Source organism: Telopea speciosissima, chromosome 4, assembly GCF_018873765.1.
Source record: "Telopea speciosissima isolate NSW1024214 ecotype Mountain lineage chromosome 4, Tspe_v1, whole genome shotgun sequence".
Classification (NCBI taxonomy): domain Eukaryota; kingdom Viridiplantae; phylum Streptophyta; class Magnoliopsida; order Proteales; family Proteaceae; genus Telopea; species Telopea speciosissima.
Window position 1 is genome coordinate 6,066,624 of NC_057919.1, and position 138,521 is coordinate 6,205,144.

The window sequence follows — 138,521 nt, forward strand, 5'->3', positions numbered from 1 at the left end:
TTTTTTTTTTGATAGTTGGGTCCCAAGGAGCGTTGAACTCATGACCTCTTTTTTACGAGGTGTTGGTCTTTGCCAACTGAGCAACCCGCTTGAGGTATAATGTAAGTAGGAAAAATTGAACTTAAGACCTAATAACCTGTTGAACTAAAGGTTCAACCAGTAGACTAGATTATTAGATAATAAAATCTCCCTTTAACCATATTTACTTTTAGTACTTACTTGGAAAGGGAGGGAGGTCCAAAAGCATATGGGGGGAGACGATGACCTGTGTTGCAACTCAATATTTGTCCATATAGGCCTAAGTGGGGCCTAAGGCATTTCACCGAAAGATGGATTTTATGGCAAGGATGAGTCGTCCACAACTTGTAAGAGTTGCATAACCATGTCCTCTGAAATCAACATGGAGGTTTGAGGAAGAAATTTTATGGATTTTTTTTCCTAATTTTTCTTTCAATATCATTTGGTGACTTTTCTGGGGGAAGAGGAGGGAGGGAAGTGGATGGTCAAGTTGGTAACTGAGTATTCGCCAGTTTCCTTGCCAATGTGAAATGGGGAGGAAAAAGATCATTTTTTGAAATATTCTAATCTTTATCTTCTACCCTTTTATAGTTTATTTCTTTTGTAACTTTTTTTTTTATTTCTTTTTAACTCAAATAAAATTATGCCCTTTTTTCTTGAAGAAATTCAAATCTCCCCAAATATCTGTAACATGGTAGCTCAAATGGGATCCACATTTTTGGTGGACAGGTAGAATCCAAATCCCTTCCGACCTTGTCAAATTTCAGCCTCGACCCTTACAAAATGTATGGACTACCAAGAAGTTGCATACCAATACATGGGAGGGTATATGATTTATACTCTAAAATCTGCCATATGGCTAATTTAATGTTATCTATAACCAACAATCGAAATTGCCACATCATCCTTCCATGTAAAGTGGCGAGGTGTTCCTGGTTGGGGCTTGTAAAGGTCGATTTTCCATATATACATACATTGGATAAGAATAAGGAAAAAAGAATTTAGTGATCTTCAAAAAATCAGAACAAAACACATACCTCTCCAAAATAGAGCCTATACAATTTCAAAATCCCTAAAAGGGAAACAGGTGACCGTCAAATAAGTTCATATATCAGTAGTCTCTGATCTTTGAAGACCTTTAAACTCTTTCCTCATTAGACCCCAATCAAAGAGCAAAACAAATGAAAATAGCGGAGCTAGCACAACCATTAAGAAGGTATCTCAGCTAGTAAGGTGCAAAATATAATCACACATGATAGAGAGTTTCAGCTCCATATCCCATATATATCCTCCTACTTAGTGAAGTTAGTTCATCTGTGGAAATCACAACGAATATAAATAAGACTAGTTAGGAAACTGTGGAAACACGATCGTACATAAAGCCCAATGGTTGATTATGGAGTTAATACCTAAAAAAAAATTGCTATGAATCATTAACGGGATCTTCCTCTTCCTCAGGTTTGACAAAGAACTCGATATAAGCAATTCGACTAGGTTGCTGATAACCAGCAGAATCAATGTGTGGGATGGATGATCTTGCAACGGAAACCAGGTGCTGTACTTTCAATATTCCACCCCTTCCAATAGACAGTTTGCTCCCTCTATTATCCTTTATAACACTGCTAGGAATGTTTGAAGTTGTTGCATGGAGGAACTTGTACTTATACCTAACCAATTGAGGCAATAAGTAACATACTTAGATAACTGGACAAATGTATCAGGTAGAAATGTATTAAAAGATACCTGTAAGACACCCGGCGATCGCATTGAAATGCAATCAGAAGATCGGTATTTGCATAATACATGAAGTCAATCTGTCAAGAATGACAAATTGAACCAACGGTGAGGATTAAATGCTAACGGCTCGTTTGGTTGCTGGATAAAAGTGGGATAGGCAAAAAGGGGTGGGAAAAATGTACTATTTCCCCACAAAATACCAAGGATGTGTGTGTTTGGATACATGGGGTGGGAAACTGCCAGATTAGCTCATTAAATGCATTTATTCTTGTCTGGTGAGGTGGCATCCCTCTTTTTCCCACCCCATTCACTTTCAAAGTCCTACCAAAATTGGTAGGACTTTGACACTATTCATGGAAAAGTTACTTTTGAGTCTATCTCTCTCCTCTTCCTATTTCCTTTCTTTCCCATGGAATCCCACCCCATGTCCATTTCCTCTCTCTCCCATTAAATCCCACCCCACTACAAAATGCATATTCCATTATTTCCTTTCCTTTCCTTTCCTTGTCAATCCAACCCACAACATGTGGGACGTGGCCCTCACAAATTTCCCACCGCTTTTTATCCGGCAAACAAACGTGGCCTAAGTAAAACATCCTAGCTCATAGAATAAGGTGTCAAGGATACCTGTAAATCACCATGGCCTTCACCTCTAAAGGTAACAGATGGAGGATCTGGCTGTAGAACTATCTGGATGCCTGAACCTGGCCAATCAAGATCATCAATGGCCTCCTTCAGAGCTGCAGACTGGAAATTTGCCATTATGAGTAGAAAATAATATAGGTAACGTCAAGTTAATATTCTTAAAGTAAAAATGAATACCTTCACAGTAAAAGTGAGTGGGGTGCTTCCTGCAGGTTCAAAATTATAGTCCCATGACATGGTATCAGGAATTCTTGTTCTTATCTCAGCATAAATGCAAGCATCTGGTGTATCAACTGACCTAGATTCACACAGATAAGCAACATTCAAGCACTGCTGAGGCAGTGTCATAAAAAGGGGGAGGGGGGAGAGAGAATAATAAAGAAGGCACTGTTGAAGCAGAGTTAATGGCTTTAGAAAGCAACGACTCAGGAGTGAGGAGCGGTAGCAATACCAAACCAAATATGACGAGTAGTGGGGTCCTGAGGATCCCATCCCTGCGAAGAAAACTACTGCGGTCAGGTTGGGCAGTAAGGGTTGGAGAAAAGCAATCACTCATTCTTAAAACCAGCATGGAATACCTCCGGAAGGCTCGGATTCAATGCACTCCCATTGGACCACTTGTATCTATATGCATCAGGATCCCAAAATGATCTGGCCCAATTGGGAAGTTTATATCTAAACCTAATGGGATGTTGTCTTACTTCTACAACTCCTTTCTAGGTAGATTTTCAGTGCCGGCAAAATTATTTCAAGTTTCCACCCTCATTCAACATTTCCTTCTGTAAAATAAAATGTTCTAGTGTTCTACTAGTGAAGACAACAAGCACACGAATCTGGCTATGATATTTGTGCAGAATCCATTGAGTTCCTTTACAATTTTTCTCTACAATCAATAAATATCCTTTTCCTTTTGCAGCAAGCTGGCCATCTTGACACCCCCTTATTTCTAACTAATCTATGCTGGCGTTCGAGACGACCATAAGAAGTCTCACTGGAAAACTAATGCAACCTCAAGTTCCAAAACCCTAATTCTGGGTCACAATTGTCCCACTATATCAATAAAAATCCAATTATATAGTAGTGACAATTCTATAAATATTCTGAAGTATAGTACCCCTGAATGAAAGGAAACAGATTCAGGGTCTCAACTGGAAATAAACAAGTGGAGGGTATTTCTGGAAATTAGAAAAAGGATGGGAATAAAATAGAATAGATTTTCAAGAAGGTAGGCTGTTTATGTAATTCTCCAAATTTGGGACCTTATGTGCAAAATACAAAAAGTGAGCTTCTTCTTCAATCTCATGATAGAAATGAAACCAGCAGTGAACTGGTTCGATCTCAGGAGTGGTATCTCAACCATATAGGCTCGGAATGACCTGAAATTTTGGATGAAGGTTACTAACCTGAAAACCTATTGAATACAATTGATCATTGCCGAGAATTAATAGTGTTAAAAATAATATTCAATGGCTGCAACTGGCAGAATTTACGGTAGCGGAAGAGTAATCAGGTTTGTAATGCACAATAGAGCTGGTCTTTCACCACCAGAATCGTGGGTTAAAGCCGACTCTGGTTAAGGAACTTACACACAATCTCAGAAAGGTAGGAACAAAATTGAAGGTGTTCGATCTAAATCAGGTGGACGACAAGTACCACCCAGACTAGGAAGGGGAAGAAAGAAAGAGAAGAAGAATAGAAGAGAATATAAGAAGAATAGAAGAAAGGAGAGATCAGGGAAGAAGAAGGAGAACCCAGAAGCACTCGATCAGCTTTGGAAATCAGGTAAAACAGGCCACTGCTCAAACAAAACCAACTTCAATATTCCATTCAATAATCTGATCGATGGTTACAATTACATGAATATATAGACTCTTCTAAAACTGAAATCGACTCCAACAAGAAACAATGAAACTAGAAAACAGACTCTCCTACATACTAAACTCCCATAAAATAAAACAAAATAAAAATAAAAATTACTAGAATAACCTACACAAATAAAGAAATCCTACTGGACTGAAACCAGATTGGGCCCGGTTTGTCTAGGTCTGGGTTTCCAAACGGGTTTGTGCTGATTGAAGAAAGCTTTTCTGCTTCAAAAACTCTATATCACATTCTCCTTCACTCTTCATGGAGTAGCAGGAATAGGAAAAGTATTCAACGAGGAGAATGCCTATCCAGAACAATATCTGTTGGACAGCCTTGCAGAGAGAGCAGCAGATTATATAAAACTAGAAGTCCTCTCCCCTCTCTCACAAAAAGATAGGAACCACCCAATAATGTGAGAGAGGGGAGAGGACTTCTGATATTAGACATTCAGTGGGAGAATTACTGACATCAGAATCCTCAAGACATGGAGAAGGAGACGTCATCATTGTAGAACTTAAGAGCTGTAAGGTCCAGATGCAATCTGGCTGCAAATATTGGAGCCAAAAAACTGGAAAATTGAAATCCAATACAACTCCAAAGAATCCATCTGAATTTAACAAGGTTTGAGCGAAAGCCTGTGAGTTACACAGCTATTCTAAATTTTTTGATGATGTAGTTTTCTAGTTAATCAGCAGAAGCTAGAATATAACAGCAGAATAGTCAAAATACCTTTCATAGTACTACCCATGGTTCCTGGACTAAAGCTCCTCCAGAGTTATCGGCACCCTTATTGCTGATGTTTCTGTCCAGGGTCAACAGTGTTCCAATCCATCTTATGGTTCTTAAAAAAAGGTTGTTACCCAGAGGGACAAGCTCCCAGATAATTAAATCGTACTCAGACACAAAAGCAATCACAGAATTTTCTTCTTGACCTACAATGCAAACTGCCAAGACATCTTCCAGTAATGGCCGAATGGCTAGTAGGCTTTATCAAGTACCTTAGTCTTTATGCTCAATCCACGATATAATACAAAAGGTTTAAGAATTATAAGGATGATAAAATGCAGTAAATAAGAACCGGAGGCAGCGGGTACCATAAAGCACGGATTAGCAAACCAATCCTCCTTAATCTAACTATAGTTACAATAACATGTTCTCCACTTCATCACAATAAGAGATACTAATATTTAGGATTGGGGACAAAAAAAAACAATATTCTTAGACAATTTTCTAGCGCATTGATGTAACCAGAAGACCTAAAAGTTAATGTTGTTATGAATCCATGTAGCAATTTCCTAACAGTCGAGATAGGGTTAAGATGATGGCGATACTTGTTATATTCACCTGTAAGGCACCTAAATCAAAGCCAAGACTATACATAAATAAGGATAAAATGGAGGAGGAGGAGAATTACTGGAGAAGGAGCTGCATATCAGGTCCTGGATATCGAATTTCAATTGTGCTTGGATGTCCAGGAGTAGAAAATGTGTTCAGGGAATCAACAAAGAGGCTCAAGCTCACTCCGAATCTTGGGCGTCGGTCAGTGCCATATTCGTAAGTGAGGAAAAGCTAAAAGCAGAAAATCAAGTAAGAAAAAATAAATGTAAATTCAGATAAAAGATTGAAGCATATAAAGAGATAGAATTGAAACAAAAAAATAATACCTCACGCTTCAGATAGACTTTGGCCTGAAGGCAACCGGTTTCTTCAACAATCAAAACAATGCCATGCTCCGACAGTTCAACAAGTGCATCCTAATTCATGTACGAGAGGATAAACCAAAAGAACGGAGGAAACCCTATAAATTATAAAATCAATGTCGTCGCAACCTTGAGAAGATTATGATCAGAGGAATTGCAGAAACCCAATGACGAGGAAATGAAGTGGGACCAACCTGGTGGCGTTTCCATCGAACAGAGCTGAGGGCATCGACCATACCCTGGACGTTGTCTAGCTGACATATCAGGTCAGGTGTATCTGCTTCTAAGGCTGAAGCTGAGCTCATTCTCTGTCAAGCTAAAACCCAAATTGTTTCTCAAAAAGTCTATTTTAGGTAAACTGATATGAAGAATCATACTATCTCCATTATACTGACAACCATTTACAAAAGCCTTCCAGTGTGGGTTGTGCAGAACCTTCTTCTTTATAGCAGATAGAAGAGCCCAAACAGAGAAAAATATGGAAGTGAAGCGATTGAAAGAGTTCTCTGTGGGAAGCGTGGCCCTACGCGCGCACGGCGGCATCAGCAGGTAGTCATTAGTCATTACCGCCTTTCATAGTTTCATGGGCAGGAGATTCTACTCACACTGGCGGTGTGGGGAAGTCTCTCCCTAAACAATCTTCAAACCGTAGTGGGGAGGTCAAATGATGATTTGCCAATATATCAACGTATTTAAAACCGACACGTGGCATCGTGCCGGAGTGGTTCCCGGCTTTGTACGAGCCGGAATCAGCAACCAGCTCAAAAAAATCCGCTGAATAAATGGGGAAGAGTTCTCTGTGACGAGAAAAGTCTCCGGGTGACTCATGCCGCTATAGCAATGAGTTCCTGACTCCTGAGTCCCGATTTGTTGAAGTGAAAATGGCTTCCTGTGCCGGAGAAACCGGACTCCTTGGATTCTATCATCAAGCGACTCTTTCAATCTCCTTACAAACTTTTCTCCGTCACCGTACATGCGCTCACTGCTTCTTGGTGAATTGTAGCAAACGATGGTTCAGTGGCACAGCTACCTCTCAGACTGAATTCGACGGAAAGAACGCATACGACATCTTAGGGTTGTCGGAAACTAGTAGCTTTGCCGAAATCAAAGCTTCCTTCCATAAATTGGCCAAAGAAACGCATCCAGACATTATTAGCTCCGACCGCGACCCAACCGCCTCCCGACGATTTGTTCAAATTCTTGCAGCTTATGAGGTATGGTGCTTATAATCTTCGGGCACCCTCCTAATCAGTAATCTAGTTCCCTTGAATTGCTGGTTCGTTTTAATCGCTACTTTTAACAATGAAATGCATTCCTCTGCATTTGGTGTCATATAATTGTTTCTAAATGTTTGAACGGACATATGAAGTGGGAACAGTGTAGACTTATGAACTATATAGTGTTATGTGTTTAATGGGCTCAATCTAGTGTATGGGCGCTATATTGGACCAGCCTAGTATGACGTATCGACCGTATCAGGGTCAGGCACCACGTCATAGGTTCGATACCTATGCGTCGTGGTTTGTTATGTGCCTAATAGGGTTTGATCTAGTGTATGAGCCCTAGATTGGGCTAGCGTACTATGGGATAGGTTAAAAAGGTGAATTCTTTGGAAGCATCTGACTTATACTGGAATATGTGTCTAGTCACGGTTAGAACCATAATTCATTCTGCTTCCTTCGTCAACATTGTTTGGCTTCTGTATCATAGTGGGGAGTTAAGGTTGTATTAGACTGTTTCTTGGGTGGTGAAGTAGAATCTCATATTGGATAGGCAATGAATTGGATAGCTGAAATTGTGCTCATTGAATGCATTGTATGATGTTCTGAGGTAACTTGAGCTTGTGCTGGCCATTCATCTGTGGCTCTAGACCCTTAAGTGGGGTTCAAGTTTCAGCCGACTCTTTTTGAGCTTCATGAGCTCCTTGTTATAATTATGGTTGACATGCTTGATGCGCTCCAGAGATTCATAGGTACAGATGAATGCTGAAATACTTAAACTTTTGTGAAATTTGTTTAAGAAACAAAAGAATTTTTAAACAGTTGGTGTGAGGTTATTTTTAAAGGGTTCTTAAAAAATGCCTTCTTGTACTGAATTGGGCTTTCAAGAAGGACATTGATTCTTTGTCGTTGAATCGTACCGGAGTTACTTTGAAATGGTTTTCTGGCCAGCTGTATGTACTTTTGTCGAGACAAAAAAAAAAAATCAAGATCTTGCAGGATGGTTGAGCTCTTTCCAGGATGTCTTCAAAAGGATCTTGGTCATTAGCTCTTTGGCTTAGAACCATGGAACTCTTCTCAGACATTTCCACAAAATCAAACACTAGACTCTGGAGACTGGTTCTGTATATAGCTCATTCTTCCCCCACTCGTAGGTTGTAGCTCTGTCTTCCTGTTGTACTACGAGTGCACACTTTCAAGCTTAACTTTGATATATGCCTATTGGGAATCTTTGGCCCTTCCAAGTTGGGTATTGTCTTCATATCCAAATTGGATGCTACCATTTCCTATTAGGGGAGGACACTAGTAAATGCTGAGCTATTGGCTCTCCTATTCAGCCTCAGTGAGTGAGGGTGGCTAAAGCCTGCAAGTGGTGGCTGTTTAAGGATTTTAGTGTTCACTGGAGGAACTTCCTACATGCATGGGCAATGTGGGAAGCTTCCTAATCTGACCCAACAACCTACTTCAATAAGGAAACTGAAACAAAATATACCCTTAAACAGGAGTGGACTTATCCTAGTCTGTTTACACAACTAAATAATAATAAAAATTATAAGATAATATCCTAATTAGATTCCCACGATCTTGTTTTTAAGGGAACCAGAAATCTCCACACACAAGGAATGTTTTGGGTCAAAGATTGGTTCAATGATGAACCAGACCAAATCGCAAGTGACTCCTTTCTCTTCTTCTTGCTGGCTGTGATCGGCATCACCTTAAATAATCAATAGGGAAGATTCATGATATATATCAGCTCGTTAGTGGAGTTTATGTCAGCGTCTATTATTTAGGAAGTCCAATTTTACCATCTATTCTGTATTCATTTATGGATTAAAAGATTGTAGCAGTTTGTAATGTTTGGCTTTTGTCTTATCACAAATTCTGGCATACTACCCTTGAATATGATCTTGGTTTTGCTTCCATGAGAATATGTGGTTGCAAAAGCCCATTTCCAAAATAATTCTATTTTTTCCATAATGGATTTATTATGTCCATGTACATGCATGGTGTGTGGATTGGCAAGAATGCTAACATGATTCATGGTATGGTATTCATGAAGTGAAATTTGTGACTTCAAGAAATTTCACCAAATGTTGCTGTACAGATTCTTTCAGATTCAGAGAAAAGGGCGCACTATGACAGGTATTTGTTTTCTCAGAAGAAGGTTCTGCAGAAAAATTTGAAAAAACGTTCATCTATGTACAGATATGAATCTTGTATGACTGTGGCAAAGCAGATGGAAGTTGTTGAATGGCTGAAATGGTACAGATTTGCTGTAAGTGAAATATTATCACAGGAAAAGGTGGTGGCTGGGTCAGGCTATTTTGACATACTCGAGGGGGAATTCTATTCAGCCATCCATTCAGCTTATTATGGCCCTGTCATTGAGTCAATGGACCTTCTTCCTGACTGTTTCGAAGCCGAGGAAAGGTCTGCAGATGGAACTCCTGAGGTGCTGCACTTGGTTTCAGGGCGTGACCTTTTTGGAGTTGTATACCTAATCGATGAAGTTTCTGAATTATCATATGCCCACTCTGAAAAGCTGAGTTCTTTTATGTCCATGCTTTCTAGGACGGCCCAAACTGCACAGCAGGCAACGACCACTGTAAGATCTGGGATTTTGGATAACTCAGAGGTCCCACAGATGCACCGAAAAGCTTACAAAGATTCTGTATCAGATGTTTATAAAGATCTAGAATTGCACATTTCTGGAAGAGTGGTTGCTGTGGCTACTAGGACGCCTCCTAAAAGCTGTTCTAATGAGACTGAAGATCGAGATTCTCAAGACCAGATCCATGTTTATCTTAATTTACATGGAGATTCAATTAGTGAAGGAAAAGAGTTTTCTATGGACTCCTTCTCTGGTGGATTGGTTGGATCAACAGTTCTATTAGGAACAATAAATGGCCTGGGGACCAGCACGGAAGAAGGGTCCTGCTCTGTCTACAACAGCAACACCATAAAGACTCATGTGATTATGAAACATAGAACACTACTGGTTTGTATTAGTGTTCTTCTTTGATGTACTTTCTCCGCATTCCAATATGCCTATGGCTTTCCAATTATATTTGTTTTGTTGCAGTTGTCATACTCTCGTACCCCATCCCCTCTGTGTGTGACCATTAGCTATAGACTATAGTTTCCTGATATTGTGTATGGCATATTGTCAAGAGATAATGGGAAATATTTCTGGGTGTTATAAGTTGGGAATAGCTACTTTTTAGAACTTCACGCTCTTACATCTTGATGCCTTCTAATAGGAAGGTAGCAGTAGAGAGATGATTAGGATTTTGATTGATATGCATGTGATGTGGTGTTATTTCAGTACGCAATGATTGTAACTTGGCTTTTAACGTGAAAGTTGGCCTCTTCCTCCCACCTTTGATGCTAGGAAAACCTGCATCCAAATCCATGTTGCTAATGGAGGTATTGCAGGCTACTCTTCAGGCCTAAAATTGGTAGTGCATTAAGTGAAGATATTTATCTACCACAGCTAGGTGTTTATAGTTTTAAACACCCACAGTGTCAATTATTACTACAGGATATTTTTCTCTGATTTTGTGTTTCTCATTTATGATGTATGTGAGTTGAATCATAATTATGTGGCAAATACTCCCTTGCTAGAGGCAAAGATATTCTGTTATTCAACTAAACTTGCGATACCCTATGCCAACTACGTTACTACTCAAAAGATATTCTGTTCTTTGAATAAAATAGTTTTGTATTGACATATTGATGCTATCTTTTTCTTTTCTTTTTTCAGGTGAAGCATATGCACTGGTATCAGGTTGAAGATGAAGTTTCTGTTTGTGAATGTAGATGTAGCAGAGCCCGGTTACCCCCTAGCAAGTGAGCTGACTCATTTCCTCAAAACCATTTTGATGGCTGTTCACTTTTTGTAGCTGATGCAGCCTGATGATTAAACCAAGTTTACTCTGTTCTGATCTGTAGTCTTTTTTCCCCCTAGAGTGAAATTATTACTAACACGGACTAGGTTGAGTTTAAAGCTGCCTAGTATAATCCTGAAACTAGTGTGTGAACCTCATGCTGAAGCTGAATAGCAAATTTGAGAGATGCGTAAGAGTCGAGATCTCCTGCATAAAAGCATTACTTAGTCAGCTTAGCACCTCATTATCTTTTCATTTACAATGATATATTATATCCTCAACTGGCATAATTTTATTCAACAGATTTTGGCTTTTTGAGCCTCGTTGCAGCATGCATGACATTGGTGGCTGGTATGTTGAAACATTTGGTCGAGATAAGAGAGGAAGAACAGTGCCATCCCAAAGGTATTGGGATAGATACGATGCAGCTGAACAGCCTGAAAAGTGAGTAATCTTTCTGGTTCATTCGTGGTAGCCTTGTTTCTCTCTCTCTCATTCACACACACACCCTACTCCTTTTTCCAAATGATGTAGCTCTCTTGGTTCTTCTATGCTGCCTTTACCTTGTTAATACTATTAAAAGTCCACAAATAGTTGTATGCCATCTCTTAATTCTTACTAATACATGTAGCTGTGAGCTTTTTTACCCTAATGGACATATCATCCTGGACCGTCTGCAGATATATTACTTTTTACTATTTTCTGTTTCATCTGATTAGAAACTTTGGGATGTCGAATTTTCTTGGAATCAAATTGGTTTAGTAATGTCTAAAAATCTCTTTTAAAAAAAAAATGTCTAATAATCTCCACTTCGACCACATGAACTGAATAGGCTTCATGTCTCTTTTGTTATGCGTAGGAGACTCCATCCTGCCATGTATTTGGTAGCTCTTGCATATAGAACTCTTGACCTAGAGGATGCAAGAAGAAGAAAACGAACAGTTAGGGATATTATTGAACCAAAATTGATTAGTATTCTCCGTTGGTGCAAGAAACTTATCTAATGGATACCACATGAAGCTCATGCTCTCTGGAAATGTTTGTCAGCTGAGGGAAAATGTTATATCAGTAAGTTTTAATATTAAAAATCCTTAATGGTGAAGGCCCAAACAACAAGACAGGCCCCATCAGAGACTCCTGAAGATTCTATAATACGAACACCTTCCAGGATAATGATGATAAGCCACACCTTGATAGATGGGGAAGTTTGATTTATCCAGTGGTCTTGCCTGTTGGCTTCTATGTCATAACTTCCAAGTTGCTGCTTGCATCAGCTCCAATTTGTTCCCCAAGTCATTTACCAAATGCTTTTGAGGTACGCAAAGGAGGTGACTAATGCAGAATCAAAGAGGAAAATGATATCTTCCACTTCTATTGTGGATTTTCAAACTTCTGTTTCTATTTTAAAAATTTTTGCTGTATGTATTCTTACAGTATGACCTGACTATTGCATTATTGTGTCAAACAGTTAAATGTATAGAACCATTATGAAATTCCCAAGTTTAATTCATCAGTGATTATATCGTTTTTATTTTCTCCTTGGGCTTTGCTTGTTTCAACAGAAAATATTTATCAGAATTGTCTTTGAAGTAAAAGAAAATTGCATAGGAGTTGTAGAACAGGAGTTCTTTTTTTTTTTTAAATTATTAAAATGCAATAGAAAATTTGGAAAATGATTGCCAATTTAATTTTCTAGGTGTTTTCCAAAAAAAATGATGGCATAACCTATTCAAGTCGGGGGTGGGGAAGTGGCGTGCATGATGGTATCTTGGTCACTCATACAATTGAAACCCATTGTCAGCCCTGCCCAAATATTCTTCCTGTCATGTACGACGGAAAAATAAGGGAATTGCAAATTGAGCCTTAGTTGACATATCATTTATTATCTGTGTGAAAATTGTGCTCATGATTCTTAATCCATGCTTGTTTACTGCAAAATAATGATACGAATACTTAAAAGCTTCAGTTGTACTGAATATAATGAAATGATTTCTCTTCTGGAGTGTAATTCAAGCACTGTTAGCTCTCTGACAATGAGGACCAGCAATGCTTATTTTGGGAAGTAATTTAGTGGCTCCTCCCATTTGCAACACTGCCCTCCCGGTAATGCATGATGAAACCTATCCCTGCAGTAAGCTGGCCTCCCATCAGCAGCCTCTGCAGCTGCTGCTGCCTCATCATCATCATCATCATCCTTCACTGGCAGTCTTAATGACTCCTTTTTGCAGTATTCAAAATTTAGAAAAAATAAATAACCAAGTGATGAATTGGTTGATTTGAGTTGTGATGCATTTCAAAACTGGAAAAAAGAAAAAATGGGTGTACCTTGTATTGGACTTGGTACTGGTTCTTGAAGTTTGAATAGCAGTCTGGTTCTCTTTTGCTGCAAAAGAGCTACGGAAGAAATCTACAACAGGTTTAGCAAAGATGAATTGGCAATGCAACTGTAACAAGCAATGCTTCTGTGCCAACCAATGTTTGTTTCATCAGCTTGATGACTGACTTGACTTGGATGCATAATTTGCTTCCATGGCCTTTTTGCTCTTCGAAGCAAGATTACTGATTGTAGCTCTGTATTCTGTTTTAATGCCATGTATGGGATTACAAGGTAAAGAAATATATCTGAAGGGGAAAAAAAGGATTCCAGAGAGTTTAATGTGTTTTTTTTATAGATAGCCCCCAAGGAGAGTTGAACTCATGACCTCTTAATTGTGAGGTGTTGGTCCTTGCCAACTGAGCTACCCCCTTGGGGTAGCGAGTGTAAGGTTACATTACTTGTAACCAGATAGTGTTCCTTTATGTTCTGCTTAAAAAGGAGGGGCGGGGGGGGCGAATTCCAATCCAGGATCACATTGGTGATGCCAATTATCAGTTTTAGAAGATTTATAGTTCAAACTGTTATATAGATTGATGGTAGTTATTTTGGTAGTAGGCGGATGCCGGTGGTGCATACGTAAATCAAAAGTATGGCGAGGGTAATGGGAAAATTAGTTCAAGAAAGCTAAGTGACAGAGTTTGGGTTGAACTAAAGCTTTGACTAGAAATAAGAACATTCTGTATTACTACTTCTTTTACTATGCATGCACTTTGTCCCCATAATTCCAACACCTACCAAGTTACATATTTTCCTTGAAAAATTAAGATATAAATATACCAACACCTAGCAAAATAAAATATTTTCCTTTATGAGTTAAGATATAATTACGTAATACCCACTTGAAATAGTAAGTGCGCACTAAATTTCAAATATATATGCTTTTATTATTCATATATTTTAGTTGGATGAACTTCACTTTACCTTATAGGAGCCCAGCTGCCTATCACGAGCCAAGACCTATGTTAAAGTGGAATGCCATATTGCCATGTGTTATTTTCAGAAAGCACTCAAAGGTGACAAGCATTTTTATGGAAAACTATGTCAACAAGCATGCATCTCTCAAACTATGTCAAGAGTATGGCTATCTTTGCATATGCATGTGTATACATGTTTCATTGATGATGCTGATTGTTGTCAATCTAGGATTTTGTTTTTCAAAGGATAAGCTAGAACCTTATCACCCATCTCGACTGTAGTTGGTAAATTTAAAAGCTAGTTGTGAATTATTTGCACATCTATTGATTTTTTTTGAAAATAGAATCCAAATGGCATATCTGTCGAAGTTACAAAAACATTTGCACATTTTGTACCTTGGCTGTATTATTTGCAAACGTTTGCAGTATGGTTACATACTTTTTCTGTATTCATCATTTTTAGATACCGAGTTGTACCATAATGTATACAGTGCCTCCCCCCCCCCCCCCTCCTCCCTGGGAAAAGGCCCATTGGCTACAATTCAAACTTGTACCAGTTTACCACAGCAGGTCGTGCACCTTTTCCTGCTGAATTACTTTGTCTGTGTTTCATCGCCTGGTTAATTGATACATTCAAGAGGTACAGCAACGAGGATGACATTAACTATGTTGTATGAAGGTAGCAATATCAATTATGGTGCTCTCAGTACATCATATGTATAGAAACTCCATCATTTAAATGCCCTTATATTTCTGTATGTTAACCCATTATTTTCTAGTCAAATTCAGATAATGGTTTCTGACATCTGTCTAATGCTTCCATTGAACTTCCAGCTGTGTTAGCTATACTGGTAGTTTTATGGATTATTTGTGGACCTTATCTACAACTATCCGGCTTTCCATTGGTAATGATATCTCAAGAGCTGCATCTCTGGGCTTGTTTAGGAATCAAGATGGCAATGCACAGGTAAGAACCTGCCTGATGGAAAGCAGGCAGTTGGCAGTTCAGTTGTACAAAGCTAGAGTATCCTAGCCTTCTCAGTGTAAATGTTGTATGTTAGGTTTAAATAAGAATTTTTTCTTAAACATGTCTAGTATCCAAGATATTTTTTTATTTTAATAATTTTATGGGTAAATAGTCTCCAATGGATATTGAGAAGCTAGAAGAAAACTTCAATTCTCCCGACTTCCTAACTCCAATATCCTCATCATCCCTCTCCCACAATTCTAGGAGTCAGGAAACAGTTCTTCTCCATCTAAAGGCCTGGATAAAGAGTCCACGAATCATATTTATGTCATAGTTCCACAATGTTGGATGGGTCTTCTACATCTTTTTACTATCTGGTGGCTTGACCCACACTTGTCCATCATAAATCTACTTTTTTCATAAGGTATCACTGCTGATAAAAGCCTATCACCAACATAACTTGAACCCTGCAATTTTAAAAGAGATCTATACATGTGAAAAATTCATATTTTTTTTTTGGTACGAATATGAAAAATTCATTTGACATAGTTAAAGAATGAACAATAGGATTACTGTGAGGAAAGCTTACATTCTATTCACAAGAAAATAAATTGCTCTATTGATAACCATGTGCTATTGTAAATGGGTCAACTATGTGAAGGGGAGGCCTTGGAACATGTATATTTGAATTTATTAGGAAGCCTAGAACTTGTATTATTGGATTTATTGTTGGAATGATATAGGATATGGCCTTGAAGTGAGTTTGTTGATAAGGTTTAATATGGTTCTACCAATGCTTTGTAAACTTTATGTACGGTTTTTTTTATTGGATATATGCCCAATAAAGTTTAGTTACTCATCCAGAAAAGAAAAAAGTTATATGTCGTCTTAGACATGCTCTTGAGAGGGTTACAGTGCAAATAATGTGATTCAATCTTGCTAGCACTGAGACATGTGAAACTGAATAGAAATTTATAGAGACCATCACTACAATAATAAAATTTGGATTTTCGAAGGCAATCAACCATGATGAATTGGTGACATCTGCCTCTAGTGAAGCATATTTTGAAATTAGCGCTTATTTTTCATTGTGTGCCATCTCAAGAAAAGTTATGTCAAGGTGAGTCATGGAGCCAATTAGTCTCTGAATTGTCTATAAATCTTGTTTGTATTATTGTGGAAAGATCTGTAGGTTTTTTCTTATCAGTAAAAGATCATTTTAAGGCTCAAATAATTGTGGCTAAAGATCAGGAGGGTTGATTTTCGGATTAGTGGTTTAGGGGGGGGGGGGGGGGTTTGCAGTTTGCCATGTCAACAGCATGAGTTTTGGACTTCAGGCATTGTTTTCCTCTAGAAAGTTTAAACCAGTGGTTAATTTCACCCTACTCCTGAATTCCTAATCTGATTCTTTCTAGATCCAACCAGGGAAACTGAAAATGATAAGGGAAAAGTTAAAGAGGAAGAAAGAAAGCAATGATGATAAGAAGGAAAACTAAACTGTAGACCTCACTATTCAATTATAATCCATTCCCAATCTAGAACTCAATGTGTTATACCCTCTCTCTGTTGTTAGAGCTTGGTGCTGTTAACTTGCTGGATATTGGAACCGTGGCCAATGCTTTTTCAGCTCAATTTATGTTTGAATCTTCTATCTTGGTGATTTAAAATTTAAATCAGATTGAATTGTTTGTCAATGAAGAATGTTTAACCATGTAATGTTTAAGTCCTTTGAATGGATTAACAAATTGACAACATGAAGAAACTTTATTTTTTGTAGGATCTGAAGACCCAGATTGAGATCCTTCAATCTGAAGCCTTTTTTTCTTTCTTTCTTTTGGACGCGTTTTTAAGTATGTCTCTGTCATTTTTCATTATTGTGGACACAGGCATTACTCATGTGCCTTCTGCTAGTATTCATTTGTAGCACCTTGTACCATCAGTCTAACAGTAGAACATCTTCATACCTTACCTTAGAAGGATTAAAACTCCCAGCAGCAATGGGTGCTCCCAGAACTGTGAAAGCTGCTTACCATAGGCCTCCAACATGTAGAAAAAAGGGCTCTGGACACAGTTCACACTTCACCCGATGATTATTAGAGCTGATCCTTCAGAGACCAATGCTCATTTACCTGTTACAAAATTGAATACTGGAAGTATGAACTTGTACTCATATTTTAACATCTAGAAATAGACTACATTCTTTTGCAGGGGACAATAGGATTGCGACTTCTTCCTACCTCAGTGGTGCTATATGCCAAGCTGTCAGCAAGGTTTTAAAATCCAGAATCTGACATGGGATTGGCCTCCATCAATTCCAATTCAAATCGAATAGGAATCAGTCAGAGTCGGCCCAGAATTGACCGGAACCTTAGAAATTGGAATTGAGAAGAAGCAAATATTTCCACAAATCTGTGATTTTTTGGAGTTTTTTTATTCAAAAGACTTATACTTCTTGCTACAAGAGGTAACTTTCATTGATTTGTGTTAATTTACTGACTATAAGAAGGAAAAAAAATGGCCAAAAATGAAGATCAACGAGCATTCATGGCTGATTCCAAAATAGGTTGCAGGATTTGGCATCAATCGGAATCGGGGTTGGCTGATTCCAATTCGAAGGATGATTCTACCGACTCTGATCCAATTTCTGAAACCATGGCTGTCAGGGCACGTAGGAACTTTTTTTTTAATGGGGCTTATCTTTTGCCACAACAATGGATATTGCCTTGGTAAATAATTGATTTGAGATTTTTTTATGAATACAAATTATATTATGAAGAAAGGGAGAATATACAAGCCTGAGGGCAAAGCAAAGAACAAAAAAAACCAACTGCTAGCCTAAGCATTAGGGGGGGAGTGGACTGTTAAAGGGAAATGGGAAGATCCCAGGACACAACCATGTGTTTGTTTCTTGGGAAATCCCTTACAGGAACATGGGGGAGCAAGGCTAGCTTGTATGTAACCTCAAATATGGCATTCCAAATCTTGTCTAGATTTGAGAATTTTAACTTGTGTGGTGTTGGGTATGTTCCTAAAAGTGAGAGCCAGGCAGGCCATATCCTGGCAAGCTGGAGTATAGAAAACAATGTTAGTTATGTTTCTGTCATTAACACCTTTTGGATAGAGTTGCATTTAGATCACAATCCTTCTCTTTGGAAAGAGAGTATTGTGATGGTGTACCAGTATGTAATGTTCTATAACATCAATAAAGTTCAGAAGACAGGAGCTTTGCTCGAGGTTATTTATTGTTTAGTAGTAGTAGGGGAGTGTATTATATAGCAAGAAGGGAGTAGTACACCCTACAACATCTGCAGCCATAGCTGTGGCTACTTCCTCACTTACTGCTCCCGTTGTTTTCCTTCATTTTTGTTGTTCTGCTGGACTGACTTAAGCATTGGAGAGTCCTATCTTGGAATCTGCTCAAGATCTCTCTTGTGTTGTTCATATATTATTGCTCGCTCTGTTCGCCTTCATTCTTGTCTGTTCTACTAGATTGACTTAAGCATCGGAAAGTCCTCTCTTGGAATCTGCTCCGGACCTCTCTTATGTTCCTCACCTATTACAGGTCTACACGTCATCAACCCTAGGGTTCACAGCCGAAGCAGTGACCTTGACTAAATACCACAACTTTAGAAGTGGGAAGTGACAAAATATACTAAAATTTGCATTCGATGTGATATTTTTCCCATATGAAGGTCTCTGGGTCAAAATATTCTTTCATTGCATAGCACCTTTTTACTTTTTGGTTGGAATTTTGCATAGCCTGTTTGACAAACCCCCCTTGGTTCTAGCGTTGGGCTACTTAGTAGCGCGACAGTGTGTAGCGCACCATCCCACGGTTTGCAGTACATGGCGTGCCAGCCCAACACGTAGATGGGTTGTTGGATTGCGTGCTCGTGCGCTGTAGACTGGCGGATGTGTACTACACGTTGAGTCACGCTACAGAAGACCCAAATCCTTGGTTCTATCTATGACGGTGCCTCACCTTTAAATTCCACCGACGCGGCGACGCTAGTCACTGGATGTTGATGTGTTAACAGTACAACCGTTCAGGGTTATTTCAATTACATATTGTATATCATCCGATCTGCTTAAGTCGGATCTATTATAAAAATATAATTAAATAATATTTTTTTGTTAAAAAAAAAAAACAAAATATTAAACAAAGAAAAACTATGTACATCTATTGTTAGTTCAGTTGATAACTTCTTAGTTGTTGCTCTAGCAGCTACTGAAGTGATGTCATGAGACTTTAAACAAATATTTACATCCATCTAAAAAAAAAGTAAGAGTAAATTATAATTTAGTCCTTAAATAAGTCCCATGGCCGACCATTTTGAATAAATAATAATTTATAATATTAAAATATTTTTATTAATTCTTTTTTTTTTTGTAGGATTTATTAATTCACGGTATGTTACAAGTAATTAAATGAACAAAAAAAATCATAAGAACATCTATGTAATTTTATATATGACACTTTATTATCAATCCGAGTGATGTAATGGAATCTACCTTTCACCTTTTCATCTTCTCCAATTCTCTCTAAACTCACAACTCTATTCAGTCTCCATTATTGATGTAAATGGATAGTTAAAAATCCATATTCATCCCATGTTTGTATACCTTTAGGGGAATCTGTATTTGAAAAATCAATTTTCACAAAAATTTTTAATCTTTTTGAACGCTAATTAGATACAAATATGGATATAGATACGGATACGATTAATGGTATATTCAATTTGAATTCGATCAATTTTCATCTCTACTTGCAATCAGATAAAGGTATGCATAAGGAGGACAGAGATCATATCACTTGTTGAAACCTAAACCTGAAACCATGAAGCCTCATGTAACCTAAAATCACTAAACCTCATTGACTCCGTTAATTGCTGGTAAAGGGAAGTGTAATTCAATAATTCATTTTCAAAAAGAAAAACAAGTTTTTATAACCATATGATTATATAATCTACCTAAAACTCTTATCGTTTTTGGTAATTTAGTATGTGTTGAAGTTACTTACATCAAAGTAATGATTACAAAGAGTTTCAGTTTCGAATTAATTTAATTCCACTTCCCTTCCTTTTTAGTTTTTGTTTTTTGCAACTAAGTGCTGGCATAGTGAACTTGGTTGTTAGAGGTGAACTCTTGTATAAAAGTGAACAAAGTAGATGAGAAGATTGTCGGTAAAATGCAGGCTTTTGAGAGGTCACGAGTTTCAACTCTCTTGTCTTTACCTTCGCTTTTGAGTAGTCACGAGTTTCAATTCTCTTGTCTTTACCTTATGCCCTTATGCCTTAAGGCACCTCCTTTTCCTCTTCTCACCCATTAGACACTTATAAATAAAGCAGAAAAAAAACACTAATGCGATGAATACACAATTAATATTCATTTGTCTACATGTTTTTTTGGGTGATAGTTTTCCTCCACCGTGAATAAAGAAAAGTACATCCATCTAAGGTCATAAATGTTTTGTACCTTATTATATGAAGTCGATAACATCCTTATTGTTCTGTAATGCCCTTTGCACACCATCTTAACCCCTCTCCCCTTGATTGTGGGTGAAAGTAAACCTCTTTTTTTTTTTAGATAAAAATTCTTAAAACAGTGTGGATGAATCACAAAGGGCCTTTTTTCTTTTTGATTTAGGGAGAAAGTTTCCCACATAACCAATGTATCATACGTAGGGGTGCAAGTTTGGTCCCGAGGGTAGGTCAGGGTTGGAAATTTTTTGCCCTGAGTTAGGGTTGGGTCGGATTAGGGTTAAGGCCTCGATTTAAGCTTGGCCCGGCCCGGCCCGGCCCGACCCTAATTTAAGTTATACTATAAAATATATATTGATATAATTTATACATTATAAACTTTAAATTTCACCCACATTTTTTTATATAATATATTATATATGATGATAATAAGTGTTATAATATATTTTATTATATTATTATTTTATGTAAAATTGATAATGTTCTTCCCGGTCCATTCTAGCCCATGCATTTCTTTTTCCCTCCCCATGATCAGGGTCAATCAGGGTCGACCCGGCCCGACCCTAAGGGCGGGCCAGGATTGGATTTTTTTGACCCTGAGTTAGGGTCGGGTCGGGCCTTGGCCCAGCTAAGGGGACTTAGGGTTGGGCTAGGGTTCTATAAAGCTCAGCCCAACCCAACCTTGTTACAGCCCATCTTACATAATATTTTTTAATAATCTTCTTTATCTTTTCTTGACCATGTGAGTTTTACGTGGATGATACCATTTCTTACATAACATCACCATTGATGTGGATTTCCCCATTCGGGCAACCCTATCCTGGTGTTTGTTGGGTTATTACTTTTGGCTATGTTTGGATACCACGAAAAGAAAAAAAGAGAAAAAAATAAAAATTAAAGAATTAAATTTAATGATAGAAATAAACCCATAAATCAATCATTGCATCATCAGGATTTTTGTTCCATTATATCTTTGTTATTCTTGGCAGCCAAACATAACCTTCAAGAATCGGATATGCAGGGATACTTCTACATGCCGCAGCTGATTTACTGATTCAGGGAACGATCCCATCATGCACATTAATTACTACCACGCCTTCGTAGTGGAAGAGCCTAAAAGTTAACGACACCTGCGGCTTCTGCTCAAAAGTTGACCTTTGGTCGTGTTGACGGAAAAAAAATAGCTACAAAATTTTATCTTATGACCAAAACACCCATATGATTAATTTAAATCTAAAACTTCCCTTGCCAGAAAGGCAGAAACATCTAAAGTCCAAAGTTATTTTACATGCCTTGGCACAACCGCGTAAGGGACATGAGTGGTACTTGTGTCATTTCACACGTCAAGAGAAATCTCCCGCCGTTTTAGTCTTCTTTGCCAAAATCTACCGTTAGTTTTCTGACTGATATCCCTGAGAAACCGGCGACAAAGATTTAAGACTAAAGAGAAGACCAGAAGACAAACAGAAGAGCTTTTTGTCGAGACAAGAACAAAGGCGTAGAAAGAAATCGCAGCATTTTATCTGTGAATCCAGAAATGAAAGCCAAGGGAAAAGGAGTCTGGCGCACCGGAACGAAGCTAGGGCTGCCGGCTGTCTTCCTCTCATGTATTGTTTTCTTCCTTGCTGGTCTCTTCGGTTCCATGCTACTCTCTCAGGTGATATATCTGCTTTTTTCGGTTCTTCATCGAATTTCTGGTTTTTTATTTTTCGATCTGGCTTACGCTGCTTTCTGATCGCTCATTTACAGAATATTTCTGGCGTACGGACGAGGCCGAGGTTACTACAATCAGTCGACAAGGAGACAGAGTACAATTCGATGCCGCATGGAGAGTCTGGAGAAACTTCGGTTGCTTCCATACCTTTTCAGGTGCTCGATCTCTTTCCTTGACGTTTGAGCTTCTTTTGCTGTTGCTTGTGCTTCAGCTTAATTACAACAGAACTCAATACAAACGATGCTTGCGTAGCATTGGTGAATCAGAAGTGACTTTCGCTTCGTGTGCTCCTTCCTTTTGGATTTGAGGTCGGATTGCGAAATCATAGGGTCTATTTTGTTGAACTTCTTTTCTTACAGGGTGGTGGGTGGGGGGTGGGGGGGGGGATGAACCAGTAGTGAATTCCATTGATGTTAGTGAATGCATTCTTGTGGTAGTTCAAATAAACCTGGAGTTAGCCATAGAAAAAGAAAATCATTCCATTTGATAGACTCTTTTATTTATAATAAGAGTTTGAAGCAGATTAACAGTGGTGTGAATTTGATATTTACTCTTAGTATGGAGTGGACATTGCTCCTATTGTTTGTGTTGTAAAGGACCCAATGAATTCTGAACTTCTCTCAAATTAAGCTTTTATTGTTTTATCCAATGGACAGTGAAGGTGACTATTGGATTTGACGTATTTTGTATTTGGATCTTTGGTTGAGGAGCGATGTGCTCATGAAACCAAGGAACTTTTGACGAGAAGCACTTGCAGTCTGGCAGCCTGCAACTGTGCTGTTGTTTGTTGGCTTCTCCTGATTCGATCTTTTTCTTGTTGATGTTTGGAATAAATTAGTCTTTTGGATAACCTTTTTTTCTTGTTGATGTTGAAATAAATTAGTCTTTTGGATAACCTTGGTCCTTCCCTTATCCTGTAGTGAGGAATGGCTATGTTGTGTGTTTCTATAATCTTCTACAGACCTTTCTGTGACCTGAAGAACTTAATGCCCTAATTCCCTATGCCCTATGATAGAGGTCTCTTGGTTGTCAAACACATATGAAGAAAACTTATTGAAGTATCTTTTCTGCATTACCTGTTTGACACAATGTGGTTATTCAATTATTGTGCTTTTTATGCTTCATAGCAATCTTATATCCAGTAATAATTAAGATAATGAAGACAGAGATTTTCTGTCGCCCTAATTTGTTAAAGAACTGAGGCTGGAGGAAAAAAAAATGGAGATGAAAATATTTGAAAACAGGTGTGGAGTGTAGGATTCGATAGGTAATAAATAGGAGCAAGGAGAGAAAAGGTAATGGTGATAACTTCTGGGGAAAGTATTTCCTATCATCTCATTCCATTTTTTCCTTTTTCTGTGGGTTGTCAGGTAGGGGTGTGGGAGGCCAGGGGAGATCAAATGGGTGGGCCAAGAGAGGAATTCAAACACCAATAGAAGAGAAAATTCAAAACCTTCTCTTCCCTTAGTGTTGCAGTTTTGTTTAGTGCTGATGATTTTCACCCACATCTTTCGTTTCCTTCCCTTCATTTCTTTCCTTTTCTAAACAATTTTCTTTCTTTTTAATAACTATTTGTGCCATCTGAAATTTTAAGTCCAGGTTTTAAGCTGGAAGCCTCGAGCATTATATTTTCCGAAATTTGCTACTGCAGAACAATGCCAAAGCATAATAAAAATGGCAAAGTCTAACCTTGAACCATCAACCTTGGCTTTGCGGGAAGGAGAAACTGTGGAGAATACTCAAGGGGTTAGGACAAGGTAACTTTATTGTCCATATTGGCATGCACATTTCCGGTAGTGTGGAATCTTTTCCTAAATAAATGGATGGGGTTACCCATTATCATTGCTTCAATAAAAGGCTATAACATGTGGGGGGTGGGGTGGGGGTGGTGAAGCAATATATAGTAGTTAATTTTAAGAATCTTTTGAATCATATAGTGGTAAAGGAATTCTATGGTATTCTTGATCGTGTAGGTTTGGCTCAATATCTAGGTAGTCAGCCTATTGTATTTCTTTCCCCTTGTGCACCCACCCCCTTTTTTCTCTCTTGTTGCTGCTGTTGTGACTCCCTTCATCTAGAACAATAATATTTAATGGTTATGTTTCAGTTTGCATGGAGTATCCTCATACTAAGATTCTTTTTCTTCCTTTGATTGTGTTCTCATGATAATGGTCAGTACTTGGCAAGAGTCATCTCTTTCTGTTTCCATGTAATTGCTTTGTCTTTCAGGCTCCATCCCTGCCTTTTCCCTTTTCTTTTGGTTGTTCTACATTTATTTTCTTAGAGTCACCTAGGTCCATTCTATGGAAGTCGTAAAGTTGAGTCTTAGTCACTGTTTCAAGTCATTTATCTGTGTGTGCAAGAAGTGAGAATGGCATTGATTCCTCACATTTGCATTTAATGTCTACAACCTCATCTAATTCATGTGGGATTCTGGATCTAAAATGTATAGAATGAAATAGCATTTCTTATTAATGAATGTTGCAAGCTCATGTTTTCAGATATTTAGACCTTTGTGTTTATCTCGTAAGTTGTTGCATATATTTCTTTCTTCCCCCTTATGTAAGGCAAGCAAATGATAGGAACACTGTTCCTTTTTTACCTCAGTCTTCCATAGGTTTGCAGGTTAATTGCTGTCATTTCAAAAACAATTATAGATGTTAACAGAAATGCTATTTATACTTGAAATTCATTTTCTAATGAGTTTTTGTTATTATTGGATTTTGTTATTTAAAAACTGGCAAGAAAGCTCAAATGCCATATCACTTTATTGCCTCTACTGTCAATAAATATGCTCTTTTACCCCGTATGCATTACATGTATTGTTGCTATTGTCCCTTTTTGATCAAGATTGTGTATCATATGCATTTAAATGAGGTCTAATAGCCCTTTCAACCTCTTGTTTCTGACAAAGGTGCCCACAGAATAGGGTGCATAGGACTGGAGATACATGATATGATGCATTATGTAGTAGAAACATAGGGGTTTCATTGCCAATTGTTTACCGGCAGAACTACAATGTAAGTGCCAGATGATATTCAGGTCACCAAAGATGATGTTCAGTTAATGGAATAGGTAGGGTTATAGCAAGAGGAGTATCTGATGGTATTATTGGTATGGGGGTTAGGGCAAGGTTATATTGGCCACTGGGTACACATTGAGCCATGGTATGCAAAGGAGAATCAGACAAGATTTGCTAATAGATAACTGAAAGTAGTGTAGTGTGGCAGTAGGCCTGCCGCCTGGTTGGTGGCAAAGTCGATCTCTGTGTGTGTGTGTCTGAGAGAGAGATCCCCCATCCATAAAAAAATAAAAAATACAGCCAAAAAAGGAAAGAAAGAAAAGCTACTCCTGAATATTTTGATTCATCCCCCCCCCCCCCCCCTAATAAAAATTAATCCTTTGGTTTCATCCTATGGAACAAAGCGGTGAACCCTCTATCCATCTCTCAAATCCCTAGATCTTAACCCAAATATTCAGAAAAGAGTATAAACCCTCCTGAATGATGAATCACTTCAGTTTCAACTTAAAAACAATAATCTAAAACTAACAACAACTCGGCCTTATCCAAACTAAATGGGGTCGGCTAACTTAAAAACAATAAAGAAAAGTAAAAATCTCATCTCTCAAATCCCTTCAATTTAACCTAGACAAGGGAAGGTCTCAGCCTTATGGTATTAAGTTTCTTTTCTTTATTTCAATATATTTTCTTTTGAGTGTGACAAAATCTAGAGTTTTGAGTTTGGGAGAGCAGAAATTACTTAATTAAGCAAACTTCCCTTCACAATCAATGTTGAGGTCACAGTTTCCTATGTTTTGACATTTGAAGTCTTCAGGTTCCGAAGCATGCATGCTATTGTAATTATTGATAAGATGGTGGCATTTATAACTTAATCCTTGTGTATATCATATGTTTGTCATAACGTGGTTGTGATGCAATATTGAAGAATTATCATTGCAGGAGGACCAAGAAGGCTGCTGCTTAGCGTGGCCCAGCCCAAGTTAAGGCTTGGTTGCACTTTATTTCTGGTTTTATGTTTTTTTTTAAATTATTTATTTATTATGTTTTAAGTTGTTTTAAGTTAGATCCGGTTGAACCGGTGGTTTTTTTGGTCCAATTTAAGTTAGATATTTATTTCATTGTCTTTAAGTGTTTTAAGTTGGGTCCACATCCTTTTTAAAGTCTATTTAGTTGGACTTTAAAAGGGATTAGTGAGTCGTAATAATAATCGGCTAGGGGTTTCCTAGCCAGGTTCAAACATTGCTTTAGTCGCTTTTATAAATTAGAAGCATGGGGGTCATTAGCCCATGATTTTGTTGCTGAAAAAAACTGAGTTTCTGCTCCTCTTGCATGAGAGTTTTTCCCTTGTGGAATCAAATTGTGATCCAGATACCACCTTGCGGCAGGAAGCCCAGGTGTCATTGTCATTGGTGTTATTATTTCCTTCGAGTAGGGTACTGTTCTCTTGTTTACTGATCTGCAATTCTGCCCACTGTTCCTGCAATATCTCAATCCTATTATCACTAGGGTTGTGGTTTTGGCTGAGTTCTTTAATGATGATTTCAATTCTGTTTACAGAATTCTTCAATTTTTTTTTTTTTTTGGTATACAGAATTCTTCAATTGAATTTATGTTCTATCATACTCTGTTTCCAATTTTTGGTTTCATTGAGTTCTTGACACAGTCCTACCTCAAGTAGGATTACCATTAAAGGCCTGAATCTGGAAAGCGATTTAACCTATTTGATGGTCTGTTTGATCTGAGATTCACAAAGCATACTGATGTTCTGATGTGTATATGAATCTGCCATCTTTTCTTTGATCTGAGTTCTCTATTGACAGATTTGACCTTGTCCTAGTAGTATTAGGAATCCTCAATAAAACCAGATCAAGCTGAACTTTTCAGCGACATTAGTACCCTTTAAAGAGGAATTCGATCAGACTTGTATCCTGATCCGACCATCTGATTCTATTGTATGTGTTTTCTCCCTAATCTGGTCGTTTGTCTCTCTGTTTTTTTTATTCTGTCTTGGTGCTGTTTTGACTCTTTAATTCAGTATTACATAAGGTTGTCTCTGCAAATATCAGTCGTCATGAAAAGTGATAATGCTTAAATTCATGAATATATTTGATATGTTATTGATGTTCTGGATTTTATGAATTTAGTCACGTTTGCTTATAGTGTTTTCTTTTTTTTGGGCCAACAGTTCAGGCACATTTATCAGTGCATCAGAAGACAAAACTGGAATCTTGGACATCATTGAACAGAAGATTGCTATGGTTACAATGATTCCAAGGAGCCATGGAGAGGTATGCTGTTAAAAGATAAAAGAAAAAAATATATATATATATTCTTATTAGTTTGTTGTTGGTTCCCCACCTCCTGGGGCCGGGGATAGGGGGGCAGAGCTGAAGTGCCTTGTGAGATGCAGACTGAGAAGACTAAAAAGACAACATTATATGTGTAGACAACCCCACCACAAACCTCTTGATGTCTTTGTGTTTCTTTCTACTTTCTGTGATGAGTAACAGGAAAATTTTATTTAAAAAACAAAGAGGCAGTGTTGTAAAATCTGGAGTTTTAAGCTCATATGAGGCAGATAGTTTTAATTTTTTGGGTTACACTTATATTATTCAATCTTAGATATATTAAAACTGCTGTAATCACATGAAGGGAGCTACATTTCTCAAAGCAAAGGTCATTTTTATTTATTCTTTTTTAAAATTTCTTGTTTTGTTTTAGTTTAGTTATCGTTTTCCCAGTTTGAAACTCACAGGGGTTAGATTCACAAGGATTACAACTACTAGAAATCCTAGGTAGTTTCAAAGGTTTCCTTGAAGCTTCTTCCTGTTTTCTAAGCCATACTGTCATACTCAATGCCAGTGATGATCTTATAATCTTATCTTTGAGATGATGCTACTTTGCCCCTATTGGCTTTCTGAAACTTAAGTTTTGAAAGAGACTTTAGAGAGGAAAACTTTTTTCCATGCCCATTTACTTGAGGAATTGAAAAGGATTTTCTTTTTCCCCTTGCACTTCAAAGTTTCTTCCAAGGACCCAATGGTGTATTCTGTTGAAGATCCATTTTTGAAGCTTTAACTTTTTTTTTTTTCCATCTCAAGTTGATGCCCATTTTTAGTCGAGCTATTTTCTAATCCCACTATGCCTTTCAGGATTAAGGGGCTGTGGGTTGTGAAAAAAAATACATATCAAATGCTTCAGCCAAAAGAACAAGCTCATTTCATGGATCAAATTTTCAGGTGTCTCAATATTTTCTAATTTCAAGAATGTGCCTCTTTAGGAAAACAGGTACAGTGCTATGTATGTCACCCTCTCACTATTTTGTGGAGTATGATGGAAGACAAGATTTGTTGTTGTTGTTGCTGCTGCTGTTAGGAAAATAGTTTTCTTGGTAGGTGGGTTATTTAGCTTTTACACAAGGGTCACCTACTTAATTTCATGAGGGTTGATGAGGGCATTCAAACCATTAGACAGATGGCCACCCTCGGGATTGTGGCATGTTAAATTTGGTACCTCACCTCAACCATCCCCTTGTATTAGCAGGTTGGAAACAAATTTTAAGTGATTGACTTTTCAACCATCTTCATAAGCATTACTGCAATGTCAAAGATTCCCATGGGCCTAGGGAAGATCTCTGTTGTTATTGATAACCTTTTTAGCAATAAATGTAATGCGGGACAGAAATCGAGAAGGGGATTGAAGGAGGGGGAGGGGAGAAATCACACAGAAGAAAGGGGAAGAAGGACCCGTGAGAAGAAGAAGAAAAGGGGGGGGGGTGTGCATACGCACAAACTCACTTTTTCTCAATTCATTCTTGCTTATCCTTATGATGGGGGGGGGGATTACATCTATTTATAAAACCCAAAAATAAAGACTGCTAATTACTTACTAAAACCAGACTAACTAAAATAGAAACCCATAAAACTCAAATTAGAAATTTCCCTATATGTCTAATGACTACCTCAAAATAAAAGATTACATAATAATTTCCCAAATAAAATAAACTTCCTAAAATCCTACTAGATCCAAACACTCAAATTGGATCCGGTTCAACTGGGTTTGGATTGGTCCAATGTAGTACACCAGTTGGGTCGGCCCGGTCCAAGATTGTCCTGTATAAACTCTCCTGATGTTGAAAAAAACTTGACCCCGAGTTTTAAAAAAGGAAAGAAACCAAATAATGCGGGACAGAAATCGTGAAGGGGATTGAAGGAGGTAGAAGAAGAAACCAGAGGGGGAGGGGAGAAATCACACAGAAGAAAGGGGTAGAAGGAGCCGTGAGAAGAAGAAGAAAAGGGGGGGGGGGGGTGTGTGCACACGCACAAACTCACTTTTTCTCAATTCATTCTTGCATATCCTTATGATGGGGGGGGGATTACATCTACTTATAAAACCCAAAAATAAAGACTACTAAAACCAGACTAACTAAAATAGAAACCCATAAAACTCAAATTGGAAATTTCCCTATATGTCTAATGACTACCTTAAAATAAAAGATTACATAATAATTTCCCAAATAAAATAAACTTCCTAAAATCCTACTAGATCCAAACACTCAAACTGGATCCGGTTCAACTGGGTTTGGGTTGGTCCAATGTAGTACACCAGTTGGGTTGGCCCGGTCCAAGATTGTCCTGCATCAAAATGCTTAAGTAACCTTTAACTTTTAACCTTATATAGTTACATGACTAAATCAAGATAGAGTTCTGTGCAAGTTGCTTCTTTTTAAAAACAGCAGTTACTGTTCCGGAATTGAAATAAATTTTTGGAATCCGTTACCGACCCTTACCTCTATATAAGGCGACTCTTTTCTTCAGAGAAAGCAGACCTTGCTCCGCCAGCTCTCGAGCTCCGCCTCTCTCGCCCCTCTCTGATCTTCTCTTTCTCTTCTATCTCCATTTCGATACCTTCTCTAAGGATCGACCCCCCTGCATGTTAAGGTCTTTTATGTAATTTCGTCCATAATTCAAAATTCCGAGGAATTGTTGGAGATGTTGTTTGTCTCGTAAGACAGAGGGAAAATCCTTGATTTTAATCAGGATGTGATCTTGGAGTTGGAGTCCATGATCAGTTAAGATGAGACCTAAAAATTCGATTTGAGTTTTCTCAAGTTCAATTTTCTTAGGGGAAAGGATTATTCCATGCTTGAGGAATAAATCGCCGATGATACGAAGGTGTTTCGTATGTTCATCCGGAGAAGAAGAGAAAACAAGAATGTCGTCTATATACGCCACACAAAAAGGGAGGTCACCAAAGATGGAATCAATCCATCGTTGAAAGATTTGAGGGGCAGTACATAATCCGAAGGGCATAACCGTCCATTGGTAATGGCGATTAAAAGGAGTGGAGAAAGTTGTGAGAGGTTTGGAGTCCTCAGTTAGCTTGATCTGCCAGAAGCCAGATTTTAAGTCAAATTTACTGTAAATCTTAGCCTGTTTGGCACGGTGGATAAGAACGTCTTTTCGAGGAATGAAATATCCGTCGAAGACAATGTACTGGTTTAAACGTTTGTAGTTTATAACCATACGAGCTTTGCCACATTTTATTTCCGCATGATTGCGAACCATAAAAGCTTCGCAAGAGTGGGGACTTGTTGAAGGTTCAATAAGTCAGAGTGCCAATAATTCGGAAATTTGTTTATCAAATTCTTCTATATCGGCTTTGATGTAGAGGATGGGTTTAACTCGAATGATCTTGTTTGGAGCATTGAGTTGGATAGAGCACCAACGAGGGCTCTTTTCCCACCAAAGAAGGGGTTCTTCACTGAAATTGGGGGTTAATAGGTCAAGAAGCCAATGTTGAAGAATGGCTGTTTTGACAGAAGTTGGCCAAATAACGGATTGAGTAATTTGCTGAATTACAGAGGAATTGATCCGTTTGGGAGTGAAGGCTGAATCATCACAGATAGATTTGTGTAAAGTCAGAAGAGGAAGAGAAAGTGCACCAGTGGGATGATGGATTTGCACAGAGGAGTGCAAGATGAAAGGTAAATACTTATGAAGAAAGTTATTACCGAGGATGAAATCACCATGCATATTTGGGAAACAAGTAATTTTGGGAATAAAAAATTCCTTGTTCTGGAAGAAAATAGGGACGTTATGAGCTCGGTATTCCAAGGTTGTTGTGGGACCAGAAACACCACTAATATAAGTAGGTTGTTCCATTTTTTCCCAGAGATAACCAGGGATAGCAGTGGTCTTACAGATGCATCCGGTAGCACCAGTATCCATAAGGATATTGAGGTCATATGGCTTGAATCCAGGGAAATCAAAGTGTCCTTTCACATATGTGTAATGTTTGGGATTTTGATTGGATTGAAAGAAAATATCGTCGTCTTGGGTGACATAACGATGAAAGATATTGATGACAGCAGTAGACTCTGTGTCATGGAAATCTTGAGCTAGAGGAGCTTTGAATGCTCTAGCAGAGGGAGGTATCCAATTTGGAGGAGGATTTGTTCCAGGGATATTGCGAGGAACATAAGAAGAAGAAGAAAATCGAGAAGAAGATCCAGATCCAGCGATAGAAGAGTTTGTTGAGGCGGTTCTAATTGAGGGAGAAGGACTTGAACCAGTAGAACGTCTTCTGAAGTAAAGGTTATTACCAGAAGCTTGAAGTTCAAAGGTAGGAGGAGGAGGAGCAGTGATATTCTGAGGGGTATCAAGAATATCGGATAGCATCCATTCCTTAGGAAGTTGGATATCTTGCCAATCGAGTAGACGAGGTTGGATCTCGTGTTCAAATGGTTTAGGTTCGAAAAGTTCAACGAACCGTTTATCCGGAAGGGGCAATAGTTTGGTTGAGGTAACGTTAGTTAACTCGTGCAAGCATTTCCAGCTTACAGCAAGGTTATGGCTGTCGGCCTTCATGCCAGTCCATTGGGTCTTAATTTTAAGAACCACTGAATCACAAAGGTTTGGATCCTGGACAGAGAGAAAGAAGTTGGGTCGCAGTTTGAACCAAACTGAACCGTGAATGAGGTTTGACTCGATTCCACCGATTAATGCATTAATTAGGTCAGCAAGGAATCTTTTGTCAAAGACGGCAATGACAACAGGAGTGCTGATGCCTTGGCGAAAGAGTGCCGTGAGTTCAATCTGAATGAGACCAATGTGAATATATCTCAAACGAGGGTGTTTGGCTACCAATCGTTGGATTTAAGCCTGATTAAACAAAGAGAGTTCAAGGGTTGCGTCATCAGTAGACTGAGCAGTGGTATTGCCACATGCTTGGTCAAAGAAACGCCTAGTCCAGAGGTTAAGCTTGGAAAGCTTGTACACCTCATCGTGCTTAATTGTTTTAAGCTTAGTGAAGAGATTAGGGTCAAAAGTGACATCTTCACGAAGGAGATTGTTGAGAGAAACCGAGGTACTTTCAAGTGAAGGTATCGGTTGGATTTCAATCGGAGTTGAGTCGGTTGTAGACTCGTTTTCCATAACACCACTGACTTCTTTCATCATGATGGTATACCTACCAACTGGTACCATCGGATAAACACTTTGTGGAAGACGCAGGTTGCCGGCCAGAAAAAGCCGTTTCGTACTGCTCTTACCGCCTTCTCCAAAGCTCTTGGCATCTTCTACGCCAAACAGCTTAGCCTTCAGTCTATTGTACTAGACTCGATTCGACAAACGGATTGGGACGATGTTACTTCCCCCGAGAAAGTACACAGCTTTCTTCGGATTGCAGATTGTATCGAAGACCATTTAAAAGATGCGCTCTTCCATAAAACATATAAAATCTGCCTTTATTTAAAAGCTAAAGAAATTCTACCCCGGGAAATATTTCCAATGATACAACGTCATTGCGAAGAAGAACAATACCAGCGCTATAAAAATTTCTTGTTGGAATTTCCCAAAAACATTTTAAGAACTGCTACCCACAACAGGTACAGACTAATTTTCTACCCTGGCTCCGAACCATGGAGTATTTCTGCTGTTGAATGGGGCCTAGTCGGACATCTTGTCTTCTCTAGTGACAATACCTCTGTCCTCGACCAACTTCCCATGATGATCCGAACGATGGTCTCTCACTCCGTCGCTCATTGGAGATTCTCTGGTGGCCTCCTCTTCACCATCTACAGCACCCTTGGTTGGCGTGAACGTGAACGCTTCTACCAGCCATATCAAATCTAGATCCTTGAGCCTGCTGTCTGCTACACAACTCAGGAACCAGCCCTCATTACAGATGAAGATGAAGCCCTTCGAGTGGCCAATCTTGCCGGTCTCCACGCCGAAGATCTGTACAAGCAGTCCCTCATGGCTTTGCGCAACGAAGCCTTACTGCTCACCTACCCTAACGGTTGCCCCCGCTACCGTTACATTGTCTCTGACGGAAGACGAATCTTCGTCACTCAATTCACTATGGATAATGAGATCCCTATTGAAGTTGCTACCGATACCTTCCAGCTTATCGACCAGCTCCAGACGTTCTCTCCTCTCTTGGACATCCCTGGCACTCTCCTTGCCGATGCCGCTGAAGCAGCCGAAACTTTGCATTTGTGTTAAATTATGTACATGTACACCAGAATACCATGGGGGTATTCTGGTCTTTTGGGTGTTTTATTTATTTTTTATTTATGTATTTATGAGCAAGGGTAGAAATGTAATTAGGGCTGTGACACTGTTCAAGGGAACAGTATCGTGAATAGTGTTTCCCCTTGTAATCTCTTTTATTATTATTATAAATAGAGAGCTTGACTGATCTCATTGATTATTCAAGCATTATTCCACAAACCTGTTTTGTTAACAATTTGTTTTGTGGATTTATCTGTGCTGTCCATCTGTTTGTTGACAAAAAATTTGAACTATGATTTGTCTGATTGGTGTGCAACCAAACCCTCCAATATGATTGGAAAGTTGATTAGTCTGTTTGGAGATTGGTGGGTTCCTGATTCTGGACCAGATAGTTTTGATCTGTTAGTTATATCTCCATGTTTATGCAAATCTGCCCTTCTGTTTAGACTTATTGGTACTAAGAAAACCAGAGACTTTTTTTTGGGTGAATAAAACTACATTACCAAAAGGGGAAAAGAGGAACAAGAGGCCCCTATAAAAGGGGAAGAAGAAAAAACAATACAAGGCAACCAAGCTAACAAAGCAAAACCCAATCCTTAGGGAGAGGAGGGCTGCAGAATGGAGAGAGGCAACCCCAGGACACAACAATATGTCTATTCCTTGGGGAATCAATACAATGAGAGGTGACCGAAGATAACTTGCTTCTGACATCAAAAGAGATGGAGTCCCTAATCTGCTGGAAGGATCTAGACCTGGAGGACCATTTCCTGAGGTTACACTTCACCCAAATATTGTTGAGGCAGCTCTGAAGGCAAACTTGTCCATCTAAACCAGAGACTTTACTTGCTCTCTGGATGATATTCATTTAGCTGACTTTTTGTATCTGGTTGACATTGGAGTGCTGGTTTTTATGAGGATTCTTTTGACGATGGAACAAAATTTTGTAGTTGTATAGCTTATATAGCCAGGTCCCAAATGATTAATATGTAAACTAAAGCCATACATAGCGTATCTCTGAATGTTCACAGATAGCTAATGGTTTCACAGGTTGCTAGTGGTAGGACAAAACTCTTCCATTTTCTCTTTGTTCTTCATTCGTTTTATGGAGTTATTTGTTTTTTACTTCGTTTTGAATTTGTTAATCTATTTCAGGGCAATTCTAAATTTGCCTGAGTAATGCGGGGATGTCACCATATTGCAGGCATTTAATATCCTACGGTACGAGATTGGGCAGAGGTATAATTCTCACTATGACGCATTCAACCCAGCTGAATATGGCCCACAAAAGAGCCAAAGGGTAATACTAAGCGAAAGAAAAGTCTAGATCTCCCTTTGGTTATTATTTTTTTGATTGCAAAGGAGATTTATTGTTCTCTACTACCACTTTATTTCTGCATAAAATACATGTGCCTTATTTGTTTCAACTTTCTCAAGGAATTGCATCAGTTAGTGATGATAACTAAGGCAGCTGGCATCTATATCTTGACAAACATCCTTGATTCTTCCACCAATTTCACAAATTGTTTTCTAATAGTTGTAGTAGATGCCATATTATAAAAACCAGAATTAGGTTATGCATACCATTTACCACTTGCCTGCCCTTGCTCTGCCCTCTCTCCTTTCCCCCCCTCTCCCCCCCACTCCCCCCCACCCCCCCAAAAAAAAAAAAAAAAAAAAAAAAAAAAGGGAAGCTAAGTAATCTATCAAAGATAAAAAGAAAGCAAAAAAGCTATGTAGGTTATCCGTATTCAAACTACAATTTATTTTGATAAATTATGAAGGAGATCCTAAAATTGGAAGATGGGATGTGAAATTTAAACTCACATATACTGACTCAGCTGAATTTTCCCATTTGGTCTTTGAAGGAGAACCAAGTCTACCTTTGTTGGACTGCACAATGTTTCTGTTCTTAGTTGTAATCTCTGCTCACCAGATTGGAAATGAAAGGAAGGACTCCATAAATATCTAATTAGTCATTTTATGCTTTTCATAACATCACCAAATATTCTTCTGCATTTCAATATGTTCTCTTAGAGCAGAAAACAGGGCCTGATTCTGCTGGCCAATCGGAGATTCAAGTCGGGATGTCATATCTTAGGATTTCAATTTTAAGTTATATGCAATGGATAAGGAAGGTTTGATTTGTATCAGTTGTTAGGAAATGGACATTCTAAAATGATCATAATGATTTTCGCTTTATCTTATAGAAGATTAGATAATTTTCTGTTATGGACATAGTGTCATGCTATTTTAGATTTATTAGATTATAGTTCTAATTTTTATTTTTCTCTAAATAAGAGTTTTACAAAAAGGGTGGGGTGGTCTAAAGTAACAGCTTCACTATGTTCGACAAGGCTAAAACACTCTTTTAATGTGTACATACTATCTTAAGTTCATTAGAGATGATAGTTCTAAATTTTATCTTTCTCTAACTAAGAGTTTTACAAAAAGGGTGGGATGGTCTACAGTAACAGCTTCACTATGTTTGACAAGTCTAAAACATGCTTTTTAGTTTTATAAGCTAAAAATATTTTTCTAAATAAATATGGGTTTTATAAATACAAATGGGAATGTGATACCCCTCAAAAACAGCTTCGGTGTACTTGCCAAGGCCAAAAAAGAACCCAAAAGCAGCGATAGAAACAGAAACTCAAACCAGACGGAACACTTTAGTCTCAATAGCATGGTTCAAAATCTCGCGGTATATCGCTGATATTTCGGTATATTTCAGATATCTCGACACTGCCAAGACGAGATGACCATAACTAATGAAAAAAGTCTAAATTTCGGTATATTTCATGAAATTTCGGTATATTACTTAAACAATGTGTATTTAATTATTTATACATCAGGGTCCGACCGTATACTATCAATCAATGGTGCAAACCCAAAACACTACTTTGAGTTTATTTTTTTACAATATGAACGTTTAAATGTGTTTATTTAGCTTAAATAAGGGTGTACATGAAGTATCAAGCCTTAATATGGCCAAAAACCCACCGAGAGGGACTGCCGAAATATGGCAGAAAAAATACCATCTTTCGGCGAAATTTCGGTAAATTTCGGATATTTCAGAAATCTCGACCTGCCCGAAATGGTGAGATGAGACAAGATCTTGAACTATGCTCAATAGCTTATAGCTATATTCCAATAAACTTAATGTTAGAAACCATGCAGCCTTTGAAGTCCTTTGCCACTTATAGGCCGAGAAAATTATAAGATCTTTCACCTTAGGCTCTGATACTTCAGCAGAATAATCAATGTTAGCTGCTGCATTCTCAATTAGCACAGCAGACTGCAAGTGAAACTTATCTTTTAAGTCAACTGGATATGACCCTCCTTTTCAGTGGGGCGAGAACCTCTTGTTGTACATTTGCTTCACCCCGATGATTTAAATTTGCTTCAACAAGAAGTTTGAGGTTTATGTTTATGTGGTATTGTTTTACATTATACTGAAATGGAAATTCTAAAGTAGATTTCAGTTTGTTTAGTAGTTGTCAGTGACACTATCTTATCTAGGATCAATTGGGTCATTGATGAAGGAAATAAACAGAAAAATAATGTTCAATGTTTTGGAAGTGGAAATGACCTGATCCTTCATCTTTGAAAAGCAACTATTTTTTTGCAAAATTTACTAATTGCCAAGAATATAATCCTCTGTGTGACTGAAGTATTCTCCCTCTGGATCCTTCAAAGACAAAAGTCTGATGCCTTTCCTCGGGAAAGAACTAAATTCAATTTATTCAAGCGGAAGAACATAAGTAGATACGCCAAGGGAGTATCACTGTAATTAGCAAGCTTTATAAGCTATATCATTTTCCTCCCTATGAATCACTGTTAATGTACACAACAATGGTTCTGGACAGAGGTTCAGACTGTTACTTTTGCAGGTTATTACTGGAGCAGTGATTTTCTAAAATGGTTGAGTTAGAGCTCGTGATACTTGAAAATCGAAACACCTTAAAAGGGTTTTACTTTGAATTGTTCTTTGAGCTAAATTTTGCTGGACTCTTATTTATTCATTTATTTTAAAATAAATAAAGTATGTTCCAAGCTTGTTTCTTGACCATATGGATTTCTCCTTATGCATTTCATGTTTCTGCTGTAAGAGTGTCTGTCATGTTGTGTCTAGTACCAAGATCAGATAAGTGTACAGAATGCTGCCTATCCATCCAAAAAGGGGTTTGCTAAGTTTACTGTTCTGTTTCAGTTATGTTTCTTTTCTTTTGCTTCCCCTTGCCTCTTTCTTTCTGTGAAATCTTTCTCATTATCCTTTGCCTTATCTCAATCAAATCCTCTCGTTATCAATCAGTATCAAGTTTTGACCTTTTTTTTTTTTTTACTGACATGTATCCAGCAAGAGCCTGTAATCATAATTCCTAACTCCAGTAATTTGTGCAGATGGCTTCCTTCTTGTTGTATCTCTCTGATGTTAAAGAAGGTGGGGAAACCATGTTTCCTTTTGAGGTAAGATAATGTTATTTTATGTTTTTTTTTTTTTATTCGTTTATCATTGTATGGTGATGGTGTGAAGTGGTTTTTCATCCTTTGGCCTTTTTCCATTATTAGTGTTAATATAGTCATCTTCTACTTGAACCTGCAGAATGGTTTAATGGACATCAATTATGACTACAAAAAGTGCATTGGATTGAAAGTGAAGCCATGCCAAGGGGATGGACTTCTATTTTATTCATTGTTTTCTAATGGTACCATTGATCCGGTAATTGTTCCTCTTATTTTACAGTCTTTCTTTCAGTGAAGGATCAATCTTAGCTCTACTTGGATAGGAGATACTCACTGGTACTTTGAGAGGTCTGCTTAATTATCTAATAAAAGGATTAGCTTCCAACTAAATAGGTGGTTAATAAGTTGGATTGGAGTAGAAAATCTGACAAATTTTTGGTGGAGGTTTGAATTTGATTGGTCATGAGAGTTGGATATTGCAGTTAGCAGTTTCAATCTCCAAGCAGGCTTTTAGTTTCTATATGTTATCTTGAATTTTTTAATCTTTTCCACCCATTAGGAAGCAGGGTGAAGAGCAAAAAAGCTGATTGATGGGGAGAAAGGACCTGCTTCCAAGCAGTAGTTGGTTCCTACATTTCATTAGAGTTGAAAACTTGAAACTCCCACAAATCTAGGTGAAGATTTGGACTTGATTGGTTGCAAGTCAGTTTGGTCTTCCAATATCCAAGTAAAGCCTCTAAGGTTTTGTGAGATCTCAAATTCTTTGGTATTCTCTCTCAGAGCACCTACTAGGAATTAGAGGGAGGAAACAAAATGGATGATTATAGGGATTAGCTTCCAACTGCCATAGGGGATCCCTTTGTTTCCTTAGAGCTGAAACTCCTACAAATTTAGGTGGAGGTTTGAACTCCAATCATGGAAGTTAGATATTTAAAGCTTGGACTTGCAATATCCAAGTAGAGCGTTACAGTTTTTACTAGGTGAGATCATGACTTGTTTGATATTTTCGCACCTATTGGGAAGTAGGGAGAATTGATAAACTAACAAACACAGTAAATGATAACCAAATGGTAAACCCTTGGCGGTTAAATCAGGTCTGGCATGTTTATGATGACAATATTTTGCTGCACTCATTATCTGGTGACTACAATAGGTAATTTGCACACTTCATTGGAGTTGAAATTTCACAAAGGTGGTGGCATGAACTATTGGTCATGGATGTTGCATATGGGAGTAGCTCTGATACATGATAAGCTATGACAAAGTCGTTTGAGGTGGCATGGTCATGTCCTAGTACAGAGGAATGATTTTATTCATATTGAAGGAACTAAAAGAGTTAGGGGCAGACTTAAAATGACCTTAGGATAAGTGGTGAGGAAAGACACACATAGCTTAGGCCTTATATTAAGTATGACCTCGAATAGAGCTGATTAGAGGGCAAGGATCCATGTAGTTGCCCCCCATTTAATTTTGACAAGGCCGAGTTGTTGTTGTACAAATTATTTGACACCTTAAGGGGTGTGAATGAGAAAATACCTCCAAGTAATTAGACAATTATTTCACAGGTTATCTGGGCAGCTATAACTTTATGGGAGAAGATTCTATAGTCTGCGGAGGAAAGAGATGAAAGGTCGAGATTCTTGGGAGGGGTGTTAGGCAGGGAGATTTTGGCAATTGATTGCTCCCTACCACTTATGGTCGGTAGAGCATAAAACTTTCTTCTTTTATGGATCTAAATTTCTGATATTTTTGATATTAGAGAATTCAGAGCTTTGGCCAAATACAGAAAAATCTTATGCATCTCCTGGTGATAGAAAGGGCTAACTCTATTCAATAATTTTGCTTTTTTTTTTCTTTTATATTTGGGGGGTCGGGTTGGGGTGTTGCTTATAGGCCTGTAGGGTATTGGAGTTTGAAATCCCTGGGGATAAAATGGAAGAACATGGGAACTTTTTCAATTTATTCAGCGAGTGAGCCTTGACTGAAGCTGCATTATTTAGTTGAGGACCTTGAGGTAATAGGCTGAAGGCCAATATTTAAAAGGAAAATACACAACATACATGGGAGATATTCCAACACCAACACCTTGTTATGCCACATGAACAGATGATTTGGTCATTCTAACAATTGGATAGATTGAGGAATTCCTGGGATATATTACATGTCATTTGGTGTTAAATCTCAATTGTATGGAAAGTGCCTCTTGTCGTGGTGGTGGCTGCTAGTGCAATAGAGCCCTGATCTAAGTCCAGGGAGAGATTGCATGTTCAACTCCCCCTTCCCCCCGCCAAACACTGCCACATGGTAAACAAAGTCAGTGTGGGAATGATTTCCCACACTCCTAGTGTAGGAAAATTTGCTCCTATTTTATATGACCTTAGTACGTGTTTATTTTGTAGTGGATTGTTCCCAATCTTGATAAGTCGCAATACCTTGTTGGATCTGATTACAAGACCATTAAGCGCTTAATGCCAGAGCATATTGATCAAGGGGAGAGGACAGGCCTTGGTGCAACAATAAGGTTGCCCCATTCTGACCAAGTGGTCACGGGTTCAAGTCTGGAAAAACCCTCTATGTGAATGGTAAGGCTGTGTACATTATGACCCTCCCTCGACCCCACAGTGGTGGGAGCCTTGTGCACTTGGTACACCCTTTTTATATTAATCAAGGGGAAGCAATCCATTGTGTGGTTGGTTTGGTCTGATGAGTGGAATACCATGGTTTATCTCATATTCTCAGAGAAGGAAATGAACTTCAGACCCCAGATGCAATAGTCCTGAACGGCACGCTTATGCTAGGTAGTTTCATAGGGTCTTAGCTGATTGTGCACTGTTGATTCTACCTTGTATTTTGTATGTTTTGTCTCTTACGGACCATTGATGTTTGTCTCTGCTTTCACTGTCTGCCATAGTAATGATTCTTTTTTGTTGGAGACTGATGTGGGGGTACCTGCAGGCATGTAGTTGGGTAATGGAAGTTAAAGCCATAGAGCGACTAGGAAAATCAATGCCATGACACCCCCCCCCTCCCCTCAAATTCTTCATCTCCTTGCTTGACTTTGTACAGACGTCAGGAAAAAAAATCTTGATTGTGTCCAAGCAATCACACTATAAAATTGTATATTTGTTTTTAATTTCCTAACCTTCAATATTGGGTGCACAATTCATGCAGACATCACTTCATGGGAGCTGTCCTGTAATTGAAGGAGAAAAATGGGTAGCAACAAAGTGGATCAGAGATCAACAGGAAGAATAGTTGAATATGGATTTGGTAGTCAGTTCTCTCTCTCTCTTCCCATTATGTATTTCGCTTCAACTTCTCCGATTATATATGAGATGTGCTGGTTAAAGGATTATTCTTCTAGTATCAAGTTCTAAAATCATCACCACCTTGTTACTCTTGGAGGGATCTATTGATTCTTCTCAGATGACAAGAATACGTGTGCAAACGAGATTTAAGAATGGAAAACTGGTATGCAAATGGACGCCAATAAGTGTTCTACCTGTTGCCCATCATACAAGTCTGCCTGCTTGATAATTCCAGAGCTGTCGCTTCTTTTGAAACTTGTCTTCAAACCATTTTGCAATGATGTGAAGAGAGTTAATTTGGATTCGATTGGAGTTAACTCATGGACTTGGTGCACGGTATCGGTCCATGTATCGTAATCTCAAAAACTGATGCGATACCCTAATTGGGTCATCTGTATTGGACAGAAATGGCCCTAGGTTTCCTTAAAAAACAGGTTTCTTGACAATTTTGCCCCCTGGTCCATATTGTTCCACTGATACAGTATCAGCCAGGGATCAGGATCGGTGGCTAACAATACCGAAATTGGCGATCTTATACTCCTACCTACCATGGTTGGACCGGAAAAAATGGATTGTTTTGACTTTACATGAAGTTGGAGAAAAACGTTTGAGTTCAGACTAGTTTCAAGCTGAATTGTTGAGGCCTTGGAACAGTCCAGCCAAAGTTACATGACAATTCCCCTTTTAAACTGCAGAAATGGATACCAATCATTCCTAACTAAAGGTTTCACTGTTGCTTGCAATTTTAGTATTCAATATTACCACCTCAACTCAAAATATTAAATTTCCCTCGAGTATTTAGTAGCTCCATTCAAAGAAAAAGGGGGGAAAAAAAAAAAAAAAAAAACTATACTTACCAGCAGCAACAACTGCAAAACGAGGCTTCGATATTATGCATTCAGTTTCAAGTGATCGGAGGCTACACGAGTTATATTTGCGTGACTGTTCCACTTCTACCTGTACTCTTGTGCGAACATTGACCGTTCAACTGACAAACATCTTGGCAATCCAACCCTTTGCTCATTAGTCCTCTTTCCCTCGCACAGTGGGGTTTCTGCTATGTTGATGGTCTGAGTGTGGAGCACGTGGGACTACAAGATGCATTTGTAGCTCACTAAATAAGGTAGTCATCTTGCATCACCCAATATATTCCCCTCATACCTTTGGGCCCCAGCGGTGAAAGAAAATTCTGCATTTCACCTTTTACCTTTCCCCATTTTTCATCAGTTCGACGGATGATAAAAGAAAAACATGAACCCAGAATCTCAGGCCATTCTGGCATTCCAATTCAGCCTGGAATTGGGTTTAGGGTTTAGTTACAACTTGTGCCAATTCTGGTGCGGTTGCTTCCCCCACTTCTTCAATACATGCATGCAACCAGCAGCTGAGAACAGCCCAAAAGCAGCAAATGCCATTATTGTTGCATTCCCAAAGTTTCGGTGGTATCCCCCCTGCAACAAAGCCAAACTCTGAGCAATCAAGCAGGCCCATAACGTTGAACGAAAACAATATATTAGTTATGCGGAAGAGTTTAATGTCCTCGAGCGTGAGCGCGCACGAAAGCATAAAAAAGGTGAGATTTTCACCTTTCATGGGGGCAAGGCAGTCATTTTTGCCCTATCCTGTGTCTTGGTGCAGGAGGCATGCTCCCAGACAGAATCTTTTTACCCATTAGTTATATTTATGACTAACAAGTGACTGCTAGAGCCTGGACCCAAGTTCATGAAGCCATGCCCCATTCCACCTGATTAAGGTTCATATTGTACACCATCAAGGACAGGTCTAGGGCGTACCCAGTACACAAGGCTCCCGCCACTGCAGGGTCTGGGGAGGATCATAATGTACGCAGCCTTAACCCTGCTTTCACAGAGGGGCTGTTTCCAGAAGGACAACTCTCCAAAGGCAAAAAAAATAGTCTGATAACATGATCCTGATGTGAAAGGAATTTATATGACTATTGTACTATTTCATTGAATTTTTTGGACTCAGAGATCATCTACAAGGTGCACACAGCAGAGATAGGGGATGTGGCTTCTTTTCTTCTCCAACCTATTCTTGAGAATTCCTCCAAACAAGAAAGGTAAACACACCTGGATCAGAACAAACACCATTGCTGCATTTGCAGGAGCGGTGGACAGGTTTATCATCCCCCCACGCAATTCATTCGGCACATACCTGTGCGAACAGTATTAGCAAAAGAAATATCAAATCCTCCCAATAAGTACCCTAATCAGTGAAAATCTAAGAAGCCTATAACAAAGAAACAATAGATGTGATTCTTACATGGTCCTCAGTCGTGCAAGAGAAGGTAGTATCAAGCCAACACAAGCATGGAAGACACAGAACAGTGTCACCAAAACCCCGATTTCCTGCAAAGTGCAACTACAAAGGCTAAACTTTCAAGCATCTAGTTGCAGCATCTGACAATTCGAGGATTGTTCTTACCTATCTATAATTTGAAAGACATACCTGATAATCATAAGCTACTATAGACAAGACAATTGCATTGACAATGAATGCAAATAGCAAATAATCCTCACTGCGAACTGGCGATGGTCCGCCTGTGAACCATGGAACTGCAGTGCTACCTAGCATTCTTGCACCCATGAAACATGGATATATCATCCCTAGTTTCACTTCTCGTCCGTCAGCCTGAAACACGGCTAAAATATGGTAAAGAATACACAAGGCCATAGATCATGAACTCATTTTGGGGCAAAATAGGGAAAACAAAAAAGCATGCACTCTGTGATCCTTCTAATAAAATAGCATACGATTTCTGCACCAAAATAAAAGCACATAGGCTTTGTTCCCATATTTTTAAGTCCGGTCACATGAAACGAAACAGAAATGTAACATAATATTTATTTTGTGCATATTGAAGAATGTGCATAAACGGATAAAGAAATTCAAAAGAAAGGCTACAATAAACAAGACATTTATTTTCACTGAGGCAAAATATTAACAACTAATTATAACACCACCGAAGGTAGTTCCATGCATTTCAAAGCTCCTTAGATTAATCTACATTTTAGCGACACACAGGCGCCTTAATGATTTACTGTTTAGAGGTCCTACACCTTGAATTGCTGCTTAATGTACTGGAAAGTGCATTCTGAGATCTATAAGACAAATTTTCCTTGGATTCCATCCATTAAACTTTTTTTTTTTTTTTTTTTGGAGAGATCATAGTATAATTATCCAGCATCTTGAATTTCTAACTGCACCATCACATGACTGCTGGTGTTTTCCATTCTGACTCCAAGACTCAGTTATGTTTGCCAATGCACAAACATGGCTATACTTTCAAAAAGTTCTAACAGAGGGATTAGAACATTCAAACCCATTTTCATGCTTGTTCAGCATAAGTTGTGCATCTCAATGTACATTAACATGCACTTCCAAAATTTCATTTTCATACTTATGATTCAGCCTTTGGCTACAAGTTACTGTGAATACTACATGTATATACCCTGCAATAGTATAGACCTCCAACAAACTAATTTCAGTGCCTAATATTTATTTATTTATTTTTAAACGAAGCTTAAGATGAAAAGAATAATCAAGAAATCCTGAATATGCAAGCAGTCCCCCCCCCCCCCCCTTTATACTAATATGCAAACATTTTCTGTTGAATCCCAATTGCATGTAGTACATACCACAACTGTTGGTGCCCACAGAATCCAGATGACCATAATGGAAAACTGAAGACATGCTTGCGCCCATGCCAATAACCATACCCGTTTATCTATGAAAACAAAATAAACTTCAGAAAAAGAGAAAAATAAAAAGAAAACAATGACAATAAGTTGTGCAATATTGAGCATTTTCAAATACCTAGAAAGGGGATATTTATGGACTTGGGTTTCTAAAGTGTAATCCCACTGCACCATTCATGCATATCCAAACAATTACTGCTTTATTGTCAGTTTACCATCCATGTAGTCCACCTGGCAAAACCTATTTATCATTTATTACAAGATATTTCTTCATGGTCTAGAAATGTGCAGAATGTACGTCAGTTGGATCAAATGATTGTGATCAATCATCCAAGTAACTGGAACAAAATGCACTTTGCATGGCATTAGGGACCCAAACTGACCCAACCTATTTTGTCAGGTTGGGTTCAGTTAAGGTTGAGACATTGGATTAAAGCTGCCACTAACAAATATGTGTATGTCAGAGCGTGTGGCCGTGTGTAACATATACTAAACAATAAACTAGTTTATATGTTCTAACTTCTAAATATGTTATCAATCACTGCATGCATTTCCTCCTTGTCGGTTTGCACTTTTATAGAATTATATATTATATATATGAAGACATACTACATGAATTTCACTTTGGGGTAAATATGGCTGTAGCATATCTAATACCACAATTTGATAAGTTTGTGGAGGCTTCATTTTCAAATAGTTTTGTTCGACTTTCCAGGATAATTTAGTCATTTCTCCTATGCTAATTTTATCTTTTTCAAGTGTGGAGGGAAATATGTGCCATTAACTAAAAGGTGCCAGCAGCACAGCTTGTAAGGGCCTTGGCTGGTTGTAGCCAGGTCTTGGAATCGAATCCCAAACATCAAAGAAATCCTCCCCCGGGAAATATTTCCAATGATACAACGTCATTGTGAAGAAGAACAATACCAGCGCTATAAAAATTTCTTGCTGGAATTTCCCAAAAACATCTTGAGAACTGTTACTCACAACCAGTACAGACTCATCTTCAACATCTTTTTTCAATTTTAATAAAAGACTTTGTTCTTTAGAAGAGAGGTCCTTTATGTAATTGCGTCCATAATTTAAAATTCCGAGGAATTGTTGGAGATGTTGTTTGTCTCGTAAGACAGAGGGAAAATCCTTGATTTTAATCAGGATATGATCTTGGAGTTGGAGTCCATGAGAAATACTGGGTGCAAATCCTTCTTCTCCTCTCAAAAAAGGATATGAACATTGCATTTGCATCACACAAGCTCAACAGAATTTTTAAGAGATTTGATCTGTAGAAAGAAATGCATAACGCATACGCAAACATGAACAATAAGACATTTGTGTGGTCTGTCTTGGGAGGTAAAGTAAAGTACTTTAGAGATTAGTTTATGCTCCATCTAACGAGAAAGGGAGGATTCTGTGGACCCCAGTAGCTTTTTCCGTTCATTGGGGTATGCAGAAAGGGTTTCATAATCACAAGAAACGGAGGGCAATCAAAAGCTGTTGGTGATCAAGAAGAGGTAACATCAAAACAAGTTGAAGGAAAAATATACGAAACTTGGAATAAATTATCAACACAAGCTCATCGTCAAACTCATGGAGGGAAGGAGCAAGAGAATATCTAGACAGGGAGTAATGAAATGATTGCAGTTTCCAAATAAAGGGCAAGCAATCATTTGCCGCAGATATGCTCTAAAGATTGCAAAACACCTGCATTATGTTAGGTTGTCTGTATTTCAATGCCATGATGTTAAGCCCCGGGGAAATATATAAAAATATTGTTACTTTAGTGTTTATTTACATAGAAAGGTTGTGCCAATATGCCAAGTTTCATATAATATATAAAAATATTATCCGACCAAATAATGCTAATGTCATAGAAGTCATATATAATATCATCGCATCAGTGCGCATTTACCTTTATTTATTCCCTTTCATCTATTTGCAGCGAATCTAAATTGTTCCTCTAATCTTTTATTTGTCCTAACATTGCTCCATTTGGACATGTGAGCTTGGGGGTTGGGGGGAGGAGGGGGGGGGGGGGAGATCACAAAAAGGCTTATGGAGGATATGTAACCTTACCTCCAAGAATGATGGTGGAAAATGACATCTTATAGCTCCTAATGGATGATACATTTGGACTTTCTTTCCATTCTCTTGTGACATAGATTAGACATATTGTAGCCAAGAAAATCACGGCAGTAGAAGGAAAATCGAATCTTTGCTCATTACTACTATCAGCCAGCCAATTAGCAAGAACTTGGCTTCCAATATGAGAGGCAGACTCAGAAAAAGCCATCAGCCAAAAAGTGTCACTCAAAAAATCCTGCCTATGACCCAGCTGCAAACAAAGAATAATACATTTGCATATTAGCATTCACAGCTAATCCTATGTATGCCAGTTACTTCATGCATGCCTCAGTGTCCAACCGCAAAAAATATGCAAAAAAAGGAACACAACATTCGTCATTTTTCGTGCGTCCAACCACAAACCTTTTCATGTTCAGCAACCATCCACGTCTCAAAACCAAAGGAGAAGATAGAAGAAGCAACAGCCAAACAGATGCTTGCAACCCAAACACATGGATGCATGGTCAGCCTCTTCCAGATGCCAACGAATAGATGGAGGACACAGAACAGTAAGCAAACTTTCTTTTGACCTCTGCATATGAGCATACAAGGATAAAATGGTTACAGTTATTTTCATACACTGATTTCGAATCAATTAACTTTCACTACAATAGTCTGTCAGAGACAACTAAGTAAGTAGCATCTTCATCAAAGTTGACTCTAATACTGGTTGCCAAAGGAACAATCATAGCGGGTTACGGGCCACAGGCACTCATTAATAGCTATCCCATTTTTCTCTATATTTCTAACCTATGAATGCACCAAACAGCAGAAATCCTTTACTTCCAGGATCTCCAGTAGCAAAGTTTAATGTCTAGTCCATGAAACAGACATGCATGGTAAATCAAATGAATAAGCAATCAAAAGCCAGAAACTGTAACAGAAAATTTCAAATAATTCTAAGTCATCCATAAATACACTATTTCCATTTTCCCCCCTTTTTTCACTTAATTTGAAAGATCTATTTACTTCTATTTCCGTCAATTGAAAAAGAAAGGTAAAAATAATAAAAAGGAAATGAAAATTTCCAACTCTCAATGCCAATCAAATGTGATAGGGATTTATGTGTTAGCAGTTAATATTACAATCCGAGACATTCGGATCAGAGCTAAAATCCCAAAAATGTGGGGAAAAAGATGACTCACATTAGATCACCGAGTATGCCTAATAAGGAACCGATGAGCAGAGAAGCGGCAGATCCTACGCAGAGAGACAACACTATCTGTTCCCTGCTAATACCATGGGAAGCATATTCAAACTCCCCAAACACTGATCCGAGACCTTCCATTACTGACGTAGGCAAAGAAAAACACAAGTAACTAACCAAATAAACAAGAAATGATGCACTGAAAGATGAATCAACATATATATCCAGTGATGCAGTGATCCAGTGATCCATTGATCATATTGAGAATAAAGAAGGACGAACTGAAATTAGTGAATTAAAATGGCAAAAATAAATATGCAGAAGGAAGACCTGAAACGAGTGAATAGATGAGAAGGAAACTTCTCTGAAAACGAAGGAATGAAGCCGGAACGCCTGAAGGATCGAAGAGACCTGTTGTTCTGTTGGAGTTCTTCGTGAAATAAGGGAGAAGAATGAGTGAGAAAAGAGAGGAGCATAAGAGGAAGATATAGAGGGAGGGCTTCGGTTCCCACACTTCGCTCTCGATCACGATCCCCATTGTAAGGAGATTAAGATCTCAAAACCCTAGAACACGAAATGTTGTGGAAGAAAACCATGCGAATTTTGCCAAGGACGAACGGCGAGAGGAGAGTTGTAGTAGTGTCAACCTCGACGAGCAAATAACTTTCGCATTTGGCGGGTGTTTTTGTTGAGATTATTACTCGTTTCATTCCCCTTATTAATGAAACCATGAGATCGGACTCTTCTACTTAGGCACTCCGAGCCAATAGGGGTATTATGGAAGAGGCGGCAAGAGTATCAATCGGTTTGGTTCTAGTTATTTGATTCGGTTTTGATTTGGTTCAGGATATAATATGTATTTATCAAAAAAATAAAAAAAAATATAATATGTATAAATCGAAATAAAATCAAATAATTGTCATAATCTCAAGTCAAAATCAAGGTTTTTTTTTTTTTTTGGTATTTGGTTTCATTTGGTTCGTAACCAGTATAATTCAATTTAATTTATTCGATTCATATAAGACTTGGAAATCTCTCGTACTAATCTTGACGAAGAATGAACATAAATGCATAACTACATAAGAGAAATGAGGAAAGAGACTCAATGGTCGAAGATGGAGGCGAAAAAAAACAACGTGAAAGTTGAAATCTAAGAACTCTTATTTTAGCCTTCAATGTTTAGTATGATTGAGGTCAAGTGGGATTCGATTTATACAACTTACACTTCACTTGATTAGATTCAAAGTGATAATTTTTAACCAAAAACTAATACCAAATCGAACCAAATGAATTTCGATTTCATTCCCGATTCTGATTCTAAATTAACACCTTTACTTCACAGGCACAACTCAATCTACCTTTAGGGTTTTACCTCACATGCTCGATCTACGTAATCAAGGTGGAGAGAGACTGTTAGAGAGTGCGTCAAAGGGTCATACACACTAGTGGTGTACAGATTTTTTTTCCTTCTTATATATAAAGACCATTATATTTAATGGATTCCTTGGATTAAAGTTACAAGCCCATCTTCATATTTGGATAAAGGAGGGATAGGTATGCTAGAACCTTATATGTCTATCTCTCTCTTTCCCTTTTTGAAACAATTCTTTTATCACATGAAAGGAAGAAGAGAGAGATAGACATATATATAAGGTGCTAGCATACCCAATCTTTTCCCTTTGGATAATTATAAAATGTTGTGAAACAAAACCATATCACACCCATTCTCCCAAAATGCCGAACCTCAACACACCCAATGAGGCTGGGAATGGGTTTATGATTACTGATTTGTTTTCCTTATTAGTTCAAGAATTTAATTCATTATATTGGTAATGGTATCTGTGGTGACTGATACCTATACCGAGTACTGATAGGATGCAAATCCTCCCCAATTCTTAGATCTAGTAGTATGTTGCAGTGCTACCTTTTGAAAGTGACACACTGACATGTGGACAAAAGTGATCGTGCGGCTCTTATTTGTTTGCCCCAGATCAATGAAACAAACCCGTTTGAAATCCGGATCGAGCAATAACCCGCCCGGATGAAATGAAAAAAAGAGAAATAAGGGAATCAAGTATCATGGGAGTCGTTTTTCGATTGATTGATCAAAGTGAAGGATGGGGCCGTTGCATTTGGGACACTCTTGGACCTGTTTGGGAAGCATAAAGTACATGAAACATCTCTTGCAGCCGGTAACAATGAGAACATGATCACCTTCGTAGCGGTAATCGTCCATTGAAGAAGAAGGTGTGGAGGTAGAAGAGGAACCCTCGCTGTCATGCTCATACCCATTAGAATAGGAGCTCTCCTCTTCAGAATAGAAATTTAAACCTCCACAAGGCCTTTCTGTCTACCTTGGATCTTCTTTCGCTTTCGTTCCATTTTCCCAGTCCATGTAATAAATCTCCCTCGTCTGTAAAAGTAAACACGCATCCAAAAATTAAAATAAAAAAATAAAAAACAAACAAACAAACGCAACAAAATTTGGATTCTTGATTCTTGAGTCAAGAACCAAGATATATAGACGAGTTTCGACGCAGCAAAATCTTATAAATCCAAAGCAACAAAAGAATGCCGATTACTGTGGTGTTATCTCTCTCATCATCCAAAACCCAAAATATAAACAAGTATACTTGATTCCCTTATTTCTATCTCTCTTTTTTTCTTCTTCTTTCATTTCATCCTCCTATTTTCAACTTTGTAGCTAACTGATCCTGGGGTAAACAAATAAGAGCCGCACAATCTCCTTTATTCACCGCCACTTTTGGGTGTTGTTGAGGAGACTGGAACCACCGATCAAGCGCCTGACGTAGTTCTCCCAAGGGAATAGCGAACCACCAGAGCAAGCCCTGGATCGACATACATATCGATTTGCATTTCATATCAAAACAACATTTTTCATACACCACATTCGTATCATATTGGCCAATCCATATTGATCAAGAATTTGGCTCTCCTCCCGCTGTGGTGGGAGCTAGAGGATCCATCCCAGCAAAAATTGGGGTGTTTGGGTCATTTCACATGTGCCCCCTCCCTCCTCCCTCCCCAATGAAATTATCCAAACCCCTCTGTTTTTGCTAGGCTGGATCCTCTAGCTCCCGCCATGGCAGAAGGAAAACCAGGTCCATGGATCAATTACCAATATCAATACAAAGATGGAAGTAAAAGTAAACAAAATTATTCACCCAAAAAAAAATATGGCCGATCCGATACCGATTTCTAAAACCAGAAAGTCAAAATGTCATGCACCACTTACCTACTAAGCCTTTATTAAACAGCCCTCCTACTATGTCCCATATGAATAAGTGTATGCATCACTTACTATGTCCCACATGAATAATGCAATTTCTCGAGCACCATAAATAAGGTAAATAAGCGTATGCTATGCCTTCTCGCATGTATTGTTTTATTATTTAAAAAACAAAAAAAGTATGACAGGGTGTAGAGTACCCTGCTAGCACAGAGAACCCTCTCTTTTTTTTTTCTTTTTATAGTTCATGTGTCAAAGATCATCCATTTATCTCGATTGATGAACATTGGGTGCCATGAGAGAGTTTGTGGAACCTTAAAACCTTATTTACCATGAAACTCATTGAATCTATTGTGAGGAGCAAATATGGTACTGTGAAGATCGGTTATCTCACCAACCATTCTTGCACTGATATTTTGCCAATACATCGATGCTCAGAGATCAGACAATCTCTATTCCCCAGTATCAAATCAAAGGGATCGTCAATCCAATATCATCGTACCTAGGGCTGGACCGCTGAGCCTATTCAAAATTTAACAGCATCAGTTCATTCCCTCTTTTAAGGCTGTGTTAGGTATGCAATCTTGCAAGAGATTTTGGGTCTAGAACCCAGTCTGAAGCTAGAAAATAGAGAACCATGTTTCACAATGCATTCTAGACCCATAATCTATTCCAAGAATGCATTCCAAACACAGCCTTAAATTGACAAAAAGTACTCTCTATTCAGAAATCTCACTTTAAAGTACTACTCCTTCACTGAAAAGTTGTAAACTCAAAGACAATTACAACTCTACAATGACTTGATCAAGAAATGGCTGAGGGTAAAACAACAAAGAGAGAGCACGAAACAAATGCTTTAGCGGTTACAGACACGTAAATATTTATTTATTTTTTCAACATAACAAGGACTAAAGTCTGCAAAACATACACCATATACATATATACATAATATGCATTATATTGACCCTTAAAACATGGGAACATTATTTTAAGGCAACTGAAAGCTGGTAAAAGCAGCATAACAGCCTCCAATACTGCAAGCAAACCTGAGGCTTCCATACTTCTGTAATTGGGAGATTTGTCCCCTTTTTCAATCAGGAAAACCCAAGAGAATGTCTCCTGGGGTTGTAGGCAGGCCACTGCATTGGAGTATCTATCATAGTTTGTCCTGAAATTTTCACAACATAACAGGTCACATAGAATGCTAAATTTATGTTCTTTTGATGATCTGAATCCATTAGACATGAACTACCAACATCATACCAAATAATACACTTAGATAGCCAAAAAGCTAAGTGTTAAATCACTACAAGACAGCTCCATAATAAACCATTAGGATAAACCTTAATACATATGATCACAGGTGTTCAGATCATGCTCAGTGAATATAGTCACATCTGTAAAGTTGGTATTGATTTTCTTTCTTCATGTTTCATGTCTCAAATTGTGATTACCATAGGAGTAGAAGACTGGAAAATGGAAGAGGCCTACAAAAATGGACACACTTACTTTCTTGCTAAGGTTCTATTTAATCTCTCAAGAAGATGACTAAACGTAATAGCTGACTTAAATTACATCTGAGTAGCAAAAGTTTATTGCATCTAACTCAAAATTCATTCAAGAATGGCATGAAAAGAGATCTATAGAATTTTCCATGTTCAACAGCCGATAGATCTTTGTAAACAGCATACATGTGCAAGTTGCAAGCAAAACATATGGAACCTATAAATTTGCACATTGACTGATCATTTGCCCTGAAATTGTTCATTCTACATGCTTGCGAGAGAATCAATTCAAATAGTATCTAGGGCAACCAAATAAGCGGGACAATACTCGGCATGCTAACTGGTTACAATCGTAGAAAGAGTGATACATCTTCCTAGATTCCCAATTTTAAGAATTAAGAGAAATAAGCATAGGACAAAAAAACTAACAAACATAATTTTCTGGCCATACAAATTCCAGTCAAGATAGACGAGTATCCTATCGACATGAAATGGCAGTATGAAGTGTGATATGGTAAACTGTCCTCACTCGGAGTCTGGACTTTAATATTAATCTCAACAGTCACAGCTTTGATATGTATAATGGCCTCAATGTTTGTGAAGGAAAAATTTCCGGTTGTGTGTGTTGGTATACTTAAACTAAGATAAAACAACCTGGTAGAGTAGAAACCTGTAGATCATGAAAATAATCAAGAACTTCAAGATCTTCCATCTCAAACTGTCTTCAGAAAATAATGCTCCGTCAACTCAAATCCTTAGGAGCCAGGGCAATAATAAAAGATAATCACACCATCCACATCTATCTACCAATAAAATCTTGAAAAAACAGAGACTATTGCAGAGATAAACATGGAAAAATCGTCACCTCTACATATAAATTAAGTAATAGAAGGAAAAAATTATTAATACGGCTAAAAATATATGAGAAAAAACTCAAATCAACAAAGCAAGTATTACAAAGATGTAAGAAGTGCAATGATGGGAGGGCGGGCCTTGGTGCAAAGGTAAAGGTTACTCCATTGTGACCAAGAGGTCATGGGTTCGAGTCTGGAAACAGTCTCTCTGCAAAAGTAGGGGTAAGGCTGCATAATTATGACCCTCCCCAGACCCCGCAATGGCGGGAGCCTTGTGCACTCGGTACGCCCTTTTTTTTTTAAGAAGTTCAAAGATGCTAATGACCTACAAGCTGTCCATTTTATAAATAGACTAAACTAACAATTCTATAGTTGCATATGTTTTTATGGATAAGCCAAATAATACAGCAACTTTTTCAGGTTCCTGACCCTCCCCAGACCCCGCAGTGGCGGGAGCCTTGTGCACTCGGTACGCCCTTTTTTTTTAAAGAAGTTCAAAGATGCTAATGACCTACAAGCTGTCCATTTTATAAATAGCCTAAACTAACAATTCTATAGTTGCATATGTTTTTATGGATAAGCCAAATAATACAGCAACTTTTTCAGGTTCCTTAATCATCTCTTTAATGATTTGAAAAACAAAGTAAACATTGTCAACTAGCTTTACTGTATTACATTCTAGATGTGTCTCCTAAGATATATTGTGATACCTGATGCAACAAATCCCAACTAATCAATTGAACAGGCTAAAAAAACGCATACATGCACATTGATTACATCACGTACTTTTTTCCTGCTCTAAACTAGCTACCTTAAACTACTAGTAGGTTGTTTATGTTTGACCTGACCCTGGCCAGAAAATTTAAGTGGCATCTTTACACTCCAGGTTCCAGTTGAAGGAGAATATAGGAACTGTGAAAAAATTCAGTAAAATTATGTAGCATCTATTGCATCTAATCCACACATTAAGAAACACATAGATGCACAGGTGCAGCTCCCACAAACATGTCAAGGGGGAGGGGGGGAGTCCATGCCCATCTGCTTTTTCTGCGAATTCTTTCCAATTGTATTTTCTTGCAAGTTTTTTCCATATTAATTTTTTGGCAGAGTATCATTAAGGATTTCAGAAAAAAATATATATATATATATATAAGACAACTGTGTCCGGGAGCGTGGCCTAAGGCAGTGCTCCCATGTGTCTATCTCTCTCCTCCACCTGTGAAAAGACAACTCTACCCTTTGTTTGGGGGAGGAGAGAGATAGACAGCGCCACGCTCCCAGACAGAGAGACAGAGAACCCCTTCCTTATATATATATAAATAACAAGATTGTAACCTTAATTTTTGCCCTTTTTAGTATAACACTTTTTTTCAATGAGGATAAATCCTGGCATAAAATATGCATTAAACATTGCATTAAATAACTTTTGGGAATAAGACAAGGGGCAATTAAAAGAAGGTTGCAACATCTTATTTCACCACTTTGGTGACAACAAGTTGTTCCATTCTTTTAGGGATTTACAGTACAAATATACAGATACTAACAGATTATGTTTATATGTTGGTTATTATATCTGTAAACCATCCCCTTCTTTGACCTCAAGTAAACAAAAGAAAACCTAAGAAAAGCAATGCCAGATGAGATCACAAGTACATACCCTGTCCAAATAATGTGGGTCCTTGATGGCATCACCTCCTCCAACAGAAGAGTCATTCCCTTCTTGTTTCCTGAATGAATGAAATGGATAAGAAATAAATAAACAAATAAAAGATGATGGTGTAGAACTGTGGCAACAAAGATTTCACATCAATTCACATACTACCTTTCCGTTTCCAAACTAGGCTGATGGTGAAGAACTGTGGTTAAATCAGGAGCTTGAGCTCCAGGTATTCCAATTTCCAGAGAATCCTTCTTACTGTTAACCTGTAAGAGACATACAAAAAAAACATGGGGATCCAGCATTCTCCAAGCAGAAATTACTGAAAAGCCAATAGAATTATATGTCTCAGAAGTGAAGGACTTACTCCAGGAGTTCCTCCCATCCATCCTGGAACACTATCTGAAAGAAGAGAGATATATTGCTCCATAGCCACCTCTGGATTCATGTTCCCCAAACGCTGCCAAGCATTCCTTGCACAACGCAACCAGTCCCCTCCATCACTCATATATAGCAGCTCTCAACCCTGTTAGTATAACTAGCAATCAAACTATACCCCGAAATTTGGTTACGGATCGGTCCTGAGGTGTTTTGTATACTGCCCATCTCCAAAGTTCCACAATCTTTCGGCTGAAAGTAATCTCAGTGGAGAATTTTGGTTTGAAATACAACTATCACTTGTTAATAAGATGATTTTTTTCCTTTTTATGGTCTAGAATTTCCGTATTAGTTTGCGTAGCCTCTATGGGATAGGATATTAAGATCAATTAAAACAGAGCTACTGACACTAGAAAGGAATCTATTTTAGGGGGGTGTTTCAAATAACAGGGAATTGAGAAATGGTAAATACATGGCCACATTACTGAACAGGAAACCTACTGGAAGGAGCTTCATCTCCAACTTCAAATCAATCAACTTCCCACAAAACTGTTTTGTCATCACTCCGTTTACACCCCCACCCCCACTTTTCTAACTTGTCTGTTTTCCACTTGTTTCATCATTTTAAAGCAGGATGTGTGGTTTTCTTTAACTGTTAATTTTGGATCTATTTTGTCATTATTTTGTTACATGGTCACTTCCTCCCCCGCCCCCCCGCCCCCCCTCCCCCCCCGGCGTGCATTTAAGCTAAGCTTTTTCCAAGCATGATGTTTAGATAGACAATTCAGCAAGTAATAAGAGATCAATAAACGAAGCAGTACAAAACAGGTGGACAGTCAGTAAAAAGAAAGAGCAGAGGAAAAGTTTAGTACCACTTTGCACGGGAAGAGACCTTAAGTGTCATTGGTTGAGGCTCGTGGCAAGACCCTTCTGTGGCAATCTTGTGAAGCGCATATAACTGCATCTGCACATCACTGCCAACGTTCGATAGGCGATCACTGTTATCAGTAGAACCAACAAAAGATGCAGCGGCAGCAAAAAGCTTCTCCGCATCACTTCTTTCGATCCCCTCCCAGTCGTCATCATCATCTCCAGACATTCCTGCTTTTTCATCATTCGGTCTACTTTTCTCCCTTCCCTCAATTCCTTTTTCCTGATAGTTCACACACCCGATAACCGGAAACTCCTCATCCCTGGCAGGCATCTGTTCGTCCTTTGTCAATTCTCTATTAATTTCCGAAACCTCTCCAGTCTCGTGCCTTTCTTCAACCAAATTGGCTTCCACCCGATCATCATTGGACATAACTTGTTTCTCGACCTCACCCAAATCAGCATCACCAGCTTTTACATCCTCCTTTCCAGACCTCTCCTCGACGAGCTTATCTTCCAAGAACTTGTGAGCCTTGACTCCTTCTAAACCTTCTTCCTTCGTCGCCATCTGGTCATCTTCACGAAACTCAACCGGTTCGCAACCTTCTTGCACCCTTTCCAACTTTTCTTGAGCCAAATCAGCTTGAAATTCATCAACCTTCACAGCTTCACCAACAAATTCAACTCGTTCTTCAGGCTTCAATCTTAGATTCTTAACTTCTCCTTTAAACACTCTCTCCTCCGCAACAACGCCATCATCAAATTTCTTTCCTAGTCTTGACACAGAATCCTGCTCACCAGCATCTCCAGCCGACGCCATTGAAAGAAGCTTGGCGACGAGGAATGCGAAGATGAACGAAAGAATAACAGTTAAGCAGATTTCGTGGAAGAACTCCATAGCTTCTGCTTCCCTCACTTAGTTTGCAGGTGAAAGGACAAAGAAAAAGTAGAATCGCTTGTGAATTGATTGACAATGATAACGAAGATGAAACAAAAAAAAAAATTATAAGAGAGAGAGGAGAGGGGAGAGGTATTCTGCAGAACAGAGCAAAGCATATTCTACTCTTTTTGTTTTTTTATCTTTCCCTCTTCTATTTATATGGGAGTCGGCCCCACCAAACTTGCTAGCATGTGGCAACCTTGGTAGAGGGATGTGTCCGAAAGGACTTCTCATTCTCAATATGTCAATATCTCCTTCAGAAGTCCGAACCAGAAGAGAGTGTTAAGCGACGGTTCGTATTACCAGACAGAAGCGAGGCAGGCGAACTGTGTCGGTCTATTTTAACTGTATTGGAATCTCTGACGCTCCCAGTCCGTTTAGTCCTTGCACCATCGAACGTTTGGCAGACGACGTATGTTTGTGGGTCACCAATCGCCATCTGGGATATATCAACGTCGCATATGCATGCATGTATATGATAATTACCAATCACATGACACGTGTTAATCAAAAGAATGTTCGGACCCACGTATTACACTCCACGTATTTAAACGCCGGCAGTTGATCAAGCGACCGTTAACGATAAGCTGTTAGCACTACTGCTGATCGTAGGATTATTATCCTCTCCAATTCGGTAGTGCGGTAGTGCTAGGTGGAGATGTTGATATGTAGTAGTTCGAACATTTAACTGTCTGAGCGAACTCGGACTATTGGATGTCGAGCTGCCACGTATTGACATCTCCACCTAGCAGTCTAGCACTACCACACTACCAAGCTTTAGAGAATTGGAGAAGATAATTTTCCTTGATCATAAGCATTCATGATTGTTATGCATCAAACAATCATAACTATCAAGGCAATGACCGCATGTGCGATTCTTCCAATACTACAAGGCCATATGTAAAAAGTTCATATTATATTCTCGCATTTTTTTGGGCTTTATTTGGTATGCATTTTTAGAATAGATTATCGGTTTAGAATGCATTCTAAATTCTGATTCTTAGATACAAGGTTTTGCCATGTGATCATTTAGGAAAATGTTTTCTTAACATGCACATTTAATTTTGCCACCTATTAAATTTCAGATTTAAATTCAATCATTTATCCTCCCACCTAGGCTATGTTTGGTATGTATTTTGGAATAAATTCTAGGTCTAAAACGTATTCTGAAACCACGATTCTTTTTATTTTGTCAATTCAAAATGCATTATAGTCCCAAAATTTATACTAGTATGCACACCAAACACAACCCTATTGTCTCTTGTATATATCCATGTAGTGTATTGCTACTCCAACCACTTTTTTTTCCAGCTTCTTGGAAACTCAATTTACATTGAAACTTGATAAGTGAGTAGGGGATCTTGAGATCTATCTATCACAATTTTTAAACCTAATTTGACCTACCATGTGATTGATCTACGTGTCCACTAAAGATATTCCTTCCTTAACATCCATGTAAGAAAAAAATGTCTAAATATAAGAGCCTTGCTTCTTATTTGAAACACGTATTTTTTGTGCAATAAACATGTGTTATGAAAACTAAATAAACAATGATTTTTTTACTCAAAATGTATTATATATTACACTGGATAAACCATAAGATAAATAAAAGATAATAGAGGATACTATTAAATTAACATAAAATGACATGCATTTGGGAATTCTAGCTATGTCATTTTCTAGGGCGAGAAAATAAAAATCATAGCTATCAACTACTAGTTGTAGATAAGGGATTGGTTGTAAAAACTACTATAAAAGGGATTACCACTTGATGATTAGACTTTGTATATTGGAATATCCAAACTATCATGTGTAGACATCTCGTTTTGTCACTCAAAGTAGGCTAGGCAATGATGAATCAAGATGATCTAATAAAAATGTTGTAGGACCCTTATTTGTATTCCTGAAGGTTCTCCTTGCCTCTCTACAGCGTTCCAAATCCTCATGATAGTTTAGGATTTAAAAATTGATTAAAAATGTATTTGTCATGCATAGGAAATTTTTATCCCAAACCCCAAGAACCAAGACTATCTCCGATTCAGGATCAAAATTGAACTGGATCCAGCCCCTATGTTAGCCCAAGTCAATAGGTAAAGTGACTTAGGGCTGACACCGGATGGGCCTTGGTCGACTTCAAACCCCATTGAGTGTCGAATTATTCCATTCTGGAGCCGGATTCTGGGAATTTCCAAAGTTAAGAGATCTTTAAGTTTGAGTTTGCAATGACTTTACCACTTCTTAATTTGTCGATCTTAGCACTCATCCAAACCCTTCTAAAGACCCTAGAAGACATGGTGGAGGTTTCCATGAATGTTGGAATCCACCATATCATTGCCTCAAGCTGCTTGATGGAGTGTATCTCCATTCCTAGCCAACAATCACTCAATCCTCTTAGAGTTAAGGAGATCTCTAAGAGTTTAGATGAGAAATATCTGTCTTAGACGTGGATGACACTTTATGCTATAAATAAGGGTTCCCTCTTCAATTGTTTTTTTTTTTTTTTTCGTAAGTCTCTCACAAAAGTCCCAACTTGAGATCTTCCAAACCTACGCTTAGGCTGCTCTAACCTCTTGACACCCTTCACAAAACTTTAAGCTAGGTGAGTCTTGTCTTTTGGGTTTTGTTTCATTTGATATCATTAATTATGTTGTAAGATATATTTTGTTTAGTAAGGGTACTTCATTGCTGCCCTCAATAGAGAAGGGATGATGTGCCATGATTCAAGGCATGTCTCCTTAGTTTTATTTAGGGATTTTTGTACCATATTTTTTTTATCTATATTTTATCTTTCAATTGTTTTTTTCAGCTGATGGTTTTCACTTTTCACATCGTATGTTCTTCGTTTTCATCGTTCGATTTGGTATTTTCGGTCTTTGATGATATTTTTACTGGTGTTTTACAACATGTTTTCATGGTTTTCATCTCCATGTAGGGTCTTCCCCTTTTGTTTTCTCGCATTTTCCCATGTCTAAGTTAGTTTTACACTCAGGGATATTTTGGTCTGTTTGCATGTGCACAGAATTCCAAGTTTTTATCATTTTTATCCTTTGTTCATCATGCCATGTACTTTTAGTTCATATTTTGGTTTAACTTTGATGTTTTCTAATCATGTTCACATATGGGGTGGCAATTTCATAATTTTTAGCATGTTGCTAACAATTGTGTATGATTATCATATTGTTTAAATCCTAGAGTTTTGCATATTTTTTTTACTTTCGATATATTAACCATGCCCCACAGCTAGATAGATGTGAGCCTCTTACTTTTATTTGTTTTATTCATTATGCATATGGTTTGGATTTGTTTATCACACCTTGGACTTTTGCGAAAGACTTACACGCACCTGAACTTTGATTGGATCAATTTAGAGTGGAGTCAATATATCCTTTTTATGAGTCATAGATTCTAATGTAAATGGCAACTCAGAGATTGAGACCCAAACCTTTCTTCAGTCCCATTTGAAATTCTCCTCCGGTTCTCACATCATGCAGCATACATGTATGAATAAATATTAGCTAAGAGGGGTGGGAAAGAGAACCTATTGATTAATGTGTGTTAGGTATGATTTTTTTTTATTTTTGTATAATTGAAAAAAAAAAAAATTATAAAATAATGAAAGATTATAAACTATTGAATATAAAATACAAGTTGAATAGCATAAGGAATGTAGTGGATGACGTCTACAGCTAAAACCAATAATTAAGCACCCACTAGTGGAGAGCTAATACCATTGTAGCCTTTGTAATGTGTTTTGGGACCATAGTTTTTAATAAATAGTGGAATGACCCATGAAATACCATTTGTGGGTTCGACTCAAAATCTTAAAATATTAAGTAGAGATGATTTAAGAGTATATTAAGACACATCCAAGTTCTCAGATAACCAATATCAAATTACACTTCTATAATTCATTACTTTAATCATCTCAACACATCTGCCTCACCCAAGCTAAACACTAATGGCTGCTTCAATGTCTCATCCAAACAAGATGGTGTGGGAATTGGGATTAGGTTTCGCAAAGAGCATGGTAGAAGGACCTTGTCTGTTGTCAACCCTTTAATGTGATTTTAAACTATCTTTATTGTTTAGATATGGGTTAACTATTCGAATATAGCTCGTCTCTAGAGAGTCCAGTACGCCCAGGGTGCTGCTAGCCATTGGGTTGTGCCACACACATCCCTAGGTATGCGTTAAGATGCGTGTGACATAGCTCAATCGTTGGATGCCCCCTGGCAGCACCCTGGGCGCTGGGCTCCCTGGAGACGGAGACGATCCTGATCCTAACTATTCAACCTATATTATAGAATAAAGGATGTAGGGGGTAGGTGGGGGGGGGGTTGGGAGCGGTGGTTTGAATAAGCCACTAAGAGAAGAATGCCTGGGGGCACGTCTATTTCTACAATTTGTAAGTCAGATGGGGCCAAATTTTGTTGGTGGATCTCTAAACCCCGTAAAACCCGACGTCCCATTCTCACATTAAGTTACACTTTTAATAGAGTTTCCCATGTGTCAAAATAAATTATTAAATACTTAATGGAAGAAAATTCTTTGTGGAAAGAGTGTAATGCCAAGACATAGAAGGGAATGAAATGACCACCCCACCGACCCACTCCCATGAAAGATTAAAATTTCACCCCCCATGATACCAATATGTACTTTTTCATTGACCCCATGCACGTGAAAGGGCCATGCTTCCCATAGAGAACATCGATTCATATTTTATATTATCAAAAGGATGCATAGATTTATTAAGAGGGCACATTCACATAAATGATCCAGAGGGTAAATAATTTGACTTTGGATCTGAAAATTTGATACATAGTCAATCTGAATCATTTGTTAAACATCAAATTATTAGAATTATAATATCATCCCTCCTTGTGGTATATAATTAAGTATGCCACTCATGTAACCTTTGATGGTGGTCCAACTAAATATATTTTGGTAGAAGGAAAAAGAGATAGATAGAGAGAGAGAAAAAAAAAAAGTACAAGTGCACTTGTTCAATTAGGTAGTCTTTTAATTGTTTTCGTTTAAAAAATGAGAAAGTTAATCATAATAATTTGTCAATATAAATTAAGAGAAAGTTTTTATACACAGTCATGTAAACTTTCCCCTATAAACTAATATGATCAATTAGTCATGGGGATGGGAATATCATTAGGAACTAGAGAGAGTTTTCCGTGCAAACGGCATGGAAAATGTATAATGAGGAACGATGAAACACATAGGGGGAGAGAGAGGTCATTTCATGTGATGGGGAAAGAGATAGAGAGAAATTGCTAGTCTACCTTGTGCATCAGCTCAGAGAATCTTTTCCCTAGTTTTATTGTTGGTAAGACGAGGAATTCTTTGGATAGGCTAAATGTCAAAAAGAAAAATAGTGGAGGCTAAATGTCAAATGAGAAAGGGTTTGCTGTCATGTTGCGTGGCCCCTACGCTAATGTGGAGGCTAATGGGAGCGCATGCATGAGCATCAAGGGGGAGGGGTAGACCGGTGGAGTGATCATTTCACTATCCATATGAGAAGGCATATGGGGTGTAATCGGGCAACATCCATTTACCCATGTCAAATTTAGGGACTCATCTAAATCTTATGAACCACCTTATATGGGGCCTTATACTCTCCCTATCTCATAAAAAATCCAGTTTTTACACCCGATGTGGGACTAAATCCACACAACCTACATTTAGGACCATGAAATGACAGATATACACAACACTACACACCACACTCACACACCCGATGTGGGACTAAACCCACACACCCTTACGTTAAATATAGTTATTCCGTGATTGCCCATTCTATTGCAAAGTGGGCTATCAGTTTCCCTAGACAGGAATTTTGGTTGTCCTCCTTTCCGGAGGACCTTTTGAGAACTGTACAGCAATTTCTGCCCTTTGTGGCTTTTATCGATTCCCCCCTTCCGCTTCCCTGAGGAATTTTTATTCTCTCTTGTTACAGTACGGTGCTGTAACGCATCGTGCGGCAGCTGCAGAGGCCATGTGCACCATGTGGGGCTCGCTGTGCCACATGACCTCTGCAATGCCGCATGATGCGTTACAGCACCATGCTCTAACAAGAGAGGATAACAATTCCTCCCTAAGGGGGTTTTGGGGGCTTTAACCCCCCCCCCCCCCCCCCCCCCAAAAAAAAAATAATCTAGTTATCCTATTCCTTTCTTAGGCTTTTACATTATAATTAATTTCTTCTATGATGGAGAAAACTTGAGTAGCATTTATAGTACTGATGTTCAATACACTACCGCAACGCCCAACCACCACCAGTAGTGAGGCCCAGCTCATGCTACAGTCTACAGTCATGCCTCTTATCCTCTTTTCTGCAGCACAACGCTTCCCACGAGAGTCAAAACCCAAATGACCAAATCTCATAAACAGAAATGAAAAGGAGATTAATTTTTCTGACAAATGTTATGCTGGTGTAGACAGCGTAACAACCCATGTTTGCAACCCCGTTCTAAACCGTCTGATCAAGTTCCGATGCAAAATTCCATTTATGTGGAATTGTCTCTCCGTTTTGGAACCACAAATGTTGAGAGTGATGGATTAATGAACGGTGATCTCACCGACTGTGCACCAAATTTGGTGCTGCTTGAAAGGAAAAGAAAATAATATGGTGGGGGGGTCTGTCCAGTCTTCTCTTTCCCACTCGTCTCCTGGTTTCTCATTCTTTGTTCCGTCTAGTCGGGTGCGTAGCTTTCCTTTCCTCCTCTTCTGTCGTCCTTCTCGTAAGGAACACGAGGGTTTTTCTTTTCTATCTGTTTCGGTCAATATGGGAGGAGGCAACGGGCAGAAGGCCAAGATGGCTAGAGAGAAGAACCTGGAGAAGACGAAAGCCGCGAAGGGTAACTGCATCTTCTTTGCTTCTCTCTCCCCTTTTCATTTTTTTTTCTTCGTTGGTCTCTGATTGTTCTGGTGATTCCCACCTACGGCTTGCTATGCAGGTAGCCAACTGGAAACCAACAAAAAAGCGATGTCGATCCAGGTAACCATCTCAATTTTCATGTTGTTGATATGTTTCGTTTTTGGTTTGAATTTCTGTATTGGGCTTTGGAGTCCTTTTGTTTGAGAACCTGTACAGAAAAATGGTTAGGAATTGGATGGAAAATTAGAGAGTTGAATTTCACCCTAAACTTTAGGGCATTTACTGAGCCAATTTATGGAGCAGCTTTGGAATGCTCAGCTGGTTTTGATGATATATTCTTAACATGTTGTGGCGAAATTTTAAAGTGGAAACATATGTGGAATAACAAACTGGAACTCGGTATGGCTTGTTGAGTATCCAGAAACGTTTCTAGAACTATGCGGGACTACTTTTTTTTTTTTTCTTTTCCAGTGTGGGGTGGCGGGTGTTAGGAGAGAACTAAATCTTTGATCTTTTTTACTTTTATTTAACCACCTTTCAATTATTAGATTTTGCTTGCATTGTTTTCTAGCCTATCAGCTTCGATGGTCCTCATGTTTTCTGCTCAAAACGTCAAACATTATGCTAATCTAGTCTGCATTTTTACCTCTAATCCTTCTTTTTATTGCTACTTTCTGTGAGATGATGATGTAATGATGGATGAACAACAAGACTTGGATGGAAAGAATCAGAAATTAGTACTTTTGGGTTGGGCCTATATGAATGAATTGGATTGAAATCTCTATCAGATCTATGAGTAAATTAAGGTGTCTTTTTCCAATCTAATTAAAGTAAATCCAATTACTAATTTCATCAAGTTTGAACTGAAGGCCTACTGATCCGACATGGGAAAGATTCAGAGCCAATTAGAATTAACTTTTCATACTAGACTTGTAGTTCAAATGATGGTAAGATGAGAATAAGTTGATAGAGATAGTTCAGGCATCTCTTGAATTATTGTCTGTGCCAGCATTTTATTGTTGCCTATCACAGCAATTTGATTCCTTCTTTCTTTCTTTTTTTTTTTTTAAACTCACTTTCTTTGGGTTTGAAATTCTAATTCTGGTATATATTACCCAGCTTGGCAGCTTCATGTTTTTAAAATCCGTTTATGAAATTCTTTCCTATCTTCTCACTGAAACATCCTGTTGTTGGTTGGAAGTAAGCATCTAATATCATTACAATGTATAACTTATGGTAAGCGTACCTGCATCATTTTTGTCGTGGGAGAAGACTAGTGTGTGTTCATCTGTTGGAAGGAGGGTCGTTGAACTTAATAGTCTTTGCATTGTAATTTTGCTATAGTTTTCTTCTCATTTGTTTTGAGTACAAGATGCAGTCGATTACATTTAGCTATTTTCATGAAGACTTAAAGCGTGTTTCTTAACTTCATACGCTATTTGCCAGATGCAAGATAAAATTCAAATTGTTGTCATGTAATGTGAAAACTGTAGCTGCCTTGGAGAATTTATTTTTTCCATCAAGCTGCCTAAGTTGAAGTGTAGACATAGTGTAGCTGCTATAGTTTTAGGGAAAGGTTTTAAAGATGGGCCTGGTCATATAAATTACAGACGTCAATAGTATTGAAATCTGATAATCATCCGAAGCAGAAGATTGTTCCTATTCAGTTTTCTGCTCTGGTTGGAAAATTAACAAGTGGATTTTGATATTATGAGTACAGTCCCAGGAGGTCCTGCAACATTTTAACTCTCTTAAGCTTTGCTCCAAGACATGATGAAATGCATAAAACTCACTTCTGTAAATATACATAACTTGTAGATGTATTACAATGTTATTTCCCAGTCTCACTTTTCTAGTTGTAAGACATTAAGAATATAAATTCTAAATCTGTCACCACTACATCAGTCATTGCTCCATCTCTCTGTGATTCCCGGTTACCCTCTGCTACAGCCCTGTACATTTGTGAGTTTTGGTCTACATGTTATGGATTGATCTTATGTGAATGAAATTCATTATAAATATCAAGACTATGAAAAGATTCTGATTAATAATTTTGAAAGTTGTTCTTAAATTTGGAGCCTTTCTTTTTGTTGGGGAACTTGTTTCTTGAATGAACAAAATATGTTTGCTGGAATTCCTTGAGTTAATTGTACCAACGAACAGAAGGAAGGATTGTCAGATCCATTTGCTTGTAGTATATCAAGAGCAATTGGTACACATGGCTCGTTTGTAAAGTCAGAATCATTTAGAGTGTGATCAAATAAGAAAATGGAAAAGTTAGCGCCTTAGTGAGTTAGTAGAAAGAAAATTTTAGGAAGTGATTATGCATCTATAGACTTAATGCCGCTTAACAACTTGGGTTTCTTTATTTCATAGCCTTTTTGCTGAATTGATGATGTTATATTTACCAAATTTATTGTCTCGATACAGTTCTTATAACACAGTAGCAATTCTTACAACAAAAATATCAGGCATTTGCGAAAGTGCTTTCTTCCTGTTGAAACTATTACGTCTTGGGTGATGATTCTAAAATCGATGGTGATTTTGGTGAATGCAGTGCAAGGTTTGCATGCAGACTTTCATCTGCACCACATCTGAGGTGAAGTGCAGGGAACATGCAGAAGCGAAGCATCCCAAATCAGATCTCTATGCATGCTTCCCCCATCTCAAGAAATGAGGCAGTTTATACGGGGACGAAGACTCATAGATGTCTCCCTAGTTTGATTCCGAAGGAGTCTATCAAAACTTGTGCGTAGACTCTGTGAAATTTGTTAATCAACCATTGATACACTTGTCTTTGTGATATCTCTTTGAACAGTATGGTTCTCTTCCCTGAAACTTAATGATGAGAATGTTAAACTTGTTTTGGTGTTAAGGTGGAATTTTGAGATGGAAACCCTGATTTTCTCAAGATCCTAAATCTGCCATCCTTGAAATCACGGGAAAAATGCATCGAATACTTGTTTATATTTAATTGCCTTTCCGTCCATCACAGTTTGAATGGTAGGGTTGTGGCTGTGCTGGAAAATCTTTCTGATCCAGCCCTGCCATTGGGTCTGCTGTCTCTCTCTTTAAAGTCTGGCTTACGGTGATAAGCTTAGCCAAACATGTTCTTAGTCCATACTTTGGCATGTGTATGTGGTGTGGTTTTTAGTTGGCAAAGGTTGTATGAGCTCCCAGGGAGGGTATGCTTTCAATCTCTCTCTCTCTCTCCACTTGAAATGACCTCGCTGCCTTCCCATGTATGAAATATTTCTGTTGCACTTCATTGGTGCATTCTTTTACGTTGTTTGATTAGAGAACCTTGATATTTTGGGGCTGTGCTCAATTCATAAATGAAAACAATTGAAGAACTCGGTCTGAGTGGCTCGGTGCGCACATGTGGAAAGCACTTTGGATCCCCTTAATTCATGAGTCACTCCTTTAAGGGTTTACACTTTTATAGAACCATATCTTATATATATACCTCTCTGCTTAGAGGGTATCTCAGGTTCTCGTAGCCTCCATATCCATTATCATGCAATGTGGAGAGCATTACTCTCAAATTCATAAAGTAAAATATTGATTTCTTAATGGTTTAAGTTTTTCTTCGTTTTGGCAACGTTGTGATTATGTGATTGGATTCTTGGATCATTATAACACTGCTCCACTCTCTATTGATTAAGTTGAAGATATGTCTCCGTTGTACCATCCAATGGTAGTGACGAGAGTAGATGTAGAAATTCCTTCTCAATATGTCTTTTTTCTTCCATAAATTTCCTTCTAAATACTCCTAATGACAATATAGACGGACATTTGTGGAGGGCCTGGAGGCAATAAGGACACTATTGGTACAAACCTCTACATAAAACCTTCAAGTATAGAGAACTAATCTATTTAACCACAAAATTAAAATGATGTCGTACATTACATTGAAGGACAACAAGATCATTTCATATGAAAAAGAAATAATATATACAGACGAAAGTGCTAACTTTACCTTGATGCGATTTAAAGAATCTTTTCTTAATAATATAAACGAAGAATCAATTAGAGGAGATGAGCTTCTAGTTCAATGGCAGGCGACTAGGTAGTTTAGTCTAGCGTAAATCCATGGAAGGTCGAGAGTTCCACCGAAATACTCCTATTTTTCTTGAAATAGTAATAGAATGGTGGTGTAGTAATAAATGTGTCCCAGTGGCTCTTTATGTAGTAAAGGTGATTCGATTCAAAATACACAATGTAGAATTCAAAACTAAACCAAACCAACCAGAACTGAGATTAGAAACATTAGTTTCAAATCGACTCGGTTCAGTTCTTATTTGATTTGAAAATAGATCATAGATCAGGCAAGGAACTCGTGAGAAGAGGAGGTTACCGGGAACAAGTGCGTACCGCGTGATGGCATTATGGCAATGGCTCCACGAGTCAAAAGTTGAAACTTTTGTCCTTCCAAGTCAGATTTGACGGCTGACTACCAAGACTTATTAATGACTTTAGGACAGAGGATTCGATTTGATTCATTAATGTATATTTTTGTTTTCGGTAATTTTCATAATTTATCTTTTTTAAACGAATCAAAATCGAATCCAATTATTTCAAAACAGAATGGACGATTTATCAGTTCCAGTTTAATGTTTAAACAGCTGCCTTTCATTTCGGTAATTTCGATTTGAAATTAACGCCTTCAGTGATTATTGGTATCTATTCTTTTTTATTTTTAAATTAATTTTGGGTACTCCAATGAAGGTTTCTTATCGCCCTAATCCACATGAATCTGGATCAGCTATCCACATGGGGACGGGTGGGGACAGATCTGATCCCTCTATGGGAAATGGATCCCACACCTCCATGGAAGGTTCAGATCTGTCCCCATCCATTCCCATGTGGGTAGTAGATCTGAATTCGTGCATCGAATCTAGATCAGCTACCTACATGGGGACGGGTGGGGACAGATCTGATCCCTCTATGGGATATGGGTCCCACACCTTAGAGACGGATCCCATTCCCATGTGTGTAGTAGATCTAAACTCGTGCATCGAATCCAGATCAGTTACCCACATAGGGACGGGTGGGGACAGATCTGACCCCTCTATGGGACATGGGTCTCATACCCTAGAGGCGGATCCCACACCTCCAAGGAGGGTTCAGATCTGTCCCCATCCACTCCCATGTGGGTAGCAGATCTGAACTCGTGCATCGAATCCGAATCAGCTACCCACACTTGAGAATCTAATCATACACTCAACACTTGAGAAGATAAAAAGACATTACTGCCCATGGTTGTATAGTTGGATTCTCAAGTGTGGTGCATTAGGGGTGATAAAAATCGTAAGATACTAGTAATTGAAGGATTTTTATCGCCTATCCAATCATACATCCAACTTTTGAAAAGATAAAAAGACATCAGTGCCCATAGTTTAATGGTTGGATTCTCAAATGTAATGTGGTGCACTGGACACTGCACCGCATTGGGAGCGATAAAAATCCGATCCCCAATGACGGTTACTGGTCTCCCTTCAAACGTGCCAAAATGCATGAATAATTCCACCCACTAGTAGAAGAGTAGAAGACAGGTGGGGTGTGGGGAGTTGAGGTCATTTCGTAGCACTGAGACCGCACTAGTTCCGTGTACTACTTCGAACTTTTGCTTTGAATTTTAAGGATTCAGTTCCAATTTCCAAAGCTTTCAAAAGCATTTCTGCCTTTTTGAGTTCTTTCCACGCTTTGCTTTCCCTTCTTCTTCTCCTTCCTGTGTCTCGATGGATCTTCTTCGTTTTCTTCTCTTCTCAATTTCATTTCTCCTTGCAGTCGCAGTTTCTCCAACTCTATCCAGCAATTCTGAAGGTTTGTTTCGTTGCGCTTGATTCTTTTCCTTAATTTCTAGGGTTTTTCTTCTTCTAAGGTTGATTTTCCTCTTCTCCTTTTTGATTACTTTACTTTTCTTGGAATTAATTTTTTTTTTTTTTTGTATCTCGTTAATTTTTCAGTAAATGCTCTACATGCCTTGAGAGCTAGACTCTCCGATCCCACCAATGTTCTACAGAGCTGGGATCCTACCCTCGTCAATCCATGTACCTGGTTTCATGTCACTTGCGACTCCAGCAACCATGTCATCCGACTGTAAGTATCATTTTCCCTTCTCTGTCTCCTCTGATACCTAACCCTCTTCCACCCCCAACAAAATCCCTTTCCCAAAATAAAATGAAAAGAATTCTCTCTTTTGGAGATTTTCGCCTTTATGATCTCTTTCTTGCCAGTGCTTCCTCTCTTTCGCTTTCTCTTATGTCTACTTTCCCCTTTGTTGACGTGCAGGGATCTTGGCAACTCTAATGTTTCTGGTACTTTGGGGCCGGAGCTCGGCGACCTCCGGCGTCTGCAGTACTTGTAATTTTCCTTTTCAATTTCTGGTTTTGTTCCAAATATAAGTATTTCAAAACTTCTTGTTGTCTGATCGTGAATAGGAATTTGTATCGCTTTGCAGGGAGCTCTATAGGAATAATATTGAAGGAAAAATTCCTAAGGAGTTGGGTAATTTGAAGAACCTCGTTAGTGTGGATTTGTATAACAATAACTTCGAAGGAGAGATTCCAAAGTCTTTGGTTAAGTTGAAATCGCTTAGGTTCCTGTAAGTCTCTTTCATCTAATTTACCGGACATTGCTGGTGGCGAATTGTTCCAAATTTTTTTTTAATCAAAATTTTTAGTTCATCCTTTTGATGTTCTTCACTTTTTTAAACTTGATATCACAGTCGTCTTAACAACAATAGGCTGACAGGATCAATTCCAAGAGAGCTCACTGCCCTTTCCGACCTCAAAGTCTTGTAAGTGAAGACTGGGAAAAGAAAATTATCTTTTTTCCTTCCATTTCCAACCATATCTTATTTGCTTGCAATTATTTATTCTCTGTTGCAGTGATGTTTCTAACAATGATCTCTGTGGAACTATTCCAATCGATGGACCGTTTGGGAGTTTCCCCATAGAAAGGTAATTGCATTTTCTTTTACTGTCCTCTCTCCTAAAATTATTTGGAGTTTTTATTATACTACATAGATTGATAGAAATAGTAGCTCCGGACTTCGATTGTCTTTTACTATTTTACTTTGATTCTGTGCATTTGTTTATCTCTTTTGGTGATTTGGTCAGTGTCACATGGCCTCTTCTTGTTGGATGACATGTCTCTGTTGGATTTCAAACACTTCTGATGGAATTTTTTAGATTCCTTTTCTTTTTTGTCCTTGTTTATTTGGCAATAGATGGAAATCTAACATCCTTTGTGAATATTCATAAAAATAAAATAAAAAATCCTTTCTGAATATTTTCTACTGAGAGTTTCAAGGTGGCAAATATAAATCCTTAGAATTTAGTTAGGCCTTCTTCTATTGGTGTATAGGCAATTTCATTTACAAGACGTACATCCCAGTTTTAAACATTTTCTACTAATCTTGGAGAAGTTGCCTTATCCATGTTCATATGAGGCAATTTCTTATGACCTTTCCTCCCTACATCATTAGTTCTTAATTCTCTATATTGAAAAATCTTCTTATGAGGGTCATTGCTTAGAGCAATAGTTAAAGGTTTGGGTAACTCTCTATATTGAAAATCTTCATATGAGGGGCCACAGCTTAGAGAAATAGTAAAAGGTTTGGGCTGCCACTCCAAACTCACCCCTCCCAGAACCTGCATAGGTGGGGCCAAGACTGGGTAATGGCCCTTTATTGAAATTCTTCATATGAATGTCATTTTGATCCACAAAAATGTCCTCGTTTAGGAAGGATCAATCTCATTCTGTTAGGTAGCACACTGGGTCCAACTTTACACTGCTATGATGGAACCTGCAGAGATATATGTGTTCACAGTTATAGAACATAGTTTTTCTGAATCCTTTTAAAAAATCCGAATTTTCTGAATGAAAGCTTGGCATTTTTTGGGCAATAGACATGATTGATTGTAAAGCGTATGTGCTCCAGTTCCTCTCAGATGCAAGTGCATCTACATGAAACTGCAAAGTAGATGAATGACCATGTAACCTTTCAAATTTGTAGCTGTGATTTTTTTTCTTCTGGTGCTTATTTTTGTCCTGTGTTTTGTGGAAACTATATGCAAATCTGAATGTGCAGTTTCATCCATGCATTGGCACAAACATGATTTTTGCCAGCCCGTATGTCGTTTGACATGGTGCATTTTGGACCATATCCTCATGCTATTGTGCAAGCATCTACATACTGTACCTATATAGGAACCTCTATGTGGAACAGAGTTCTTTATTTTTGTAGGGAACTTCTATGACCAATAATTAGAGAGATCCAATAACAAGGGGGGGGGGGGGTGGTTTGTGTTGTTGCTGACTTGCACTGATGATAAGGTCTTTAGCTGGTTGTAGTCATGCCTTGGGGATCAAATACCTGGCTTCATCCGGGGTTGGAGGGGGGGGGGGGGGAAGAAATTTAATCTCTTTTACATTCCTAAAAAAAAATTGAGGGACTACTCGTATTTCCTTTTGACTTGTATTTCTCTTTAGTTTTTTCTCTGGGGGAGGCCAGAGGGAGGGAAATCTATACTTGATTAATAGTGAAATTTATTTATGACATTCTTCTTCATGCCTTTGTTGAGAACTAACTGAACTTTGTGTTCTTCTTCCTTTACAGTTTCGAAAACAACAGAAGACTCAATGGACCAGAGCTGAAGGGACTGGTTTCTTATGATTTTGGGTGCTGAAAAAGTCTTATTCTGTGATCCTTAATGGCAGTGGTTACATGAGGAGACAGCTTTAAGGTGTGGTTAGATTATACCTCAAGCAAGAAGGGGGAAAAAAAAGGTAGTGGGGGGAGGGGGGGGGGGGGTTTGTGGGGAAACCAACCGTGGGAACTCTGTTTTGTCCAGTAACATTCTGGCGGCAACAAAAGGTTGTACCAAATATTACTTAAAGTTTTATGTCATTGTATATCAGGTTCTCTGCTGGCTCAATTCTTCCTAGTTCCGACTCGACAATTGGCTGTGATGTTTTCTTTTGTTCTACCTTTTTTAAGGGAAAGGTTTCCTTCACTGACAGATTTAGAATTCATTACCACACCAACAATTTTTTCTTGCCACGAGTAAGTGTTCGTGGGATAAAATTCTGTAGATGTTGTCTACATTTTTTATCAAAACAAAAAATATTGTCTACATCTCATTATCTAATCATGGTGTAAATTTTAGATTAAATTAGTATATTTTTATGGGAAAAGTTACGCCACTCGGCCGTGTACTGTGGCATGTATCTGTGCCCAGACACAGCCAGGGCAAAAGGGCAAAATGACTGGAACACGGTGGTGCCGTTCTTTCTCCCTATTTCTATAAATTATTAGGGAAAAATAAACGTGGTTCCTGCAAAAATCACGGTCTACTGGCTCTCCTGTACTGTTGCAAGTGTTACAGGACCAGACAATGATATCTAGCCCTAGTAGAACTAATTTGTATCCTCTTCTGTTCGTTGCCCAAACAGGGGTTTCTTTATATGTGGTGCAAAATGATGATTTAACCTCCTTTGAGCAGTGTTTTCGGGTAGGGGGTTAGGTCATCATTTTTGCATCCCCGTATAAGGGACAGAACGATCCTGTTCGGACAGCGAACAGAAGACAATAACGATTCCAGTAGAACAGTATTCTACATAAAAGATTGTAAATCATACTGATATAATAGTGTTACTAATGGCAAGGCCACAACAATAATTCTTCTCTTCTGTATCACTAGCGATTCCTTTCAACTCTGCTATAATTGCTGAGCTACTGCTTCCACTCGCATATGTTTCTTCAGTTATAGGCAAAGAATGCTTAAGAATTTATTAATTTTCTAATAAAGTGAAATTAATTTTCATTTAGCCCTGGAATTTCTGAACCAATGTTTAGACATCATGGGTGGAACGGTCATGAGACTCAACATCGGAGTTTTTTTCCGTCACTGACCTCCAAAAAATATGAAAACAGAGCTTTATGCTAGTATAGGAAAAATATTCACAATTACGGTATTAGCGTATTACTGGGAAAAACGAAACTCTTTTTGAGCTATAGGGAGGTTGCTAGATGGTAGATACCTGTTACGCATACAAGAAAGACAAAAAAAGGTGAGCAATTAGCATAGGGGTCAAGGACTGTGATCTGCTTTGCCTGTCCTGGAAAGGAGAGAGACACATTGACAGTGTGCACTTCCTTTTCCCTAATAAAAATCCCCTATCCTAAATTCCTTGGTAACTCATTGAGTGAAAATCCTAGTGAGATGAAATCGTCTTTTCTTTCCCAGGGCAAGGTATTAAGACCCAATCACCATCACCATCATTGATGACTCGAAACTCTGCAGGCAGGCAGAATTAATCAATAGCATAACTACATAAATGTTGGGAAGAACAGTGTCAGGTTGCGTAGCAGTCATTTCGCGTCGGGGGGAGGGGAACTGTGTCCGGGCACAGGCTGCACACGATCAGGCAGCAATCTTTTTCCCATAAATGTTTTAAGGCCAATTCCACATGTTCTCAATGAAGAACTCCCAGGTGTGAATTAAAAACAATAAGAAATATGTGAAAATCAAGACAAATAATACAACAGTTAATCTCTATCAGCAACGACACAGTTTTGAGATCATACAATAAATTCAAGGAGCAACTGCCTGACTGAACAAAGAGATCTGATCATTTAGTCGAAGCATGCAACACAAACATGCTGCACCCCAACAGAACGGCACCATTGAATTTTAGTTTCTTATTTCAGGTACCCGCTCACATGTGGCAGGGTTACTGTGTCCTCATCCTGCTATTTTCCGCAGCTTTCACTTGAAAGAAATACGGATGGGCCTGGAACAAACATAAAAAGCATATCAAAATGGCTTTAAACATACAACCATATCAAGTGGTTTAGCATACTCTGCTTTAATACTGTCAACATTAAACTCAATGCTTAAAAGCTTTAGAAAGGACGAAGTTAGCATACAAATGATTTTGCCAGCTAATTTCTGGTAATCGAGCAACATTTATAAACTGGAGAGAGAAATAACAGTGACAAATAACCGTTCTTTATGGTGCTATACAAATGAATTTGCCACCTAATTTCTGGTAATCGAGCAACATTTATAAACTGGTGAGACAGAAATAACAGTGACAAATAACCGTTCTTTATGGTCTAAAGCACAAAATAAACCTTTTTTTTTAATGAAACCAAAGCAAGTTCGGTAGCAAATTAAGACAGCTCAACCACGCTAAAAATAATTACACAAAGAACAAATGGAAGGGGATATGTTTTTGGAGAGAGTTTTCATACACCGTGGGTGAAGTTAAAATACACCCTTCAATGGTCATACATGACCTGCCGCCCTTTAGTACGAAGTCGATAATACCCTTAAACTGTTCCCCTATACCGACTGGACAACATCCGAACCCCTCAGTTAAGGGATTCTCCCTTGACCATGGGTGAAGGAAAACTGCCTCCTACGTTATTTTTAATCAGTAAAAGGAGAGAACAAAGAGACTACTATTGCATCAATCCCTTTTTTGAGTAGGTCAAAATTCTTATTCTCTCCTTCCCCCCGCCCCCCTCTTTTCTTTTCCTCACACCTTAGTTACTATCACTCTCAAAAGACAAGCAACTCATTCTGCATAGCAACTTAGTAGCATCCTTGCAATTAGAAAATACATTACCATTGCTTCCCTCGCAGTAAGCCTGTCCTGATGATCATAGCGGAGGAGCTTATCAAGAAAATCAATGGCCTGCGAGTCACACTAGTATTACCCACTGTTTAAGAGAGCTGAAATATTGGCCAAGCCAAAATCAAGTGAACCAAACATTTTCAATAAACATCCAATAACTACCTCCGGTGAAACTAGATGCTGATTATCCACATTAATAAATTTGGACCAGGGCTTTCTGCTGTGCCTGACAGAAAATGAAAATTGGATAAGCATTATTCCTTCTTAAAAATTCAGCAGAGCCACCTCAATCCAATATACAAGCTACACCTAGCAGAGCCACCTCAATCAGATCCATACCTACTTATTTAAATATTTATCCAGTTAATCTGATATCAGGTACAAAACTGAATATTGATACATCCACTCTGATTCTAATTTAAGATTATAGATAGAAATTATAGTTGCCATGGCGTCGCCGTCCAGGCAGAACTTTTTTGCTCTAGGCAACTGTCACCTTAGTGGTATCGAACCATTTCAGAGCGATTTTGACAACATTCACGCACACCAAATAAGGTTTGACCGGAACATAACTCTTTCGATATAAATCAAATTTAAGCAATCTTGGATTTGTTAGAAAGCTGGTTTTGTGGTCTACCTAATACAAAAAGTCTCATGTAAAACTAAAATCATTTGTCCAATCCAAACTTCTTAAGGAATAAAAACATTTCTCTAAATCGAGAGCAGTTTAATTACTTATAGATAAGATCATATTTTCTAAGAACAGTATGAACCAAATGTGAGACTAGGTATACCAAGACAATGACCAATTCCAAGAACATTATAAACCAAATGTATGTTTTGATTGTTTCAAACTCGCAATAGCTTGCTTCTTCAGTTCTGCTGTCTTCTAGTTCTATTTTGATTTATGACTTGATGTGGCTTAATATTGATTTTTGATGACTTGATGCGACTTAAAGTTGATTTCTGATGACTTGATGTGGCTTAATGTTGATTTTTGATGACTCGATGTGGCTTAATGTAGATTTATGATGATATAAGGTATATATTCTTGCATACTAAATAATGTAAGAAAAGAGGAGAAATAAAAAATAACACTTGGGAAACTTTGTCGCCTAGGCGGGCGCCTTGTCGCCTAAGCGCTTAGGCATCCCTCCACCACCTTGGGTCACCTTGCCGCCTTGACAACTATGATAGTAATTAAAAAAAATGAACATAATTTAATATCATAGATAGTTGCTAAATAAATTATACTATGTATTATGTTTGATACTTGTTTACGTTTCCATCAGGTATTATGTAACCTTGGTATTATTATTAGCAAAAATATTATATGGGAGCAGGGTTCCAGCACACCATATCCAGAACCCATTCCATCACATCCTTAATAACTGCCATGTGCTTGAAAAATGAAGTGGGAAACCCCATGCATGGTGGCCACACGATTGAGATAGACTATCAACTTTGACAGGTTATTAGCCCATGTGGCAGAAAAGTGGCAGACATGATGGGAAGGATTCCAAATCCAGGGGTGATGGAACCTTTTCCCCTATTTATATATTATATAAAGTTAATACTGTATTATCAGGTTTGATTTTGGATAACAAATCGTTGGCAGTTCAGAATCAGATAGACGAAACATCTGTTGGGTATCAAATCAAGTTCAGACATCAGATATTGTAATCGGACTTATGTTGGTGCATTTGCTCCCATTACAAACCTGGTTACTTCTAAGGAAATTATCATAAAAGCACCATGCTCCAACATAATGTCATCTAACTCAATCAGAACATTTTGCTGAACATAAAAAGTTTGCATGAAATAGATCCATACCTCCCCACAAGAGCATCAAGCTGAGGATCAAGCTCTAATTGGTATTTGTTTAGATATGCATTTAGTTCGTCTGTCCCAAGTACCTGAAAAGAGATCTCATCAGAAACCAGAGTCAGGTAAGCATTATAAGGAACCATCAGTTAATTTAACTTATCCAACCACTATATGCATACCCCAGCATTAAAAATACTGCGAGTAGTTGGCACTCTCTAATTAGTCACAATACCAAACTTCATCCCCTAGGGACAGAACAATGGTATCCGATTTCAAGAGTAAGAATGGAAAGAAACAACCCAAACAAAACCAAGCGAAACAGAAAATCATAAATAAAATGTTACCACCAAAAAGTCATCCCACTACATATAAAGTTATAAACCCTCATAGCAGAGGTGGAAATGCCACCCTTGTTGATGCTCCCGCCTGCGCAGGGGCCAGTTTATATATATATATAAACCCACATAACAGAGGTGGAAATGCCACCGTTGTTGATGCTTCCATGCGCGCAGGGGCCACGTTATATATATATATAAAGAGAGAGAGAGAGAGAGAGAGAGAGAGGACTTCAATTCAATTCTAACAGCAGTCTCTCTCTCTCTCTCTCTCTACAGTACTCAAATTCCCCTATTCTCTTCTTCTTCATCACCTACTGTGTTTCTTCTTATTGGTTGTTCTAGGTCTGAAACTGCAACAAACATGATGCAAATTACATAAAATGAAAGTGGTAAGCGGATCCCAATTCCCAACAAGATGTGCCAACTCCTACTTGAGTATGTAAGCAAGAGAGCGAGAGAGAGTATTGTCTTAATATAACCATCAGCAAGTGCCTGATACATGAATGGATCCTTGTTGCACAACCTACAAACAAAAGATTTGCAATAGAGCAGCGTCAATATTACCTTGGCAATTTTGACAAGCTGGTCATGGTTGTCATGGCCATAAAAGAATGGCTCCTTGCGAAATATCTGCAAAATATACACCCAAGATTTCAGGAAAGTAACTAGGTAAAATAAGCAAGAAACAATGCAAATAGCGCTTCAAACAATTCAATTTCAATATTAGTAAATTACACAGCATTTTACACTTGAAAATCTCTCACCATTCCTGCAAACATGCAACCAAGGCTCCACATGTCCAAGGAGTAGTCATAGTCTTGCAAATCGACAAGGAGCTCAGGCCCTTTAAAGTATCTGCAGAACAGCGGACACACATGGTTAACTTTCTCCAGGCATGAATATGAAATGTGCCGAAAGTTTAACTAATGGAAAACATAAAACCCCAGAAAAGAGAGAACAGATTTAGACATCCCATTTGAGCTTGAAAAAACATGATAGTATCTTTAAATTATAAAACTGGATTTAACTCAATATATCAACTTTATATCAAGTATCAACAGATGTGGCATTACTTTTACCATAGAAACATCTCCAATACCACATGGTTAAACATAAGGCCATTTAACTGATAAGATCAATTGGATTGTAACCTATTTCCTATGGGCATTAGGGGCCACACAAAGAAAAGGTCAGTTGACTATCCACTGACACTCCTTTTGCATTGATATACAACCGATTAAAAATAAAACCATGTTTTAAGCAAATCATAACTTTAATATTGAGATAAAATACATGTTCTTAACCAATACTGCATTGACCAAAATATTTCATCAGCACCATCGTCCAAGTGTTAAGAAATCTAAGTGGGCTCAGCTATAATCTCTGGCATCCTAATATAGTACACTCTAGGCTGATTAAACTGCCCATACTCTATTCTCTTTGGAAATGAATCCCAACCATACTTAAACCTCAAATACAGACGTAAATATAGAGCTGAAGTTTTCATGCACTGTTACAGACACAGCAGACGCAACAACTTCGTGCCTTTGGATAATGCACATTTTTAACATCATTGACATAAATACAGTGACATTTAATGATCCCATAATGAGTTTTAGCTTAATTAACTAATTGGGTCCAACATAGTAGAGCATGACTTCCATTCAATCACCTTATCCTAAGGGAGGCATATGGGATTAAAGGCCTTTTCAGTTTGAAGCTTACACCAGACACAGGTTGGTATATAACAGAAAATGGCAAAGCAAAATACGTAACAGAAAATGATAAAATAACCAAGTCTAATGGATTCAACAGTCAATGAAGAATACCAAATTCAGTAACCTTCATGAAAGATTTCTACCAAACGGATTCTTTACTAGGTGGGCCATCAAAAACACACAAGTTTCCATGTGGTCTACAGCAAGGGATTTTAAGAATTGTGCACTTCGCATTCACCATGCATAGGGTTCTTTGTCTTGTTCTAAACACTCCAAATCCTTCAAAGAGAATTGCTTTTTTAAAACACTGTTCTGACATGTGGTAAATAGGCAATGTCAAATTGGAGAAATTATCAACATATTCATATGATGCCACAGACAGCATGTTCACAAAGTATGAGTGATAACAAATATTGTCACGTGGCAGATAAGCTAACAGTGTCAGGATGGCTTTTGGGATAATTGGGGCTGCTCCCCACCACTTAAATTGGGGGAAAAAGGGAAGTTACACTTCCCCTTTCTTTCAAGTAAATGCATGTTCTTTGAACCATCCCAATCTTCAAAACTACTTTTATCTGTTTAGACAATAGAACAGTTAAACCTAATGGTTCAAACTACATTTTATTATTAAAGGTTTTTGGGCTATGAATAGCCGAGGGGTTATGACGAGCACATGACCGGACGGGTTGACAGTTCTTACAGTTCATCTGTTCCAATCTGGACATTTTTTCATCTACAAATATAAATAGGATATATTAAGGCTTTACCTTGAAGCTACACGAACATTGTATTCCTTGCCAGGATGATAGAATTCAGCAAGACCCCAATCTATCAGGCGAAGTTTTCTCAGCTCATGGTCAATCATAACATTGTGAGGCTTGACATCTCTATGCATGATACCTTGTGAATGGCAGTAGTCTAGCGCCTGCATTGAGGAGGGGGGGAGGTTAGTCAAGCTAGCAATGCTACATCCAGTACCTGATGCACTTTCAAAATTTTTTGCTAGAGCCTAGATGACACAAAAAACAGCATTAGCTTCACAAAATTACTTATGATGCAAACCACACGAGACCATGCCTGTTGCCAAAGTTTGAATATCTTTAAAATCTTTCAAGAGATAAAAGGTTATAGAAGAGTATCACATTCTGAATGAGATTTACAAATTGATCCTGCTTGTGTGGATGTAGCCCCTTCTTCTTCCCCCACCTGAACACAAAGGATCCAGTTGTTTATACATTGAGGGTCCCTCATCTCAAAATCACATTTGAAGTCCAGGGAAAAAATACCAGATAGCAATCTCTATAGGGAAAAATGCAAAAGCAGGGTCATGTCAAGAGAGGGCTCCCTTGACAGTCCACTTAGTTTTGCGGCTTTTGCCAGACTACAGGATGATGTGGCAATCCCAAGTGTTGGACAGATAGGGCATGGTCTGGTTGGCAATGCGTCAAATTTCAGAGCCAAATTTAATCATATATCCTCCTGTATTGGCAATGTACCATCGTTCTAGTTTGTAGTCCGTCTCCCGGTATGCACCCTTTTGGTTGTACTGGCTTTTCAAAGCTTTATTTTGCCAAAAATAATGACAGCTACTTTGGGCCCCATGCAACATGCCACATTGGATAAATAAAAGTCTCAAAATCCTACTGCCTTCTCCCTTCAGCAATACATAAATACAAAAGCAGACAAAAGTAATATAATGTTTATGCATGTCTTCAAGAAGAATAAATTCTTAGCTTTCCCTTTAGCTGCAGTTAGATGATTCTCAAAACTCTATGCCTCTACCATTATTAATCCTTTTTCGTTATTCTGATAAACTCCGAACAAGAAAAAACTTGTCTCCATAACCTTAGAACTGATTCCACTCAGCACAGTTCACTTTAAGCAAGTAAGAGATAAATCACATGACATGGATTCAAGCATAATTCTACAAGTAAAAAGCAGAAAATGATAAAATAATAACATGCAGGCTGCCATAAGTCGGATGAAGAGAAAAAACCTTGAGAAGCTCATATATGTAGTAGCGTATGTCATAATCCGTCAGTGTGGGATACAAAATTTTGAAATCTGTGCTGTTCACATATTCAAATATTAAGCTAGGAGTTTTCGAATGCTGATCTCTGACAATATCAAGCAGCTTCACAATATTAGGGCCTCCACAAAGGTTTTGAAGTATTTTAATTTCTCTTTTTATCTGCAAAAAGGACCAACATAAAATTTGAAGTTATACATGGAGTAAGTCCTAAACCAACCACACACCCCCCCCCCCCCCCCAAAAAAAAAAAAAGACAAGGAAAGATTTTTATGTAAAAGCTACATAGAACAATGTCATTACAACAGGATTTCACAGCTTGAGAAGCATTGAGAAAAATATCTTTAAACAAAATATTGTATATAAAAAAAGGAAGCATCACTCCGCACAGAAATGATTTCCACAGTATAACATATATTTTATTAATTTATATCGATATTATACTCATCAGCAAGTAACAAATTAGGAAAAGATTGCTGCTTCCACAGATTCTGTGAGAAATTATAAGAGAGAAGAAAATATAACTTGAACGTTTTCTTAAACTTATTGCTGCAGTATTGAGGAAACAAGATGCCACCAGTAGGGGCTTTCATCACAAAATTCTCATTTTGGGCCCTGATTTTAAATTCCTAGGAATGAAATATTTTCTACCATGTCTCAAAGCTACATAAGTCTATGGTAACACATTGCAAATTTTAGAAACACTTGGAACATCAGAGAAAATGTGAACTTCAGGAAATTAAGGTTATTACGAGTTTTAACCACATCAAAGGAATTTTCTGCAGGAGCCCGGCACTCCGAAGGAGGATCATTAGACCAAGTGAGACCTCAAATGAGAACTGGAAAAAAATAGTGGTGGTGCTTCAGCTCTCCTCAAAGGAGAAAGATTCTTTTATTGGCAAAAATGTCCAGGAAAGTTCTCCAGAGAACATCAGCAAAATTGTAAGATCATTTCAAAAATTGGGGCCTTCTGTGCAAAACTCAAACAAGGCAGATGGCCTTGGTATAGATTTGCTTGAGGAAAGGAACATTGCTTTACTGACCAAATGACTAAAGAGAGTTGACCAGATCATATCTGAGACATAAAGTCATTAAAACAAAATATGATCTCCATCCCATTGAATGGGACTCCTATGATGCAAATCATCCTCACCTGCCATTAGAAGAGTATCCGTAGAATTTTTCCTAGTTTCTAAGGCTTTGCTGGATATGCAGCTGGTAATGCTGATAGACTGATACCTTATAAAGGAACATACATATAACATTCTTTGGTCCATGTCATCTCTGTGTCAGCATGTGTCACTAGATATAGTTTTCCTTAAACTATTAGAGATGGTTGTCTCACTTATGAAATGGTCCTACATACATATTGGTGCTTTAATCTATCATTTCTTAAAGTTCCATCTAAAATTTTCATTACTAAGAATAATATTTCTGTAATCTCCATCGCCTTCAGAATGACTCCATATACTTTAAGCAAATTTCATTTCCGTGGGAAGAAAATTCCCTAAGTAACACTGAATTTTGAAGAAAATACGATCCTAATTAAAACAAGGACTATGGCAAACGTAACAAGAAATAAATAAAACTCTGATACTAGCCTCAATTAACTATGGCATCAGTGGGATTTGTTGTAACCTGATGTACAACCATAATTCTCCTTCAAATCTCTAACAAGTTAATAAGAGAACTCTAAGGTGCTGGATGCCATCGGAAACCTCACTAGGGCTGCAACACCTTCCGAACTCATCTGATGGACATCCTTTCAATATAAAAACACAGCAGAGGTATGGTAGGAAGGAATATTACAACTGAGAAGGGATAAACCATTAAAAGGTTTTTCAATTTCCTTAAAGTGCTCACAAGCCAAAATGGAGATCATATCATATATTTCAAAATATATACAAAGAAAATGAAGTTCCCAGCAACAAATTACATACAATGCAAAGCTAGAAACAACACGAGTTTGCATCAATACGGCTTCCAGTTCATGTGGTGTTAAAAAGAAACAAATACATTCTATTATGGAGGGCTTCTTCTACTTCCAAATTTAGAGAGGTTTAACATTTCTTTTATTCTTTTCCAAAGTAAGCATCACTTCCATTGAGACCATTATGTCTTGTTTGCAGAATTTTGAGGACATGTCAGGCCTTCACGTCAACCCCAACAAAACTCTCTTGTTCCTGGCTGGGGTCTCGGAATCTATCCAGGCCACTTTGATTGAGAATTAAGGTTTCTCAATCAGCCATCTATCGGTCACGTATCTGGGTCTCATCTTGATTCCTGCAAGATTGTCTGCCCACCACTGCACCCCCATGCTTGATCTTATTTGTAAACATAGTTCAAAATCTCGCGAAATTTCTGCGATAATTTCGTATATCTCGAGCTGTCCGAGATACGATATCAATCCGAATTGAAAAAATACAATATTTCGACGATATATAGTGAGAGATCGACGAAATATCGTGGACTCACGATATATCGCGAGATATTGAAAAAGTAACAAACAGTGTCACGTGAGGGGCCATTTTATACCATATTTCGCAGATCTTGGTCGATATTTCGACCGAGAGCTGCTGAAACTCTGTTTTTCTCTCTTCTTCCACATTTTTTGCTCTTCTTCCTCCCTTCCAAGCATTATCCACACATTGTTGAAGCTCCTTGTTGAAGCTCCTTGTCGCCGGGAAGACGTCGGAGGGTCATCTAAGCTCATCATCCAAGCCTATTTTCACTATTTAAGGTAAATTCTGTTTCTCTAAAACAATTTTTTTTTAAAATACTTTGTACAAATGTTGTTGGATGTTGATGATATTAATATATGTTAGACACCGGAGGCTGATCTACAGCCTCACGGTGTCGAAATTTTTTTTTCATATGTTTTTTTTTTTTGTTCTCTGGTTTTAAAAATTCATTTTCCTATAACTAAAATAGGAAATAATTGGGGGTAATATGACTTAGATGGTAATGAATTAAATATATGTTAGACACCAATGGCTGATCTACGGCTTCACAGTGTCGGATTTATTTATTTGCTCTTAAATAATTATTTTAATTTTCGGAAATTAAGAAAAATATATAAAAATTAAAAAAAAACAAAAATAAATAGGGAAAAATATGAGTTTTAAGTTTAAAAAATAATGAAAAAATATGAAATTTATTTCTATATGTTTTGAAATGCATTACATGTATATTATGTTTACTAATTTTCGGTTTTGTTGTGTTAGGTCAATAGTTATATTAACATTATATATAAAAAATTGTTTTTAATTATGTGAAAAATATAAGGGTTAGGGAAAAAATATTAAATAACTATACAAGTATATTAGTAATCTAAAAGTGTCAATTGAAGTGCATCTACATTAAGTTTTTTAATTATTTGTGTTACTTACATTGCAGTAAACAAGTATCATTATGGCAGATCGTGATAGACAACGTGCGAAGGGCAAGCAAAAGGTGGGAGAAAGTAGTCAACAAAGAGGGCAGAGGGAACAAACTCAACGAAGAGAACAGAGGGAACAAGAGAGACCAGCTAGCCAGCATAGGGGTGACATTGCATGGTTACATGACACTCCCATTGATGGGGATAAAAGAAAATCTATATGTAACTATTGTCACATGCAATTTATGGGAGGTGGGTCCAGTAGACTTAAACAACATCTGACTGGAGGATCTAAAGATGTTGTAGGTTGTCATATGGTCCCTACTAAAGTAGCTAGGGAGATTGGTGATAGTTTGAGGGGAAAGAAGAAGAGGAAGGCTGACAAGCAAAGGATAAGAGAACAACTTGAGGATACAGTGAGAAGTTCGATGGGAGGAAGACGATGCCATGACTCCTCCTCCTCCTCCTCCTCCTCCTCTGATGAGGACAGTACCTAATGACATACAAACAGCAGAGGAGGCTAGGGATTTTAGGCGGACTGTTTCAAGGAGTAGAGTAAGTTTTCAAGATGATCAACAGAGACAGAGAGTAGGGGGTCGTGGAGGAGCTGGCAGTTCTGGAGGTTCTAAATCTTTTAATCCTTTTAGAAGATCACAAAGTGTGAGGGCCCCAACACCTCTACCAATACCAGTACCACCATCAGCATCTGATCCTAAATTGCATAAGAAGAAAAGAAACAGTCAACCCAGAATCAAATGAGCATGGAAGGGGATAAAGGGATTGGTTAAAGAATCAATAGCTAAGTGGATGCTATACCATACCATCCCAGCAAACACTGCACAAGGCTCCCATTATGATACCATGATAGATACCATTGCAGAGGCTGGCCCAGGATTCAAGGGCCCCACCCCATATGAGGTAATGAATGTTTATCTACCTCAACAAAAGAGTGAGATTGATGAGTACATTAGTGAGATGAGGAGTATGTGGGAGACATATGGGGTGACTATAATGGCAGATGGATGGACTGGGCCTATAAGAAAGTCCATCATCAATTTCATGGTTTATTGTGATGGGAGGACAGTGTTCCTCAAATCTGTGGATGCATCCAAAGAGATAAATGATGGAAAAAATATTTACAGATTGTTAAAGGAAGTAGTGGAAAAAGATGTGGGTATTGAGAATGTTGTCCAGTTTGTAACGGACAATGGAAGCAACTTCAAGCTGGCCGGTGAGAAGATGATGAACAATAGTAAATACCGGCTCTTCTGGACTCCTTGTGCAGCCCATTGCATTGACTTAATGCTAAAGGATATGGGAAAGTTAAAGTTGGTGAAGACTGTGGTTGAAAGTGCAAGACAAGGCACCAACTTTATATACAACCACTCCTATGCACTCAATCTATTGAGGGAAAAATGTGGGGGTGACTTGGTTAGGCTTGGCATCACAAGATTTGCCACCAACTATATTGCCCTCAAAAGTATTGAGACAAAGAAGGCCGGGCTAAGAAGTATGTTTGCTTCTGGGGAGTGGTTTGGATGGAAGGGTTCCAAGACTGCAAGTGGGAGGGAAGCACAAACAACGATGTCATTTGAGGACTTCTGGACCAAACTAACCAAAGTGGTGAAAGTTTTGGAGCCAGTAGTTAAAGTTCTACATGTTGCCGACTCCGCTCTGAAGGGCCCAACCATGCCAGTCCTTTATGCTGCAATAGACTTGATGAAAGATAGTGTCTACAGTGTGGCTCCTCGCAGTAGCAAACACTTCTTAGATATCATCAATGCTCGCTGAGAGAATCAACTTATGCATCCACTGCATAAGGCTGGTGAGTAAATTTGTTTTATGTTTACTAATTCATAATATTATTATTTACTAATTACCTATGCATTTGACAATACCTCTATTCTATATGTCATATTTCAGCATACTACTTGAACCCTAAGTATCAATATAACAATAGGCTTGGGTTGAAAACTCAACTTATTGATGCTGTGAAACAAGTAGTGAAGAAGTTGGACCCAGATGGTGCACTACAAGCAATTTGCAACAACGAGGTGAGTCTTACAATTCATTTGGAAACTCAACTTATTGATGCTTTCAAACAAGTAGTGAAGAAGTACTTACTAATTTTCCACATGGGTGTAGATCAAGGTATTTAGGGATGCATTGGGAAGTTTTAGAACGGAGGCTGCGATACAAGGCAGAGCACGTGGTGATGCTGGTAATTCTTTTAAGTTTTAAATTACATATGTATTGAAATTTGAAAGTTGAAACAACATTTGACACATGTCTTTTTTGTTGTAAACTTGTAATGCAGTTGAATGGTGGGTGTTGTATGGGGAATCGGCTGAGAACTTAAGAAGAATAGCATTTAAAATCCTTACCCAAACATGTTCTGCATCTGGTTGTGAGAGGAACTGGAGTACCTTTGCACTCATCCACTCCAAGAGGCGCAACAGATTGGGATCTCAACGTTTATCTAACATGGTGTATGCACTACAACTTGAGGCTGAAACTGCAACACATACGCATGGGACATGAGGGACAGAGGGGCACTATTGATCTCGCTGACATCTTTCAAGTTGACTCAGACGATGAGGACCCTATTGTGGATTGGGTGAGGGATAGAGGTGAGCCAGTGTTGGATGAGAAGGGAGGTAGGCCCGACCCCATGATAGCTTCTGAGATTGGTGCTGATGTGGATGAGTATATGGCTGACGAGGGTCAGATACATTCGCAGGAAGCCTCACCCATACCATTCCAGCCCACTGGTGGCAATGTTGCTGATGATGAAGACTAGTCTAAGTCCTCAAATGATGATGATGGTGGTGATGGTGATGCTGGTGGTGGTGGTGGTGGTGATGCTGGTGGTGGTAATGCTGGTGAAGAATTTGACGGCATGCGAGAGCGTTATATGGTAGGCCAAGATACGGCGCCTGTAGAGCCACTCCGATTCACTGGAGAGACAGTTTGATCATGCCACACAAGATACGGACCACGAAGCACGTGCCCCCGCACCCCCACCCCCAGGACGCCCCCTACAACCATACAGCAGGAAGCGTAGGGGTCGACAAACACAGTTGCAACCTGATCACATGGACATTGATGACCTATCTAGCTCTGTTGGTGGTTTGAGTATGGGTGATAGGGAGGGAGGACCGACTGGACATTGGCGTGCCCCATCTTTTGACGCACATACCACTCCATTGGCATCGGATTATGGTGCATCACAACCTTACGGTGGATATGGATCATCATCATATGGGCAGTTTACTGGGGTAGGGGACTACCAGTCCCAGTCCCAGTCCCAGGGACATACTGGATCATCTTTTGCAGATGACATCTTTGCATACCCTAGCAGGACTAGCTACCAACCTCACCAGCCATACATGAAGCCAATGCCAACACCTCTTGCGCCGGCGCCAACATCATATCACAGTAGATCATCTTCTTCATGGACTGGATCGATTGGTAAACCTAGTTTATATCCTAGGATTGGATACCTACAGTATGTTGATGACTCCATTTACATGACACTTGTGGATGACTACACTCGTTTCTTCTCCGATTCTATACCATGGTCCACATATGTCCTTCAAACCGAGAACAATGGACGTCGACTCCAGCGGGGTATGAGTGGGATTGATCCAGGGAGGCACAACAACTATTATTAGCACTTGTAACTTATAAGTTGTAATTTGTGAACTTGTGACTTTGACACTTTCTGTATTGCCTTTAAGGCTTTAAACATTTGAGCTATTGAGTTTTGACTTTTGAGTTATTGACTATTAATGTATTATGGAGTTTATGAGAATATGATTATGAATTATGTCTTATGAGTTTTAATTAGTTTGTTTACATTTCTTTTATGTCTTTAAGACTTTAACTGCCTAACCAATGTGTATTTAACCAAGGTTTATACATTAGGGTCGACGACCGTATGCCAATCAAGGGTGCAAGCCCAAAACACCAATTTCCATTCATGTTTTTGCAATTTTATGGTTTAAATGTGTTTATTTAGCTTAAATAAGGGTGCCCATGAAGTTTCAGGCCTAGATATGGCCAAATACCCCCCGAGATGGACCCCCGAAATATTGCAGAAAAAATGCAATATTTCGGGCATATTTTGTGATATTTCGGATATCTCGGTAGGCCCGAGATACCGATATATCGTGAAATATTAAACCTTGTTCGTAAAAGGCTTCAACATTGGAAAGGTAAGCTTCTCTCCTACATTGGCTGATTGGAGATCATCAGATCAGTTCTTCAGTCTTCTTACATTTATTGGTCCAGTACCTTTGGCTGCCTCAATCCACCATCAAAGAGATGGAATCCCCGACGTCTACCTTCCTCTGGAAAGGAAATGATTCTTAAAGATTTCTCCATCCTATCAATTGGACTACAGTTTGCCTCCCCAAGGAGGAGGAAGGTCTTGGTTTGAGAAGAATCAAAGAAGTCAATTCAGCTGGTATCATCAAATTGATCTGGAAGATTGTGTCCAAGTAGGAAGTATTTGGATGGATTGGGTCTACTCGGAGCACCTTCAATATGACTATTTGGAGTTTGGACTATCTCTTCCTCTTTTGATGTTTCTTGGGTCTGGCACAAGATTCTTTGGCATCAGTCTATTGCTCTTGGAGTGATCTCCACCAATATTGATGACGGTTCCTCTACCTCTCTTTGGCTTTATCAGTGGCACCTTATGGTAGTGCTCCTCAATTCAGTAAGTACTAGAGCCATCCATAGTTCGGGTCTCTCTAAGCAGTCTATGGTTCATGATTGGGCCCCTCTGGCTTATTCTTCCCTGTTACCCTCAGCTGTGTGCAATTGTTTGCCCCCCTCCCTTGAATGATAGGCTCCAAGGTAATGGAGATATGATAAGAAGCTGGACCCCAGACTCCTCGAGCCTATCCAGCTCCAAATTGGCTTAGGACTTCATCCAGTCTAGAGGCTCCTTACAGCTTTGGTGCAAGCTTGTCTGGTGCAAGCTTGTCTGGTTCAAGCACCACATTCCTCGTCACAGCTTCATTGTTTGGTGAGCTCTCTCCAACTGCCTTCCAACGCAGTTCTTCCTCATTCACCACCAGATCTCAATGTCCCCTCTTGTTACCTATGTTGGAATGCTGAGGAAGATATTAATCATCTCTTTTTAGCGTGTCCCCTATCCTCTTCCATTTGGAAAGGGGTCCTTACAAAATGTGGGCGAATAAGTAGTAGGATTCTCCCTTTTCAGCGAGAATGGATTTGAATGGACATGTCCTTTGCCAGGTCTTCTATCTCCGATGTAGTGGGCAAGCCCGTTTTCAGTGCCCCCATCAACCAGATTTGGATGGAGTGAAATATCAGAAAATGGTCCCCCAACTCTCGTTCCTTTCAGCAGATTTGGGACACCATCTCTTTTGACATTAGGAACAAGCTTTCCTTTGTCTCCACCCATTGTATTGATTTCCCCAAGGAACAGACATATTGTTGTTTCTTGGGATCTTTCTCCCTCCCTTTTGCAGGCTTTTCCCTCCTCGTAAGGGTCTAGCCTAGCTTTGATTATTTGTTGTATTTTCTTTCCCCTTTTATGGGGCCCCTGTTTTTTCTTTTCTTTGGTAATGAATTATTTATTCACCCATAAAACATTTCTGATATTAAAGAAGAATGAGCTACTCGCCTATTCTTACTGTTATAAGGGTGAGATACACTTGTGAATCCTTGCATCTTGTGTAGCTGTTTCCCCAAATCTTGTATGCCCTCTGCAACTCTGGTCCTTTTTCTTATTGTTGTTGTTCTGTTTTTATCTTTTTACTATTATTATTATTAATATTTTGTCTTTTCTCATCCCTGCTAGGCTTTCCAGTCACCACTGTACTCCCATGCTTGACAATATCCGTAAGCGGCTCCAGCTTTGGAAAGGCAAACTCCTCTGCTATGCTGGCAGGCTTGAATGCATTAGATCGGTTCTCCAATCTTCTTACATCTATTGGTGTGGCATTTATGGTATCCCCAAAGTCACCATCAAAGCTATAGAAAACCTCTTCTACGCCTTCCTTTGGAAAGGGAAAGAAGTTTCTAAATATCTTCATCCAATCAGCTGGAAATCCATCTGCCACCCCAAATCTGAAGGAGGCCTGGGCATCCGCCGCATCCGTGATTCCAATACCGCGGGTATCCTGAAGCTCATCTAGAAAATCTCCTCTAGACATGACTCCATCTGGGTCAACTAGGTCTACTCCCATCTTCTCAAAAATGACTTCATCTGGACTGTTCCCATCAACTCCGACTCTTCTTGGATCTAGCGCAAGATTCTCCTCCTTTGCCCTCTTGCCCTTGAGCTACCTCCTCTGTTATTGTTGATGGATCAACCACCTCCCCTTGGCTTGATCCCTAGCACCCTCTAGGGTTTCTCTACAATGTCTTTGGAGTCGGATCGATTTATTCCTTTGGCATTCCCAAATCCGCTCCCCTCTCCTCCATCATTTCTCTTAGATCTTGGTCTCCCCCCACCCCCACATCCCTATCCTCTCCCAAATCTGGCCATCCCTCCCCCCCCCCCTCAACCCTTCTCTCCCTGCTCTTGCAGATAAGGTTATTTGGCACCCCTCCTCCAACGACCTTTTTAGCTTTAAATCGGCTTGGAATTTTGTTCGTAACCCTAGCCCCTCTGTCCCTTGGCACAAACTAGCCTGGTTCAAAGGCCTCATCCCTCGCCATAGCTTCACGGTCTGGAGAACCCTTAGCCTTTGCCTCCCAAGCCAAGCCTTCCTTCTCCACTGTAACATCTCTATCTCCACCTCTTGCATCTTCTGTTGGAATGGTTCCGAGGACATTGCCCACCTTTTCTTTGCCTGCCCCTTTACCTCCACCATTTGGAAAAAAGGCCTCTTGACCATTTGGCCTCGTAGTAGGAGACCTTTGCCCTTTGATAGAGAATGGCTAGGGATGGACATGACCTTCCAAGGCGGCTCTCTCTGTGACACTATTGGAAAGCTTGTGTTTGGCTCTGCTGTCTACATTTGGATGGAGAGAAATCTTAGGAGATGGACCTCCAACTCTCGGTCCTTTGACTTGATTTGGAAAGCCATCTCCTTTGATGTTTCCTCCAAGCTCAGCTATATCCCCCATAGGTCCATTTTTTAAACCCCAAGGAACAAGCATATTGTTGTTTCCTGCGGCTTAGATAGCTCTCTTTTGCAGCCCCCTCCCTCTTCTTAGGTTGGCTTGAGGCTTGCGCTTTTGTATCCCCCCCCCCCCCACTCTTTCCTCCTGCCCCCCCTTGGGTTTGGTAATAGATTTTATTCACCAAAAAAATAGACTTTTTAAGGATCCATGTAGCCGACCCCATTTAGTTGGGGTAAGGCTAAGTTGTTGTTTTCTCGATTTACTAGTTATTAAAATATTATTATTATATACAATGTTATGAAATAATATCATATATTACGACCCATAGCAGATAAATACACACCTTCTGGGACTAAAAGCAAGGCATATGCACACAAGATACTAGGTTATTGCCAAAGCAGTAACTTTTAGTTCTATATTTTCTCACTTTTTTGCCTTTCTATCATTTCCAACTCATTTTAGTATCAAACTAGCAACCTACATTATATAGGTTGCACAATACAAATGCTACACTTTAATAAACGGGACTGCAAGAAGTCATGAAAAGAATTCTCCTGGTAGATATGTAATGAAGATCATATAGAGCAACATAGATCGGCTGAAAATAATTTTAAATGTTTATCCGAGAGAGATCAAAAAAGCCCCAGGAAATGCCTGGCAAGTCAGATTAATAAATGAGCACCTCAAGACAAATGGAATGAGGTAACCTTAGCTTTCAGTATGATGATTCTGCATTCATTACTGGAAAAAGACATAAGAATTCTCGGAAGCGAGCAGTAGAGAGTAGAAACAATTATAAATGTAATGATCACCTTCTTTTTCTTGACAGGCTTGAGGATCTTGATGATGCACCGCTCATTACTGGTGACATTTATTCCTTCAAAAACTTCACTGTATTTTCCTCTCCCAACTTTCCGAACAACCTCATAATCATCCTGGTCTCTGTTATTGTAAAAGATGAGATCGGGAGAAGTCATTGTTGCGTTAATAATGACTTAGTGGATATAGTTTGAAAGAAAAAGAGAGAGCAACTGGAAATTAAAAAGAACCAGTTTTCAGCAGAAAGTTATGTGATTAGTGCAACAGTGGTGTTTTTCTTATGCATCCAAAAGTTTATCAAAGGGCATGTGGAAGAGCTAAAAATTATGAAGTCCGAGAAGTCATCACCAAAACATGAGTTAGTCCAAAATTCTAAAAAACTGTTGGTTCAATTGCGGTTGTAATTTAAAATTAAAAATAAAAAGTACGGAAACTTCGGAAAGCTCGTGCACACTATCAGTCAAAATTAAACACATAAAACTCTAACAAATAACAGAAAACTTTCTAATATGCTAAACAAACTATATTCAATTTCTTGCAAGAAACCTTATTTCAAAATAAAAGACCCATCTCTCAAAATGCTTTTCTTGGGACTCCTTGGTGCTTCTAGCATAAAGTGACAGAACCAGGATGAAACATCTTGGCTAGTATTGTCCCCTTCCTCTACAAGGAACTTCTAGAAGGCCACAGTTGGGCACTTAGGTGGGACGGCCTTCAGCTCCTTAAAAGATTCCACTAAAAATCCAATAGTACCTAGTTGATTCATCACTTTTGCCCAAAATTATGGATAGTTCCTTCGTCGTTTTTCTTTCTGTGAACCACGTAAGTTTTATTCCCAAACCATGAGGCTCCAAGCTATCACTCTAGTCACTCTAGCCACATCTTTGAAGCTGATATTACAGCCACTAACAGATGCGGAGCCTGGGTCACAAAATCCTATTTGGGTTCGCTATGGGCCCACTCGATTCAACAAGAGACCAAGCAATAGAAGGGAATGTCAAACTTGTATTGTAATAAACCAGATTTTTTTAAGGGTTCACTTGGTAGATAAAGGGGAGAGGACATAAAAGGTACTAGGAATTATAGTTTAGGGACAGACTTGGAAGCAAAACAAATTAATGGACAACAGAGGTTAGTGACAAACGGGAAGGGTAAAATTGGAAAGTGAGGGAATAAAGTTAAAGAAGTAGAATATCATGGGGGAGGGAAAGTTCTACCTTACAAAAGGGGAAGGAGGATAGGACAAAACTAATTATGACTACAACAACAAAATAGAGTTAAGAGAGAGGAGGGGGAGGGGGCTAATAAAGGAAAATAAAATAATAAAAGCAATCACAAATAGTGGAGTTGGGCTGTCTTCAACCTCCAACAAGAACCAAAGCCAGCAGTAGGGGGTCGATTGTAAGGGGAAAATCTCATCGGGTAGGCTTCTGATTGGCCTGAACTTTCAATGGGAGATTCATAACCCAGTGGACTATTAAATCAACTCAACCCACAATCTAAAGCCCAAAATTGAGTATGGAATTTCTGAAACATGGCTTGGCGGAAGAGAGAGTTTCAGATCTGGTTTCAACAAGAACCCAGAAGTCTCTCAACAGAAAGGTCAAATGGAGAAGGGAACCTAGGGATTAGGGTCACCCTAGGAAGGATTACTTTGGACATCAATCTCAGGTTGAAAGGAAGAAGGGAGAGAGGGATTGACACCAGCCTTTTACGGGCTGCTGTTAACAGTAGGAGTCTAGGACAGAAAGGGGTAGAAGAAGAAAGGAGGAGAAGAAGAGGGCCACCAGCATTGCACCACACTCACAACCGTGAGATTTCAACTCAACTTTTCATTCTATTCAATTCTATTCTTTTTTCCAAAGTTGAGTACAAATATGTAAGAAATAAAGACTCCTATTCAAACTCTAGACCTAAAAATAGAATGCAACTCTACCACTACGCAGCCTACTCAAATTAAAACAAAAGATTACAAGATAAATAAATAAACTACTAATATCTTACTAGACCACAAGACCCAATTGGACCTGGTTCCATAGTTCAAGAACTCGCGAGGACTCGCCGAGTTTCTCGGTATTTCGAAACTCCGAGACGAGATGGGGGTCGAGTCACAAAAGTACAATATCTCGCCGAGATCTCGGTTTGACATAGGAAAATGGCCATCTAGGTCCTTTGTATGAGTGTCAAATCTCGGTCGAGATCTCGGTTTGACATAGGACAATGCCCATATAGGTCCTTTATATGAGTGTCAGATCTCCAGATCTTGCTGGAAATTCTTGGTATACAGACACCTATCTATGGCAAGAACCAAGACAGACACTTATTTATGCCTAATATCATTTAAGTAAATGTATTTGTTTCGAAAGCTTTCCAACAAGTCCAAGATTGCTTAAATCTGATTTATATTGAAGGAGTTATGTACCGGTCAAACTTGATTCGGTGTGCGCGAATGCTATCAAAATCGCTCTGAATGAAAATATAATTTTGGACATCAAAACAAATGAATATTTTACCGCACTTTTGGTTTTTAGCAATGTTTTACCATATTAAGATTTATGGAATTTTTTGATTTGAGAAAAACCCCAGCATTAGAAAATTGAAAATTGCACCTAACACCGAAAATCCAGTTTTTGTTCTTGAATTGGGGGGTTGACTTTTTTTCCTTTTGGAATTTGATTTTTTAACTATTTTTATTGGATTCAAATAGGGGGGTATTTGCTTATTTATGAATAATAACTTAAATGATATTAGGCATAAATAAATGTGTTTGTCCTGTGTCTGTCCTGGTTTCTAGCATAAGTGTCTGTCCTGCTTTCCTACTAACTGAAACTCCTATTTGGACTTTGTTTTTGCAAAATCTGATAGTGCCATTGTGTTTAAATGGCCTAAAATAGGCTGAATACCAAGTTTCAAACCCAAACTAGGTCTAAAACCCACCGAGATCAAGCTTCAAGTCGAGAAAAAAAAATGTGCACCAACTCGGCAAGATCTCGACTCGACTCGGTTTTTCAAGGGTCCGAGTTGGCACCGAGACCCGAGTTTTCAAACCTTGCCTGGTTCATCCCCATCTGGATTCCCAAACAGGTTTGGGCTGATCCACGGAAGTGCTAGTGCAACACTAACTAATGAAACTACAGCAAGAACATGTAGAGAATCAAATTAACAGCTTAAAGCTGAGGTTCCAATTAAGAGCTCTAAAACAGAGAAAAAAATGCACTATAAATCGAAGTAAATAAATAACTTGGAAGACCATATGTTTGGACTAAGGACGTGAAGCCCCATAATGTGGGACATGTTTCTCATTTTAGAGAATTGTGACTGACAACCAAATGGATCTAGCCTAGGACTTTTCCAAGGCAAAAATCAGAGTCGTCAAATTATAGATTATTTCTTAAGCTCTCAATTTTAAAGTCCAATTTACTGCAAGGCAGTTAGCATCTGACCATGCTGATTTTCCCTAGGAAATCTCTTCCGTGGGATTACAAATCTGGTGCAGTGGAAACAGGATATTGAAGACTCGTGATACATCAATCAAGTGCTCACAGAAAATTTGAAATTCTATACCCTATCTAAGGGCTGTTTTGGTATGATTTCTATTTCAATTTCATGGGGTGATTTCGATTTCAAAAATTGTTTGGTTTGAATTTTGCACCTTATTTCAATGAAAGAGAAATTCTGAAATAGGTGAGAAGCCCTTTCAATTTCAAAATTGAAATTACATTCATTCTATTTTGCGCGCTCTTTAATGAGCATGAGGTGAACAACTACTCTTTTAATGGGCAAAGCAGTAACTTCACTCAAATCTTTTTATTTAACTCTCGCTCCTTCTCTTTGTTGTTTCTTCTTCGACAAACACCAGTCCAGAATCCAGATCACCTCTTCTGTCAATTTCGCGTCCCATGGGAGTTTCCTCGCTGCTGCAACCCCACCACTGCATACCTGCCACCGGCAACCCATGTGGAAAAGGAACCACTCGCAACCCCTCTCCCGCCACTGTGAACCATTGGAGGGATTCTGTTCAAACAAAAAGATTATCCCTTTTATCTAATTTGATTTGGTCTCAAGCTTTGTTGTTTGCTTAGAATAAAAGGGTATTTTCTTTACGTTTTATCATTTTATTCTTTTCAGTTAGAGTTATCTAGGAATTAATCGACAGAAACTGGAAAGGAGTTTATCTTTAGTTTTCCAATTTGCAACAGATGTCGCCTTGGGAGAGAGATGAAGATTCTGACTTTATTGGTTGATGTGGTTATGTAGCAACTCCTTACCATGGTGCAGGGCCTGGTGCGTAGGACAGGGGAGAACTGCACAACAATGGTAGGGACGGGGTTGATGGGGCTGGGGTGTTGTATGATGGGCAATGGAGGCTTGCAGTAGGGTGTTTGCAGTGGAGGCTTGCAACAGGGTGTTGCGGTTAGCAATGGAGTTCTGCAGAGAGGCGCTGGGGCGCTATGGCGAGGATTGCAGCAGGGTGGTGCGGGGCTTGCAGCAGCTGCAATTCAACATGGCAGTAGCAGCAAGGCAGCAGCAGCTTGCAATGTGTGTAAACACGGAACTACATGAGAGAATCTATTCTCAAAAATTGAACTATCAAATGGGTTTCTTGTTCTTAAAATATTTCAAATTGATGCAACCAAAACAATTTCAATTTCTTGACCAAAAATCTATTTGTTGACTATTTCATGAAATCAATACGGAATTGAAATTGAAATCATACCAAATCAGCCCTAAGAGGTTCTGAATAGATTCCCCACTTATGGGGCGAAGAGAGCAGAGTTTGTTGGCCCAAGCTATCTCCAACAGAAAGAGCCATTATTTGAACAATTGAATTATAATGAAAGGTATAAGCCAAGGCTGCAAAAGAATGAACACCAAGTGCTTTTCAGATCCATAATGTTGAGAGTATGTCATAACGGCTCAGGCATGGGCGAATCGACGCAGATAAATATAATGGGCTTATTTTATTGTAAATAAGCTTTGGGTTGGGTTATGTATGTATTGGGCCTTTGATCCCATATGTTTTCATCATGCAAAGAGAACTCGATTGAAACATGTCGAAACCACCAAGATATCTTGGTTTCGCAAAAAACCGAGACGAGATGTGAGTGGATTTTAAAAAGTCATTGGTTTCGACCTGTTTCGACCGAAACAACCCATATTTCACAAGTTTCTACACTCACGCTCATCGAAACTTGAGGAAACCTGGCTTGAAACTAGGACAGACAGTTATTTATGCCGGAAACCAGGACAGACACTTATTTACGCCTAATATCATTTAAGTGAATGAATTGTATTTCATTTACTTAAGATATTATTCATAAACAAGCAAATACCCCCTATTTAAATCCAATAAAAATAGTTAAGAAATCAAATTCCAAAAGTATAAAAAGTCAACCCCCCAATTCAAGAATAAAAACTGGATTTTCGACAGTAGGTGAAATTTTCAACTTTCTAATGTTGGGGTTTGGGGTTTTTCTCAAATCTCTAAATTCCATAAATCTTAATATAGTAAAACATTACTAAAAACCAAAAGTGCAGTAAAATATTCATTTGTTTTGATGTCTAAAAATTTATTTTCAAGATTGTTTAAATCTGATTTATATTGAAGGAGTTATGTTCCGGTCAAAGTTAATGTGTGCTCGAATGCTATCAAAATGGCTCTGATTGAAAATAATTTTTTCAATATCAAAACAAATGAATATTTTACCGCACTTTTGGTTTTTAGCAATGTTTTACCATATTAAGATTTATGAAATTTAGAAATTTGAGAAAAACCCCCGCATTAGAAAGTTGAAAATTTCACCTACCACCGAAAATCCAGTTTTTGTTCTTGAACTGGGGGGTTGACTTTTTATCCTTTTAGAATTTGATTTTATAACTATTTTTATTGGATTCAAATAGGGGGCATTTGCTTATTTATGAATAATATCTTAAGTAAATTTCAAAATATTTACTTCAAGAATATTTAGCATAAATAAGTGTCTGCCTTGACAACTATGATTCTTAGTACATTGTGCGTACACTAGTAAACTTGGGTAAAAAAACCACAAGTACCATTTTTAAGTGTTTTTTTTTGTGTGAAACTAGTTCATGCATTGTGTTTAGAATGTCAAAAATAGGTTGTAATCTGCATACAAAAAATCAGATTAAAAAAAAAAAAACATTTCTGGGCCTCGAAACCACCAACTTGAGTTGGCTAGGAAAAATCACAGGTTTCGACTAGTTTCGACCATATCTCGATTTTTGTCTGGTCGAAACCCGAGTTTCAGAACCTTGGTTTTCATTGTAATGAGCCATTTTAATGAGCTTATAATATGGGCAGAGGCTAGGCATATGGGATTAGTTAGTTAAGTGTCTTTATTTCTATATTTAACAAGGTGGGGGGGGGGGGGGCGCTACTTTCATTCCAGACCGCCTGATAGAGACATCCCACCTGAGAAAGGGATACAATGATAAGTCATCCTCACTCTTCCCCCACCCTTGGACTATATTCTCTCCTGAGAGACGACCAATACGCAATTCCTTCCATCGTACGCTTGGCAGGTCAGTTTGGTACTAGCGGATCAGAAAGAGAGGGCTTTATTATTTCAGTTTCCTAGTCAGTTTATGTTACCTTATTAGTTAAAGATTGGGTTACACCTTTTCTTTTCAGTGTTAAGGCTGTTTTGAGTCTTCTATATAAGTTTGTGCGGGGATCCAACATTTTACACGAGTTTCGATTAATGAAAAACTTTGTCTTTGTTGCTTATTGTTGTATGCTCTTTCCCTTGTGCGTGATCAAGGCTCGGCTGGTGTTTGATGACTTGATCCAACCAAACACCCTTGCAGCAGGAAGCCTGGATGCTCTTACCCACCCCTCTATTCTTCTTCCTTCTTCTTCTCCTTAATTGATCAAGTAAGTATTCCTCTGTTTTCTGCAACTTTCATATTCTATCCAAGGATTTACATACGAGTATCTTTTGTCTCATTTATATTGACATTGGCTGTTAAGGAGATCTGACCAGTAGGTCATATCATCCTGGGGAAGGTCTTTCACCAAGACCTGGTGCTGATCACATTTGCTGATCTGGAGATATCTAAACTCTCCAAATTCTGTCTTTTTGTTTCCGGATTTGAATCTAACCCTAATCGCTGAATTTGATTCACTTAATCTGTTGGTTTAATTCTTCTGAGATTTATACCATAATATCAGTTTTAATTGGAGATATAATTCTACAACAACAACAACGCGGCTTTATCCCAACTAAATGGGGTCAGCTACATGGATCCTTGCCCTCCAATCAGCTCTATTCGAGGTCATACTTGATATAAGGCCTAAGCTATGTATGTCTTTCCTCACCACTTCTCCTAAGGTCATTTTAGGTCTGGTCCTGGTTTTTTTAGTTCCTTCAATTTGAATCAAATCACTCCTCTGTACTAGAGCATCCAAAGGCCTCAGTTGAACATGGCCATGCCACCTCAAACGACTTTCGCGTATCTTATCATGTATCGGGGCTACTCCCAAACCAGATCTAATATGATCATTCCTTACTTTAACCTTCCTAGTTTTGCCACTCATCCATCTCAACATCCTCATCTCTGCTATAGTTTATCTATATGATGCTTCTTAACTGCCCAATATTCCGCACTATGGATCATAGCTGGTCATATGACTATCCTATTAAATTTTCCTTGTAAGTTTTAAAAGAATACGCTGATCACACAACACTCCGGATGCACCTCTCCAGTTCATCCATCATATTTTAATTCTTTGTGAAACATCATTCTCTATATCACCTTCTTCATTTATGATTCTGCTGTTTAATTAATATCCTAATTTGTGATTTGACTGATATGCCCTTCACCTAGTATCATCAGGATTTCCAAGCAACATCAGATCCATCCGTTGGATCAAGCTGAAACTTTCAGCAGACACTAGTACCCTTAAAAGGAAAACAAGACCTGAGTTGTAGTCTAATCTGACCATCTGGTTTGTCCCTAGTGATGTTTTCCCTGATATGCATTTTTATTTTTCTGTTTTCGATTCTGTTTTGGAACTGGTTTTAACCTTTAAATCAGTATTACATCACCTCACCTCATCTGTTCCATTGGGAGGAACACCTTTACCTTTGTTGAGGTTAACAGTTCTATAAACATTTAGAACATATAGTGCAGGATACATGTCTTCTATTGTTTTCAGTCATGGCAGGTAGTCAGGTACCCACACAGCTAATCTTTAAATTCTTTTCACAGATTTTCATTTCCCACACAATCGAAGCAAAATTATGACACCATCAATATCAGTCCTGACAAGTTGAGAACGTAATAACAGTCAAGGAAAACAATGAGGAAAATTTTATCAAGCATGCAATCATTCCAAGCTTCAATGGAGCTAGACAAATATTTGTGTTAAGGAACATCACAGGTGAGTGGCAATTGAGGTCAGTTATGTTGATACCATTAAGCTTGTTCTTCATACTTCAATACATATCGAGATGCAACCTGTGGGTTGTGAATTAGTCTACATTTAAGTGGAAGCCTGCCATGTTCATGAAGCAGTGAACTTTGTAGGACAAGAAATGACACATCAACTTATTGAAGAATCAGAATCGCAATTATAGTAGGTTTTTGTGCTAACAGAAAACTTTCACCATTTCCATGACCGATGCCTCATAATATGCAATATCTAGCTGAAAACCTAAAGTGGGAAAGCACAGATTCAACTAGCAATATATCGCAAAAGTAACGCAAAACTACCAATTTCCTCATAATTTCATCAGGAACTCCCATCGGGACTCATTTGAAACAAAATTAAGACATTCCAATTGATTAAAAGTTCCCTCCCTAAAAAATATGAAATATGAGAAATAGACTAAGAATTGAAGCAAAAACCTTGATCTCCGTTAGAACACAAGCAGAAATAAAAGAAAATAACAGATAGAGAGAGGAGAAACAAAATGCGAGAATAAAATCATAAACCGTGCAAGATATGTATAGGAAGAGGAAATTAGGGCTTTTTACCCCCACTGAACGGTGAGAGACTCGTAATCCCAATACTCCTTGGGGCGGAGAACATTAACGTCAGCGTAGACACGAGCCTTAGACATGACGCTGTGCAAATCTTCGATCTCGACGGAGCAATTTATATTGATCTTAGCGGCTGTGCGGTTATGACTACTATAAGAGGTTTTTGGTCGCCGTCTTAGTGAGGATGATGTTGTTGTAGTAGCAGCGGAGGGAAGAAGAGGTGGTGAAGACTCGAAGATTAGGAGGCGGAGCTACCGGCGCATACAAGGCCAGCAGCAGCCCGACTAGAAACAACGGGAAGCGTAGCAGAGGATCGCTAGCATCTTTCATGCATCATCGTCACAGCACCCCATAAAAACGCCGAAAGCCAACGCAAAAGCTGCCTCTGCTGTCCAAACTTCCAAATCGATCTGGACTCTCGAGTCTCGACCGACCCACCCTAGAACCCTGACCCTGAGAGAGATTGAGGACTTTTCTTCCTGGGCCGGGGAAGAATTGCCAAAGTACCCTATGCCCACGTTCTTCCTGTCCGGTTTTCTTCCCCAATGGGATTAGTAGAGGATGAACCGGGTCGATCCATATACGCTGATCCCTCGTCAAAAAGGTGCTATTCGATAAAATCAGAATTGAATCAACCGAATCGGCCGATTTGCATTCCTGTCTATTCCGATCAATTAGAATCAAAATCGACACTGGTTGATTCGATTACTGTCTGAGTTTTGAATTTTAGCTTTTTAAAAGTGACGGATCATCATTATCGTCTCCTATTCCCTACCCAGTACAGTGGTCCAGTTCCTCTCATAGGGGGTGGGAAATGATGACCTATCCCCTTATCCGAACACACTACCTGAGGGAGGTTAAAACGTCATTTTTGCCTCCCTATGAAAAGAATTGGACCACTATACTGGGCAGGGAATAGGTTAGGAAAAAACACTTTACAGTAGACCTTGGTATATTATGATCCTCCCCAAACCCCACAATGGCGGGAGTCTCGTGCCTTAGGTACGCTTATGACTTACTCCAAAGCATAAGCAATACCAATACTAGCATTGTCGAACTCAAAACTAGGATTTAATCCCATCTTCACCAGCACTAGGCAATGGTCCTTGTCTAACTATATGAGATATTTTTGGCATCACTTCCATTATGGGTTGTTTGTTTGATGGGGACCTAGGTGGGGTGGGAAAGTGCTGATGTGGCACTTTAAGAACCTGGGAAGCCCATCGACTCTATCAAATAGGGGGCAAGGGTTTGTATGTCATTTTGCATAAATATTTATGCCGATCTGACCTCATTTAATCTTGGTCGTGTTAGGCTAAGATGTAGTAGCACTTAAGCACTATGAACATATATTCACAAGCTTTAATCATAATCGATGATTTATTTTACAAGAATTTTACACCTCACTCAACCTGCTACCTGTTGTCACAGTTAAATCACAGTCATCATCTTCTTCCTTCTTCTTTGCATAATACTACCGCCTTCAACCCCATTCGTCTAATATGCAAACCCCCCTTCCAAACTCTTCTCTGATTCTTTCACAAGAGCAACAATAACTCAACCTAATCCCAACTTAATGGGGTTGGCTACATGGATCTAAGTAGAGACAAAATATTAAAAATATAAAAGACAAACAACATCAACATAAACTCTAGTGACGTACTGTTTTTTATGCCCAACATTCTGCTCTAGGCCTAAAAAAAGGAGTGACTTACAACAACAATAACATGACAACATCATGGTCCAATTAAATGGGGTCGACCACATGGATCTTTGCTCTCCAATCAGCTATATTTGAAGTGATACCAGGAACAAGGCCTAGGCTTAGCATGTCTCTCTTCACCACTTCTCCTATGGGTATCTTAGGTCTGTCCCTCGCTTTTTTGGTTCCCTCAATTTGAATTAGGTCACTTATCCGAACTGGAGCATCCAAAGTCCTTTGTTGAACATAAACATACCACCTCAAACAACTCTCTTTAAGTTTGTCATATATTAGAGCTACTCCTAAACCAGCTATAATATGATCATTCCTTACTTTATCCTTCACAGTTTTACCACACATCCATCTCAACAACCTCATTTCTACAACACCAAGTTAATCTATATATGACACTTGTTAGTGATGTGGCCATGTTGGACTCATCCAATGCACTCATCCAATGCAACTCAAGTTTATCCCGTAACAGAAGGGATGTGGATAGAGCTTTTAGGGGGCGATTGGGGCGATTTTGCATTAAGCAAAGAGTTGTTGTTCTCTCCACAATGGCTCTATAGACTCCAATAAAACGTGGTTTTGGGAGTTGGAATCTTTATAAAAGCGTTAACGCAAGTGGAGCTTGAAATCACCCAACGAAGAAAATCGTCCAACCCTTTTGGTTGCTATTATGTTATCTTTCTTATGAGATTATTGTGTTGAAGCAAAGGGACTCTTCCTTATTGATTTTATGATCAACAATTTGCCCCCTTCTCAGCCAATGGCACAAATGACATTGAGATTCCAGGGAGAGAATCTCACTCTTGATAAGCTTCCCCAACAATTGCAATACTATTAAGAATGCATGGTGATAAAATCTATGAGTGAATTGCAAATAGTCCAGCCTAGGTTAGCTCAGTCAGCTCCTAGACAGGTGAAATCACTGATACATCAACACCGGTTCCATTCCAGCATCAACCAGCTCTGCCCCAACACCAACCCAAATAGGTTATAGGGGAAGGGTAAATTGAAGCCCAAGAAATATCAAAAGGTTTATGTTGGGAACTGTATATGGTTTTGAGCATCTTCTAATTGTATTTTACTCTTTTTAATCCTTCTCTTAACACATGGGAGCTGGATATTTTCTGGTTCAATACTGCTCTTTATAAAAGTTTCATGGCATTCTCACTTTTGTTTATGTTGGGAACTGTATATGGTTTGGAGCATCTTCATAAACACTGATTCGTCTAAAAACTTTAACAAACTGAGGCTGTGTTTGGTATGCATTCTTGGAATAGATTTTGGATCTAGAACGCATTCTGGACCCCGATTCTTCTTTATTTTTCCCCTTCAGAATATGTTCTAGACCCAGAATCTATTCTTAGAATTCATACCAAACACAGCTTGAGATACCTTATTCATGGGAAGTGCGTTCTCCCCCCCCCCCCCCCCTTCTGTTATAGTTTTGATCAAGTTTGCTTCGTCTCTGTGGACATGATGACCAAAATACACCCATCAGTGATATATCAAGGAAGATACCTCTTTCATAAAGTAAATGTTGAACCCTGCATTCATGCTCCATAGATGTGTGACTCAACCAAAATTGTTGTTTAAGAATTTGGATATAACTCTGTTACTTAGTGTTGTCATGTGTGTGCCAAGCACAGGTGAAATTGCTTCTAAGATTATTGCCAGGCTGAAGCGAAATTTGATTTCTTCATTGAAAAGTGGTCTTATATACTGGCCTGTATGTGATTTTCTCACAATTTAAATTCATTCCTGTTCATCTCTAGGTAAATTTGAAAATCTTCTAGCATGCATATCATGTAGGAATGGTTATTTGAGCTAGGTGGACAATGAAGGGATGACTCAACCGAATCAGTCTGCTAAAGAAATTTTACTCAACTGGATGGTTCTAAATGTCTGATCTGGGGATTTCTTTCTTGACCATTAGTTATAGGTTCCTCGACAAAAAGAGGAATGTAGGTTGATAGTATTCTCAACTGGCTCAAATATCATCAACTAGTGATGCAATGAGTGTGCTCCATGAGCAAGAATGTGGAATTTAGTCCCACATCAATCAGGTAATGTGCAGCTACTGGGCTTATGACCCTGGCAGGGGACTCTTCACCTTAAAACTCGGGCGTTTGAGTTGAAAACCTATAAATGCTATTAAAGTAGATTGGCCCTAACCATGTAGGGCTCATGCCTGGGGAATTACTAAACTAGGAGTAGCATCTAAGCAAGTTTCCTCATTTGTTTTCTGATCAATCATCAAAAACCTAATGTGGATTTTATGGTCCAGTACACCTCAGGTCACACCACTTTAGCAGTAAAGCTGGTACCCAACTCTGTTGCTAAGGCCACCCATGGTCCAGTGTACCTCAGGTCACACCACTTTAGCAGTAAAGCTGGCACCCAACTCTGCTGCTAAGGCCACCCATGGAACTTAGTGTGTGTGTGTGTGTGTGTGTGTGTGTGTGTGTATGCATTGCAGGACTGGGAATGTGTTAGATTGCAGTTTACTAAAGTCGATTCAGAATCTATTGTGTGTTTTTTTGTTGGTATGATTCAGAATCTATTGTTGGGAGAATAGTGTCTTTGTAAGTGTAAATTACATTTGTTCCAAGAAAACTGTAAATTCTGTAAAACCACCATGGAAATAACTGCTATCTTGCTTCGATAGTTGCAGAGAAATCAGGCCCAGTCTAGCAAAGGATTGAAAGGCTGATCATCTCAATCGATCGCTTGTGACGAAAATGAAGGGAAACATATACGGTTCTGAGGTGACAGGTTTCAGAAATCAGGCCCAGTACGCACACGAGGGCACTCAGTAGCTCCTCTATGGCTCCATGTTTAAGGATTCAATCAGGAAAGGCTATGGGCTCCATTTACTGGAAATCCCATTATTATTATTTGAATGGGCACATACTTCTCTGAACAACCCTTACCCTTGTATTCCCATTGTCTGATTACCCACAGAGCTTAAGGTCCCTTCTTGTAATAGACGCATGGTCCGCATCCACCTTGTGCATTGGACAAATTCATGGCAGGCTCACGTACGGCACTTAAAGCCAGCATTTTCCTCTAAATATTCCATTGTCAGATGGATCTCAGATCTGGAAGACTTTTTTTTCTTTCCCATGTGGCCATGTCTCAAGCTTCAACGATCGAACACTGTACCTCTACCGACCTCCCTGCATAGTACAATTAGGGTTTGAGGTTGTGAACTGGTGAAATACTTGCGCATTGGAAGCTAATCTTCAACGCTCGTCACAGTACAGTGAATGGTAAGTCTGCAATCCAATAAACCCAAACTTCATATGACTTGGTTTGTTGCAATCTACCATTCTCAGTTTGTCAAATGGGTATGAAGTTAGGGAGCGCATCATAACCTGATATGTTCAGGGAATTGGGTATCTACCTTAAGCTTTCTGAGGTAGATTTTCATTGTTTCTGTCGGAATAACCATGAAATAACTTAATTAATGTCTGTCTTGTTAATCTAAAGCAAACGAGTTCCTATTCTTTTTGATTTATCAAGTAAGAAATCTGGGTTAAGGGGATTTCAATGGGGAAGATGGAGGGGATAAGATGGCCCCGACAAAAGCTGATAATGAGCAATCGACGTCAGAGTAATAGAGGAGAGGACATGACATCTCTGAGGGGATTTTGTGTTGGGTTCTGGAGCCATTGCCTCTGTAAGTGTATTTAACATAATTCATTGAAGAATAAGACGCATCACTGTTAAGAACATTGACAAGATAAGGTTAGTTCAATGTGAGAATTCAATCAATCAATAATGGATTCAATTCTCCACTGGACAGGAATTTCATGAATGGGTTTGTCGGCCATGGATGGAGGATGGTCTCTGTATAAGAGAGTTAAAAGAGTTGGATTATGGTCCCTTAATCTATCTTAGTATTTTAACTCTGCAATTTAAGAGGATCTAGAGATGTTGAGGTGGTTCAAAGTTGAGTTTTAATACAGTTTTGGTTCAAGACTAGCCAACGTTCCTTGACTAGAAGTTCTAGATGTCCATAACTATCTATAGGTAAAAGGAGTAATGAACTTCTTCCATCATTTCTGTTCTCTGTTTTGATTTTTTTTTTTTCGTTTTTGTTTTTTGGGTGGAGGGGTGGGGGAAGGAATGAAATGACTTCCATGGTTTTTCAGTTTCGTATGGTGGTATGTAGCTCTAAAGAAATTGGATGGATGATTGCAGTAATGAAACACTTTCGGAGTTGGGTGGGGTTGTGTTTTCTTCTTTCAGTGTTTGCATCTGCTTTAGATCAGCTGAAATCCAAGTATCCAATGGACTTAACTCTTTGGACCTGGCATTGAAAGGCATCCCAGAGTCTGCAATCCCTCCCCCTTTCTTTTAACCCAGAGTTTCAAGAACTGGGATCAAATCGACTGAAGCCAATCCCGATTCTTCTTGATCCGACGTGTCTGATGACTCCGATCCTTGCACGGAAAAAATTTAAAGAATATTAAAATCGATTCTAAGGCCGATGTAGCCTAAATTGAAGGTGCCAACTAATGCAACTTGTAAGGTTGTGTTTGTGTTAAGGGTAAAGGAGTGGGTGGAAAAGTTGTGAGCACTTGCAGGGGGGAAAAAAAACACTAGATTTTAGTGAGAAGTAGGTCTTATTCTATCCTATTGACTTGCCAAGTTTCAGTCCAATCAGATTATACCAAGTGTCAAAATAAAACACAGGATAATAGTGTAAAAACAAGAGGGTAGGCCTTGGTGCAATGGTAAAGGTTGTTCCATGTTGATCAAGTGGTCACGGGTTTGAATCTAAAAAACAGCCTCTTTGTGAAAACAGGGGTAAAGCTGCGTACATTATGACCCTTGCAGACCCTGCAATGGCGGGAGCCTTGTGCACTGGGTATGCCCGTTTAATAGTATAAAAACATTTTTTTGGACAATACTTGACCATTGAAAATACAAAGAAAACTGTACAATACAATATGGATCATAAAGGTAACGTTATATTTGATTCTTAGCAAATTGTTGTACTCTTTCCATTCAATGGTTCAGATTTATCTGATTGGTGCGACGTGGCAGAATCTGCCATGTAATGTTAAATGGTTGGGCGGAAAATATGATAGATTGTGAAGATGGACCATGGGAGGGCAATGGCATAAATGACAAACTTACAACTAAAGCAGATTCACAGGTCATTTTGATGGGTCCTACTAAGGGTATATACCAATTCAGTAATCAATAATCCACCTTCTTTGTTGAACTATCTTCGGTCATGTGGGCATTTCCAAATTTGGACTGTAGAGTAGTGTCGAGAGAGAGAGTTATGATCAAATTTCCATGGCTGACATGTCCTATTCTTTCATAAACTTATTGACACCCTTTCTGAACCACACGTTATATTATCCCTATAAGACTAAAACCAAATCACAGGAAAGAAAAGGTAGAAATGGGATGAGGGGTTGTGGTTCTGTGGACAGGAATATTTACCAAGTGGGCATTTTTACAGTTGACTGTCACTCTAGCAAAGATGGAGGAGTAAAACCTGAAGATGATCTTTCAGTTATTGTACACTAATTGGTGATTGTGATTGAGCTTGCTTTACTTGTTTTAGTTCTTTTAGCACCAGTTGTAAAACTTTGATCTTAGCTCACCATTGCCCAAAAAAAAAAAATGCAAAAACAGAAGGATTGCTCTTGGTGTTGCTATATTACAAAACCTCTGAACTGACACTGCAAGTCTGCATCTGTCTACTGCTTGAAGTCTGCTGGTATTTCATCTGACATTATTCAATGGGAACTTGATCAAGGAGGAGTAGCGGCAACAACAACAGCAACAGCATAAGAATATTTCAGCATCTCAGCCATGGTGGAGCCAGATCAGGGGGAAGCTGCACCCACTACTGCTAACATGTCTACCAAGAAGAAAGAGCTTCTCTCCACTGCTATGAAGAGAACTAGTGAATGGTCTCTCTCTCTCTCTCTCCCCCTCATGGTTTCTGTTTCTTTCAGTGAACCATCTTCTTATTTACTTATGAAATGAATAATTGCTGAAAATGAAAACAGAAGAGAGATCTTAAAATGTTATTTTGAATATTGTAAAGTGTGAACTTGAATCATCTTCATATGTTATTTTGAATTTAACAGGATTTTCTCCCAAGAGATCCCAAGTGATTTCACAATTCATGCAGGTGGAGCATCTTTCTCATTGCACAAGGTAGCCCATTTGATTTTTGTTCTGCTTTCTATTACAATTATGAATAAAATCAGAATCAATCTTAGTGTCTATGGTCAAAGACTGCGTTCCTTAGACTAAGTATTACATTTTACTATATATACATGCTTCCTTACTTGAGATCAAAGTTCAGCAATAGAATAAACCATCTTTCATTGAATTGTGAATCTAGATCATGGTTTGAATCCAATCTAATACCTTATAACTTTAATTGCAGTTCCCGTTGGTCTCAAAGTGTGGATACATACGAAAAATAGTCTCAGAAGCTAGTGATGCTGATGTCTCTGCCATTGAGATCCCTGATGTTCCAGGTGGGGCAGAAGCTTTCGAACTGGCAGCCAAATTCTGTTATGGTATAAACTTTGAGATAAGTACAGAGAACATTGCCATGCTCAGATGCGTGGCAGAGTACCTTGAGATGACGGAGGACTACGTGGTTGGGAACCTAGTGGGTAGAACAGAGGACTACTTGAATGAAGTGACACTGCATAGCCTTGCAGGGGCCATCTCTGTTTTGCATCAATCTGAAAACCTCCTTCCTATGGCGGAGAAGGTAAAATTGATCCCCCGATGCATAGACGCTGTGGCTTATATAGCCTGCAAGGATAGCCCATTCAGTCTTTCGGGTAGGACTGAAAATAGACTTGATAGTGTTAATTCTTCATCTACAGCTCACTCTAAAACCATTGTAGATTGGTGGGCTGAAGACTTAACTGTTCTCAGGATTGATATTTTTCAACGGGTTCTCATCGCAATGTTAGCAAGAGGCTTCAAAAAGTACGCACTTGGTCCAATACTCATGCTATACGCACAGAAATCTCTCCGAGGTTTGGTGAGAAATCACTTTAAAGACTTGAACTGCTTCTTTTGATATGTCTGTGTATCTAATTCCAAAGCTTGGTGCAGGAAATATTTGGAAAGGGCAGAAAGAAAATTGAGCCAAATCAGGAACATGAAAAGAGGGTCATTCTGGAGACAATTGTGAGTCATTTGCCTAGGGAGAAGAATGCAATCTCTGTTAGCTTTCTCTCCATGCTGTTACGTGCAGCAATATATCTTGAGACAACAGTTGCTTGCAGGCTTGATTTGGAGAGAAGGATGGGCCTGCAACTCGGTCAAGCAGTGCTGGATGATCTCTTGATACCATCTTTCTCCTTCACTGGGGATACATTGTTTGATGTTGACACTGTGCGGCAGATCATGATGAATTACCTAGAATATGGAATGGATAGCACCCACTCATGTTATAATGTGGATGATGAATATGTCTCCCCTCCTCCCAGTGACATGGAGCGGGTTGGAAAGTTAATGGAGAGCTACCTAGCTGAAATAGCTTCAGATCGCAACGTATCTGTTTCAAGGTTCATTAGTCTTGCAGAGTTGATTCCAGAACAAGCAAGAATAACAGAAGATGGCATGTATAGAGCTATAGATATCTACTTGAAGGTGCATTCTCTTGTGTGAATTTCATTCGTTTTTGCACACAAATTATTTCTTTTCATAAGCTTTTAAGTTATTGGAACCATATTATCTAACGTAATGCTCCCTATATGGTAACGCAACTTACCTTTTCGACAACACTAGTTTCTCTTCTCCCAATTTTCTTGGAGGATATTTATTTCCTTATTACTCCCTAGGCTTTTGCTATAGTGTCAGCATAAGTTTTTTGGCTATACCACACATGTTGTTCCCATGTCAGTAGGTCTTAAAAAATATATATGTTTTTGGTGCAACAGTAGTTCTTGAAAATATAAGATCAATTTATAGGGTGGAAGTTGTTCTGATCAGATTTTTTCACAAATATGCAGACTCATCCTGCTTTGAGTGAAATGGAGAGAAAGAAGGTTTGCAGCTTGATGGACTGCCAGAAGTTGTCACGGGAGGCCTGTGCTCATGTGGCTCAGAATGATCGGCTCCCTGTTCAGACTGTGGTTCAAGTTCTATACTACGAGCAACAACGCCTTCGAGATGTCATGGATGGCAGCGGCATGGATGGAGAATCTCATATTCTGCCCCAGAAATTAAATTTGTACTCCTCATCAGATTACCATTCAGTGCATGACGAGCTCTCAAGATTAAGGAGAGAAAACGAGGACCTGAAAATAGAGCTGGTGAAGATGCAAATGCGGTTAAAAGAACTTGAGAAATCGGCAACAAGTACTCCACCAAGGGTCCCTCCATCATCTAATAAGCCCCCATTGCCTCGAAAGTCATTTATTAACTCTATGTCGAAAAAACTTGGGCGACTGTCTACCTTTGTGCAGATGGATGGAGTCAAGCCTTCTGATTCCAAAGGTCAGACAAAGCCCAGCAGAGATCGACGACATTCCATATCCTAAGACATCTATCTATCTAATATGCATTATGTATGAGAATACTGTTGCTGTCACTTATCTATCAGGGCTTGATTGAGGATTAGTTTTCTGTTTCTTGTACTTCAGTTAAGGAATTATTTTGTAAATAATTTTATCACTCCATGTCGTCCAACTCTCAAGAAATTCCCAATTGTTGTACAGAAAGGAGAGGGAAAAAACCTCTTTGTTATTTGGATTTTGGACTGCTTTCTGTATATGTATTTGAAATCGGAAAGTTCTGGGATCCATGGTATTGAACTACTGCAATGAAAATCGCTGAATTTTTTAAGTGAGATCAACCAATTCGTAAATAATAGAGCAGCAAAATCTATTTGATTACTCCACCATGGTTCTCTGTGTGCTAATCTGTCCAAGAGGTTGATGTAATGGGAAAGACAGGGAAAATTTAATCAGATCATTATTCTATCTTTTGAGCAGCGAGACAGATTCACTACTTCTCACTTCTCTGCAATTAATACTGGCAAACCATCTATCTGGATACAACATAAACCAGTTCATTGCTTATTATCTTCTTTTTTTCAAATGAATCAGATTAATGTTATTGTAAAATTCTATATCTGCACAGCAACAACCAGATGCAACAATTCTGGCTGCTTGAGAGATTTTGATGGGGGTCCAAAGCAATTAAACATACTAGTTTATAAATCCTCAACACAAATAAGGAGGTCATGGAAAGACATACAAAGAGCCGAAACAATGTTGTTTCTCTTCAGATACAGGATTAATTTTCCTTTTAGAAACACTATCTTGAAGTACATACACTTTAAGTCAGTTGATTTTGTTAAGTATTTTATGGGCCTTAGCTAATGATACACCCACTTGAACTCAATTTCAATATGGTTTTGAGTTTTAGCTCACTAAAATGCTAGCCTTGTTTAAATACTCCCATCACCCATTACACTAAAAACTAAACAGAAATTTTCATGCAAACAGCAATCACAAATAGTCACTCAGAACCAGTCAAACCTATGGACACCAACCAAGAAGGACTTAAGTCATGTTCATACTGAAAAGGGGGAAAAGCCAAGGAGGCCGGTTTAGTTTCTCCTGCCTCACTTGTTCTTCAACATTGTAAGTGTTCTTTGTTCCCCTTAAGAAACTTGGATGCATGTCAGGCACTTGGATGAGTCCCCATTCATTGCCTATTAATTCTTCACTTGTATCCATCCTCTTATATGCCCCTGTTCTTGTCCTTCTCATATGGCTGGATTCAGTAGAGGAAGAAGAGAAACTTGGTGCTGAATCTGAAGTTAGAGGTGTTTCATCTTTCTTCCTTCGGCTGTAACTTGTGGGGCCTAATGTCAGCTCGATATCGCTCTCAACCTCGATCTCTAACATTCTGTCTCCACCTTCCTCTGCAATATACTCTTCAGCAGGTCGTTCCAGGTCAAGTTTCCATGGCTTCTGCAGCTTCTTTTTTTCTTTATATGTACTACTAACCTGACTCAAACTAAACTCATCAAGGTTCCATCTCTTTGTACCACATCCATTTGACTCACTGCTCTTCATGTTGTTCATTAACATCTTCTGAATTCGATACAAACGATGAAGTTCATATACCTGCATGATCATAATAGAAGCTTAGAATCCCTGACTAGTAAGTGGACCACTAGGAGAAAAGGGAGAAAGAAGGGACTTCCATTCGGAATACCATACCTGCTCTTTGAATGTTTCTTCATGCTTTAGTATAGCCATCCTCATGGATTCCTTATCAAATGGTTTCAAAATCCTCTCCATCAGAACTGCCAACAAATATTCCTTCTTTTTCTGGTCGTGTCTTACCACGAGAAGAATCAGATAACTCTTAACTTGTTTATCTCCAGCCTATTAAAATTCAGATATGCATGTTGATTGTTCCTCAGCTGCGATTGTATATCTCTTTTTGCGCCTATACCTGCATCATGATGGTTGACAATCTGAGCTTAACAGCAAATTTTAAACATATCTTGAAAGGCCAGGCAAGGAAATAGCTTGGTAAGTAGAATTGGTTGTGGCTACTTTCGCTCTTCAAATTGAGCAGGATTATTTAGACTCCTGAAGACTACTATAACTAATAATTTTCAGATAATTTTCAACATTAACAGGGTACAGCTCCTTGGTCAAAGATATCCTTAATGAAAATCTAGATGTCTTCTACTGTTTAATCCTTTACTACACTCAACATTATACAAGGTCAGATTCAGAATCAAATAGAAGGGTTTTGATTTCAATTTTTCTAAAAAAATGAGATTCAATTGTAAAATCTTACTAGGCATAAACGAATTAATGTTTCTCCACCATCTCCTGTTTCTGGTTTTATAGACCTTTATTATGAAATAGTTACCCTCTTTTCATCTATATCTGGCAGAAAACTAGTAACTCTATCCATTTACTAGAATCCTCTGGTTGGTTTTCATTGCCTACTGATAGACTCATGCTCTGTGTTCCTGCCAATTACTGGTAATAGAGTTCACAACATGAGATCCAGAAAGCTTTAATGATTTCACAAGATGTTAGTGAAAACTTCAAAATCACAGAATTGGGAACTTAAAGTATTGAATCCAAACAGGAGCAAGCAAGCAGGTAACTGTAGAATCAGCACAAAACTTATTGGAACCTTGAATTTCTGATGGGTTTTTCAGAGATCAAAGCAGAGCTATATTCTCATGAACTGGGTCATTAAGAACAAGTTTCTGTGGATCTCTAAAGCAGCTGCAAAAGATATTTGAATACATAAGATAGCAGCAACAAACTATACCTGCTCTTGATCTCTCTACTGAGAAAAGAAAATATCAAAGGCAGGGAAGGAAAAGAAATCTGTTTGTCTCCACTCACCTTTGGAATCTCATGAGCAGAGAAGATCAACAGCTTTGGTACTATGATGAGGAGGAAGAAGAATAAGAAGTTGTTTCCAACTGTTTCAAGGGAAAGTTTACACCAACTTCAAGTCACAGCTTCTCTTTTCCTTTGATAAAACACAACCTCCTCCTCTTAAGGCCTTCACAGATGACATTCTTTATTAAGTATATACTTGTAAACATTTTAAATATAATAAAATCTAAAAAAGAATTTAAGATTCTCTCTTTCACTGACAGACCAAAATATTATTGTATTTTGGGTATGAGGCATGCCAAACAAATCCCAGAGCCTCACCAATGTGATGCAAGATATGTGAAAGAGATGCTTGAGACAAGTCCAGCAGAAGAGAAATATTAAATTGAATGCAATAAATACCTCCTTATATATATAATATATGGTTTTTGTTCAGAATTGCAGAACCTTACACTGCTCTAGATAATCATCAAAGGGACAGCTTAGCCTGCTTAGATGCATCACATGCACCCAAGAGTTATAGATATAACTATTGACAGTTGTCTTTTTAATATATAATGATTTATGCACATAATACATACATTAATATTAAGAGAGAGAGAGAGAGAGAATGACATTCTGACTCATTGATCTTGACCGTACACTAACTGGGTATCTGGGAATGGTTCAAAAATGGAGTAAATGAGGGATCTTATATCTTATTATTCTTTCTTTTTTCCTAGGTCATCAAAGGATCATATTACCAAATAGTGCAAAAACTAGACCTTTTAATTGATCTTATTATAGTGATGAATGTGAAGAAAAACTGGGTTAACTCTCCAAAAACTAAAAAGGAAGAATCTGGCTATTATTTTACAATTTGTAAAATCATATCTATGATCCATCACGGCTATGTTTGAACGCAAGAAATTGATAGAAGAGAAAAAATATTATAAGACTAAAATAATGATAAGTTTATGTGTCTTTGTTACGTGTCTCAAAATCTTGTAACCATTTTGAAGACCGACTTGAATGGTATTTTTTTTAGGCCTATGATGGTGACAAAGGGCTTGGACCGGTAGATCGAACCCACTTAGAGGAGTATTTATATGTTTTTCGTGTCTTATTGTGAAAGCAAGTGAAACAAGTTTAGGGATATTTGACTTGGGGTTTTTCTAGGTGCTTGTTTCTGTTTTGATGTTTTTGAGAGATCTTTATTATAATCTTTTTCTATTTTACATAGTGAATCATCTCCAACTTCGCACATGAATGTAACACATTATATTGATGTATGAACCACGTTAAATCCTTTACACAAAAATAGGTGAATCACATTAAATCTTTATGTCATTTTTGCTATGTTTTTGTTTTCTTTGTGGAGAGGGTGGGGATCGGCACGGATCGGCCCAATAGCGGACAAGCTTGCCCATTTTCCTACAAAATGGGAAGAGGTTGGTGGTAGTTGATCACGGAAAAGTTTTAGACATTGGTCTTAAAACCAGGTCTATAAGTATTGGAAAGTAATCCAGATCCTCCACATCTGACAGGAGACCAGTTGAATGGGCCACATTAATGGTGCTAAGAAGAACGTCAGCCTTATTCCGACACCATAGTCCACCACCATCATCTCATCTACATTTCCACATTTCCACCGGCCTTTTTTGAGTTGTCCTTGGAATTCTTCCATTATCTGAGCAAGGCAACAACCCATCCATGATCCATCCACATTTTGTTATCTTTCAGTACAACTACAGTGTATATGTACTAGTAATAAGTAGGGTTAGCTTTGGTTGCTGGGAATCACCTGGAATCAAATCATTACATTTTGGTTCCGTTCTCTGTACAGCTTCTGCTACTGCTATCAGAGGTGATTCCAGAAAAGCTGGAACATAGAAAGTTATCAATATTGAAGCTGGATTCAAAATCCATCCTTGACCCACAAATCTGCTGATCACTGCAAGCAAACCCTTTTCTTGCTCACCCAGAAGATCTCAGAAAGAAGGAAACAATCCAAGTTAAATGCTATGCTGCTGCCTTACTCATTTCTCAGCTAAGTAATTTCCCAAAAAGCCATAACCACCCCCCCCCCCCCCCCAAAAAAAAAAAAAAAAAAAAAAAAAGAACCCATAAAGGGTAGTTTTGAGAGCAGGTCTTGTTAGAGGGTTCAATTCTAAACCTTAGTGTATTAGGTGGAAAGAGCTCATAAATCTTTAGGGCATAGAGAAAACTACTCGAATATATGAAAATAACCAGGGACCAAAACAAACCATTGTGAGACGTTCTACACATGGATGGACAATTATGGATGATAGCAAAGGGATATGGGTTCTCATACCATGTTAGAGGGTCAAGAGGGTCTAATCCAAAACCTTGAGACATCAAGTGGAGAGAGCTCTTGGACCTTAAGTATTTAAAGGCACCAAAGTGTTGGATGTGCGCGGTGTCTTGTATTCTGTTGCTTGTGTAAGTGCCTTGATTTCAAAGGGTTGTTAAGAGGCCTTGAAACCCCGAGAATTTCACTATAAATTTTTAGGGTAATTTCAGAAAGGTGTTAAGACATGCGATTGTAACATATCCTGTATTGATAGTGAAGGAAATCTCATCTCACCATAGGTGTAAGCAATCTTATTGAATCACGTAAAACCTTATACAAATTGTGTGATTATTGTTTTTCGATTTCCATTTGTTTTCTGCATCATTTTAGGGTTTTTGTTTCTACACAAAGAGTAGAACATGCCAATGTGAGACTATAACTCATTACTCCCAACATCTCAACACATCTTGCGTGGTTAGGTGCAATCCATATTCTAGTTGATTGGTTAATGGATTGTTGTGTGCCGTTATCAAGGGTGAACAAGGCGATAATGGATTCAAATTTGATAGTTCCGATGTGTTTTTTCTGAATCATAATTTGCCCAACAGACTATGGTTTGAGGTTTCGGTCACCGATATGTATTAGTATTGTTGGTACCTGATTACCTAATAATCTGATACCAATACCGTGGCAGTGTATCGGTTGGTATCTAGGGCAAAATGGTCTGAAAAGTGGTTTTAATTTAAACAATATAAGGATTAAACCATTCAATAATTTATAGAAACTTTACTTACACCTAATTTTCTGTATCGTTTCATCAATACGGTATCGACACAATATCTAGATCGATGACTAACAAAATCAAAACCGGCCATACAATACCGGTACCTCAAACCATGAGAGGGAGAGAGAGAGAGAGAGAAGTGTTGGGTATGTCGTTGCATGTTGTAGCTTTACCGACAGATTAAGGCGATCCAAAGGCACGAGATCAAAGGAGGGGTCCTGAACCAGACTCCCGAGGGAGATGGATTGGGTTTAAAATTTTAAAAATGATTAATTAGAAGGGGAACGAATCCAACATATTAAAATAGAAATAGAAATATGAAGAAGGGGAAAAAAAAGAAATCGATTCATGTTTTAATACTACTCTATTCGATCGTGATTATCAAGAAGGGTTCACATGCATGTTGGGTATCTTGGGTTCATTTCCTCCTCTGGCCTAGCTCTTAAGACTCAAGAGTGGATAACACGCCGGCTCTATCTCTGTCTCTATCCCCCCTCCCCTACTACTACTCTCCTCTTCCATTCTTCGAAATGAGAGATAGAGAGAGGCCGACACAGAAGCACGCGTTGCCTGTACAGGAGGGTGCAGCCGTATGGAATGGTGGGTCCGTTGGGCTTCCCCATTACAAAGTGAAAGTCTCTCTCTCTCTCTCTCTCAGTCTCTCTGGTGTTTGATTGCTTGGCCCACCTCAAAAGAAACGAAGCACTTTCTCTAATTAGATTTAACTAAAGCTTTCCTATGCATGTCCTATGACTTAACTAAACTAAAAAAGGTGATCGGATGATTAAAAGAAGTGGTAGTAAAACATGTTTGCCCGGTTCCATCTCTGCAATTCACATGTGCTCCTAGTGTTCTTCGATGGCTACTTTGCAATCCAAGGCTGGCCCCCCATGTAGAGACACACTCTGCACAAGTAACCCAACCTTTACCTGGCCTGGCCAATCTCTGTCCACAAGAGGTCTTAACCTTGATGACCCCATTAAACATGGTTACAAGTATTGGAATATATCCCCGATACTTAATATTGATACAGTACGTATAAAAAGTTAGGGCTGATGTTCTTTGTGCCGCAGCGTAGCCTGGAGTGCAGGGGATGTTCACATATGAGAATGTACGTGAACAACTCACAACTGTTCAGACGGAATCTATTCTGTGGGAATGTTTCATTTGAACTGCTATGAGTTGTTCACGGGCGCTCACACATGTGAACGTTCACTCCCCTCGTACTGCCTACGCCCAAACACATTGGTCTGTCGTTCAGGGGGTAGACTGGTCATTTTGCCCACTCCCATGTGTCTGGGCGCACCCTGCGCCCCGGCACAAAGAACATTTGGCTAATAAGTTATTTGTTTTTGAATTTGCATCTAATATTGGCCCGGATAATGTTTGAAAATGGAATCAAGATACAAATTAGTCCTACCCAAATAGGATGGGGATCAACATATTCCAAACATTTAGGGTTTTCTGGTACAAGATCGGTCTGAGCCGGCTTGGAGGAGAATCGTGATCAGCCTCTGCCTGATCTGATCCGATTCCATTGTGTTAAAACACAATTTAACACCCTAGAGTGCCTACTCTTTAATTCTAATGTTTCAAAGCTCTATATCAGGAGGAGGGGGGGAAACAAATCAATGGGTCAAGCAATAGTATGTTTGAAATAACCGATGTGGGACTACTTCTACAACTTGAGTAATCAATGTAAAATTAAATATACCTCCCAACATCTGAACACTCTTATGTGTAGTAGCTTAGAAACACCCAATTTTACACATAGACAGACAACTTAAAGAGGATAACAAAAGAGCCTAAGTTTTGATACCATGTTAGAGGACTTACCTAGTGCACGAGACTTTCATCATTGTAGGGTCTAGGGAGGATCAATAGGCTGTTTTTTCACTTGAACCTACAATTACTAGGTCACAATGAAACAATCTTACCGTTGCACAGAAATCCACCTATAGAATGTTGAATGGGTATTGAAAGGGTATTTTAGAACATACTAAAACCCTCAAAAGATTTATGAACCCTAAGATGATGGAGAAAAATTTTATTCAAAGATTTTTTTGGTTTTTGTGAATATTTTTTTCTTTTTCCTTTCGATTAGAAGTGAGTGAAAGGAGCCAAAAATCCAGAGTCCACTCCAAAAAAGGAGTGGATTAGGATGACATCTGTGTGGTCCAGGGTAAACCTGCCAAGATATTTATATGGTGGGGGTATCATTTGTACGTCAATATTTTTACCCAAAGAGGGTCCATTACTTAATCACTTTGTTCGGTAGATACTAGACAAATGGATGCAAAAATTCACAAAATAGAAGTCTGTAGAAAGAAGTGGGACCCACACTGTCCTTGTCATCAACCAGAACCCAAGAAGGATCATGACGTCCATTGCCCAACCATTGAGAGTGACATCGACATTCCCAACTTATTAGATAAAAAAATCATCTCCCTTTCCCTTAACTTGGATCCTTTAAATTCTTAAGTTTTTGATGTGATACATTCTGTTACGGATTAAAGTCTCCGAACTCAAGCCCCACTCCAGTGACTCCACTCCACTATTATTGCTGAGCTTGCTTAGATTTCTCTTTCATTCTTAGGTAAGCTTAGAATTATTTTGGGTATCGTAAAGTTCAGCTCAGCAATTGGGTTAGTCATTTTCGTAGGTTTGTCGTTTCTATTTTTTTTTTTTTATTTAATTTTTGTTTCCATTTTAAGTAGATTTGCATCATTAAACACTAGGCTAAAGTTTTTCTTATCATTCATAATCTTTTTATCCATGGTGATTTGATACTATAAGGAATTCTTAAAACAATGAATCTCATTATTAATTTTCGTCTATGCTAATAAGGGTTTAAATTACCTTATTAGGTTTTCAATCAATGGGTCAAATCTTGTGACCGAAGAGATTGTCTCTTAACGTAAATAATTCGATCGCAATCAGAGCACATCTGATGATTGTATGATGATGATTATTTTTTTTCTCCAAAATCCATACGTCATTCCTTGCATTCATTGCAATCCTGGCACACTCACGTTTGTAACTTGACTTCGATGGCAATTAGGATGTGTTGTGGAGTGGAAGATGATGACTGTTTCACATATACTCTGCATCTCATTCACCAAATTATATGGACTAACGATCCGATCTTGTCATCTCTAGATCGTTACATTTCTATAGAATATGTGGGTAAAATTTTTATGTACTAACGATCTGATTTGATTGGTTGAGACATTGGCATTGCACTATTCCTGTGAATCATGTAAATAAATAGATAAGTAAGGAAAAAAAACTAACACAACCAATAATAATGCTAGGCTTGGCACAATGAGTGTCAGCTTTGAGCCTTGGGAGGAGCGATGGTGGAAATTGTTAAATTGATATACATTCATGGTTTTAAGATTGGGATCGGATGAAAAAGAGTAGCACAAACAATAATAGTGCTAGGCTTGGCATAATACGTGCCTGCTCTAAGTCTGGGGAGGGATGATGATGGTAACTCTTGAATTGATTTACACTCATGGTTTCAAGAATTACGATCAGATAAAAAAGTGTAGCACAAATATTAATATTTCTTAGGCTTGGCTTCGTCTGATCCTTGTATAGAAAAACCCTAGATGCCAAAAATATATTGATTCTAGAAACCAATCCAAATACCGATTCTATATATTTTGAATCCGTAGATAGATACTTCCTTCTTAAATCTTTTTCCCGAAAAAAGATCCTCCTTTTCTCCATTTAAAAAAAAAAGATAATCTTTTCATTTCATCACATGTTAAATTTAATGGTGAAATTTAATCATATGCTACAAGAACATGTATTGGACTTCTTCAATAGAGGAGTACAACTGTGTAAGTCTACCCATATATTCCTTTCATTTCATCACTAGTAAGTGCAGGTTTTGCCATACCACTATACCAGGCCAGGCACAACGTACATGTTTGTGCTACCAACTTCCCAGCATTTTGTGCCTCTCTCTTGTATTTTTTTTGGGTCTACAAATGAAATTGATCGAGCAATGGTAGGAGGACCACAAGGACTTTATGCACAGGTGACCAACATTTTGAGTGGGTGTCATCGATTACACGTGTTCGTCTTGAATTTTCATCTAATTTTTTTATAAATTAATGGAGAAGGGTTCTCTAGACCAGTAGACCCACAACATTTACTAAAAGTCCTTTCATAATGTAATTCTTTATTTCATTTGAAAAAAAATAATACTAATAAAAAGAAGAAGAATGCTGTCCTGCGGTGTGTGTAGAGGCATCGATCAAGGAAGATTTTTTATTTTGTAAGAGGGCAAGGCGGTCATTTCAGAGGACCTATTTGGGCTTAGGAACCATGTGATCATGTAACATTCTTTTTTTTTAATAAAAAACTCTTATGAAGGGAGTAGGAGATGCCCTAGTCTAAGGCACTTTTCCCTAGGAAAAAGGTTGGACGTGTTTATCTCTATTCCTACCTCTTGTGAAATGACAATTCTGCCTAGCCCATCCCACCTTTCCCGATTGATTCATGTTGCTAGCTTATAGAAAGCGGGTGGCGTGTCCAACCCTCTCCCTTTTATTTAAAACGTAAACCATCACATCCAATCACATACATGGGTCCTCTACGGCTAGATAATACACCTTGGAGTCCCATTAGTAGTTTTCGATTGAAACATATGAAAAAGATTGCCCATCACCTCATCTTAAGTCACCATCAAGTCTGATTAGGCTGCATGCATATCCTATACATTGACATTTAGTGTGTCTTGAGGGGTATTTTTGAAAACAAAAAGGACATGTGTCTAACATTGAGCATAGGTGCAGTGGAGCCACCCTCATCACCAACCCTTTCAAAAAAGGGGTGATAGCCATCTAATTTTTCCTCCCAAATGACCTCATTCTTTCCTTTGTTGGGTAAAGAAATTGGAGCCAATGGATATTTATTAAATGATGATATCAAATTTTAGCCATTTGAAGCATGGGAACCTACTTAGATTTTACAACTTAGGAACGTATTAAAGTATCATTTTGTCGGTCCATTAGTGATAAGCAGTTCCAATCTATAGAAAAATGAGGAGATGCTTTTAGGTAAATGTTTTTAGGGAGAGGGTTCTCCACACTGCCATTGTAGTGAGGAATCTACATGCCACATGAATGATTGTCTCGAATACAGTATAGAAAATAGAAAGTAGAAAATAATAATAATAAATCACGTGAGAGGGAAATGAAGGAAAGTTTTTTGTAGATCTATCCAGTCGAAGATCCAAAACCATCTTGACCAATCTTCCTTCCCAGATCAAGGACCCGGTTCCATAGACATAGGCCAATAGATCTGGGTTGATTTTTTTTTATTCTTCAATGAAAAAATTCATTATCTTCATAAAAATAGAAGGTAGAGCCAATAAATCTTTCTTTTTCGATTCATCCCTGGTAGCTTTGAAAAATTATTGGAACGAAATGAAAGGCTTCAATGGAAAATTTTATTTCTCAGAATTGGAATTGTCTTTGAAGTAATAGAGGGTGGGGGTTGTCGCTATACATCACAAAACCGTTCGAAAGCCCACAGCGTGGTAAGGAAGCGGAAAGCATCCATTTTTTTAAATTAGAAAAATCAATCAAACTTAATTGACTAAATTAAGGAAAGGGCTTCTACCCAAAAAAAAATAAAAAAATTTAGACAGAAGAGACTTAAATTATAAAGACAGAAGGAATGATCGAGGCATCAAAATATTTTGATGTAGTAGAAAAATTAAAATTTCATCTTAATTGTACAATTGGGCTGACTAAATCTTATATTTTATACTGCACAAAAATAAAAATATGATAAATTCTTTGAAAAGAATGTAAAGAAAATTAATATCTAACTAGGGATGGAAAAATGATTCATTATGAAAGGGAGAAAGATTCTAGGGGATTTTTAGGAGTAGGAAAGAATGATTCTAGGTAAGAAAGAGAGATAATTTTCCAGATGAATGGAGTTGTTTTGGCTTTAAAAAAAATGGAAATACAACAACCAGTTTGAAATACCAATTAAATCTTTCAATTAAAAAAAAATACCAGTTTGAAATACCAATTAAAATAAAATATAGTTAAGCATGAACCAGGAAGCCTTGTGGACAAATATTTGCCACATGATAGATTGGATAGAGTTAAAAAAAATTTTAAAATTTTTTTTTTGGACAGGTAAACCCCAAGCTTCCCAACTAATATGTCAAGTTTTAATTGAAACGGAGTTGACCAAACAACAAAATAAAGCTTTCGAAACCTACTGAAGAAATGGAACATGTGAACAAAGGATTTTCTTATTGACAACCAACCCTCAAGGTGTCAAATAATTTGTAACCTCATTTTTTTGCCCTTTTAGTATAACATACAATTTTTTCAATAAGGGTAACATTATCATTTCACATGAATAGTAGAAAAATATGCATGATAATGACATTATAACGTCATTTTTAATTTATTTTTTAAAAATCTTTAACTTAAAGTACATTTGGAAATAAGAAAAGGTCAAAGTTTTAAATACACCTATAGAGGCATCATTCAGACACTTTCAAAAAAAAAAAAAAAAAAAAAAAAAGAGGGGTGGGGGTGCTAACAAGATACTGAAATATGCAAATACAACCGAAGGCATGTGATTAAACTTTTTATCTAAAATTTAACATGTGGCCAATCTATACTATGCCCTAGATATCCATATAGTCGAAGTTGCCACATTACCCTTCCATGTGGCCAAATTTGTAATGCCAATCTAGAGATACCCTCTAGACTTGTCACCTTGGAAAAACTATTGCCATATAGCTATTCATTGTTTTCTCTCCCCCTAAGATAGAATTGGTCATTTATACTACCTCAAAATTTCTTGTATGCTTTGTCTTGTTGCCTAGAGAGTGACATTCAAAATAGTGAGAGAAAGATGGGATTTTCTGGTGCTATCTTGCTATTATTTTGAAAAGTGAGAGAAATATGAAATGTGAAATCAACCAAGCTCTTAGATTTTGTTTTTAACAGGATTTCCATCTAAATTGAGTGACAAATTTTATCATATGAAATCATAGAGATTCAATAAATTTGAAATTAGTTGGATTGAAAATACAAGAGAGAAAAAGCCCAGTAGCTTCTATTGAGAAGGACCACAGAAATTGATACATAGCAAACCTAGATCATAACCTATCAATTCAATGGCCAGAATGACCAAATCATTTGTTTATTTGATAGAAAACCATAAATTACACTTGGAGAGTTTTTTTTTTTTACAAGGTTGTCCTGCCATTTATATTGCTTAGCATGAACAATCCAAATTAGAGTATGTGAAAGAAACATTGGAGAGTGGAATGCCTTTGACATCTCTTGTAATTAGGGTTCCAATTCTAAAATTCTAAGCCCAGTGTGACTGGCCTGAATAAGCCAGCCCAGCCCAATTCATAAATGGCCTGCTGTTGGGTTTAGCCTGACAGCCCAATTGAATATTACATCGTCTAAGATCTAGATCCAACAGGGAAACAGGCTGATGTACCTATTAGAAACAGCCCACACCCACCAAAACTGTCTAGTCCATCTAAACCAGAATAATTATCACCTCGAATTCGCGGGCATCTCCAATTCCTCCAATTCCTCTAATAGGAGGGAGTGGACCCCACCTTGGGCAGTATTTTTTGGCAGGGGGTAGGTGGTCATTTCCGCCCCCATGCGAGGAATTGGAGGAATTGGAGGGGACAACGATTCAACAACCCATTTTCCGGAAAATAATCCTCTTCAATTCCCTAAAGCCGCAGAGTTAGGTGGAGATATCGACATCTGACAGCTCGGACATCTAATAGTCTGAATTCATTGACTTATGTTGAACTCGAACCACGCAGCCTTGCAACGATCTCCCTCCATTTAGCTAAATCTAATATCACTAACGGGCGGGGAGACCAAAAACGTGAGACCAAGTTAAAGATATTAATCAAGTTGAGAATAGAAAGTGTTCAAAACATTAAACAAAGAATAAAATGAATAGATTGTGCAAATATGAGGAGACATGCCCCACTGTTAATCACAATTTTTATACTGCAACTAATTAAAATGATTTGGAACCCCATAGTCTAACAGTCTAATATGATTGTGGTCATGAATTAAAATTGTAAAGAAAACAAGTTTCCGACATTGTTAATGTATACATATGAAAAACCGAAATTGAGCCGGTAACAGCTCGATAATGATTCGATAAGAGTCCATTAAGCCAACCCAATAAAAGGACTGAATTGAAACCGGTTAAAAACCAAAATCTAGCTTTGTTTTAATGGTTTGATTTCGGTTTGATCTAATACTAGACCAAAACCAATTCAATCTGATTAAAATCGAACCAAACCAATCGATTGACACCCCCACATAGTAAGGTATGTTATTAACGGGGAGACCAAATAATTAAATTTGCAGCTAAAATTTAACATGTGACCAGTCTAATTGTGTCATTCTTTAGATTTTCAATGGTCAAAGTAGCCATATTAGCTTTCCATATGGTACGAAATAGTGCTTGTCCACGATTGTCATTTGGATGTGCTCATCTAAAAAGACTTTGTCCTTTATTTAACTATAGGGAAAAAGAAAAAAATAGGAAAGAAGAACTTTGTACGGGACTCTCATGAATCTATATCTCTGTTCCCCATATGAAAAGACACTTCTATCTAGGGATGTAAATGGATATTCGTAAATTCATATTCGATCCGCGTTCGTATCCATTTAGGAGAATCCGAATCCGTTCGAAACTAATCGGATACGAATATGATAATCCCCCTATTCGATCGATTATTATCCGATTAGTTTAATAGTCCGATGGTAATAAAATATCTGAAATATAACTCTGTGTTTGTCTATCCTTTTAAGTTACTTCATTGGATTTTGTTATTTTATTTTTATAAATGTATAAGTTAAGATAATGTGATTCTTTTTCTAGATTTGCTATTGGTTTATATATATTATTTTATGCAATGTGATACATGGAATTACATATCTATTAAAAAATCAAAAGTAAAAAACGTAAGAGAATAAAAGACAAAGAAGAGTAGAAGAAAGGCTAATTACTGAACTCTTAAGTCCCAACCCTAACCCTCATCATAAAAACGGTAAATATGTCAACGGATAGTCAAAAAATCGTATTCAATCCGTATTCATATCCATTTAGGAGAACCTATATTCCAAAAAGCACTATCCGAAAATTATCCGAATCTGTCCGAAAACCGATAGGATATTATCTGAATCCGTCCGAATATAATCGGATACGAATATGATAATGCCACTATCCGACCGAATTCAATCCGTTTACATCCCTACTTCTACCTAAAACAAGGGGGCAAAAGTGTCTGTTCATATGGGGAGGAGAGAGATAGACTCATAGGATTGCTGGCGTTAGGGCTACAACAGGGTCGGGTTGGGCCGGGCTTTATGGAACCCTAGCCCAATCCTAAGTCCCCTTAGCATGGCCCAGGCCCGATCCAATCCTAACTTAAGGCCAGAAAAATCCAACCCTGACCCGCCCATAGGGTCGGGCTGGGTTGACCTTGATTGGCCCTGATCATGGAGAAGGGGAAAGAAATGTATGGGCTGAAATGGGCCGGGGTGAACATTATCAATTTTACATAAAATAACACTATAATAAAATGTATGATATCACTTATTGTCTTCATATATAATATAGGGGAATGTTTTCATACACGGGTGTGTAAGTCGTGTATGTGAGAGGGTCCCTCACAAAGAAATGGAAAAGTCATAAATCCACACCCATTAATTAATGTCTTGAAACTCCCACCCTCTCACATACACGGTTTACACGACCGTGTATGAAAACTTTTCCCTATAATATATTAGATAAAAAAATATGGATGATGTTTAAAGTTTATAATGTATATAATTATATATTATATCAATATATAGTTTCTAGTATAACTCAAATCAGGGTCAGGTTAGGCCGGGCCAAGCTTAGCCCAAGGCCTCAACCCTTGCCCATCCCGACCCTGACTCATAACTAGAAATTTTCAGTCCTAACCCATCCTCAGGGCCAAATATCTCAGCCCAGGCCCTGTTCGGGCTCAGGCCGACAGGGCCAAACTTACACCCCTAACAGGTGTAGGCCACACTCCCAGAGAGAAAACTGCTTCCCTTAACTATATTTCTTTAAGAAAATTTGAAGAAAAAAATGAGGCATATGCCCTTACAAGAGGAATTTAGTCAAAGATTAACTATTCAAAGTTTTATAATGTTTGTTTTTTGTTGTTTTTAAGCCCATCCTATCTAGCTAGCTGTCTAATGAGACTTTAGCTACCAACTACAAGATATTTTTAACCACTACAAGGTCGGTCTTATGGCACAAATATGAAATAGGAGAGTTGATCCCACTACTTTAGCTAGTTGTTATTTTTGGTAAACAACTAATATAATTCTATGACACGACAGAGATTATCAAAACTGAATTCAAATTTAAGTCAAATTTAAGCACATGTGATTTAAATTCAGGCTTATTGGACTGGTCATAATGGAGTGATTAACTCAATCTCTATTTGTTTTTTGTAGAGATATCTACATTTCAATTTATAATAATTTTTATGTATTATAAAAGAAAAAAATCTTGTTGTAACCGAGAAAAAAGAAAAATTTTCCCATTATAAAATGACATTCACCTCCCCACGTTGAGACAGGAATCCGTTTTAGAAGAGAGAGAGAGAGGGGAATCCAGAACTTCACCAAACCTTTTTGGTTCAACCAGATTCCATGGGCTGGTCGCAAATCGATACAACCATTTGGGGCAGGGTCTTGGATCGGCCGATTCCAATTCTCCACATCTAGCTTCGGATTAGCCAATACCAATTTTGGAGCTGATTGAGATCAAAATTGACCGATACCAATTTTGGGACTGGTTCAGATCAGAATCGATCGAGACTGATCTAGTTCCTGACTCCGGTTTTTTAAACCCTGATTTGAGGCAATATTTATTCAGGAGTTGACGTGTGAGTTTTTGTGGGACCGGACAAGAAGCAGCAGCACCTGACGTGCATGTCGGTTTCCCATTATTTCCACCTGGCTTACCAATTTCATAGCTGGCACAAAGAGTAGACTCGATCCTTTATGTATTTGCCTTTCTCTGGCCTCAGAGTCTCAACCATTGGAAGCCTGAAGCTCTCTCACTCTCTCGCTCTATCTTTCTTGAGGACTTCAGATTAATTAGATGGGGCGAATGTTCGATGTTGGAGTGATGGTTGTGTGGGTAGTGGCGCTTAACCTCTGCTTCTTTCCCAGTAAAATATCAGCACAGCTTCGACTAAACTACTACGCTGATACCTGCCCCAATGTGGAAGAGATAGTCAGAGATGCCGTTACTAAGAAGTTTAATCAGACATTCGTCACTGTGCCCGGAACCCTTCGTCTCTTCTTCCATGATTGCTTTGTCGAGGTGAATGAAGTAATGTGAATTTCATTAATTTGTTTGAGTTGCAGGTCGAAGTCTTTGAGACTAACATTTTCATGTGTTGCTTGTACTGTTAGGGATGCGATGCTTCGATTATGATCTCGTCTACAGCAAACAACACAGCGGAGAAGGACAATCCCATTAACCTTTCCCTCGCTGGTGATGGTTTTGACACCGTAATCAAGGCCAAGGCAGCAGTTGAAGCAACCCTTGGTTGTGAGAACAAGGTTTCCTGTGCTGATATCCTCGCCATGGCTGCCCGAGATGTCGTTGCCCTGGTAAATTTTTGTCTTCCTGTTTTAGGTACTTGATCGTTATGCCAAAAGCTTTAGAGTTGATGGAACACATTAAATCAAGCTTTTTAACCTATCTCATACTAGGCTTGTCTAATCTAGTGCTCGTACACTAGAGCGAGTCCCATTAAGCACATAACAGATCACCATGTTTCTGCAGTTATCTCCTTGGCGACTCTCACTCTAGCAGTTCCACTCTGTTCTAGGGTTTTTGCCTGGACTTTTATTCTATCATTTTTGTGACTCCTGACGTGGTGATTGACTTGGATACCAAATGTTAGGTATGTGACCAATACGCTAAAAGCTCTAGAGGTTTGAAACGTGATTAAACAAACCCTTTAACCTATCTCATACTAGGTTGGCCCAATTTAGTGCCCATACACTTGCGCAATAACATCCTTCGCCCCTTCCCTCAAAACTGAATTTAATTGTTTCAACAATGAAACCAAAATGCAGGCTGGTGGACCGTCTTATCGAGTTAAGTTGGGAAGATTGGAGGTAGGTAGCCCTTTCTAAGTGGCTCCACTCTGCTCTAGGGTTTTTGCCTGGGCTTTTACTCTACATTTTTCGTGATTCAAACCCGTGACGTGGTGATGACTCTGATGCCAAATGTTAGGTATTTGACTAATACGCTAAAAGCTCTAGAACTTTAAAATGCGTTAAAACAAACCCTTTAACACATCCGCTGGCTCAATTTAATACCCATACACTAGAGCCATGCTCATTGCGCAATAACATCCTCCTCCTCCTCTTTCCTCAAAACTGAATTCAATTGTTTCAACAATGAAACCAAAATGCAGGCTGGCGGACCGTCTTTTCGAGTTAAGTTGGGAAGATTGGATGGGTTAAGCTCCACCTCTTCAAGCGTGGATGGAAATTTGCCTCTGTCAAGTTTCAATCTGGAAGAGCTCACTTCTCTGTTCTCTTCTCATGGTCTCTACATAGGAGACATGATCGCTCTCTCAGGTGCACTTTACACACTACACTTCTACTTCGTTTAATTGGATTTAAACACACACAAGTAAGTGATATTGACGCTGCTGTTCTTGTGTCTCTTTGCATTGCAATGGCAGCGGCACACACGGTTGGGTTTTCTCACTGCAACCAGTTCGCGAATCGCATATACAATTTCTCAGGAAATACCCTGGTGGACGACAACGTGGATCCCACGATCAACACGGGTTACGTGTCGGAACTGAAATCGATGTGCCCTATAGATGTGGATCCAAGGATAGCCATTAACATGGATCCCATCACCCCCCGGGTGTTCGACAATATGTACTACAAGAACCTCCAGCAAGGGAAGGGGCTTTTCACTTCTGACCAGGTCCTTTACACGGACACCAGGTCCAGGCGTTTCGTTAATTTCTGGGCTTCCAACTCTAACGCCTTCGAACAAGCCTTCGTCGCTGCCATGACCAGGCTTGGCCGTGTCGGAGTCAAGACCGGCTCTAATGGCAACATCCGCCGGGATTGTTCAGTCTTCAACTGATGACTACCCTTATAAATTAAGCTTCTCGCTCGCTCTCTCTTTTAAACAAAAATTAAATGAATTTAATCTAATTTAATCATTATTCTGGGGGTCGAGGCTTGAGAGTTGAGACTCGAGACCCACCCAGCCTTTGAGTAAATCCTAGGAAAACATAGAGAGTCTCTCAGTTTGATTCTTTTTAAAAGTGTCAATTATTAAGAATTCTATTGCAAGAAAAATAAAATTTTTTTTTCTTCGCTCGTTCCTTTTCTTTGTTCTTTTGTGGGCTTTGAAATTAGTTGATCTTAATTCTTATCCGAAATTAACCTGAATAATGTAAGTGGTGTTCCTACTTCTTTCCTTTTCAATGGCTTTCTTTGGTCTTTCGTTGTTATTTGATTTGATATCTTCGTTGAAAAGAAGAAAGATGGAATTGAATTCGTGAGGATTGAGGTCTTTTTCCCCCCCCCCCCCCAAGAATTTCCACCTTTCCATGGGTATACAATGGTCATTTCATGCGCCTTTGTCTAGGCGTAGGGGTCCCGTGTAACGTTCTCTTTCCCTAAAAAATTATATCGCTAATAATCTTTGAGGGTTTTTTTTAAGATTCAACAAATTCTAGAGAATGAGGAAATGAGAATCATGAAAGTAGGAAAATTGAGAGGCATGGATTGAGAGTGAATTGTATTCGTCGATGGGAGGAAGATCCGACTTACATTTATCAGGGAAACAGATACTCAAAAATCTGAATTCGATTTGCATCCATATCCGATCATGGAATAGTTGGATCCGATCACATCCGATTTGTATTCAATCCGTTTATATCTTTATAGTAGCTATCAGCCTATCACACTTAAAAAATAAGTTTAGAATGGTCTTTTTATGCATTTAGATCAATAACCAGTTTACTAGCCAATTGTTCCCTTTTCAGGAGCTCTCTCAAATTCTCTATGTTGCGGATCAAGATCGTCTCCAAGGAGCTCAGCACCCAGGGTGCTGCCAGGGGGCATCCAACGATTGAGCTATGCCGCACACATCTCGATGCACACCTAGGGATGTGCGCGGTGAAGCCCAACTGTTGGCAGCACCCTGGGCGTGCTGGGCTCCCTGGAGACGAGCTAATTCGCAACTCCTACACCACAAGGATGCCAAGAAAAAAAAATTAATTGAATTTGAGGAGAGAGACACATAAATCAATCATTGCATCATCATAATTTTGTCTCATGATGCCTTTTCTTTTCTTTTCTTGGCATCCAAATGTAGCTTTATTACATTGATTCACCATGGACATAGATAATCAATTGAAGTAAAAAGAAACACACAATGCCGCACTGTAGATTCTAACATGCACCTTCTCACATAATGAGATATGGGATTTATATCGGCACTATCTCTGCTGTTTCGATTCATATGGGTCCCCTGTAAATGATACTATTCTTTGCATTACCATTGATCGATGTGAGATGCAAATTCCTCACCCACACTGGCATCGTTGGGCATCCTCTCCCATAGATGATTATGTATATGGGTAAAAAAATGTTGGCCAAGTAACGAAATAAAGTTTTGAAAATTCAATGAAAGGGTTTCACGAAGAAATGGAGTATGCCGATACGTGAGAGGTGTATCATTGATTGAGTCTTAAATTTGACATGTGGCAAATCTCAAAGTTTTCAAGATATTCTTAAGGTCAACATTACCATATCACTTTTCCACATGGCAAAACTTGGTTTTGGATTAGATTGTTGGAATATCACATTAAGTGGAATCATCTATTGCATGTTTGTGTGATGAACTATGTCTCATTCCTGATGTGTGCCAATGTGTATGACAAAAAAAATTTCTGCAATTTTATTGATGAGTGCACTACCATGTTTGTTAAGTGAGGTTCAAGCATTATATCGGAAAAAAAAGATTGGAGTTTATCAAGAATCTCACAAGTGGAGAGGCAAGGCAAGAAGTCTCAAGCAAAGATTCAAGATGTTTAAACAATGAAGATCTCTTAAGGATGTCATGCCAAGGAAATGGAAGTTGTAAACTCAACTGGAGAACTTCACCAAGACTCAAGTTGAAGAAACCAAGTCTTGAAAGCATCAAGAAGATGAAGACTCCATTAGACATAGGATTTTGTTTTTTTGTCTTTAAAATGTCTCGAATTCCTATTTAGGGTCCAAACTATGTTCCTTACATGTTGTTTAGGGTGAGAGTTCAAACTAGTTTTTGCTTTTGTAAGAAATTTTGTCAATTGTTTGAACTCGAAGTTTTATTTTGGATAAATGTTCTTTTAGAGTAGAGGTTGGCCACGCTGCTAACATTCCTTGAGCTAGAGGCTCAATTATAATATGGGGGGGGGGGGGGGATGGGAGAGGCAGGGGACTTTTCCATGGGCTGAGGAGAAAGGCAAACATAGTGCTGGACAAAGTGCTAGCGTGCCAACCTTTACCCATGTTTTTATTTGTTAATAATTTTAGCAATACCCAATTTACACCTTCTTGGGTTGCCACCAGATCCTACATAGATAAACTCTCAAGTCTCGCCAAAGTCTTATAAAAAAAACAATAAAAAAAATATTTTTCTTAATTAGTAAAACTTTAAAGGCTAGTTAATTGTTTTCTTGATGTTCTCAGATTAAGGGAGAAAAAGCTTAGTTACGCAATGTGACATTTGACCATGACCATTCTTATATTCTTCTCAAATATTAGCATCTCTCAGATAACAAACCTAGTTTTCACCACAAAAAAAAAAAGATAACAAACCTAGTTGTACTTTGCGAAGGGTGGTGGGACAAATCTGACCTTGGAGATCTATCAAATGGCGTGAATATGTGTAGAATTTCATACTTAAATTCAATCATATAATTCCAACTCTTGTATTAAGACATTTTTTTTTGTGTGTTTTGAACCCTTATTTTTTTTGTTATCAAATTTTTAAAGTTTTATTTTGTAGTGTTGTCAAACTCTTTTAGGACTAAAACTATTGCGACAAGGAACCTTCAGATCTACTTGTCTACAAAAAAATTTCACTTGCACTAAAACATGCCAAGTGGAAAATTTAGACTTACCATCAAACAAGTCTCTTGATGATGTGCCATCTAGAAAACGATTCCCATATAATATTGTAAATGAGCATTGTTTATGCTATAATTCTAGTGTAGCTATTCAAATATTGGGCTACTTGTAGCCAAGATCAGGGACCATTTTTTTTTTTTTTGGGTGCAATTTAAAGGTCGACCGGCCATGACTCCATCAAGTCTCCACAAGGAGGCAAGGAGAGGATCCACAAGTGGTCAAATATGGTACCCAAAGGCTCCATTTCTTGGAAAGCAAATAAATGTGGACTAGGTGACGCTAAGGAGACTTGAACCACCGATCAAGCTCCTGACGCAGATCTCCCAAGGGAGTAGCGAACCACTAGGGCAAGCCCTGAATTAACGGGATCCATCTTCACCTTGCGTTGAAATGACACTTTCTTTAGCTCAATTTGAGGTCCCCGTAGGAGTGCAACCCCCTCTATGGCCCTAGTAATGTAAACAAATTAAGGTAAACCCTGGGATCTCTATCACTTCTAGTTCCCTGCCTGGCTCACTTCTCCAGTTCCTCTAATAAGGTGGGAATGGAATGACCACCCTACCCCTGTCCAAACACTCTGCTTGGATGGGGTCCATCATTCCCTATTAGAGAATCTGGGGAATTAGGCTGAACAGAAAACTGGAGGAGATAATTTTTCGTAAACTCTGCAGCATGCAACATGCGTGCGACTACCAGATTGGCCCAATCTTCTAAGCTATGAAGACTAAGTACAATCCCCACGTAGCAAGGAGAGAGAGAGAGAGAGAGAGAGAAAAACATGTTTTTGTTATTTTTAAAGTGCTATCCATACCACTGCATATATTAGGTTTGAGATATGATTATTTTATTAGGGAAAGGGAGTATTGTTTCCCACTAATAATGAGTGAGTGTGAGAAATCGAATTATATATTACCCAGAATAGAAAAAGTAATGGAATCATCCACTAGGAGGCCTAAGAAGGTTTTAACGAGGAGAGATGTGTAAACAAGAAGTGAGACGTGCGAGGACATGTGTAAGAATCTGAATAATACCATTTCCCCTAATTTACTATAGAGATAACACAATATTATAATAAATTGAGATGTGCGAGGACATGTGTAAGAATCTGAATAATACCATTCCCCCCTAATATACTACAGAGATAACACAATATTATAGTAGACAAAATCTTAAGAAATCGGAATCAAAATGGGAATCAAAATTGGATTGAAAGAATCCTCAATCTTGATTCCCAATTATTCAAATCTTGTGAAATAGATTTTTGACCTATCCACTTGGAACTTAATCCATGATCTTATCTTGATTGAATCATCAAAATCGTCAATTTTGAAACTCCCTTTGGATTATCATACACATTGATGGATGTGATCATCGTAGTGTTAATTGCATGTTTGCCTCGCGAAAAGTCGCCACTACAATTGGCAGGCAAGCATGCGATCATGGAAGAGAGAGAGAAAGAGAGAGAGAGAGAGAGTTACAGACTTACAGGGGGAGAATACTCTAGAGGGCAGAGGGGAGGGAGTAAAAGCAAGACTCTATATGAAAACCTTTTTATACCCTCTATCTTAGAAATCTTTTGAAAATAAGAAAAAAGGTAATTAAAAGAAGGTGCGATATTCTTTGTCTGGGAGCGCACAGGGGCGTAGGTTGTATCCAAACACATTGGATGGGACGGGAGTACGGGACAACCATTTCGGTCATTTAGGGGGCGATCATTTCGCCCACCACCATGTGTCTGGGCGCATCCTACACCCTTAGTGCGTGCAGAGAACATTTTTCCTTAAAAGAATATGTCAAATTCTAAATACACCTATAGAGATGTCAATCAAACATTCCCTCAAACACTACACCACTCCATATAAAAGGAGGAGGGATCTATACATCACACGTGTGTATTGACATCTCTCACACTAAGTCGTGTACGGGACAGAAAGTGTCTCTTAATTCATATAGAAGAGATCCACATGGTCAGAGAGGAGAGAGAGGGGATAGTTCCAGAGAATTCAAAGAGGAGACAGAGTGTAAGAAGACGTGTAATGTTGATATTGCGTACATCATTTTCTCATAAAATTTAATAAGTTTATTGACAATTTGAGTATGGTGAACTCTAAATTAGCAATTTCTTAATATGATACATAAGTTATTTATTAAGCGAAAAGGGCATGTTACACCATTTATATAATTTTTTTAAAGAGATTTATATAGAAACTCAAATCACCTCCTAGTGCACGTGGCAAAAAAGTCTATAGAAATGGATGGGTGAATAATTATATATATATATATATATATATATATATATATATATATATATATATATATATAATATTTTATGAGTGTATAAGCAATTACAAGTAGAAATCCTTTCAAAAAAGGGTCTTCTTTAGCTACAAAAATTTATTAGTTATAAGAGGTTATCTGTCAGTGCAAGTTTTTTAGCTATTATGGGATATATTGCACCCACCTCGTGGATAAACATGCAGCCCATAATCCATATATACGATTTTATTAACTAATAGGTCAACTCCTTAGTTTGATTAATGAACACTTACTTTATAAAAACAAAAACAAAAAAAAGCATTTTCATTGCATGAGGTTTCCATCACTGCAGGGTCTAGGGAGGGTCATAATGAACACTCATTTTACCTAACTTTGTTTCTTCTAAACCCTTTATAATAAAGTATAGGTAAACAAGACCCTTTTTTGAAAAGATTTCTACTTTGAGGTGCTAGTGTTCCATGTCGTTGCTATAAATTAAGCGGATTCATCGGTTGGGAAGCACCATCTGATATAAAATTCATGAACTCGGTTTCTATTTTATTTTACTATGTTATTGACTTCAGGTAACGTGTAAATGTCTCATTTGATGTGAGGTAGAAACTTTTTTTTTTTTTTTTGGATAAGATGTTAGGTAGAAAGGTGAGTTTGATTCTTGAGGAAGAAGCAGAAATGTCATTTTTCATAACATGAAGTCGTGGCATTTGAATTATGTATTGTAGAAATATGGCATAGTAAATAAGACTTTATTTTCTACCAAAAAAAAAAAATAGACT

General features: G+C 38.4%; 11 protein-coding genes and 1 long non-coding RNA gene across 17 annotated transcripts; 6 read left to right on the top strand and 6 right to left on the bottom strand.

The window, feature by feature from the left end:
• Nucleotides 1–1,360: 1,360 nt before the first annotated feature.
• On the bottom strand, nucleotides 1,361–6,381 carry LOC122658811. Its single transcript, XM_043853931.1, has 7 exons — nucleotides 6,161–6,381; nucleotides 5,931–6,020; nucleotides 5,681–5,835; nucleotides 2,578–2,698; nucleotides 2,383–2,502; nucleotides 1,762–1,832; nucleotides 1,361–1,685 (listed from the first exon to the last, which is right to left on the bottom strand). Exons 1-7 carry the CDS (start codon nucleotides 6,269–6,271, stop codon nucleotides 1,442–1,444), a joined length of 912 nt encoding a protein of 303 aa, XP_043709866.1. The 5' UTR covers nucleotides 6,272–6,381; the 3' UTR covers nucleotides 1,361–1,441.
• Nucleotides 6,382–6,821: 440 nt separating this feature from the next.
• On the top strand, nucleotides 6,822–12,403 carry LOC122658810. Its single transcript, XM_043853930.1, has 5 exons — nucleotides 6,822–7,180; nucleotides 9,291–10,184; nucleotides 10,950–11,035; nucleotides 11,377–11,517; nucleotides 11,933–12,403. The coding sequence occupies exons 1-5, from the start codon at nucleotides 6,848–6,850 to the stop codon at nucleotides 12,075–12,077; spliced, it is 1,599 nt and encodes a 532-aa protein (XP_043709865.1). The 5' UTR covers nucleotides 6,822–6,847; the 3' UTR covers nucleotides 12,078–12,403.
• Nucleotides 12,404–22,236: 9,833 nt separating this feature from the next.
• LOC122657588 (probable prolyl 4-hydroxylase 9) lies at nucleotides 22,237–41,970 on the top strand. Of its 2 annotated transcripts, none has more exons than XM_043852336.1 (8): nucleotides 22,237–22,468; nucleotides 22,561–22,680; nucleotides 24,125–24,282; nucleotides 27,733–27,835; nucleotides 35,265–35,360; nucleotides 38,465–38,530; nucleotides 38,667–38,783; nucleotides 41,676–41,970. In XM_043852336.1, exons 1-8 carry the CDS (start codon nucleotides 22,349–22,351, stop codon nucleotides 41,724–41,726), a joined length of 831 nt encoding a protein of 276 aa, XP_043708271.1. In that variant the 5' UTR covers nucleotides 22,237–22,348; the 3' UTR covers nucleotides 41,727–41,970. The 2 variants fall into 2 exon arrangements, with proteins under 2 accessions (XP_043708271.1, XP_043708270.1); XM_043852335.1 differs by having other exon boundaries at nucleotides 22,238–22,468; nucleotides 41,699–41,970.
• Nucleotides 41,971–43,003: 1,033 nt separating this feature from the next.
• Nucleotides 43,004–49,516, bottom strand: LOC122658092 (molybdate-anion transporter). Of its 3 annotated transcripts, none has more exons than XM_043852979.1 (9): nucleotides 49,150–49,516; nucleotides 48,818–48,962; nucleotides 48,036–48,204; nucleotides 47,625–47,883; nucleotides 45,495–45,583; nucleotides 44,305–44,487; nucleotides 44,119–44,204; nucleotides 43,926–44,010; nucleotides 43,004–43,286 (listed from the first exon to the last, which is right to left on the bottom strand). In XM_043852979.1, exons 1-9 carry the CDS (start codon nucleotides 49,355–49,357, stop codon nucleotides 43,152–43,154), a joined length of 1,359 nt encoding a protein of 452 aa, XP_043708914.1. In that variant the 5' UTR covers nucleotides 49,358–49,516; the 3' UTR covers nucleotides 43,004–43,151. The 3 variants fall into 3 exon arrangements, 2 of the variants coding, with proteins under 2 accessions (XP_043708914.1, XP_043708915.1); XR_006332413.1 differs by having other exon boundaries at nucleotides 43,198–43,286; nucleotides 44,119–44,217; XM_043852980.1 differs by lacking the exon at nucleotides 44,305–44,487.
• A 3,426-nt stretch (nucleotides 49,517–52,942) lies between these two features.
• On the bottom strand, nucleotides 52,943–58,381 carry LOC122658093 (acyl-CoA-binding domain-containing protein 3-like). Of its 2 annotated transcripts, XM_043852983.1 has the most exons (6): nucleotides 57,729–58,381; nucleotides 57,336–57,689; nucleotides 56,453–56,558; nucleotides 56,251–56,351; nucleotides 56,086–56,155; nucleotides 52,943–53,237 (listed from the first exon to the last, which is right to left on the bottom strand). In XM_043852983.1, exons 1-6 carry the CDS (start codon nucleotides 58,229–58,231, stop codon nucleotides 53,226–53,228), a joined length of 1,146 nt encoding a protein of 381 aa, XP_043708918.1. In that variant the 5' UTR covers nucleotides 58,232–58,381; the 3' UTR covers nucleotides 52,943–53,225. The 2 variants fall into 2 exon arrangements, with proteins under 2 accessions (XP_043708918.1, XP_043708917.1); XM_043852982.1 differs by having other exon boundaries at nucleotides 52,944–53,237; nucleotides 57,336–58,378.
• Nucleotides 58,382–64,996: 6,615 nt separating this feature from the next.
• Nucleotides 64,997–67,867, top strand: LOC122658095 (uncharacterized protein At2g23090). Its single transcript, XM_043852986.1, has 3 exons — nucleotides 64,997–65,139; nucleotides 65,239–65,279; nucleotides 67,717–67,867. The coding sequence occupies exons 1-3, from the start codon at nucleotides 65,067–65,069 to the stop codon at nucleotides 67,834–67,836; spliced, it is 234 nt and encodes a 77-aa protein (XP_043708921.1). The 5' UTR covers nucleotides 64,997–65,066; the 3' UTR covers nucleotides 67,837–67,867.
• A 488-nt stretch (nucleotides 67,868–68,355) lies between these two features.
• On the top strand, nucleotides 68,356–73,938 carry LOC122658094 (leucine-rich repeat protein 1-like). Of its 2 annotated transcripts, XM_043852985.1 has the most exons (9): nucleotides 68,362–68,374; nucleotides 70,901–70,985; nucleotides 71,129–71,261; nucleotides 71,454–71,525; nucleotides 71,623–71,766; nucleotides 71,890–71,961; nucleotides 72,053–72,124; nucleotides 73,786–73,876; nucleotides 73,919–73,938. In XM_043852985.1, the coding sequence occupies exons 2-8, from the start codon at nucleotides 70,901–70,903 to the stop codon at nucleotides 73,853–73,855; spliced, it is 648 nt and encodes a 215-aa protein (XP_043708920.1). In that variant the 5' UTR covers nucleotides 68,362–68,374; the 3' UTR covers nucleotides 73,856–73,876; nucleotides 73,919–73,938. The 2 variants fall into 2 exon arrangements, with proteins under 2 accessions (XP_043708919.1, XP_043708920.1); XM_043852984.1 differs by having other exon boundaries at nucleotides 68,356–68,374; nucleotides 73,786–73,938.
• On the bottom strand, nucleotides 71,575–71,967 carry LOC122658096. The gene is made up of 2 exons (XR_006332414.1): nucleotides 71,888–71,967; nucleotides 71,575–71,774 (listed from the first exon to the last, which is right to left on the bottom strand). It is a non-coding gene; the product is annotated as an uncharacterized LOC122658096 (long non-coding RNA).
• A 1,936-nt stretch (nucleotides 73,939–75,874) lies between the features above and the next one.
• Nucleotides 75,875–103,445, bottom strand: LOC122659653 (casein kinase II subunit alpha-2). The gene is made up of 10 exons (XM_043854752.1): nucleotides 103,029–103,445; nucleotides 94,022–94,151; nucleotides 82,691–82,885; nucleotides 81,462–81,619; nucleotides 79,741–79,831; nucleotides 79,541–79,606; nucleotides 78,645–78,727; nucleotides 76,974–77,037; nucleotides 76,803–76,871; nucleotides 75,875–75,962 (listed from the first exon to the last, which is right to left on the bottom strand). The coding sequence occupies exons 1-10, from the start codon at nucleotides 103,112–103,114 to the stop codon at nucleotides 75,903–75,905; spliced, it is 1,002 nt and encodes a 333-aa protein (XP_043710687.1). The 5' UTR covers nucleotides 103,115–103,445; the 3' UTR covers nucleotides 75,875–75,902.
• A 6,625-nt stretch (nucleotides 103,446–110,070) lies between these two features.
• Nucleotides 110,071–113,650, top strand: LOC122658519 (BTB/POZ domain-containing protein SR1IP1-like). Its single transcript, XM_043853514.1, has 5 exons — nucleotides 110,071–110,684; nucleotides 110,865–110,934; nucleotides 111,170–111,784; nucleotides 111,859–112,398; nucleotides 112,761–113,650. Exons 1-5 carry the CDS (start codon nucleotides 110,584–110,586, stop codon nucleotides 113,289–113,291), a joined length of 1,857 nt encoding a protein of 618 aa, XP_043709449.1. The 5' UTR covers nucleotides 110,071–110,583; the 3' UTR covers nucleotides 113,292–113,650.
• A 502-nt stretch (nucleotides 113,651–114,152) lies between these two features.
• On the bottom strand, nucleotides 114,153–116,583 carry LOC122658520. The gene is made up of 4 exons (XM_043853515.1): nucleotides 116,142–116,583; nucleotides 115,134–115,221; nucleotides 114,984–115,094; nucleotides 114,153–114,887 (listed from the first exon to the last, which is right to left on the bottom strand). The coding sequence occupies exons 3-4, from the start codon at nucleotides 115,062–115,064 to the stop codon at nucleotides 114,318–114,320; spliced, it is 651 nt and encodes a 216-aa protein (XP_043709450.1). The 5' UTR covers nucleotides 115,065–115,094; nucleotides 115,134–115,221; nucleotides 116,142–116,583; the 3' UTR covers nucleotides 114,153–114,317.
• A 13,819-nt stretch (nucleotides 116,584–130,402) lies between these two features.
• On the top strand, nucleotides 130,403–132,452 carry LOC122659843 (peroxidase 50-like). Its single transcript, XM_043854985.1, has 4 exons — nucleotides 130,403–130,627; nucleotides 130,720–130,920; nucleotides 131,736–131,901; nucleotides 132,009–132,452. Exons 1-4 carry the CDS (start codon nucleotides 130,403–130,405, stop codon nucleotides 132,425–132,427), a joined length of 1,011 nt encoding a protein of 336 aa, XP_043710920.1. The 3' UTR covers nucleotides 132,428–132,452.
• The last annotated feature ends 6,069 nt before the right edge of the window (nucleotides 132,453–138,521 follow it).

Bases quoted from the DNA above. Each gene is read 5' to 3' on its own strand.
- LOC122658810 (XM_043853930.1), top strand. From the start codon at position 6,848: ATGGCTTCCTGTGCCGGAGAAACCGGACTCCTTGGATTCTATCATCAA. The intron at 7,181-9,290 runs GTATGGTGCTTA...GTTGCTGTACAG, and splicing joins AAATTCTTGCAGCTTATGAG to ATTCTTTCAGATTCAGAGAA. The intron at 10,185-10,949 runs GTTTGTATTAGT...TTCTTTTTTCAG, and splicing joins TGAAACATAGAACACTACTG to GTGAAGCATATGCACTGGTA.
- LOC122657588 (XM_043852335.1), top strand. From the start codon at position 22,349: ATGAAAGCCAAGGGAAAAGGAGTCTGGCGCACCGGAACGAAGCTAGGG. The intron at 22,469-22,560 runs GTGATATATCTG...GCTCATTTACAG, and splicing joins GTTCCATGCTACTCTCTCAG to AATATTTCTGGCGTACGGAC. The intron at 27,836-35,264 runs GTATGCTGTTAA...ACCATATTGCAG, and splicing joins TTCCAAGGAGCCATGGAGAG to GCATTTAATATCCTACGGTA.
- LOC122658095 (XM_043852986.1), top strand. From the start codon at position 65,067: ATGGGAGGAGGCAACGGGCAGAAGGCCAAGATGGCTAGAGAGAAGAAC. The intron at 65,140-65,238 runs GTAACTGCATCT...CTTGCTATGCAG, and splicing joins GAAGACGAAAGCCGCGAAGG to GTAGCCAACTGGAAACCAAC. The intron at 65,280-67,716 runs GTAACCATCTCA...TGGTGAATGCAG, and splicing joins AAAAAGCGATGTCGATCCAG to TGCAAGGTTTGCATGCAGAC.
- LOC122659843 (XM_043854985.1), top strand. From the start codon at position 130,403: ATGGGGCGAATGTTCGATGTTGGAGTGATGGTTGTGTGGGTAGTGGCG. The intron at 130,628-130,719 runs GTGAATGAAGTA...TTGTACTGTTAG, and splicing joins TCCATGATTGCTTTGTCGAG to GGATGCGATGCTTCGATTAT. The intron at 130,921-131,735 runs GTAAATTTTTGT...ACCAAAATGCAG, and splicing joins CCCGAGATGTCGTTGCCCTG to GCTGGCGGACCGTCTTTTCG.
- LOC122658094 (XM_043852984.1), top strand. From the start codon at position 70,901: ATGGATCTTCTTCGTTTTCTTCTCTTCTCAATTTCATTTCTCCTTGCA. The intron at 71,262-71,453 runs GTAAGTATCATT...GTTGACGTGCAG, and splicing joins AGCAACCATGTCATCCGACT to GGATCTTGGCAACTCTAATG. The intron at 72,125-73,785 runs GTAATTGCATTT...CTTCCTTTACAG, and splicing joins GGGAGTTTCCCCATAGAAAG to TTTCGAAAACAACAGAAGAC.
- LOC122658520 (XM_043853515.1), bottom strand. From the start codon at position 115,064: ATGGAGAGGATTTTGAAACCATTTGATAAGGAATCCATGAGGATGGCT. The intron at 114,888-114,983 runs GTATGGTATTCC...ATGATCATGCAG, and splicing joins AAGAAACATTCAAAGAGCAG to GTATATGAACTTCATCGTTT.
- LOC122658093 (XM_043852982.1), bottom strand. From the start codon at position 58,231: ATGGAGTTCTTCCACGAAATCTGCTTAACTGTTATTCTTTCGTTCATC. The intron at 56,559-57,335 runs GTACTAAACTTT...GCGTTGTGCAAG, and splicing joins GTCTCTTCCCGTGCAAAGTG to GAATGCTTGGCAGCGTTTGG. The intron at 56,156-56,250 runs GTAGTATGTGAA...TCATTCATTCAG, and splicing joins CCTAGTTTGGAAACGGAAAG to GAAACAAGAAGGGAATGACT.
- LOC122659653 (XM_043854752.1), bottom strand. From the start codon at position 103,114: ATGTCTAAGGCTCGTGTCTACGCTGACGTTAATGTTCTCCGCCCCAAG. The intron at 79,832-81,461 runs GTAAAGCCTTAA...GCTGTTCTGCAG, and splicing joins AATGTTCGTGTAGCTTCAAG to ATACTTTAAAGGGCCTGAGC. The intron at 76,872-76,973 runs GTAGTTATTGGA...TGTGACTCGCAG, and splicing joins AGCATCTAGTTTCACCGGAG to GCCATTGATTTTCTTGATAA.
- LOC122658811 (XM_043853931.1), bottom strand. From the start codon at position 6,271: ATGAGCTCAGCTTCAGCCTTAGAAGCAGATACACCTGACCTGATATGT. The intron at 5,836-5,930 runs GTATTATTTTTT...TTCTGCTTTTAG, and splicing joins AAGTCTATCTGAAGCGTGAG to CTTTTCCTCACTTACGAATA. The intron at 1,833-2,382 runs GTATCCTTGACA...CATTCTTGACAG, and splicing joins AAGGCCATGGTGATTTACAG to ATTGACTTCATGTATTATGC.
- LOC122658519 (XM_043853514.1), top strand. From the start codon at position 110,584: ATGGTGGAGCCAGATCAGGGGGAAGCTGCACCCACTACTGCTAACATG. The intron at 110,685-110,864 runs GTCTCTCTCTCT...TGAATTTAACAG, and splicing joins ATGAAGAGAACTAGTGAATG to GATTTTCTCCCAAGAGATCC. The intron at 111,785-111,858 runs GTGAGAAATCAC...AGCTTGGTGCAG, and splicing joins AGAAATCTCTCCGAGGTTTG to GAAATATTTGGAAAGGGCAG.
- LOC122658092 (XM_043852979.1), bottom strand. From the start codon at position 49,357: ATGGGGATCGTGATCGAGAGCGAAGTGTGGGAACCGAAGCCCTCCCTC. The intron at 48,205-48,817 runs GTGAGTCATCTT...GCTCATATGCAG, and splicing joins GGCATACTCGGTGATCTAAT to AGGTCAAAAGAAAGTTTGCT. The intron at 45,584-47,624 runs GTAAGGTTACAT...TTGTTTTCATAG, and splicing joins TTCCACCATCATTCTTGGAG to ATAAACGGGTATGGTTATTG.